The 144,179-nt window shown below is 31.2% G+C and overlaps 6 protein-coding genes across 7 annotated transcripts in view; 1 reads left to right on the top strand and 5 right to left on the bottom strand.

Annotated features, from left to right (window-relative positions):
* Positions 1-10,441, bottom strand: part of LOC115882257 (aminopeptidase N-like) — a 62,368-nt gene extending 51,927 nt beyond the window's left edge. The window contains exon 1 of the mRNA XM_030900197.1: positions 10,222-10,441. The gene's annotated coding sequence lies outside the window, so the exon portion shown is untranslated. The remainder of the gene's footprint in view (positions 1-10,221) is intronic.
* A 17,785-nt stretch (positions 10,442-28,226) lies between these two features.
* LOC115882264 (V-type proton ATPase 116 kDa subunit a-like) lies at positions 28,227-48,308 on the bottom strand. The gene is made up of 15 exons (XM_030900205.1): positions 48,160-48,308; positions 43,931-44,077; positions 43,455-43,631; positions 40,397-40,583; positions 40,133-40,260; positions 38,567-38,783; positions 37,004-37,176; positions 36,776-36,926; positions 36,381-36,543; positions 32,862-33,093; positions 32,064-32,173; positions 31,866-32,008; positions 30,182-30,456; positions 29,871-30,102; positions 28,227-28,571 (listed from the first exon to the last, which is right to left on the bottom strand). Exons 2-15 carry the CDS (start codon positions 44,045-44,047, stop codon positions 28,303-28,305), a joined length of 2,574 nt encoding a protein of 857 aa, XP_030756065.1. The 5' UTR covers positions 44,048-44,077; positions 48,160-48,308; the 3' UTR covers positions 28,227-28,302.
* A 4,235-nt stretch (positions 48,309-52,543) lies between these two features.
* LOC115882141 (V-type proton ATPase 116 kDa subunit a) lies at positions 52,544-108,177 on the bottom strand. Of its 2 annotated transcripts, none has more exons than XM_030900005.1 (15): positions 107,932-108,177; positions 77,535-77,672; positions 76,291-76,467; positions 69,150-69,314; positions 68,918-69,091; positions 66,625-66,840; positions 65,785-65,958; positions 65,562-65,712; positions 65,264-65,471; positions 64,534-64,723; positions 62,736-62,845; positions 60,837-60,970; positions 57,486-57,718; positions 57,164-57,419; positions 52,544-53,004 (listed from the first exon to the last, which is right to left on the bottom strand). In XM_030900005.1, the coding sequence occupies exons 2-15, from the start codon at positions 77,649-77,651 to the stop codon at positions 52,733-52,735; spliced, it is 2,577 nt and encodes an 858-aa protein (XP_030755865.1). In that variant the 5' UTR covers positions 77,652-77,672; positions 107,932-108,177; the 3' UTR covers positions 52,544-52,732. The 2 variants fall into 2 exon arrangements, with proteins under 2 accessions (XP_030755865.1, XP_030755864.1); XM_030900004.1 differs by lacking the exon at positions 107,932-108,177 and adding an exon at positions 85,039-85,395.
* Positions 108,178-112,960: 4,783 nt separating this feature from the next.
* On the bottom strand, positions 112,961-114,270 carry LOC115882478 (ADP-ribosylation factor-like protein 6-interacting protein 4). The gene is made up of 2 exons (XM_030900551.1): positions 113,920-114,270; positions 112,961-113,459 (listed from the first exon to the last, which is right to left on the bottom strand). Exons 1-2 carry the CDS (start codon positions 114,156-114,158, stop codon positions 113,330-113,332), a joined length of 369 nt encoding a protein of 122 aa, XP_030756411.1. The 5' UTR covers positions 114,159-114,270; the 3' UTR covers positions 112,961-113,329.
* A 51-nt stretch (positions 114,271-114,321) lies between these two features.
* LOC115882479 (zinc finger CCHC domain-containing protein 10-like) lies at positions 114,322-114,894 on the bottom strand. Its single transcript, XM_030900552.1, has 2 exons — positions 114,553-114,894; positions 114,322-114,493 (listed from the first exon to the last, which is right to left on the bottom strand). The coding sequence occupies exons 1-2, from the start codon at positions 114,726-114,728 to the stop codon at positions 114,340-114,342; spliced, it is 330 nt and encodes a 109-aa protein (XP_030756412.1). The 5' UTR covers positions 114,729-114,894; the 3' UTR covers positions 114,322-114,339.
* Positions 114,895-115,064: 170 nt separating this feature from the next.
* On the top strand, positions 115,065-115,833 carry LOC115882380 (trafficking protein particle complex subunit 1-like). The gene is made up of 3 exons (XM_030900428.1): positions 115,065-115,254; positions 115,324-115,533; positions 115,598-115,833. The coding sequence occupies exons 1-3, from the start codon at positions 115,156-115,158 to the stop codon at positions 115,724-115,726; spliced, it is 438 nt and encodes a 145-aa protein (XP_030756288.1). The 5' UTR covers positions 115,065-115,155; the 3' UTR covers positions 115,727-115,833.
* Positions 115,834-144,179: the final 28,346 nt, after the last annotated feature.

Genomic DNA, 144,179 nt, shown 5'->3' with positions numbered 1-144,179 from the left:
ATAAATTTTTTAATGAAAATCTTAATACAGCGAATTATTATAACTAGAGGGCAGAAACACATGTGCATCGTTAGCTCCCTTCATCTTAGGTAACTTTAGTACTTTTTACTATTAGCTCTAAATACATTTTTAAAAAATTATAAATTTAAACTAGAATTTTTTTTGTATTTTGTTAATAATAAAATTCTTAGTTTTAAGGTAGTTATAATAATTCGCATATTTAAGGTTCACATTAAAAAATATATTTATTTTTAAATTGTGACAAAATGGTGTTAGATAGAAGAAAGTTGCAAGAGACATTTTTTCTTGGAAATAAACCGAGCAGATAAAAAAACTCCGAAATTTTTATTTTTATCAGTGGCGTACTATTTTTTTTGAAAAATATTACCCGATGCGTATCACTGGCTACGCCACTGGTTGAAACAAAACTCTTACATTTAAAGTGTCTGTTCAGTAGAGACTCCTATAATAAAAATTATAACGATACCTTCAACTGCTCAAAAAACTATTAAAGAATATCTTTAATTTTTCAAAAAGTTTAACACCCTGTATCTTGCGTAAGAAGCATTTCCGACCCATAGTGTGCTATATCAAAATTAATATTTCGACGTCCCCCATCATTCCCCGAAAGCATGACCGACTTACAGGAATCACCCTGTATATTTATAATATTATACAGGGTTTCCCAGAAATAAGTGCAGATATTTTAACTGGTAGTATACTTCAATCCCAGAAACACGCCTATGAGTTTTTTTTTGCAAAAAAAAAATTGAAAATTCGAAATTTTTGGAAAAATTTTTTGGAAATTTTTTTTAGTTTTTAGTTAAAAAACATAATTTCTTGATAATATGGCAACATAGGTATTAGATTAAATTTACAAAAAAGAAAATCTAGAAAAGATCCAGTGGTTCTCAAAATTTTAGCAAAAAATAATTTTTTTTGGAAATTTTCAAAGTAAAATAACTCTGTTATTTTGGACTTATTTGAAAAACGATAAAGAGAAAATATGTTTCTTTTATCGAGATCTACCACCCCTTAAAATATTTGCACTTATTTCTGGGACACCCTGTATACACGGTGGTGTCCGAACTGTATTCCAGAAACTTCGGCAGCATATTCTGCAGATAAAAATAAGTAAAAAAGTTCGTATAAATGTATGTCCTAAAATGCTTAGTTTTGGAGATACAGGGTATAGAAGTGTCATTTTTATTTCGATCTTTTTTAAATAATTTCTGTAGTAACGTCAGTATTTGGATGAAAATTGGTGTCTGGGAGTTTTTTGACATGAGAAAATTGATTTTGGTGTCAATATGACTCCTACTAGTAGAGGGCGCCAGCTACATGTGTCTTAACTGTTTTAAAGCGTAATAACTTTTCGTCCGTACCTGTATAAAACTACTGAGTAAAAAAACATACATTTTCGAAACTTTTTACGCAAAAAATGTCTCTTGGTAAAAATCGTTAGGAGCAACCGTTCTCAAGATATTTAGAATGGAATTAGTCAATACATGTCACTATTGACAAATAATAAACATGTTAAGTGGATAGTTATTTGACTGAAATAATAAATTTGGGAAATTTTATTTTTTTGAAATTAATCATAATTTTTTCTGGAAAAAATGGTAATAAAACAGTTTCTGTTGAACTTTTGGTACAAAATCATTTCAAATTTATTATGTCAGTCTAATAACTATTTAGTCAACACGTTTAATTTATGCCAATGATGACATGTATTGATAATTTCGATTCAAAATATCTCGAGAAGCATTACTTGTAGCGATTTTTACCAAGATATCTTTTTTACGTAGAAAACGTCGTGAATGTATATTTTTTTTAATCAGTAGTTTTATACAGGTACGGACGAAAAGTTATTACGCTTCAAAACATTTAAAACACATGTAGCTGGCGCCCTCTACTAGTAGGAGTCATATTGACACCAAAATCAAATTTCTTATATCAAAAAAACTCCCAGGGACCTATTGTTATCCATATATTAACGTTACTTCAGAAATTATTTGGAAAAAATCGAAATAAAAAGGAAACTTCTACACCCTATATCTGCAAAACTAAGCATTTTAGGACATACATTTATACGAACTTTTTTACTTATTTTTGTCTGCAGAATATGCTGCCGAAGTTTTCGGAATACAGTTCGGACCACCCTGTATATTTATAATATTATACGTTGTGCAGAAATCTACTCTACTTTGGAAAAACACTGACCTATATATATTTCTCTATTTATAAAATAATAATTTCCTCTGGACATTTCTGTTTATTTGTCATCGTTTGATTTTTGTAGGTCGATGTCTCTCTATAATTGACTGAAGATATAACACAAATGTGTTTAATCAAGTCTATTTTTAATATTTATACTATTAAGTTTTTTTGAGTAAACTAGACACATTTTGGAAGAAAAAAAATAGATTTTGCTAATTATACGCGACATTTTAAGACGTCACATCGTTTCAAAGAAAAGCACTTTGATTTGATTTATATCATTACTTTATTGAATAAAAAAAAGTATTTTGGTAAATTTGGATGGGACCCAATTTTATAGAGACAGAATTTTGAATGGATGTGTAGCGTAGCCTCGGTAAATTTCAAGTGCGCACGTGCTCATGTTTACCTTCATGTCTTTAAATTAAAAGTGACAGATTTTATATTTACAGCAACTATACGTACATAAAATGTAATTTCCTATATGCACAGTTGTGTAGTTCAGTCTGTTAATTTATAGTCTTGTCAAGCTACCAAAATCTGTTTTTAGTAGGGGGCCTATTTTCTATAATTCTAAATAATTCTATCTACGTCAGTGAGTTAAGAAGCTCTTAACGCACGCATTTTGAGTGAGTTAAGAGCTTCTTAACTCACGCATTTTCATTACCGCACTCCTTGTTTAGATAACTACCAAAGAGAAAAACATATTTTGTAAAACATTTATTTTGCACTAAAAAAAAAAGTTATGAGTACCTTTCATGTACCTTTTCATTTCCATAGTTGTGTACTTTTTTTCGCTGCACCGTTTTTCATGCTTAGAGTATGTATATTCATACTTCTGTTTCGATTTTGCTGGAAGCGATTCAGAAATGGCTCTAATCTATTAACATGGATTTGGACGATAATAGGTAAGAATACTAAATTTATTTCTATATTCGGTATAAAATTGTTTATTAGGTTTTTAGTTTGCGATGTTTATGGTAAATAATTTTCATGTTCATTGTCTCTGAATTCACATGAGGACAGAGATGAGGATATCTATGGAAAAGTAACCACGAGGAATTGTAACATCATTTAAAAAATGTTGGGAAGTTGATTGTTTCCCATCGAAAAGTAGAAAATGCCAATGCAGATGAATGTATTGTAATTGTGATAGAAGTAATTCCAAGGGTGAAGTTTATTATAATTAGTGGAAGTAATTCCAAGGGTAAAGTTTATTATAATTAGTGACCTGTGCTTCTTTTTATATGTAGATGTTTCAGGTTTTGAGAATAAATCGGTTGAACGAAACCCAAAATTTAGAGGAAGTATTTGCATACCCAGAATATGCCCATCAAGGATTATAGCTCAAATTTCCTTTAATGGTAGGCAATTATTCAATGCAAATTAACTTTTTAAGTGACTGAAAAATTAAATAGTTTACAATATGGTATATCACTGTAAAAATATATTACTTTTAGGTACAATTAGGGCCCGATACATTTCAAAAAGTAGAATATTATTTTATATTAAATGAGGTATTGTACCAACAATCAATTTATATTAATACCGGAGATTAAAAAATACCAGAATAAATAGTTCTTTTTTTATATTACGAAAATAAACTATAGAATACAACAGTATTTAAAAAATTCAATAAAAAAGTTATGTCCCGGCCGAGGTTCGAACTCCGGTGTCTCGCTTCCTAGCCTGACTCTTTACGCACTGCTCCACAGTATCTTGCTTAGCGATAGTTCAATGACGGTATATAAACAAAAAAAAATAGGTTTATTACAATACCTTGACGATTTGAACTGGCGCGCGGAGCTTGCTGACCAATAGCGCCTGTTATCACCTGTGACGTAGCGACCAACCTGCGCAATATCCTACCTTGTATTCTTTGTACCATGCTGTCATATTGACATTGCCATGCATGGTGTTATTCATAGGTGTTATTTGAACAAAGGTATTAAGGTAATTGATTTTTAGGATAGGCATATAGTTAATTACAATAATTTTTAAAATTCATTGTGTGTTAGTTAGACGTAGATAAAATATTGTACAATACACGCGAGTTAACTCCATTAGATACTAATGTGTTGTTACACAAAGTTACAACAAAGTTACACAACTCGTGCTACGCAGTCGTTGTGCAACTTTCACACGCGTATCTTAATAATGCTGTTAACTCACTTGTATCATAAATATCTATTTAAGGCGTTAACGTTGAAATTAAGCGTAGAAGTCACTCGATGGAATCACAAAATTTTGGCGTTTGGTCGCTACATTAAATTATATCAGCAGAAAGAAAATAAAGGTATAAATAAAAATAAGATGTTTCCTTTCGGAGACGGTAAGTAGCTAAACTATCAGTGAGGCTTCATCGGATAGAGCTAGTGGAGCTCTATATTCGCCCCATTAAAACTTTGTTTCGAAAATGGACAGTTTCCCAGATATTTAGTTTGAAAGATTTCGATTGGCGATTTTCTGGATATACCTGTTATATATAAACGTTAATGTAAGAATTCCAAATGAAATTTGACTCCCTTTTTAGGTTATGTTGTAGAGAGCGTTGAGGATGATATCAAAATCAATGGTAAGCTGATTAACAATATTCGCTTCGCAGATGATATGGTCATACTAGCGGACAACATTCTACACCTTCAGAACATGATGGACTGCATCGTTGAACATAGCATGCAGTACGGATTACACACAACGCTAATAAAACTAAACTTGTATTTTCCAAAACACCGGAAAATACTGTCCTCAGAATTCACAACAAGGTGGTAGAACAAGTCCATAAAATATCTAGGAGCCCTTGTTAACGACGCTTGCGACCCCAAAACTGAAATTTTGCCGAAGATCGAACAGGCCAGACATACTTTTGTTTCCATAAAAACCCCTTTTTCCATAGCAACTGTTAAAATTGCCTTATATCTATCAAAAATAGTACTTTAACCGCAAGGGTAGATTAAATGATACTTTAACAGCGAGGATAGGTTAAAAACTTTATTTCTTCTCGCACGTTTTTTAATTGCTTCCATTTTTGAAACTTTTGTATTTCTTTTCATAAGTTATTCGGGATTTAAATGCAAGTAGTTTGGATATGGCGTTTGTTGCGTCAGCCTGAATATCTGTTGGTAATTTACTTATTTTGTTTTGAGCCATTTCTGGCTCCAATTCAATCAGCAATCGACACGAAAGAGAATTAAAAAATATTGACTCAAAACTGACAACTAAAGAGACAGCTTTATTTATTTGTCAAATTACATAGAAACCAACTCCAACTCAGCACAATATTTTTTCTACTCGTAATAAATTCCTTGAAATAATAATTTCTGAATATTTTTAAAACGTAACTCGCTATGGAAAAAATATTGTTTTATACATGACGATAAAATTGCATTATCGTCTTTCGAAATTAATTCACTCGTGATTTCATCGCTCGTGAATTAATCTTTTCGGTCGATAAAATACCATTTTATCGTCTTGTATAAAAAATAACTATTTCTCCAGCCGAGATCTAAGCCTCGAACTGCGCATACGTATGCTGCGTTGTTCTACATCTTTCCAATATTTCTCTACGGCTCTGAGAGTTGGACACTCAATCAGACGTTGGAAAAACGCATTACTTGTATCGTCGTATATCCTGGATGGATAGAGTGACAAATGAGGAGGTACTCAGGTGGTTTCAGAGGTGCGGTTTCACGCACCATCATAGCCAACTTCCGAAGGGAGACGGCGACCTAAGAAGAAGTCTACCGAGATAAAGCGAGAAGCGGGTGCACTATGGACGTACACACACTCACTATCGAAAAATTGACGCACCATATCGACGAATCAGCGCATAGTGAGTATGAGACTTTAAAAGTCAAATTAAAATATAGCATTACAAAATAATGTAAACTTATGTAATATTTAATTGTTTGTATTTTAACGTGTTTGTATGTTTTACATTTATTTTTTTAAAGCGAAAATATTTGATTAAAAAATGCGTCAAAATTTTTGTTGATCTAAGATAAATCTCATCATCATCAATCACAAACATTATCTAATGTAATACCTAATATGTTTTTCAAGTTTCTCGTGATCTATATCTACTTGCAAATTAACATAAACAAATTTAATAAATGATTTTTCGGTCAACTTATATATAAATCAAGCAGATGTTATTTATTTAATTCCGTTTGGATCCTGGATATATGAAAATATACATATTTTTCTTATTTCTGTTTTTGTTTACTTTCTTCAGTATCAAAAATAAACGTAATATCCCCGTTATATCGCTACAGATGTCTGCTTACAATAAAATACATATTATAATATTTATAGATGGACGTTTATATTTTTTTTAAAATAAGATTTATATTCAGATATTTTTTGAAACTCGTGTTATGATATTGGTGCGTCAAATTAAAATATAGAACAGTACAGGGTGTTTCTTAAGAGTCTATTCTTCGTTCGCGTCGAATTAATAATTTGTAATGGTGATGATAAAGCAAAGCAACAATTTCCATTAACATACAAACTGGATAAAATTTTCTCACATTTATGTCAGCATGAGAAAAACCAATCGAGAAACCCCTCCTTATCGAACCTCTACACCTCATTTGCCAAAAATCAGCTTTAAACGTCAAGCAGTATAAGCAGAATCGTGATTAATCAATAGTCATATTTTATGAGACACCCTGTATAAATTTTTAAAAAATCTTAAAATATGTAAAACAAGAAAAAAAAATATACGTGTTTAAGAGTTTCCCGTTTACCGGTTTTTAAATAAAAAATATTCCAATATTTGAGGCATGGTTTCACCCCCTTAGATTTCGAGTTTCGAAATATCCCTTCTTATCGAACCTCTACACCCGTATAAGTCAATCCGTGTTCCAAAAATCAGCTTTTTACGTCAAGCGCTTTAAGCAGGATCGTGATTAATCAATGGCCAGATTTTTCGAAACACCCTGTATACATTTTTAAAAAATCTTAAAATAGGTAATAAAAACAAAATAAAACATACGTGTTTTCCGGAAACTTGACCGTTTTTTAAATAAAAATTTCACCCCCTTGGAAGTGGAATTTCGAAAAATCCCTTCTTATCCAACCTCTACACCCTAGAATCAACCTGTATGTCAAAATTGAGCTTCTTATGTTGAGTGTTTTGAACAGGATCGTGATTAATCAGTGAGTCAGTCACTTAAGGATTTTATATATTAGTATAGATTATATTTTAGAAATCTGCCTAAGGCTTAGCCCGATCCTGTCGTGTTAAGTTAAGCCACACCTAAAATTCCAAACACGCGTCCTTTGATTAAGTCTTGATTAAGGTTTGCAAAGCTTCAGCAATTGCCATAAAATAGCGAGCAATTTGTTACAAAACTATATAAATTAGACATCACTGTAATCACAAAACTTCAATCTATTTCCGTATTGTAACGAAATTTTAAATTATGTCTTTATTTTCGAGAAAATTTAGTTCAAACATAAGGAATATTTTGTTGATTCTTGACCTTCAAAATCTTAAAAATAAAGTTGTCTAAAAATGTGCTACAATACGGATATAGTATAATCCTTTATCTTTAATTTCCTTCACTTTATTAAAATACTTTAGTTTATTAATTATTTTTTAGAAAAATATTTTTTCGTTAAATTTTTTGAAACTAAAAAATAAAAATCAATGTATATTCGCATTAAAATCGTTTATTAAGATTTGATAATTTAAAACGGATTTAATTTTCAGATACCTGCATAATTTTTCGTTATAATAATTTTTTTTAAATTGAAATTTAAAACTATACACACCACATACGACACGGAATATTGTAGCTAAACGATTAGATTTTTACAAATTGTAAGTTTTAGATTCGTTAAAGGACTATTAGAGCTACAATTTAAAAATATTTTTACAAGATACAGAGTGTCCCAAATAAATAAAAAATGTGGAATACCCTGTATATTATTACATTTTTAGTTTCTACGATTAAAGTAAAGGTAAATTTGATTAAGGTTTATTACACTTAATCCTTACCGATTTTGAAATATTTTCAATTTTGCGAAATTGCAGTATAAATTTTAAGGCTTCATTTCTCCGAGGATATCAAAGTTTTAAATACTAAATATTTACTGAAGTTTATTTATGGATCAGTTATTGTGTTGCAATAATAAAATTATACTACCTTATACAGAGTGTCTAAAATTTATTTTCAATAATTACTAGCTTTAAATGGCAATAACTTATTTAATTTAAATATAACACCCTGTATATTTTATGAGAATCAGATGCACAATTTAATTGTCTATCAAATTGTATTATACCACTTCTTACCTATTCCTTCAAGTTTTCGTAGAAAATGCATTTTCTTATAATTTAGACCTCATTTATCAATATACCCATGGAATATTGACATTTTAGATTGTTTTTAAAACAACAAATGTACAAAATGTACAGGCTAGTAATATTATTGTTTTTAGTAAAACGATAATTTTACTAGCCCATTTGTATGCAAAAAGAAAGCTATTTAAATCTTTATAAAAGAGTATACCATTAATTAAATATACCACCAGTATTTCCGCCCAAATACTAATTAACTACATACTTAATTGTGTTCGTTAATAAATTATTCTAAATAAATGTGGATTTGAATCAGAAATCAATATAATTCTCTGTTGTTATAAATAAGCATTTGTCAAAAAATTAAATATCATTTTTAAGGTGTTACTTTTTACCACACTGTCTAATACACATACATAATTCAGTTTTTTAGTATTTGGAGCAATTATTATTAATCAACGCAAACAATTAATTAATGTAGTTTGAATACTGGAATCATATTAACTGGTCCTCTTTAACAAATATTTAAACAGTTTTTTTTTTTATTTTTTAATGAAATAAACGAACTATATCGACAATATTAGTAACTGTACTCTTTAAAAATTTGGTACATCTTTAAAAATAATCTAAAATGTCAGTATTCCATGGGGATGTTGATAAATAAGTTCTAAATTACAAGAAAATGCATTTTCTACGGAAACTTGAAGAGATAGGTAAAAAATGGCATAATACAATTTGATAGACAATTAAATTGTGCATCTGATTCTCAGGGTGTTCCGTTTAAATTAAACAAGTTATTGCCGTTTACAGCTAGTAATTATTTAAAATAAATTTTAACAGTATTTGACAGAATAATATTACCAATAACAATGACACTTTTGCTTTTGTAATAACTTTTTTTGAGTTCATTTTAATTTTAATATCGCAGTTTGAAAAATTCACTGAGGTAATTAATGGACAAACTTCATTTCCAGTAGTCTTTTGAATTTTGTCATTTCTGCTCGTGGAGGTCTCCGGTTCTTGTTCTTCACTTAAAACTATTTTCCGGAATGTTACAACCAGTACTGGTACTTGGTTTATCTTCCAGGATTTGACAAATTTTTACAAACATTTACAATTTTTTTCTCTTTAGCTAAAAAAATGACTTTTAATACAGTAGATAGTGTAAACAATAGCTACTTTTTGCACGATCGTAGAGAAAATTCTTTAGTTCAACGTTACGGAAAGGGTGATACGTGATATTAGTTTTCGGTAAGGGTGATTTTTAACAACAGCAAAAAATATGACGTTGATTAAAATAATTAAAAAACATTTATAAAACAATGAAAACGAATACCAAGACTATAGCAGCACGTTCTGATTTTTAAGACTTGAAAAAAATTCACCTTGATTTCACCTTTTTTTAATTTTTCTCCAAAACGATATTGAAAATTGTGAAATTGGAAAAATACAAAATGGTGTAAAAATATATTTTAATTCATATTTCTCTCGAAATATTAATATTAAATAAGTTTTTCTTCTTCTAATCACGCTACGGGTACTTACTGTATATTAACATCAGTCTCTTTGAACAAAAAAAGATTATATTTAAAAAAAAAATAAATATATAATAATAAAACAGAGACTAATTATTAAAACTGGAGCATCTTAATTAATCCTGTTAATTAAAATTAACATTAAAATTAATGACTTACCAAATTAGGTATTAAAATATTTTCCTCATTTTTTTTTTCTTCTTTAATGACCAATGTTTATTGTTCTGTAACTCTCACTAATACAAAATTCGGCAAAAAAACTGTCCGAATTTATTAAAAATACCGGCAAATCAAAAAAAGGACGATATGTTCGCGCGTCTCTCGATCGGTTTCGAGCAGCTGGTCCTTCGAGCCGACGCGTCTCTGATCGCTAACTGAAATTTTGCCGGTCGGTGTGCTCTGGACGAGCAGGCAGATCCTCAAGACCCAAAAGTAGAGTTTTAGCGCACTCCGATCCCGCATCTACAGGGTGAGTCTTAAATAGGTGTAAATATTTTCAGGACTAGTAGATCTCGGTAAAAGAAACATATTTTCTCTTTACCGTTTTTCAAAGAAGTCCAAAATAACCGAGATATTTTAAAAAATGTCTATACCTATGTGGCGGATTCATTTCTCCAAAAAATCATATATGGGTATTTCGCCACTGCAAGAAAATCTACAAAATAAAATAGTTATTTTTTGCAATAACTATTCCAGAACACTTTAGTTTTTTTTAAAACAGATACAAAAACGGTTGACGTTCTGTTAAAAAGACATTATATCCCCCCCCCAAGTTAAACTTCAAAATTAATAATATTACTACCTGATAACAATTACTTAATAAGGTAAAACCAAAAAACCTCAAACTTTCAGTATGATTATTTTTAATTTTTACTTATGTTATGTTTATTTATGTTATGTTCTTTAAAATCAAAGAAGCGATTGCCATACATTACTAACATCTACAGATGCATGAGCAATACATTTATTTTTATTAGATTGTATTAAAAAAGCCTCTTTTATTTTTCTCTTAGAGGCTATCGTTTCTTTCATTATAATTTTGGCGTTGTTAAAATTTATTCTGTGTCCTGTGTTCCATGAATGCTGACAAATCTTAGATTTGTGAAAATCTCCCTTTCTTAAATAATCTTTATGTTCTTTAATTCGGACACTTGGTCTTCCAAATTTTCAAATTTTTTTTTCGCGAAAAAAACCTCATAGACGTGTTTCTGGGATCGAAATATACTACCCGTAAAAATAGTTACACTTATTTCAGATTCGCCCTGTATATCAAAACTTTTTTACTTTTGCAAAAATTAAGAATAAACCGCGTGGTCTAAGGTTCCAGTCCCCAATTTATCCAGTTTATCTCCTGTATCCAGTTTTTTTAATCCTCTATGAAATTTATCAGAATTAACTAAAAATCTGTGAATATAGAAACATTTTAACTATGTAAAAAACACTCTTATTCAAGTAGTTATTTGAATATTACTTGGAAATATTGATCTAAAAAGGTAGATTCGTTTTGTATTCGATTAATTAATCATTAGTAATCATCATATCCTGTATCTATTAATAACAAGTTATATATTTTTTAAGATTATGTTTAGTACATGATCGTTAAATGAATAAATTCTGGTAAATGAAAAAAAAAATCCAATAAAAATCCCCAACATAAGTAGGCACTTTCAAGTATTAAGAATCTGTCATCATTATTATTATTATTCTTATGAAAGAAGAAGTTTGTATATAAATCTAATTACTACATTTAATACATATTTGTTTTTGTTTTATCTGGCTTTTAAGAACAAAAGCTAGAATTTTCTTCTTGGATAGAACTTTTCTAGTGAATAGAAATACTGGAAATAAACAGAAATCGTATTCAGAATCTGTTGTAATAATTATATTAATAAGCAAAAACAAATAAAATGTATTAACATTATCTTTTTATAATTCTTAATAATGCATTTAATTTTAATTTAGGTTTCTTCGAACTGTACTCTGAGCGCAATGTCAATTTAACTTCTTGTAAACAACAATCGTCAAGTGAGTAGGTAGATATTATTAATTTATTTGCTCGTTATTGTGCATAATTATTCATTAATATTAAATTCGATTATTTCATAACTTACATTATTTAAAATTAATTGCTTGATCTAATAAAATATATGCTATATACCTGGAATTATACAGGGAATGTCATAAATAAGTACAAATATTTTCAGGGTTGGTAGATCTGTATAATAGAAGTACATCTTCTCTTTGTCGTTTTTCAAAAACAGTCATGTTACTGTAGTGTGAAATTTTAAATAAAAATAATTTTGATTTTTGAGAACGATTTGATTTTTTTTATTTATTTTTTTGTTCTTCTAAATATAATCTACCGAGTGCGTCTCAAAAGTGGCTCACCCCTATAACTTTTTTATTTTTTCAGTTAAAAAGACGAGATTTGGTATGTTGTATATGACATAAAATAGGATTGATTGACGTATTCAATTGTTTTCGGTCATTTCCTGTTTCACCTGAAATGACCACAACTTTATAGCACCCTCGGTATTTTTTTATTTTATTCGATAGAAAGTAACACTCTGAATGGAATGACAATATTATATGTCCACTTTTGACATTTTCGCATATGGTTTATTTGAAATAATAACTTGCGGTTCAAACCAAAATTTGACTCGAAATACCAAGTGTGTGGTATCAAATTATTCGCAAAAAATGGTTTTTCCAAATATGCTAATGAGCCACCCTCGTTCCATTTGAAAAAAAATGAGATATGATTAAAAATTACGGTTTGAGCATTTTCTAACTGCCCAGTACACGACACTAAAAACAGTAGATGATCCAATCTATTTTTCCAAGGCTCTTTGATTAAGAATTAGTGTTTTTAACATAGCCATGGCGCTCTAGATTGAAATTTAAAATACAATTTTTGACGTATGATATGTCATTCTATTCAGAATGTCATTTTCTACCGAATAAAGTAAAAAAATACCAAAGGTGTCATTTAAAAATCAAAAGTTGTAGTCATTTCCAGTGAAACAGGAAGTGTACAAAACCAATTGAATACATCAATCAATCCTGATTTATGTCATATACTAACGTACCAAGTCTCGTTATTTTATCTGAAAAAATAAAAAAGTTATAGGGGTGAGCCACTTTTGAGACGCACTCGGTATAGACCTATATGTTTTAAAATTATCCAGGTATCACATTTTTTAACTGAAATTTTAACAACCATTTTTAAAAAATACAAAATTTTCAACATTTTTTTTATAAATAAAAACTCATAGACGTTCTTTTGGGGTCATGATATGCCACCCTTAAAAATATTTGCGCTTATTTAAGACTCGCTCTGTATATCCTTAAAAAATAAACAAACGGATCAGTTATCTTAATATAGATAATTTATTTTTAAATCTTTTATTTAGTTATCCAATTGAATGTGTTAGAAGAGTATTAATTTGATGGATGACATTTGTTTATATCACGATATTGTTGAGAACATGTACCATTTTTTTAAATCAATAAACAAACATATATAATTGGAGTTAATGATAAATTTTGGTTCCGATTTTGGTGTATGTACTTAAATTGATTGACTTTTTAACATGTTTTTTAAGTAAAATGTTTATTTCAAAATATTATCAAACTTAGATTTATACAGTTAATAAAATGTTATTTAAGTGTTATTAAATATAAAACTTGTTGGTTTGATTAAATAAAAAAAATAATCAGTTAACGTTATTGTCTTCATTTTCTTATTTTATGTAGCATACAGGTATACTATTAAATATATAATTAAAAAGTAATATTTCATATAAAATATAAAATCATTTTTTGTCGTATTTTTACATGGAACACCCTGTATATTATTTTTTTGTTAGATAGAGAATTAAAAAAAGATCATTTTTAGTATTTAGAGTATTTTAAAATTTTTAACGGTTTCGCAGATATTCGCGGTTTTATATTTCATATGGCATTTTCCACAGTCAATTTTTGTCAAAGCCACCCAATGATTTTTTCCTCGTATTTTACCGTTGAAAGAGCCATATGAAATAATACTGCGTGTATATGCGAAACTATTAAAAGTTTGGAAATACTTTAAATACAAAAAAAAGTTTATTTTTTAATTCTTCATTTAAAAAAAAAACGAAGAAAATTTAATTTATATTTTATTAAGTTTGGCATAGATTTTTGAACACCCTGTATGATTTAAGATTACAATATTTATTATAGACCATCTAACGTAAATACCTAATACCTACTATTTTTGTAATTTTTTTGGTTTATTTCAAAAATGACAGATGAGATCTTCAATATTTTAAAAATGACAAGTCTTCAACGTTGTTGAAACAATGGTTCCTATTAATGAAAACGTATGCTCTTATTTTTAAATTTTCTGTCTCTTAATGGACCCAAAATGTACTCATTTGCGGTATTCTATGTTATTTAAAACCTTTGGATTCTTTTAAATGACGCCAATCAACAAAGATAAATAAAAAAAAGCACTAAAATAAGTTTGCAAATAAAAATGTGTCAAGTAAAACCCATGATATAAAATCAGCTAAGGGGGTAAATTACTCGTGGGAAATTTTAGGGTGAATGAGCACGTGACTCAGAAGCATTTTGCACACGCAATTTATATTTTCCCTCCTGTTTAAACAAACCGTGACCATTACCAACTGTTACCAGTGAAAAGGTCTTTATGTTCTAGCCTGAAATAGCACGATTTATTTAATAAAAAAACATATTTTTCTATAATACTAACCTATTTTTGCTAAAAAATCAATATGGAATATTTTTTGGTAAGGTTTCTGTGCAAAATGTCTAAGATGTTCTCGATATAAATATATTTATCAATTTTAGATAGTTTAAAGTAAAAAGCCACCATTTTTTTTAATTTTTACATTTCTGTTTCGATGGCGAAATATCCAGTTCTTTTTTTCAAGAAACATATTAGATATTAAATTACAGTTAAATCAAATGAACATTTGAACTAAAAAATGCCGCTAATATACACCAGTCTACGCTAATCCAAAGTAACACCGTAAATGAAAGTATAAGTGACAAACAACACATTATTAACAATTAATTAAATTGTTAGTGCGACGCACCTATTTGCGCTGTTTCAGGCAGAGGCGTAACTCAATAATGGAGTTGTAAATGGTCATAATGGAGAGTGAAAAAACTATTTCATTATCTAATTAAAATCAAAAAGTGCTCTTCTTCTGATGGTTGGTATCCCATCGCTAAGCGGCTCCTTGTTAATAGTTTTGATTAATTAAAATTTTGAAATTTTCTGTAATTTATTCATTATGGTCAGGTATCAGTTTATTTTTCTGGGATATTTTGTAGTTATTTTTAGAAAAGCATACTATCCAATTCCGTTATTAGGCCAATCAAATTAGACTTGGAAAAAAGTGTTGGAAAGCTAATTATGGTCTTGATTTGTTTAGTTGACATGAAATATAAGTATCCTCGTTTTGCACGGTTGCTCGACCGCCGCCGCCGCTCGACTCAGGAGGACCAAAAGATGGTAAAATTCTTGGACTTTTTTCAGATTTTCACCTATAGTTCCGAAACGTTGCGTTCTAGCCAATATTTCATTATTACACAAATTAAAGACCATTAAATTCAGCGTACAATGACTGCGTATAATGTTCAATTCGGTCCCGTAGTATGGCAGAAATCAACAGATGGGAAATGGTGATATTTACCAATTTTTCTGATAAACGTAATAAAGTGACATTCAAACGTTCGTCACACGGAAACGATCATTCTAAATAAGAAACCATACAATAAAAGTTACAGAGCATCAAATTAGCATTTTACATCAAGTAATATATGTATGTTCCGTCGTCCAACAATTCGTAGAATGAGTATCAATTCGTTCAATTCGGTTCAGTAGTATAGCTAAAATTGATGTTTTAAAATTGTTTAAAATAGTTATTTTTACCAGTTTTGCCACTTCAAAAGAGCATTTCTTTTTCAACGGCCGTAATAAGAAGCGTCTAATTAGCATTACGCTACGACTGCAATTGACTTATCACTGAGTTATCCATCAATAATTATTGTTGGAGAGGACACATATCTGTTGGTCATACTCATACTCACAGCATTAGCACTTATCACCTCAAAAATTTCACCAATGAAGCCTGGGAAGGGTGCGAAGGAAAATAAATTGTACGCCCTAGATACTTCAAATACTCGGAGAGTTTAAAATCAAACATCGTGTTCCTGCATGCTTTCAGTGGATGTGATACCAAGTCATCATTGTATCAACGAGATGTTGCACTCATCTTAAAAAATAATAATGCTTTTGTTGATTGTTCCTTGCTCGTAAAACAAATTTGCCGGGTACAAAATTTTGTTAGGCAAATTTGTTTTACAAGTAAAAAAGTTCCTGATAAGCTAATTTCATGGGGATTTGGACGGAAAAAAATTGGCGAAAATTTTCATTTCCTCAGTATGTAGTACTTCATGTAAAATGCTAATTTGATGCTCTACAACTTTCATTGCATGGTTTATTATTTAGAATGATCATTTCCGTGTGACGAACGTTTGAATGTCACTTTAATGCGTTTATCAGAAAAATTGGTAAATATCACCACTTTTCATTTTTCGATTTTTGCCATACTACGTTACCGAATTGAATGAATTCATACTCATTATACGCAGAATTTAATGGTCTTTAATTTTTGTAATAGTGAAATATTGGCTAGAACGTAACGTTTCGGAATTATAGGTGAAAATCTGAAAAGTCCAAGAACTTTACCATATATTATTGGTCCTCCTGAGTCGAGCGGCGGTCGAGCAACCGTGCAAAACTAGGATAACCGATCTTTCATGTCAACTGAACAAATCAAAAACATAATTAGCTTTCCAACACTTTTTTTCAAGTGACCCCTATAATAGATCTTATTTGACTGGCCTGGATAAGAAATAAAAAATAAATAAAAAGAAATTAAAACAAAATAAGTATACAAATTTCATATCGCACTAATTCTTGTAAACATCGGCGACTCTGTAGTTTGATGACCTTGACCACGAACAGATTGATAAAGAGGAAGCATTTTGAACCGATTTATATGTCAACTGAGATGGATGTACTTGACCAATGTTACGTCACAATAGTACTAAGAATAGAGACTATTTAGTGTGTAATCGCTTTTAGAAATGCAGAAGAATGCATCTTTGTATCACAGATAAATTGAAACTAGAATACCTATCTTTGAGCTGCATTTTATACAAAGTCTTTTGAAATATGTTTATATATTATAACTCAGGATGCCAATTTTCTTTGACCTTTTTTAAATAATCATTAATCATTAAGTAAATATGCAGATATATGAGTATGATTAATAATAAATAATTAACCATAATCATATATTAATAAAAAAAATCTATAAATTTTTATATAAGATATATGTGGCTAAAAAAAATTTACAATTTAATAAAATACTCTAATTATTATACAGGATGAGTCTTAAAGAAGTGCAAATATTTTCAAGATTGGTAGACCTCGACAAGAGAAACATAATATTTTATCTTTGCCGAGTTTCTAATAAGTCTAAAATAACCGAGTTATTTTATTTATTTTTTTATTTTTGAGAAACTTTTGAAAAACAATCTTCGGGTTGTCACGGAGTTTCTAACAGGACACTGTCTCCTCAATGAACACCTTAGTAGATTGAAGCTGAGAAATAACGGCGAATGCAGATTGTGTGGGAAAATGGGGAAACTCCAGAACCAGAACACCTTATCACTGAGTGCGCCGAGACAACAACCGTTCGTGCCATAAACTTTGGTATGGCTGATGTCGAAGATGGAGAGCTGACCTCTTTGGAGCCGTCTCAGATACTGGCATTTGTCAAAGCCCTGAGACTGTATGATGAGTTATGAGTTATGAGTTATAACTCAAAAATGGGAAAACACAATAGGTCAGTAAGGTCATGGTGATTAACCCCCCTCCTAAACATTCTACATTCTACATTCTACATTCTACATTCTACATTCTACATTCTACATTCTACATTCTACATTCTACATTCTACATTCTACATTCTACATTCTACATTCTACATTCTACATTCTACATACTACATACTACATTCTACATTTTACATAATACATACTACATTAAGTACATATGCAGATCTACATTCTGATTCTATAATTCTACATTCTACATTCTACATTATTACATTCTACATTATACACTATACATTATACATTCTACATTATAAATTCTACATTCTACATTCTACATTCTACATTCTACATTCTACATTCTACATTCTACATTCTACATTCTACATTCTACATTCTACATACTACATACTTACTAATTTCTACATTCTACATCTCTACATTCTACATTCTACATTCTACATTCTACATTCTACATTCTACAATCACTATCTCTACAATCTACACCTCAATCTAAATTCTAAATTTAGACGACAACCGTTCGTGCCATGAACTTTGGTACGGCTGATGTCGAAAATGGAGGGCCGACCTCTTTGAAGCCGTCTCAGATACTGGCTTTTGTCAAAGCCCTGAGACTGTATGATCAATTATAACTCGTTATAACTCAAAAAAGGGAAGGTGATTAACCCCCCTTCAAAACATTCTACATTCTACATTTGTCTTGGGAACATTTTTATACAATACGGTGTGTTTATTTATACCACCTTGTTATATACTATATATACTATAATATACTATGCTTCTGGATAAGGTAATGAACCACTCAAGGTTTAATTTGATTTTAAAACTAAATGAGGAACATATTGTAAATTGATATATCGTTAAAAAATAATAAAACAACTTTAAATTTGCTGAAAAAGAAAATCATTAAACTTGAAATATAGTTTCAGAATTATTTATAGATTGTAAATTGATAAAACTAAAACTATTTTAGTTTGAAAGTTTATTACCCTTACATTCAAATTTATTACCCGCAGCTGTAACAACAACAAAATTACAAAAATGACCTTGCAATTTGAACGCGTATTGGAAATATTCCCATTTTTGTATAACAAATTAATTTTAAAATTGGGTGAAAGAAAATTAAATTATAGATTACAAACTGTTCAACCTCAGTTATTAGCAGAATTAGAAGAAAAACGAAAAAACTTTTATTTTTTAATACAAGTTATTTGGGATGAAGTTATTTAGATCGCAAATTAATAAATCTGATGTTACGCTGAAAAAATGAGACAAATAAAGATGGGGCACATTAAAATTTCATCGATGACATTAATTTGAAAGTTGTTATTCAGAATTTCGACGCTATCCTCTCGATATTTTTGTCATATGGCGATCTGTTTTTGTCTGCAAACTCTTTATTACTAATACACGTGTGTTTTATAATTGATATGTATAATATTTGAATAAAAAAGTATGTAGAAAATGTTACTAAAATGAAAATAAACAGGTTAGATAAAAGCTCTGGTTATACAGGGTCTTAAATAAGTGCAAATATTTTTAGCGGTTGTACATTTCAAGCCCAGGAACACGTCGTAAAAAAAAGATGTTGAAAATCAATAAAAACAAAGTCTAAATAACAAAACATTTTAAAATAGCCAAATACAATAATTATTCAAGAACACAGCTTTTAGCAGATACGTATATTATAAATCGCTGACGTTCTGTTAAAATGATATTATATGAAGTCAAACTTCTGATTAGAGCAATTATTACCAAAAGAGGTATAAAACCAAAATGCTTAGAGTTAACCTAAAGAGTTAAACTTGTTCTAGAGAAAATTAAAAAAAAACTGAAAATATAGTTGAATTTTTCCTAAAAAAGAGACCTAAAAATGAAAAGGCATTCCTATGGTAATATAATTTCGATTTCATTTTGTGATTTCATTCTCTGATAGATGGTTATTATTAATTTTGATTAACGTCATACTTTTGCTCTTCTTAAAGTATCAGATTTATCAGATAAATATTCTTTTCCGCAGCATTGAACAAAATAAAATTTGGGCTTCTTTAAGATTTTAAAATAGCCAAAAATATGACGTTAACTAAAATTCTTATCAATAACAATCTATCAAAGAACGAACACGAAATTATATTACCATAGAAACGCGTTTTGATTTTTAAAATGCGTTTTTTTGAATAAAGAGCAATTTTTTAGTAAAATGGCAACCAAGGCTGGTGTCGCCATGGCAATTTGCTAGTGACAGTCAGGGGGGTGACAGTAAACCGGAAAATTGGAAACAGTTGTGGCGCGGTTCTACCCAGGCAGAAAGCATGGCCTTCTAGACTGTCCTAGACAAAAATCTGAATATTTCTATATGATTTCTGTCAATTTCTGCTACGGAACATTTTTATGCACGTCAGCGTCCTGTTCTTTTGTCTGTGTGTCAGCGTCAGCTCCCAAGGCCTCTGGCAAGGTCGGGCGCCATTTTAACTTTTGCCGTTTTGATTTGATTGGAAATTTGTTTCTGATATTTCGGCTCAAATTTATAAGTACAAAGATGTTTTTTGATAAAAAGTTCCTTGTTAACACTTTAATAAAGTATATATGATATTAATTACATGAAGAAAATGATAAAATCGACGTTTCTGCGTGTAGTAGGTATGGGCCATATTATATGTAAAAATAGGTAATATATTAACTGTTTTTATATTTTTTTAGCTTTAAACCCTTTAAATCTTGGGATATTCTTTGCCAAGGATTTTTCCGTATCTCTACTTTAAAGACTGATCGGTGATTTTGAGCAATTGAAAGGAAGTTATACAAGGTAAATTATGATTATTGAACTATTAGTAGCCTACATTAATTTTCTACAAAATGAACAGAAATGCGTAATTACATATCACATAGGTACCTATTATGTATTTTCATAGCAATAATGCTATAAATCTATGTATGTAGATTATTTTTAAAATACAAATGAGGTATTAGATGTATATGTATCATATTTTTTATTCATTCAAGTCCTGTTTGATTTAATTCACAAAAGTCTTATGTACCTATATTTATGTTTTTTACATATTTTTTTTGATTCCAGGTTTTGTGTGGGTTCCGGTTGCCTTTTTCCTGCTTCCAGTTATTTAGTTTTATGCCCGTGAAGCTGTGAAAACATTTATTTATCTTCAAGTTTTTGTAAGTCAATGCACTGTTACTTTACTAATTCACTTTAACACAACATCTCTGATATTATTTAAATATTTAATATTGATACAGTAGTTTATTGGTTTATAGCTCTTTAATTGTGTTGATTTACATATTTACATTGTTCTAAATTCCAAATAAATATTTTTGAGTAATTTTGTTCTATTATTTACTACTAGAAAGTGTAAAAAGTATATTAACCCTCATTTAAACCTCCTGAACAGCCCGCCATTAAAAACCGGAAACGGAAATAAATTTCGTAAAATTGAAATTGTCTTGTCTATGTCATGTCAAATGTCCCAGCCGCCATATCTGAAAATTAGTTACCCAGGCAGATACGCTGTTTCCATAATTTAACATTGACTTGACAGTTCTTCTTGTATTTATTATTTTATGGTGACAGTTAGTAGCTATTTTCAAAATCGACATTAGTTTACGGATTTTATTTAAATTTACCTGCAATAGTTTAATAAGTAAGTATTTATTATTCTATCCAGAAAAACGAAAAACTAGTTCTTTAATTTATATTACGATGACTTGTAGATATATTGGATTTTCTATAAAAGAACCAATTCAGGCAAATTCATTTTCTTTAATTCCAACGACAGGTTTCTGCCTGATAGGTTTTTCATATACGATACTATCAGCTCTGCGAAATAGGAAAAGTAGCTTTTCAAATGAACTCTGTCAAGAAAATTCCTATTTGGATATCTTTGAGCATAAACCCTTCAGGCTAAAAAGCAATACCGGGTGTTCCATAAGAAAAAATATAACGTTGGTGTGGATCTTAGTTCTGACATACCCTGTACATTTCAAAATAATTTTAAATTATGCATATTGCCTTCCTACATATACCCATAGAATATTTTGTTTCTACATCTTTTCGTTTTCATATAATCAATCGAGGCGAATGAGGTGCGCTATATCGAATACCACTCTGTATATCTTTGTTTAGTGTAACTTATTAATTTTACAATACATTTTTAATTAGCGATATAAACCCTAGTAAAAATAAACATTTTCCCACTACCCCTGATAGTTTTTGTAAAATATAAAAACCCTTCATTAAGTTTCTAACCAATATTAGTTACTTAAATTATATACATATTATTTATTTTTTGTGATCTCTTTATTATACAGCATATATCCTTTCAGATTTCGGTTACAACCCCGTCGAACATAGAAAGTCTCGCTAAAACTCACCCCTGAGATTTATTAAACGACTGTATACGCTTAACTTATACCCATACGCACCCCAATAGATTCCCAACCCCCTGCTTATAGACTGGACCCACCCCTTTTCATCTAGACTAGACGAAAGTAAGCTAGCTACATTTTGTCACCCCTAATGTAGGCTCGGATTCGTTCCTTGTACGAAAAACGCTTGAAAAATATTCTTTGTCAGGCTATCAGCGTCGACCCTTAATGTGCTGTTTTGAATATCCAGTTTCAAAAGAGTAATCTAATTATATAGATTTACGAAGAGTAATTTGAATTCTATTAAAATAAAAAAATAATAAATAATTGTTATTAGGGTATTTTTTTTCCAAAAATCCAATAACACGTCAATTTTGTTTGTAAGGGGCACAACTTTTGCCCCAAAAGGATAAATTCCTTCGACCAATTTGAGGTTTTTTCTTATTATTTCTAGATGGTTGCATTTTTTCACTTGCCACAAGGTTGAACGGTCAGGTGCGGTAGTTGCTAGATAGCTGTTCTGTGACTTGTGCGTTGAAGTTCTTCTCAATATCGTTAAACTCAAAAGACCCACAATAGAATTTCCAAAAATACCAGCCCACTCGTTCAATTTCTGAGGGTTTTGTGTGTGCACCTCGTGAAAAACCCTGGGGTTGTTCTCAGCCCAGTACCGACAGTTGTGCCGATTAACTACACCGTTCGAAAAGAAACAACACTCATCCGAAAAACACACATTAAATAGGAAATAAGTAAATTACCAATAGATATTCAGGTTGAGGCGACAAACGCCATATCCATACTACTTCCATTTAAATCCCGAATAACTTATGAAAATGAATACAAATTTTTTCAAAAATGAAAGCAATTAATAAATGTGCGAGAAGAAATAAAGTTTTCAACCTATCCTCGCTGTTAAAGTACTATTTTTTTATACTATTTTTGATAGATGTAAGGCAATTTTAACAGTTGCTTTTTAAAAAAATATAATAAATACTAAAATATAACTTAACTAAAGTTATATATAGGCGATTCAAATTAGGGGGTTACTTAGAAAAAAGTGTTGGAGAACTACCTAATTATCGATTTGATTGGTTCATTTGACGTGAAAGAGGTGTTTCTTAAGTTTGCACGATTTGCTTGACCGCCACTCGACTTAGGAGGCCCAAAACGTATAAAATTCTTCGACTTATTTAAGATCTCTTTTAGATTCTTCATCATGTTTTTGATAAATCTTGAGCTTTAGTCACTTATATTAGTTTTCGTCTATCTCCTATAGAAAAGGGTGTTTCCATTTAAAAGCGTCGAATTTGACCCACCCTGTACAGTGTGTCCCATTTTGGTTGAAATCATAGGGTATCTCCGTTATTAGTGAAGATAGAAGGGTGCGGTTTGCACAAACCTGTCCCACTTTTTCGTCAAACGGAAGATGCCGTAAACAAAATTTTCATAGCCCTCTTCATTTCTGAGCTACAGGGTCTTCTCAAAAATATATATCACTCTATATTTATTTTCACTATTTACTGCAATATTTAAAATATATAATTTTCTTATTAGTAGGCCGTGATAAATAGCAAAAAAATCAAAATGGTATTTACTAAAATAGTCATACACATATTAAAATTTATTTGGGATTGATATATTTTACGTTTGAAATAATTGTTACCACTGAAACTGTGAATATATTTTTCTTTTTTTATAACGGAATGGGTTTGCAAATATCTAAATCTTGAATTATTAAAACATTTTTCAGGTGTTCGACATTGTTGTAGTGCCCACGATATATTTCGTATTTCAAAAATCCCCAAAATCAGAAATCGAGAACGGCGAAATCCGGGAATCGAGGAGGCTATCAATATGCGTTCATTGGTTCCAATTCATTGATTTGAAAAATAATAATTTAACAGTATTCTAATATTTCCATAGTTATGAGGGGGAATGTTCCCCATCTTGCTGAAAGTATATTTCACGTAAATTAGCTAAAGGAATATCTAAAATTTCCGATACGATAGATTATTCTTACGTATACACGTATTCCAAGATTTACAAATAGCGGTAGAGAGTTAAGTTTCCCTAATATATAAAGAATTTATTAGCGGCTCCCAAAATAAAACAAGAGACAGATAGCAGTATACTTTTAATAATTCTTTAGTTTCTTTTATTATCAATCATGGCCTACTAATAAATATGATCTTTTAATAAAAACTTTTAAATATTGCAGTAAATAGTGAAAATAAATATAGAGTGATATATATTTTTGAGAAGCTTATGGCAAGACAGATCATATGATTTATAAATATACAGGGTGTTCCATTTAAAAAAACATAACTTTAGTTCATATTTTCAAAAATATTTTTTTGGTAGAAAAACAGACTACGCCACTGTATTCTACGTAAAAAGTTCTACAATAAACAGTTTTCACCTTCTCGATAGCTTTAACAATAACAGAGATACAGGAGGTGTCCCAAATTACAAAAATTTTTAAAAAAGACCCTGTAGCTCGGAAACGAAGAGGGCTATGAAAATTTTGTTTACGGCATCTTTCGTTTGACAAAAAAGTGAGACATGTTTGTGCAAAAACGCACCTTATATTAGTTTTCGTCTATCTCCTATAGAAAAGGGTGTTTCCATTTAAAAGCGTCGAATTTGACCCACCCTGTACAGGGTGGAGATAGACACTGTACAGGATAGGAGATCGACAAATAATAATATCGATGTCTGGAGCTCAATTTTTATAAAAAACATGATGGTGAAAACCGCACATTAATATCTGTTACCGTTTCGGAGTTACGGGGTGTTTTTCAAAAATGTGCATTTTTAACAAAGCACTGTAACTTTTTTGCTATGGAAAATGTTGTATTTCTTTGAAAACATTTCCAAAGCACTTTTTTACGTAGAATTTAATGGTTTAAGTATATTTTTTTTTAAATTAATAATTTAAGAGTTATCAACAGAAAAAATGATTTTTTATTTGGGACACCCTCTATATTTTTAATTAACTGAAAAGAGTTTAAAATTACCTTTCCAAAAATATAGCACACTTGATATTTTGTTATAATCGCCTTCGAAATATAGAATTATTAAAAGTTCGCCACTTTTAACTAGTAGGCTTTGGACTCCTTATTGATGATATGCTCTTAATGGAACTCAAAAACATCTTTTTTTAGCAAGACGAGGCACCGCCTCTGAACGCTGAAGTTACCAGCAAATTTTTGCAGCCAATTTCAAGAATAATTGAATAGCTAACCAAGATCCCAGCCGTTGGCCGTCGAGCCGCCTGACTTAGTGCCCATGGATCTAATCCTATGGATATATTTGCGGAAGAATAAAGGTTCCTTATTCTTCCGTATAATCTAGACAAGAATTAGAAATACTTAGCAGTTATGAGAGGGTATCTTTCACCTCCACTGAGTTAATGAATTCCGCGAGAAATGTTCAAAAACTGCCCCGTCTGTCCATAACAGAAGACGATCGATTTGTCGAACACCTGTAGCAAAATCTCATGTCTTGGTTTGCTATTTATTTTTATTGTTATTAGATATAGTTGATATTGTAGTGTTGATGTTGGTTAAATATATTTTAAATTGTTATAAAATTCTGCATCTCTCATAGCAAATATTATTTTCGTTTTAATTGATGCTCACAGCTAGAATTTTTTTGCATTACAGCCGGTGCCGTTCAAAGCCTACTTATTTAAAGCGGGCGAATTTGAATATACTCTATATCTCGAAGAGGAATCGAACAAAATATTATGTGTGTTATATTTTTGGACAGGTAATTTTAAATTATTTTCAATAAATTAAAAATATACAGGGTGTCCCATATAAAAAATCAAATTTTCTATAATTCTTAAATTATTAATTTAAAAAAAAATATACTTAGACCATTAAACTCTACGTAAAAAGGTGCTTTGGAAATGTTTTCATAAAAATACAAAATTTTCTATAGCAAAAAAGTTACAGCGATTTGTTAAAAATACATATTATTGAAAAACACCCGGTAACTCCGAAACGGTAACAGATATCGATATGCGGTTTTCACCATCATGTTTTTGACAAAAATTGAGCTCCAGACACCGATATTAGTTTTTGTCTATCTCCTATCCTTGTTTATATTTATATATACAAGACTCCTATAGAAAAGGGTGTTTCCATTTAAAAGGGGTTATGTTATGAAATATTGTTTCACTAATATTTACAAATTTTAAGACATATTTATCGAAATTCTCACGTGTATAATGTTAAATGATGACATATTTCGGGAATGTAAATAATACTATATCCGCAGAAAAAAGGTTATCATTATTTTCATTTAATGTGTGATATCACTTGAACCATATATTCCGGAAATTAATTAGGCTATAAATGCGCACAAAGATCGACCTTTATGATTTTCGGTGCTTTGTGATCATTTTTTTGAACTTTTTTTTAATTATTTTCATAACGAGGTCTGATGGTCTAGTGGATAAACCCAAAATATACATTACGTCAATATATTTTTTTAATATGCATATAGTAACTAATGATAACGGAAAACATATATTTGAAATAAATCAATCTTTAAAAATATATACCACCTGAATATAATAAAATTGTAATATTAGAGAAGAATTTCTGCCAAAAAAACTACAGTATTCTTGAATGTATTTTAAATAGTTTTTTCATGTATTTTAAATAGTTTTTTCTTTGTTCTTTGCGTTTTGTTGCTTCCGACGACAGGGGTAATACTCGTAATACTATTATTACCTTTGAATAGGAACACTAAGGAAGGAGCATATCAAAAATCTTAGGTACACCGCGATAGGCCTCAAATATGGCTGACTTAAACTCCGGTTTATCAGTGTCGTTCTAATTTTATTTAAAAAATGCAAAACTATGATGTAGGGTAGACGTAGGGTAGACTGGGGTAGAAGAATAATTTGTTGTTTTATTTTACGTTGTGAATAAATGTTGGTAGTTATTAAAATTGTTATAAAAATATATAATTCTAATAAAAATAGATAAGTTATAATAAGTATTTATTAACACAAACATACTCTACTGAAGCAGGTAAGTCAAATTAACGTATATAAATTCTTTGACATCTAATCTTTGACAAGTAATAAATTAGGCAACGCAACTCTCTCCTGAAAAGGACAGTTTGAGAAGAAAGAAGAAGAAGAAAAGCTAAAATGCAAGAATAATATATAATTTAGTTAATTTAAGTGAATTTCATAAATGATCGGTTTACTACACGTATGTATATTATATAGTCACTTACTAGCGAAAAGTTGTTCCATTATTTCACTCAATTTTTGCCGAGATCTACCGCACGCTACACAACCAACTATTTTAGAGTCTTTTTCGATAAATCGCGATAGTGTCACTGTTAATTTAAGTTCTGCCACAATTTCCATCTAGATTTACTACCTTTATACAACTATCAGTAGTAGAGTAAATAATAAATAACATAAAATAAGCTCCGTAAAGACTGACAAATTCACAAAATTTCAAATCAAATTCAAATGTGTCAAATGAATCGTCAAACAGAACTGTCAAGGATCCCCACCCTAGTGGGGTGGGGATCCCTACTAGGGTGGGTGCTTTTTCCGCCCACCATGCATGAATACATGGATAGCATTATGCTCCTTCTTTAGTCTTCTTATTCAAAGATGATTACTGAAACTTTAACATTGTTTGAAATATTATTTGTGACATTTGAAAAAAATTGTATGTTTTATTCGGAGAAAAAAAAACTTCTTGTGCGTCCCCTGTAACGTCGTATGTGTCAAACGTACAGGCCACTAGGCTTACCACAAAAAGTGGCAACTAATAAATGACTTGTGCCTCTTTTTCGTATAGTAAAACAAATATATGTATAAGTTTTGGTATACTGTATTTAATTAAAGACAAATAATAATTTATTAATATCTTATAAATTTAAGTACAACATCTAATCTTGTTCATCCTCGTCCAAAATGAGTTTGAAACTGAACGGGGTGAAGTTGTACCCTTCTCCTTTGTAAAACTTGTTCATAAATTCCACCCAGTGCAGACGTAGTGTGTGGAGGAAGGCAGACAATCCCTCCATGAGTACCAGAATACCAACGGTACAACCTGCCCATGGTATGAAGAAGGCGAATATTAAGGCAGAACCTGCATAGCCCATATCTCTTTTTAGACCTTTTTGGAAGACCATAGACCATAGTACGTCTGACAGTTCTATAATAAAAAAAAATATAAATTTTATTATAAGAATATACAGAGTGATCTAAACTGTATTTCGGAAACTTCGGTAGCATATTCTGCAGATAAAAATAAGTAAAAAGTTCGTATAAATATATGCCCCAAAATGCTTAGTTTCGGAGATACAGGGAGTAGAAATTTCATTTTTATTTCGATTTTTTCCAAATATTTTATGAAGTAGGTAATGTCAATATAACGGATGAAAATTGTTGTCAATTTGTCTCCTATTTGTAGGGGGCGCTACTTGTGTGTTTTAACTCTTTTGAAGAGTTTTAACTTTTCGTTTGTACCTGTATAAAACTTCTGAGTGAAGAAATATACATTTTCGTAATCTTTTACGTAAAAAATATCTCCTGGTAAAAATAGCTACGAGCAACCGTTCTCAAGATAATTAGAATGGAAATAGTCAATACATGTCATTATTGACAAAAAAATAGACATGTTGAGTAGTAAAAAATGAGTTTATATTATTATATAATATTTTTTTTTAAATTAATCATAAATTTTTCATCGGAAAATGACGATAAAACAGTTTTCGTTGAACTTTTGGTACAAAAACATTTCAAATATATGATTTTAGTCAAATAACTATCTAGTCAACATGTTTAATTTATGTCAATGATGACAGGTATTGACAATTTCGATTCCAAATATCTCGAGAACCATTACTTGTAGGGATTTTAACCAAAAGCCATTTTTTATGTAAAAAAAGGCGTAAATGTGTATTTTTTTACTCAGCAGTTTTATACAGGTAGGGACGAAAAGTTATAACTTTTCAAAAGAGTAACTCTTCAAAACACATGTAAGTGGCGCCCCCTACAAATAGGAGACATATTGACATCAAAATCAAATTTATCATATCAAAAAACTCCCAGACACCAATATTCATGCCAATATTGACCTTACTTCAGAAAATATTTGGAAAAAATCGAAATAAAAATGAAATTTTTACACCCTGTATCTTCGACTAACTAAGCATTTATACGAACTTTTTCATACATTTATACGAACTTTTTCACTTATTTTTATCTGCAGAATATGCTGCCGAAGTTACCGGAATACAGTTTGGACCACCCTGTCTAGAGTGATTTACAGGCGATGGTAAGGTCGATTTCTTTGTAAAGAACGGAAGAACGGGTAGCTGAATAATATTGAATTCTTCATTGATGATATGATTTGTAGAAGCCATATTACAAGTGACAAGTGACAAGCGATCTTGAGTTGACTTGACTAAAGAAGCTGAAGTAAAAAATAAATACTATTTATAATACATACGTGAATGAGCAAGTGATAGAGCCCACAAACGGAGATATGAAGCAGTGTGGGACACGGTACTCAACGTGAATTCTATTGTTTCGATGGCCTGATGTACCATGATCTCACTGAAAGGTTCTTCATGAGTTACCAGCTCTGAATTTTCTGGAATTGGTTGTAAAGTTTCCGCGTGAATGTTACCTTGGCTGGCACGACTGGCACGGCTTGGTTCAGCATGGTTATTGTGATTATTCTTAAAAATTAAAGAAAGTTTTATACATAAAACATGTATAAAAAGGTTGTTTGTTTGATACAAACTGTATGAAACTCACATGGGGATGTGCTTGACTCAGCCGTTCAGGCTTCTTGCTTTTTTTCTTGAAGATATTGTAAATGGGTGTTCCCAGTAAGAGCACTGGAATACACAGTAAAGCTGCAAACAAAAGTCCTTTTTGTGTGGTTTCCTGACCAGGATACATGTAGGCTTCGCATGGTGCTGTAGCGTTCGTTGTCTTGTATAACATCATTCCGATAAAGTAAATTAATACAGAGGGCGCGCAGTTCGATCCTAGACGAGTATTGACACCTTCAGGCTCTGGATCTGGAGCTGTAAAAATTAGATAAATATTATACAGGTTGTCTCTTAAATAAGTGCAAGTATTTTAAGTGGACGAGCAAAAATATAATATTTAATAATATTATATTATATATATTATATATATTATATATATTTAAGATATATACAGGGTGGTCCGAACTGTATCCCGGAAACTTCGGCAGCATATTCTGCAGATCAAAATAAGTAAAAAACTTCGTATAAATGTATGTCCTAAAATGCTTAGTTTCGGATATACAGGGTGTCTAGTATATATTTAATTTTTATTTCGATTTTTTCCAAATAATTTCTCCAGTAAGGTCAATATTTGGATGAAAATTGGTGTCTGGGAGTTTTTTGACATGAGAAATTTCATTTTGATGTCAATATGACTCCTACTAGTAGAGGGCGCCACCTACATATTTTTTAACTGGTTTGAAGAGTAATAACTTTTCGTCCGCACCTGTATGAAACTACTGAGTAAAAAAATATACATTTACGACGTTTTTTACGTAAAAAAGGTCTCTTGGTAAAAATCGCCACGAGTAATGGTTTTCGAGATATTTGGAATTGAAATTATCAATACCGGTCATCATTGACATAAATTAAACATGTTGACTAAATAGTTATTAGGCTGAGAACATAAATTTGAAAGTTTTTGTGCCAAAAGTTCAACAGAAACTGTTTCATCATCATTTCTTTGCACAAAAATTTTCAAAATTTATTATTTGAATGAAATAACTATCTACTCAACGTGTTTATTTTTCGTCAATAATGACATGTATTGACTGTTTCCATTCTAAATATCTTGAGAACGGTTGCTCGAAGCGATTTTTACAATGATATATTTTTTGCGTAGAAAGTCGCAGGGATGTATATTTTTTCCCTCTGTAGTTTTATACAGGTACGGACAAAAAGTTATTACGCTTGAAAACAGTTAAAACATACATAGGTGGCACCCTCTACCAGTAGGAGTCATATTGACATCAAAATCAAATTTCTCATGTCAAAAAACTCCTAGACACCAATTTTTATTCAAATATTGTCGTTACTTCAGAAATTATTTGGAAAATATCGAAATAAAAATGAATCTTCTACACCCTGTATCTCCGAAACTAAACATTTTAGGACATAAGAAGTTTTTTACTTTTTTTATCTGCAGAATATGCTCCCGAAGTTTCCGGAATACAGTTCGGACCACCCTGTATAATAATATAATATCCATTAATACTTCTTGCAATAAAGTTAAAAAATGGAGAACTCAAGAACCTGGAAGGCTCCATCCCGTAACTTGGAATGGGAATCCCCTAATAAAGAAGTCTAATATAATATTTTTTTTTCAAAACAAATGAATTTTAGTACTTAGGTAACTAATTTTCTATGACTATGAATGTTATGATTATGATGGGTTGATGACTTACCTATGGGTTGATCACTATCGTAGACACCCGAATACATGATCCACTTCATAAAGATCATAACTGCCAGGTAGACGAAAAGAAACAGGAAGAATAGCAGTTTAGGTAGGAATTCAAGGAACAAAGCGTGTGTTTTCTTGAAATGACTGTAACAGTTGCGTTTACTTTATTTTAAAAATATTCTATTGAAGACTTACTTACATGTGATTGACCGTATTGAGGATGATACCAAACAACATGTGGATGACGCCAAATACAATGGACAGCTTCATTTTCAACGAGTTGAGGAATATAATTTTGTTGGTTGCAGTCTAAAAAACGACATACAGTATAAAGAAAAATAAAAGAGGCTTTTTTAATACAATTTAATAAAAATAAATGTATTGCTCATGCATCTGCAGATGTTAGTAATGTATGGCAATCGCTTCTTTGATTTTAAAGAGCATAACATAAATGAACATAACATACGTAAAAATTAAAAATAATCATACAGAAAGTTTGAGGGTTTTTTGTTGTTTTGCCTTATTAAGTAATTGTTATCAGGTAGTAATTGTTATTTTTGAAATTTAACTTGAGATAGTGTCATTTTAACAGAACATCAACGGTTTTTATAGACTTATCTGTTTTAAAAAACTAAAGCGTTCTCGAATAGTTGAATTTAAATATTTAAAATAGTTTTTTTTCTTTATTCTGTGTATTTTTTTTGCTTCGACGACGGAAAGAGATAAACTTTCCGAAACGTTAAGCATTTTTTTGTTCGTTAGGCAAATTTGTATATCCTAACTTGTAAACTAACTGTAAACCTAACTTCTGACAAGTAGTTAAGAGATTAACGCAGAAGGGTTTACTATAAATAACTATTTTATTTTGTATTTGCAACTTAGTATTTTTCTGTTTATATTTGGTTTTTATGTCTCTAGGCTCCTTCGTACAGTGAATTTAAATGATTTGTCTGGGGATTAACTTTAATAAATAGTGTACTAAAGTAAAAAGACTTACTTGCCAAGCTGGGTCCATCCCTAGGAAGTATGGGTCGCGTTTGTAGTTCAATCTTGGAACTAAATCTACATAAGTTGTGTCATCTGTATCGGTATACTGTGTAAAGTTCGCTGGGAGGCCGGATTCAGCTATCTGCCATTTTGAGCCAAACACGTTCATCGATTTTGAGAAAATATCGTTGTAGATTATGCCGGTGTACATTGAGAAGATTCCCATGAGAAGAATGATGTATCTGAAAGAAGGTACAAGTATCATATTGAGATGAAATTAATTTTATATTAGGCAGTAGTTTTATACAGGGTACGGCAATTATGCGTCGGGCAGCTCCTAGAATAAAAAACTTGGAAATTTTGTTTAAGTGCAAACTTAAAGAATATACTAGGATGTATTTCGGGAAAATATTTTAACTTTTATAGGGTGGCTCAAAAAAGTTTGAGTGGATCGGGATGATTTTTTTTAATGGGACACCCTGTATATTGCATTTTTGGCTTCCTTTCAGATTACTTTACATATTCATAATATATGATTAAATATATATTTTTATTTTTCATCCTTTCTTAAAAAAATCGGCGCCGGGAGGCACGTATAGCCATACTAAAATATGTTAATAAAAAGTTGGTAGGCATTTCTTTTAGTTTCAAAGTAAAGGAATTTTTTATCTCAAAAACTGCGACTTTGACTGATTTTGATGTTACTACAAATTTTGTTGCAAATGTTATTCCTAATCTTAAACTGAAAACCGCGTTTCGCTAGCTACTGTAATTGTGGAGATACGATTTTTTTAAATTTTTAACCCCCTCCCATACTCCCTTACCAACCCCCCACCCCCACCAAAAACTAATAGCCAGATTTTCGGGTGCCACAGTATTTTTGTGCCAAATTTGGTTAAAATCGGTTTAGTGGTTTTTGAGTTATCATGTTACAGACGGACAGACAGACAGACAGCATGAAAATATTTTGTATTTAGGTCATTTATGACCCAAATAACCATAGACATAAAATAAAATATAGACTACACTATTTACATCTCAACGCGGACAAACAACCTTTTTTGTACACATGTTTACTTCTGGGTACAGTCGACCGAGCCTTCCTCATCCAGCCTATGTTGTCACGTCTTTAATATTATCAATATTTTTTTTCTTGTTATACACATATATTGAGATATTAATACTACAGTTTAATAAAGTAGGTTTTAATATTCCAAAGATGTATTAAATAGTCCTTATACTACTAAATTATAAGTCGGATACTGTTTAATAAGGATAAGTTCTTTACAATATGACAACACCGATTAGAGGCGAGGGAGCCTATTATTTTATTACCTTGTAGTACGCGTCGCACGTAAGCAGTAAAGCTTTGTTGCCGCTATGTCCCCGGCTGTATTAATGCATTTTCTTAGCTTGTAGTTCTTAACTGTTTATTTTATTGACTTTTTTCTGTTCAAGAACTATAAAATATATGTTCGCCAGTGCTAAATTTGCAAGAAATTTGACTTAAATAATCCATTTAAGCCTTGAAACGACTTTCGACCGGTAGGCAACTCTCAATTTACCCATTAGGAGTCAGTGGCGTTGTTGTAGAAAGGCGCTTATTTAGATAATATTTTAGTAAAATGTAAAATCTGAATTTTTTCTTTTACATTACATTATTTACTTACTTACATTGTAACAAAATCATAATTATAACCCTGTTAATAATTAATAATGCTTTTATTAAAATATACTCCGGTTTATTCTAAAAATCTTCAGAATCTAAAATAACATACAAGAATTTTAAAATGATATTACATTATGAAACAATATTTTTTAATATACCGGGTCGTCTCAATTAACTTTTTTTTATTTTTTCAGATAAAAACAGATTTTGTATGTTAGTAGGTATATGACATAAATTAGATTTATAGACGTATTCAATTGTTTTTGGTCTCTTCCTGTTTCACTGAAATGATTACATCTTTGATTTTTAAAGGCACCCTCGGTATATTGCTACTTTATTCGATAAAAAATGACACTCTGAATAGAATGACATATCATATATGTCAACTTTTGACATTGTCGCTTAAAACATATCCTATTTTAAATTTCAATCCAGTTTTATTCAATCCAACTAAGTTTTAATCAAGGAGCCTTGGAAAATAGTTTTGATCGTCTAATAGGTTTCGTGTCTTGTCTAGGCCGGTTAAAAAGATGTACAAATCGTATTTTTAATCATACATATGTCAATTTTTTCAAATGGAACAAGGGTGACTCATTAGCATATTTGGAAAAGCATTTTTTATGAATATATTGATACCACACACTTGGTATTTCGAGTCAAATTGTCGTTATGAACCGCGTGTTACAATTATTAAACCATATGCGAAAATGTCAAAAGTTGACATATGATATGTCATTCCATTCAGAGTGTCATTTTCTATCGAATAAAGTAGAAATATACCGAGGGTGCCGTTTAAAAATTAAAAGTTATAGTCATTTCCGGTGAAACAGGAAGTGACCAAAAACAATTGAATGCGTCAATCAATCCTAATTTATTTCATATACTAACATACTAAATCTTGTTTTTTTTATTTGAAAATATAAAAAAATTATGGGGATGAGCCACTTTTGAGACGCACCCGGTATAATAAAGACAGTACCGAGTTATAAATGTAGTTTTTATTTTATCCACTTCCTATCACCTTCCTTGCTTTAATGGAACAGATTTATGTTTGCTCTAATTTACATAATAAGACATCACTTAACCAGAAAAAAAATTACAACAATCATATTTTTTTTCTCTCCCTGTTGCCGATTCTATTATATCTGTGGAATAGATCCTGTTTTGATTAATATTAGGGGTTGTAAATGTTTGACTAAAATTAATAATTTATTATTAATTTCAAAAATTACCTAATTTCGATGATAAAATTTCTTCTATAACGTGTATTTTATTATTTTTATCCTTTTTGGACTCTAAATTGTTTTTTCTAAACTTTTATTTAAAAAATCTTAATAAAATATAAAAAAGTTTAAATACGATATATTTTTAATTTAATTATAGCTTCATTAAAATAAAAAAAATACCCGGCTATGATAATGAGAGTTCAGGTGTACTTGAGGAAACGAAAGACAGTGTTGTGTTTCTCGGCAGAGTCGTCAGGGAACGACCGTTACGACAGAGACAACCTATCTATCGCTCGTGTCGCACTCGTTATAACCTAAAACAATAACACAACAATAACAAGACAGTGTCTGACCGCATGTTCCAGCTATTTATGAATGAGATGCTCAGTCTATATTTTATTTTAAGTCTATGCAAATAACTCATTTTGAGTAAAATTAGATTTTTTTTTGCCGATCTTAATAGTCTACCATACCTATTGCACTTAACAAAATTCTCAAGTTCATTATTCTAAGAGCTACAGATGCCCGCGGAACACTATTGCCGAACGCTGTATAGTTATGTTAAAAGATGTTCAATAAAAAAAATAGAAAAATCATTTGTTAAATATCTTCGATAAAAAAATAGTTTTTTTACCTGCCACCAAAGAAAATGGAAAATATTTCTCCCTTCTTTTGAGCAGCTATCTTCTTCTCAGCTATCACCAGCCACGCACCAAATAGAGTCATGATTATCGCATGTCCCAAATCACCGAACATCACAGCGAATAAGAATGGAAACGTCACAATTGTATACAAAGCTGCAATAAGAGTTATTTGTTTATTATCAATGGTATTAGTACAGGTAACATAGTATTATTCTATGTTATCTGTGGTATTAGTAGGTAACGGACGATGCCTTAGTCCTAGTCCGTAAATACCGTAGTCCGTAGGATGGGCATTATCGTAAACTATTGTGATGCGTATAAGACCACAAGATTAACATAGAAAACTCTCAGCTAGTCAGCTAGTTCTTAATGAAACATAAGGTACCTGGATTTAGTTCCCTGTAGTTGGCAAAACCGTAAGCTGATATTAGATTTTGGAATCCTCTGGTAAACTTATTTGTTCTGTTGAAGGTTGGAGGCACTTCATTAGTTTGTAAGATGTTCAGGAAAGACTGGACAGGACTTTGGCAGATTTTCTAGAAATTAAGGTTCTAACTAGGTTCTGTATGTAGCACTCAAGATGTATGTTTGATACACGACAGCTAAATCTTACCGTTCCGTTTTCTAGAGCTTTTCGCACGTTTTCCATATCTCCAGTTGGTATCCATGCTTCAGCTATTAAACATTTTCGGCTCACATCAACAGAAAAATAGTTCAACGTGTGATAAATAGCTTTCATTTTTGTCACCATCACTGTCCAGTTAGGTAAATCTTTAGCTACACTAGCTAAAATATGGATTACAGTAAATTTTCAGTAAAATAAAATATCTTTATATAATAATAATAATAATAGCTCCCGTATATAGCGTTTAACGCGTTGGGAGTAGCAAGGTACAGCTTGCCATACTAGAGCCGTTCGTATACAAGGAAGGTAATGTGGCTAGAACTACGCTTCAACCGCCTATTGGATTAGTGAATCCCAAGTACTCATTTAAGGCTGAGTCGACCTATAGGTACCAGGTACCCAAACTATTTTTAATTTAACAATGCCGGGTGTGGGATTCGAACCCACTACCTTGAGATTGGTAGACGAGAGCCTGTACCTCTACGCCACCGGGCACCTTTATATAAATTTATAAATATCTTGATATAACTCTTAAAATTCAAAAATGCACTACATATTCGAAATTTTGAAGATGAGAGATATACATCTTGAGATGGGGCACACATATGATTTTTACATTATACCTCTGCTTATAATCAGAAACAAAATACCAATGGATATACCGTGTGCGTCCCAAAAGTAGCTCACTCCTATATCTTTTTTATTTTTCCAGATAAATATGTAGGTATGTTAGTATATAACATAAATAATTAGAATTGATTGACGTTTTCAATTGTTTTTGGTCACTTCCTCTTTTACCGGAAATGACAACCTTTGATTTTTAAATGGCACCCTCTGTATATTTTTACTTTATTCGATAGAAAATGACACACTCAATAAAATGCACATAGTTATCACATGTCAACTTTTGATATTTTCGCTTAAGAAATCGTATTTTAAATTTCAATATAGAGTGCCATGGCTGTATTAAAAACGCTAATTTTTAATCAAGGAGCCTTGCGAAAATAGATTTGATCGTCTAATGTTTTTTGTGTCTCGCCCTGGCCGGTTAAAAGATGCCCAAATCGTATGCCCAAAATATAATTTTTTTATAATATCTCAATTTTTTTCAAATGGAACAAGGGTGGCTCATTAATGCTAATGAAATTTCGGAAAAAGCATTTTTTATAAATAATTTGGTATCACAAACTTAGCTTTTCGAATGAAATTGTCGTTATGAATCGCATGTTACAATTTCAAATAAACCATATACAAAAATGGCAAAGGTTGACATATGATCTGTCATTCTATACAGAGTATCATTTTCTATCGAATAAAGTAGAAAATACCGAGGGTGTCATTTAAAAATCAAAAATTGTAGTTATTTCCGGTGCAACAAAAAGTGACCAAAACAATTGAATACGTCAATCAATCCTAATTTATGTCATATACTAACATATCAAATCTCATTTTTTTTATCTGAAAAAATAAAAAAGTTATAGGGGTGAGCAACTTTTGATACGCCACCCGGTATTTTTAAAATCAAATTTCTATAAAAATATTTGCACCTACCTAATATACGTCGGATATGATCTTCACTCTGAGCAAGAACTTTTTTGATATCTTCCAACTCGACTGACACTGATTGATTGAATTCGCTTCGTTCTTTTGGTGAACTGGGGTAGTTTACCCTTTTGGCGTGAAAAGCATGCACTATTTTCTGAATTTTCTCTTCAAGCTTGTCCCCTTGGTAGAACGCAATAAAGACACATTTTTTCTGTTCGACACCCTAAAAGAAATTTGTGGTTGGGTAAGAATTCTTCATGATTATAAAAAAACAAATGTAGTAGTCTTTGAGGAGATAAATCTATACTAATATATAAAATGCTTAAGTGACTGACTCACTGATTAATCATGATCCTGCTCAAACCACTCAACGTAAAAAGCTCAATTTTGGCATACAGGTTGATTCTAGTGTGTAGAGGTTCAATAAGAAGAGATTTTTCGAAATTCCAGTTCCAAAGGGACCCCTCAAATATTACAATATTTTTTATTTAAAAAATGGTCAAGTTTCCGAAAAACGCTTAAACACGTATATTTTATTTTGTTTTTTACATATTTTAAGATTTTTCAAAAGGTATACAGAGTGTTTCGAAAAATGTGGTCATTGATTAATCACGATCCTGCTTAAAGCGCTTGACGTAAAAAGCTGATTTTTGGAAAACGGAATGACTTCAATGTGTAGAAGTTCGATAAAGAAGGGATTTTTCGAAACTCGAATTCTAAGGGGGTGAAATAACCCCACAAATATTAGAATATTTTTTATTTAAAAACCGGTGAGTTTTTCGGAAAAACTCTTAAACACGTTATTTTATTTTGTTGTTTTACATATTTTAAGATTTTTTAAAAATTTATACAGGGTGTCTTATAAAATATGACCATTGAGTTATCACGATTCTGCTTAAACTGCTTGACATTTAAAGCTGATTTTTGGTAAACGGATTGACTGTGGGGTGTGGAGGTTCGATAAGGAGGGGTTTCTCAAATCTCAAATTCCAAGAGGATGAAAATGCCCCTCAAATATTACAATATTTGTTATTTAAAATACGGTTAGTCTTTCGGGAAAACGCTTGGACACGCATAATTTATTTTGTTTCTTTACATATTTTGAAATTTTTTAAAAAATCATACAGGGTGTTCCAAAAAGTTTTGGCAAACGGATTTTTCGAAAGTCAAATTCCAACGAGATGAAACTACCCCTCAAATATTACCAAGTTATATAATAATATCGCCATATTATTTTTTCTCATGCTGACATAAATGTGAGAAAATTTTATCCAGTTTATATGTTAATGGAAATTCTTGCTTTGCTTTATCATCACCATTACAAATGATTAATTCGACGCAAACGAAGTCACGGGTACACGCTAGTAACATATAAAAAAGACTAGGCTAATGTTTTGGAGGATGTGTCAGGAGATACAAGGGGTTCAATGAGTATGTGTCTTTTCTAATATTCTTCCAATTCCGATCTAAACTGAGCTCATAGTTAGAAGGAGGGCAGTAACAGAGAAATTGACAGAAGAGATAATTTACTTTACAATTAAAACGTTGGACAGACTCTGTAGTTATACTTACAGTAACAGGATCTTTAATTAGCTCCTCTATATCATCGTAACCCAAAAATATATTTCCTCTTCCTACTCTGAACAACATTCTTTCAAAAGAAAACAGTTTTTCTTTTGGAATAACTCCAGAAATGTAACCTGAAATATGAAATATTAAAATTTTAACAATAGATTTATTAAATGAAAAACAAAAAAGACTGAGAATAAAAACAAAAAATAGCAGAAAAAAAAACAAAAAAGAAGGAAATGGAGAAAAATTATTATTCAATATTACCTAATTGAGAGGCAACCTTTCTTTCTTCAATCGAAAATTCATTTAAAATCTCTTCTTTGTTCTGGAATATCTTCTGAGCCTTGTTTAACACGTTTTTGGTCTGAATGCACTCTGTTAGTTGTTCCCTAAGGGTTATTTCTCCTTTGGTAAGTTCACGCAAGTCTTGTTCTATTTTATGTAAATGCACCTAAAAAGTAGTTCATTAAGAGTCAATTTCACTAGTCCGGAAAGGTAGGAAAATAAGCGTTTGGCATTTAACGTTTCATGTAAAACTGGCTAGGCATTTTTACACAAATAAAGAACGAAATTAAAGATAAAGGATTATACTATATCCGTATTGTAGCACATTTTTAGATAACTTCTTTATTTTTAAGATTTTGATGGTTTGGTTTTATCAACAAAATACACATTATGTTTGCACTAAATTTTCTCGAAAATAAATACATAATTTAAAGTTCCGTTACGATAGGGAAATAGATTGAACTTTTGTGATTACAGCGATGTATAATTTATATAATAGACTCTTAAAGGAAGAGTCAGTATAATAATTTATACTATGGTTAATACCATGATTCATTTATCCAGATCTACCACGACTTAAAATGCTTGCTCTTATTAGCATTAATTCCCAAGTAGCAAATTTTATTTTATAAAGGTTGTATAAACAGCTATGTGATAATTTTTATAGGATACCTCAATTCATATAACGTGCTATATGACCGTAATATGATAGCTTTACAACCAAAAAAGGCCCATTTTTATACAACCGTTTAGTAGTACAGAAGTTCTATAAAAAGGGTATACAACTCTTATGCAACTATTTTACACAGCATTATATGACTATTATAAAACTAGTTTTATTGTGTATTACGTGGTCACATCTAAGAAACAGAACAATAAAAACATTTGATCATTTAGCGAGGTACAAGAGTATTTTATTTTTTACCGAAGAATATTAGTAGCAAATTACATTTTAAGCGTGTCGTAAAATGAATCTAGAGGATGTGGATTGTTAAAAAGGAGACTTTACTAGACAATGAAAATGGCGGGTAGAGCCAGAAGGTACAACAAATATGTAATATAAAAAATCATTAATAGGGTTTGAAAAGTAGGGACAATTTTTGTTGCGCCGAAAATTTTACTGGTAGATTATTAGATTAGTATTTGGCAAAAAATTAAAGCGCTTTAATTTCGATTAAGGTTTACATATAAATTTAAACAATAAAATAAAATAAAATTTTCAAAAATTCTTGTTTTTAATTTAATTAAACACTTTATTACTGTATGTGGGAATTTTATCACAAAATAGTTCTCAAAAATAACATTTTACAATGTATTTTGATGTTTTTATTTTGCTTCATATAATGGCGGCCATAGGCCATACAAAAACTCTGCCTTAAACATGGCGAATTATAATGCAAACATTTTATTATAAATGAATCCCTTAAATAAGTCTTTGTTGTAAAATAAAACGGTATAGGATAAATATCTATCATTACGCAGAATTTCCAGGCACTATAGAACTATTTTGGACATATTGAGATTTGTGACAAATAGAGGTTGCCAAATCTCATTTGATTAGTATTTAAACAAACAAACATGATCAGATTTTCATGGATTCATGCACGCAATGCATTTCATGCGTGCCCGACGAGTGAGCGGCAACCTAAGGACTTGGAAAAACAACAATAAAACAATACAAACATTACTACAGTAAAACTTTTACACCAACGTGGCAACAATGTTTTGAAGAAGCCAGACAACCCGAGAGATTTTGGCTTTTGAGAACCCAGGGAATTCTCGGGATTATTTGCCGTAATTTCGAGGAGTTTTTTCTTACATGCTCTTTATAACTACCACTGCGTTTGTTAAGTTTTTTCCAACTTTGTCCAGAATTCATAATAGCTGTGATTGATTATACTCGTACGTAGATTTTACTTTTGCGACAACAACAATAACAAAATAAATAACTAGGTATATCATTTAAATTAAAATGAGGTTATATTATACATTACCAGTTTCATAATGCAGATATTACAGCGAATTTATTGTGTTAATCACAATTTTATCATATAAGGCTATATAACTCTGTTGTATACAGCACCGTAGTTTAACGCAATAAAACGTTCTATCATACAACGTAATACAACTTTAATAAGACAGGTTTAAGTAACTATTATATGATCTTGTGACTACTAGTTATATGAATATTATAGAACTCTTACATGGTGGGTATAAGAGTCTAATAAAATAATATGTTTGTTATCATATAGCATTGTCTTATTAAGTGTTATATCATACTAAAAGAAATTATCGTTTAATGCGTTATAGGATACGTTGTAAAAACCACTAGAAAATAGTTTAATATGACAACTTTTATTAAAAACAGAATAGTCGAAACCAAACGCTTAATAAAATCAAGCAATCCTTAAGACAAAAATCACAGATCTTCCTGGGTCTGAGTAAGAACAATCTTCGGATTGTCACGGGGTTTTTAACAGACACTGCTCCTCAATGAACACCTCAGTAGATTGAAACTAAGAAGAAACGGCGAATGCAGATTCTGTGGGGAAGATGGTGAAACACCAGTACACCTCATCACTGAGTGCGCCGAGACAACCATTCGTGCCATGAATTTTGGTACGACTGATATTGGAGATGGAGAACTACCCTCTATAAAACCGTCCCAGATACTGGCTTTTGTCAAAGCCCTGGGACTGTATGATGAGTTATGATTCAAGAAAGGGGGACACAATGGATCTGTAAGGTCGAAGTGATTAACCCCCCTCCCACTCATTCTAAATTCTAAATTCTAAATACTAAAAGAAATTATCGTTTAATGCGTTATAGGATACGTTGTAAAAACCACTAGAAAATAGTTTAATATGACAACTTTTATTAAAAAACAGAATAGTCGAAACCAAACGCTTAATAAAATCAAGCAATCCTTAAGACAACGCTATTCGACTGTTATAAAATAATTCAGTCCTTTTAGAATTTTTTTTGCTACTTGGGTTATCTTTTTATAATATTTAATTAATAGCATAATAATCCTTACCTCTAAATCTGTAATTTGTTTTGGCAATGGTGCTTTGGGTATATTAGAAATGTTCGGCACTCTAACATCACTCTTCTGGATGTGCTCATCTATGTAACGTATTTGACGTTCCATTTCTTCACATCTTCTGATATCCCTGGCGTACTCACGTTGGAATAAGTTCACATCTTCATTCAACTACAAAGTGGTAACATAAATTGTCTAGATTAATTAGTAAGCTACCTATTAAAAACTAAGTATGTTGAAACAATAATTCTTTTAAAAAAACTGTATTTATTGTCAATCAGTTGTAACGTTTATATACAGGCTGTCCGATTTTCGTGTGTTTTACAGGGTATGCTTAAAACCACATCTTTGTATCTCTACTCATAAACTGCAAATCCTGTAAAACGCCTAATGGGACACTCTATACAATATAAGATCAGTCTCGGTATTTAATAAGGATAGAAATAAAAATAAATTTAATTATTACTGACGTCTCTGAATTGTACGCATCCAACTTCACCCAATTCAGATACGACGTGATACGCAGCTTCTGGCTGGACGAAAAGCTGCGTCAAGACCATCTCCTCACTTCTAAACATGGCCCCCATTTTGATTGGTTGTTTGGCGGCCTTATCTTACTAAAAACATACCAACAATTGTTTCATAATATGTGTTTTATATGTTTTACATATGCAAATCATAATTTAGTGTGATTTGCTTCTAATACAGATTAAAATTCATTAGCGCAACTACAGGAGGGGCCGGCGGTTCCAAGCCCTCCTCTAGGTATTGCTGGGCACCCCCCAGAGAAATCTTGAATTTTGACTGAATTATGACTCTTGGCTAATTATTAATTTTTATTTGCTTGTGATATAGTAAAAATTACTTTTTCTAGTTTTATTAAGTTAATATAATTTTTTTTTTGTTCCAAAAATGTCTGTTAGTTTTTATTTTTTACAAGATTTGTAGGTATTTATGTAAACCACGGTAAAACCTGTTCATAACCAAGTCTACAAAGATTATTGATAGAGAATATCAGGTCAACCTTGTATTCAAAAAATGTGGTTATTTTTGATATATTATTCTTCATTTTTCCAAAAAAAACCCTCTCATGGGTTCAACCCTAGACCCTCCCCAGAATGAGTTGCTAGTTACGCTAATGTTAAAATCGATTTTTAAAAGTCGCTTATTAACGATGTAATATATCTATATTTTTTTGTAAAGCAGAAAATAGTCTTGAATGACTAGTGAGAAAGAAAATCTAGGTACTAGTGGGGTTGCAGTCGGAAGGGTTTGACAAAGAATTAATACACTTTGTTAATTGTCAAGCTTACGCAATTTATTCATTCCTTAATCAGGACATTGTACCACGTTAATGTCCTGAGGAAGGAATGAATAAATTCCGAAAGCTTGACAATTAACAAAGTGTATATTAATTCTTTGTCAAACCCTTCCGACTGCAACCCCACTAGTTCCTAGATTTTCTTTTTATGTAAATTTACATTTAATTTTCCTCAGTGTAGGCAAAACGACTGTTTTGCTGTCAAACTGAATGATCCAGTCAGTTCTGCAGATGAACTTAATTTAGTTCAAGTGAAATGTGCGTTTTTTCCTTTTACGGGTATACAGGGTGGTCCGAACTGTATTCCGGAAACTTATTCTAAAGATAAAAATATGTTAAAACTAGATTCGGTTTGTAGAAATTTCATTTCTATTTCGATTTTTTTTAAATAATTTTTGAAGTAACATCAATATTTGGATGAACATTGGTGTCTGGGAGTTTTTTGATATGATAAATTTGATTTTGATGTCAATATGATTTCTAATTGTAGAGGGCGCCACCTAAATATATTTTAACTCGTTTGAAGGGTAATAACTTTTTGTCCGTACCTGTATAAAACTACTGAGTAAATTAATATACGTTTATTGCATTTTTTACGTAAAAAAGTCTCTTGGTAAAGTAGTAGATAGAGTATATGGTTCTCGAGATATTTGGAATTAAAATTATCAATACCTGTCATCATTTCACATAAATTAAAAATGTTGACTAAATAGTTATTAGACTAAAATCATAAATTTGAAATGTTTTTGTAGCAAAAGTTCAACAGAAACTGTTTTATCATCAGTTTTTCGATGAAAAATTTATGATTAATTTAAAAAAATAAAGTTCTCAAATTTATCATGTTAATTTTAAATAACTATATACCGAACATGTTTATTTTTTGTCAATATTGACATGTATTGACTATTTTCATTTTAAATATCTTGAGAACGGTTGCTCATAACGATTGTTACTAAGAGACATTTTTTACGTAAAAAAAATGGAAATGTATATTTTTAGTCAGTAGTTTTTTCTACAGGTACTAACGAAAAGTTATTACTCTTCAAAACAGTTAAAAATAAGTAGGTGGCGTCTCCTACAAATAGGAGTCATATTAAGATCAAAATCGAAATTCTCATATCAAAAAACGCCCAGACACCAATATTCATTCAAATATCGCCGTTAGCTCAGAAATTATTTGGAAAAAATTACAATAAAAATGAAACTTCTACACCCTCTATCTCCGAGACGATTTTAGGACAAACATTTATAAAAACTTTTTTACTAATTTTTATCTGCAGAATACGCTGCCGAAGTTTCCGGAATACAGTTCGGACCACTCTGTATACAAGATTTTACTTGATACGTTTTGACTGACCAAGCAAGACGTAGGGTTGAAAGAAAGACAGTTTTTTTTAATTTTAACAAATTATAAATAGAAAATGGGTTTATTTTCTACATATCTGGCACACCTTAAACTAGTAAAGATACACCCTGTCAGAGATGAGAGGTTACCGTAATTTTATCGGCTGCACTAAAAGCTAAACTATTTGTAAATTACTTGCTATCTAATCAACAATGTTTACATTAAAACATCTAAAAAATTCAATAATCACTGATTTGGTTCACGTTCCATATTACTTTTTTTATAATTAAGAATCAAACTCATAATTACCACACAATACTATCTTTGAGATGATGTCTGTCAGATAATAATCCAATCTCAAGTAAATTATTTTTTATATATCAAGTAGATATATTATAACATAACAGAGAACGTGCTAAGATATATAATATGTGATTTATAAAATAGTTATAATTAATGATGATGATCTTCTGGTAATATATTTATATATATTTTGAAAATATATCAGTTAGTAATTGTTAATTTTCAAACGTTGTTCAACGGTTTTTATAGACACTTTTTTGAAGATAAAATAAAGACTAAAATAATACAATAAAGAAGAAATAATATTAATCTTCATTTTCAACCTCATAGTTATTAGCATAAAATAATATTTTCCTCGTTAATATCTAAAGAAAATTAAACAGCCCTTCTAAGACAAAATGTCGTGATCCTGGATTGGACCACCGTCGTCACCAATCTTGTAGTCGCTGCCACCAAATGTTGTAGTTCTCTATTTGACTCGTATCACCACTTGTTGGGAATGTTATTCTTTATTTTTTTATAATTAAATTCTTACTAAGTTGTTATTACTTTTTATTTTTAAACTTTTAATACAAAATTTACGTTTTCTAGTTTTGTTTACTTAATATTATTTTGTTGTGTTCAAAAAAATGTGTTAAATTTATTTTTTTTAGAAAATTTATAGGTATTGGGCGGCAGAGCCGTCAGGAAACGACCGTTACGACGGAGACAGCCTATCTATCGCTCGTGTCGCACTCGTTAGAGCCAAAAACAATAACACAACAATAACAAGACGTTGTCTGTCCGCATCTTCCAGCTATTTATGAATGAGATGCTCAGTCTATATTTTATTCTAAGTCTATGACTAAAACATTTCGGTCTGTAGTCTGTAGAGGCCAGATTCCTACCTCTACCTATCTACGATAGTCGAGGCATCGCCTTCGCCGTTTCGTCCGTGCCCGGCTCGGGTACGGCCCGGTGTACCATGAATCAGCCTTAATGCAAATAAATGATTCGTCTTAGACCACACTATCACCCCCGCTGTTTAAATACAGGGTGTCTCAATATTCCGTGGACATAGAACTACTACGTATTTTTGGAATCAAAATAAGTTTATTAGGCTATACAAAAATGCTTCGATTGTCCGCTAGAGGGCATTATACTTTAAAAAAATAAACACATTTTTTAAGATATTTTAAGAACTAATATTCCGATTTGAATGAGATTTGACGTGCTTATTGTTTTGGTAAGTGCTTTATTATTTGACATTCACAAAAATCAAGAAAAAGTATGGGAAGGGTGAGAACTACCCCCTACTATCCCTACTATAAATTTTAGTATTTTTCAATAAAGCTAAAGTTTCAATAAAAGCTGTCCCCTAGCTTCTAGCCACCCTATCTCGGTTAATTTTGCTTTGAGCCAAAAAAGTATGTAAAACTGAACGCTCTACAACGCACTTTTTTTGTAGTCCTTACCGTTTCTCCGAAATTGCGTGAAAAAAATATTTTATTTATCTATTTCACCCTTCTGGGGTGAAACAAATCTTTCGCAATTCGTTTTTAGATTTTGCAAACTAATTTATATCAAAAATTCAAGTTTTTACCAAAACTTCGTATTTGAAGGCCTATTTGCTTCGACTATAATATAGTATATTAAGAATACTTAATACATAAATGGTAACCATAGGAAATTAGTAGGTATTTAATTTAAAATTAAATAATTAAGTAATATGGAAAATTCACTTTACTTACTGCGAAACACAAACACTAATGCACACACTGTCTTTTAAGCATATTACTCTACACCTCAATCACGGCATCATATGACATTCTTTATCAAAACACTTAAATGTTAGTAAGACTGATAAAACAAGTAAAACAATTATTTCTAAGGGTTTTCACAATTAATACGTACATAAGAATCTAGTAATCAAACATTGATCTAGAAGATACACAATACAACGACATGTTGACGTTTTTTTCACCACTAATTTTATACTTTATCTGTTTATTCCACTTTATCGATAGTAATAAATGTAAAAAATACAAATATATTTCAGATAATTTATTGACAAACATATACTTTATTATAGAAAAAAAATACCGTCACAGTAACATTTGAAATGGCAGTGGATGATAATTTCTCTCAGGACAAACATCTATTTTTCAAAAAATAATTTGTATTGGGAAGACACTTGTGGTTTTTTAATAAATGGCACATAGGGCTCAGCCTGACGGAAACTATCAGCGATTGTCATTTCACAGGCCATTATGACACTGTTTTTTTTTAATGTATTCACTTTTTTTTATTTTACAAATTATATTATACAAGTAAAAATATTCATTATTCAAACAAACTAAAAAATGTTAAGAACTGAGATTCAATACTAAATTAAATAAAGGTAAGTATTTTTTTATCAACCTCCCATGTTGCACGTAATTATCAGTACGTGATTGGAAAAAAATCACTGTTAATACTAGTATTTACACATTTTTATTAGTTTTTGGAATTCTTACCTAAATTAATCTAAAATATGGCAATGTAAAGGTGCGTACAGACCTGAGGAGGCGAGAGCGAGACAGCGGTCTTGCGAGACAATCCAAGATGTCTCGTTGCTATTCGTCTTCTGTCGGTTTTTCGACGGGCGATCAAAGAAATCTCGCGGCACAGTCTGGACACAGGTCTGGACATGTTTGTGGTAGGCTAGCTCGACTGCGAGACATCAGTGCATGCTATACATAGTTTGCTTGGCTCTTGCATGCTCTCTCAAAAAACGGAAGGAAGCAGTCTCTCGCTCGTCCCGCTTTTGTCTCGTCAGGTCTGTACGCACCTTAACGTAGCCGGTGAAATTAATAAAATATTATTATTATTACGTTACCTAAAAAAACAAAATAAATCACAAAACGTGTAAATATTAAAAAAATTGTCTGTACACTATGTGCGCATATTTGAAGTGAAATTTCTTTTTACTTCGGTCTGTCTGTCTGTCCGTCTGTCCGTCTGAGGACTCCATTCGGGTACCTCTATCCACGTTTCCAGTTTGGTTCCAATCTACTCATAATTAAGAAAAATCCTGATGATTTCGTCCATTTTGAGACATCTGTTCGAAACGTCGAGGGCGTTATCCTGTAGCCAGTCTCCAATTATGCCGAAATCAACCCACATTCTTCTTCAATATCAAATTGTTAGTCCCACCCTGATGTAGATGTAAACAAAACTTTGCAGGGTGAGACCGTGTGCACCGTCGCTTACATAGTCTACCCACCAAATTTGGTCGCGATCGGACGACATCAACTTTTAACGTTCCTTACCTCAAAACTAACTGTCATAGTGATACGTGTGGTACACGGTCAAGTTCGTCTTGGTCCAATCTATCGACTTACTAAATTCCATCTAAAGGTTGATTCTCACTATACTTTCCATATCAGCTCCCTTCCGTTTCCCTTCCGTTTACATAAAATATTATAAAAAAAATTAGTGAACACCATAACTTTTTCCCATGATTCACTAAAGCAAATGAGAATTTACACAGTTTCTTCTTCAAGCCCGTAGCATTAGATGAGCTCCGTAGTACAATTAAAAGTGTTAAAAATAAGTTCTCGTCTGGGACTGACTCTCAAAATGTTCTCTGAACTTCCGGAATGCACGTTAATCTATCTTACTACTTTAATTAACGAGTCATTCCAAAAAGGAGTTTTTCCAAACTGCCTTAAGACAGCAATAATTATTCCTCTGCATAAAGGAGGAGATAAAGATCAAGCTTCGAACTATCGCCCAATTGCTCTCCTGCCTACATTATATATCATTGAAAGATTGGTTAAAAAAAGGTTTCTATCTTTTTTCCTTAAATATAAAGTACTTTCTACCCATCAATTTGGATTTCTAAGTAACAGTTGTACAAATGATGCTATGTTCGACCTTTTTAATAATGTATACTCAAGCCTGAATAACCATCACTCTACAGCTACAATTTTCTGTGATTTCTCTAAGGCTTTCGACTGTGTAAATCATAATATCTCAATTAACAAATTGCAATACTATGGATTCAGGGGAGTGGCGCTCGAATGGCTTAAGTCGTATCTTGGCAACAGAAGAGGATTTATACGTTGTGAGGATTGATACGTCTATGTCTTCTTGTAAGCCTATACTATACTGATAGAATGTGGTGTCCCTCAGGGTTCAGTACTTGGCCCTATTTTGTTTCTGGTGTTTATCAACGACATTGTAAATCTAGACATTAGCGGTAAAATCTGCCTCTTTGTGGACGATACTAGTTTCACTTGGAGCGGCCCAGATGTTACGGCACTACATAATACTATATCCAGTGACTTACGCACCATTAAATCTTGGTGCGATTCTAATCTCCTATGGCTCAACCTTTCACAAAATAAAGTTTTGTCATATAAAATTACTATACAACCTTTTGTACTTAATAACACCACTATTGACGTCTTGAACTCTGTAAGATTCTTAGGACTTGTAGATAACTCGTTAAAATGGGACTTGCACATCGAAGCTTTATCAAAGAAACTAAGCGCTGCCTGTTTTGCGCTAAGATCAGTTTCTAAGGAATTTAACTATCAACCTCTAGAATGGTCTATTATGCCCTTTTTGAGTCGCATCTGCGTTATGCCCTTCTATTCTGGGATACTTGCTGCGCGACAAAATTTGATCGTATTTTCAAACTTCAAAACAGAGCAGTTCGATACTTATTGAGACTGAACAGTAGAACTCAATGCCAGAATTTCTTTAAAAATTTCAAACTACTGACTCTTCCTTCCTTATTCATTTTTGAATCCGTTTGCTTAATCCGCAAGCACATATCTGCTATTCCGGAAAGGCCTTCTCACAACTATCCACTTAGGAATGCGGAGCACGATATGTATCTGCCAACCCCGAGCTCAGAACTAGTTAAGGGCACAATACTATACAATGCCAAGAAAATGTACAATCATCTGCCTTTGAATAACAAGTCGCTTTCATTCTTTCCCGCATTTCGCATGTTTAATCATGAACAATTTTGAATTTTAAAATTTTGATTATCTCACACACTGGTTAAAGGTATTTAATATTTAATATTTTATAACTCTTGATTTTATGATATATAACATGATTTTTTCCATTTACAGTTTTCCTTTTGTAAAATTTTCTAGGTACGCCTTTGTTCTGCAATGTCCATGTATGTTTTATTTGTACTTTTAATGACGTAAATTTTTTTGAATTGATTTGTATTGTATGACATTTTTTTATTATTTGTATATTTGTTTTTGTGTTTTTTTGTTTTGTGAATCTTCTTCTGTCTGCTTCTCCAGTGGACATTCTGCTTTTCCCTGATCCAGAGTTTTAGTGCACTACGGGCCATACATTTGGGTATTCCCAGTACTGGCTCTGGACTAAGATAGGATCCGATGATCCTTGCCTAGCTAGCTCATCGGCTCTTTCGTTGCCTTGGATGCCGCTGTCTGTTCCTTCGAACCAAAGCTCCCTGTTCACCTAGGCATTCCCAGACGAGTCTCGACAATACCTTTGGGCTCATAAGTGCCCCAAGTGCCGCCTGACTGTCTGAGCATATTATATTCCGTTTCCCTTCCTTTCCATATCCTTTCCTTCCATTCATTTTTTTGGCGGACTAAAGCGTATTGGAAACAGCGTTGTCAAGTTCTTACATTTGTACCAGCTCTGTTATTATTTAGCGTGAATACAATAAAAAATACGGAACGGATATGGAATGGAAACGGAAGGTATAGTGAGAATCAACCTTTAAATGGACTATTTTTTGATTTGATTCATTGACGATTGGGTTTCGTAGCACATGATACGTTCAATCCGAGTTTCAGACCCCTAACTCACATAGGGCCCGAGTTACGACGCTCCGTCTTAACCTCCGATCGTTAACACTTTTCCTGACGCTTCTCGTATGTCACGGCCCTCAATTTTTACTCCCGTCGTGCTTAAAGAAGTTTCAATTCAAAAAAATTCTTCACTATCAAATATTTACTTAAAATAAAACGACTAAACTTGGACCAGACCTCAGTCATTATGAGTCAATTTCCTTTTCAACATGATTCTCTTTTTAACGAAATTTATAAACTTTACAAACTGAACAAAAGGAAAATAAAACTGCAGCATTACTTGCAACAAACTAAATATATTGTACTTTAAAGAAAACAATACATCTTCAAAATAAAATTCTATAGACTAAAATATAATCAACGACAAAAATAAAACCTTTTTTAAAGAAGAAAATCGTTTTATTAATACTTTAAAATCGCAGATTTCTCTACACGAACAAAACAAAATTTAAAATGAGAAAATTAATCTTCTTTATTCACCACCTTCTTCCTCTGCAGCCAGGATGGCCTTGAAACTGAACGGATCGAAGGCGTAACCTTCACCGCTGTAGAATTTCGACATGAATTCTACCCAGTGAAGACGCAGCGTGTGAAGGAAAGCAGATAATCCTTCCATCAATACTAAGATGGCCACTGTGAACACAGCCCACACAGCGAAAAAGATGTAGACAGTGATGCAGCCTGTGAACCCTTCTCGCTTCAGTCCCATTTGGAAGACCATGTTCCATAATACTTCTGATAGTTCTAGAAAAAGAAAAAGATACTGTCAAATATTTATCTCTATACTCTTGTGACAGGTTCACTACAGGAAAGATTTGAATATTTCACTACCGACACAAAAAATATTGAAGTATCAATAGCGAAATACCCAAATATTTTCTATTACTATTAAAAATTATTATTATACAGGGTGTTTCCAAAAACATGTGCCATCTCTCGTTTGGAGATTCCTCACGTAAAAATAAGATTTATTTTTCATATCAACATAGGTCCGATTCAACTTTTTTTCGTAGCTACAGTGTGTTATAGTCTTAATAATATTTCGATTTATTATAATTTTCTTCCAAGTACTTTCAGTGATTCGAATGAAATTTTGAGGGTAAAAGTTACTATAAGTGCTCTACCTATATTTTAATGCTAAAACAGGGCCGATAAATTCATAAGTGACGTGCATATGCGTTATTACTGGAATATTTGTAAAAAAAACATGTGCGCCACTGACTTTTTTTCTTTTGATATCAAAATTGTGTAGGCCGTTTAATGCAATTAAACGTATCTCTTGATATTTTCTCAAATTCCACCTTCTTGATGAGATAAAGGCAATTTCATTAATCAAAATTAATAAAATTAAAATAAAATTAATGAATTATATATTTTATCTAATTTATTATTAAATATTATTACTATTAGGTATTATTACTATTAGTCCAACCTACAGTAATTTCAAATAAAAAAATAGTGGTATGTAAGATAATTACAAAAAAAACTAATTTTAAAAAGTTTTAACATCCTGTAACTCTAAAACTATGCATTTCCATACCCATGTGCATAGGAACATTTTTTCGTATTTTTTGATGAGAAATCAACGAGTACTTATTTAAAACTTTCGCAAGTTAATAATATTAAACATTTTTAAATGTTGCCATTACACTTGTATCAAGGAAAATTATTAATTAATTTGAAAGAAAATTATAATGAATCGAAAAAATATTAAGACTTTTACACCCTGTATAGGTACGAAACAAAGCAGAATCGGACGTATGTTGATGAAAAATAAATCCTATTTTTACGTGAGGAATCTCCCCACGAGAGATGGCACATGTTTTTTGAAACACCCCGTATATCCACAAAAATAATAAACAACAGAATACAAAACATGCTAGACGCTACACAACCACGAAAACAAGCTGGCTTTAGAAGCGGCTTCAGCACGATTGATCACGTACACACACTAAGAGAAGCTATCAGCCGAACAAAATAATATGAACTTCCTTACGATATAGCCTAAGGCAATAATAGAAGCCCTAGCGAAACAAGGTATTGCCAGGCCTTGTATAGAAATTCTCGTCAATATATATGTTACAGTAAAAGTTGGAAATAAGTGATTGTTAACAATTACTAGTAAAAGCTCACATTCACTGATTTGCTCACACTACGCCATCCAAGTACTGTGCGGTATTTTCCCCATGGAAGAAATTTTCTGTGAAAAATTATGGTAAACTAGGCACTCGCAAGAATTTAATAGTGCTTGTTTTTCAGTTTTACAATATAATGAAGTCATAGCAAAAGTTAAGGGCGCAAGAGAAAAATATATTAAGGAACCTAGTGACTATGAATTTATTAAACGTTTTGATATGCTTGAAGTAGCGGGTTTGAAAAAACGAATAACTCCCGTTGACGAAAATTCGGGCATACTTTATTTTGTCCACGATGAAACGAACTTTATTAAAAAACCTTGTACCCCAGAATATCTAGCTAGATATTCTGTGCTTGTACCAATACATAATCTTATATTTATGAATGTTTTTTTTAATTGTTTTGTACGCTTTAAAATGTTTACTATGTTTTCTCTTTTAATATTTAGAAGGTTGTGTCGTTATTTTCTATAATTTTTAATAGACATACTAAAAAAGTAAGTAGTTTTTTAGATATGTGGATCAGCTTGAATATTGATGTGATCCAATATTCTTAAAAGTTTTATTTGTTCTAACTTCCACCAACATTCTTCCTTACCACACTCGCCCTGTACAACAGAATAACTTTTACTGGCAACCTTTAGTAAATGTTACTTTCACTAGTAAATGTTAGAAATTACTAGGAAAAGTTGACTCTCTGAAGAAATCTCTTTAAAATATCACTTTCACTGTTCCAATGCTTCATTGCTAGCATTTCCTAGTGAATGTTAACAGTCACTGTATTTCCGACTTTCACTGTAACATATACAAAGAAGCCAAAGCAAGAGTAATGATATATAAAAACAACCCCAGAGTTCCCAACTTGCCAACCCAAAAATCCCCAAAGCTTGTAACGTTTTTAGTTCGTTACATGTCTTTTTTACATATAATATATGATGTCTGGGCTTATCGTCACCGGATTCCCTCTCGTTCAGGCCTGATCATTTTGTTGGTACGCTTGGCGTAATTTTTACGTTCCCTAGTCGCCAACCCTGCTATCGTTTCACTATTCTGTGGAGGCGCGCGCTGTCAACATCTCTTCTGTCAACTCTCTGTGATTTAACGGCACTTTTGGTTTGACCGTTTGGCCTGTCAGACGCCATTAGTCCCAGTGTTTTTAGAAACGGTGATTATTTAAATCTTGCTGTATAATCTGAATCAGCTGCTATTTCGAGGCTACAGGGTAGAGTTACAGATGTCCCAACTTGTATTTGTATTTTGCTGGCACGTTGGCGTCCCTTTTCTTTTGTCCTCCAGAATGTCACATGGAAGAAATGACAGGATGTTTATTATTTATTGAGCCCTCGGAAGTATTTCGAGGGTCCAAGGTACGGGTAGTGTCTTATGTATGGACATTATCTTATGTACAGATGTCCTGTGGACGAGTATCCCCAGTAAGAATGATTTTTTTTACATATAAGTGCCACAGCGTGGATGTAGCTTGAGTCCCATGCTGCTTCGTTCCCAGCTAGGGAAAGACGCTAGTTACGGCTGTATCAATTCATGGTGTCCTCATTCTGGCCCCTTTGGTTGTGTTGAATGGCTGAGTACAGAGATGCGAGACCACCTCACGCTGTTACTGTTTAAAGCAAGATTACATAAAGAACAGCTAAGTGTAGATTTAAGTTCTAGTTTTACATTTAACATTTAAAACATTTACAGTCTTAAACAATAACGTACATCTTAAATAATATCGTACAGACTATGTTTAGTGGTTAGATTGTTAAGAACATTCATGTCGATTTAATATTTAATATAATAATTAATACTAAATACAATTTAGATCTTAGGTTTCATTGCATTACATCTTGTAATGGTATTACTTTTATAGATATTATTATCGCACTATTTTAACAGATGAATAACCAAACATAGATTCTAGAATCGACAGGTTGCAACATCTTCGATTTAGCATCATATGGAATATATCGAATTAATTAAAGTAATGCTACATTTCATACATTCTCTTAAACTTTACATGTCTTGTATTTTATCGTAGTTGTTTCCATTGATATTTAGTACGACTCTTACCACCACTTTCTTTGACATATAACCACTATATATTTATTAGAACTCTACAATATCATGTACCATCTAAGAACATCATGAATAAATATAGTCATTAGTTTTAAGTAATATAAACAAGGGTAATATACAACTGTGTTTTCTTTCTCTGTACATGCCTGGCGCCCAATATTTATAATTTCGAGTTATTATTGTTAATTAGTTTCTTTCCAGTGAAATACCTGATCCACGACTGTTCTACCAACGAAAAGCTGCCGTTCGCAGTGATAATGTTTTAAAAAAACGCTACAAGCTGTTTACAGGAATACTAGAAGAAATCTTCCGTCAACTGGACTGGACCAACAAAGGATTTAAAACAGATGAATCTAGGAATATCTTAACCATCTAAGATTCGCTGATGACATAGTCTTAATTACCAATAGTCCTGAAGAACTACAAGCACAAATTAACGAACTAAATACATCCAGCAATAAAGTAGGTCTCAAAATAAATTTAGCAAAAACTAAAGTAACGTACAACAAACTATTAAACAGAAAATACTTCTAATAAATAACACAACACTGGAAACAGTAGAAGATTAGAACAACTAATACATAGCTCGGGATCTCTACTACAAGAAATCAACAGAAGAATTAAGTTAGCATTGAGTACTTATGGAAGAAACTCAAATATATAATATAAATTAAGATTAAACTTGTACTTACGTGAATGAGCAAGTGACAACGCCCACAACCGGAGATATGAGGCCGTGTGCGAAATGGTACCCAGCACGTATTCAATGGTATGAATGGCGGAATGCACCCAAATTTCACCCATAGGTTCCTCCTCTGGTTCCTCTTCTTCATGCTGATGGCTCACCTGAGTTTGACCAGCTGGCGCATTGGGATCTGTGCTGTTTTCTGTCACTTCGTTCATTTCGAGACCTTGGTTAATGTCACCATTTCTTTTACCCTGATTGCCCTGTTAAGAATAAACTCTCAGAAAAATATAATAAATATACAAACCTGTAGATCCAATCAAACTTACGTTTATTTGTGGCTTCTGAGTCTTCTTTCTGTTAACCATGATGTAAATTGGTTTGCCCAGCAACATGTATGGGATGCAGAGCAAGGCGAGTAGGACCAAGATCCTCTGGACATCGCCTTGTGATTCGAACATGTATTCGTCGCAGTCTTTTTCTGGGTCCCTGTTTTTGAACAGCATCATGTTGATGAAGTAGATCAAAACAGAAGGTGCGCAAGAAGAGCCGAGTTTTGTGTCTGAAAGAGTATAGGTGCGCTTAGACGAGTCAAGTCTCAAATCAACTGATAAAGTTAATTCATTTCGTATGAATTTAATATCATGTCAGTTGTTCAGGCTAGCTGATTCATGTCTCAGCTGACTACGGTTTAACTTTCGGCTTTCAAGTGATGTTTTTAGGTGGTCAGAAGTAAATTTTGTGAAGTTTTAATGAAAAATATGAATCCGAAATAAAGAATTAGGTGAAGAAGAGTAATTTATATAGCTTATGCCGAAGGAAAATAGTGTTAAACTTTAATGTGTTCTTAAATTCTCCTATTTTGAAGTAATAAATGGTTAATTCGCTGAGTTTTATGTTTTGCTATGAAGTACTAGAAAAATTTATTTTTATACTATGTATATCGCAAAATCCAAACACTAAATCACCACAATACACCAAAACACTTTTACTTTTACCAGAGAATATCTAGCTACGCAACAGAAGCCTCGTTACACGTATAAAATCGTAGGTATCAAAAGGAGACAGGTTTTAAAAGCCTGTCTCCAAATCAGACATTTTGATGCGGTAGTTTTGCTACTACATAATAGAGGGCGATAAATTTAAAGGAAAACAGTTTTCTACAAACGAAATTTAAACGAATTTTATGCAGTGTTGCCGTTGTGCAATTCATATTGTAATACTTCCTTATAAAGCCTGCATCATTTAAACATATTAAAATAGATCAGAGCTCTTTTTTCAAACGTTTAGGTATTTAAATTGCCATGTTAGTAAGAGTTAAATCTTAGAGCTGAATTATAATTACTTTGTGACGTTTGATTGTAATTAAATTTCCTCGATTGGACTTATACTTGGTATAGTAAGTATCTTCGGTGACATTGTAATATGATGGTACTATGATGCATATAAAGTGGTACCTTCTATAGTACCATATAATGATACCACTTCCTGACGTTCGATTGGGCTCATATTTGATTATACCTGCGTATTTTTTATGACATTGCAATATTATGGTACCATGAAGCATATCAAGGGGTACCATAATGTAGTACCATATTACGATACCATTTCCTGGCGTTCGATTGGCCTTAAACTTTGTATGATACGTATGTTCGGTGACACTGTAATATGATGGTACTTTGATGCATATAAAGTGGTACCTTCTATAGTACCATATTATGATTGATTATACTTGCGAATTTTTGATGACATTGCAATATTATGGTACCATGAAGCATATCAAGAGGTACCATAATGTAGTACCTTATTACGATACCATTTCCTGGGGTTCGATTGGGCTTAAACTTGGTATACTACGTATCTTCGATGACATTGTAATATGATGGTACTATGATGCATATAAAGTGGTACCTACCTATAGTATCATATGACGATACCATTTCCTGGCGTTCGATTTTGCTTAAATTTGGTATACTATGGATCTTCGGTGACATTGCAATATTATGAAGCATATCGAGTGGTACCATAATATAGTACAATATTATGATATCATTCCCTGGAGTTCGATTGGGCCAAAATTTGGTATACTTGCGTTTCGTTTTAAAGATTTGTTTAATTAATAATTTTAATTTATTTTACGAATTTTAATTTATTGTACGATGTCGTGACAGCAACTTTTATGCCGAACTAATATATTATTAATTGTACCTGTGTCACTTTTTAAAATCTACCTAGGTCTATATAAATAACGTGGCAACAGAAGACATTTGTTCTTATAGTATTTTTTTAGTCAATTAACATTTCTTATACTGCATTTTAATAAATTATTTCCATTATTATTAAACATATATTTCATTACTAACGTTTCAGCATTAATAAATATCACTATCAATCGCCCTGTATATTATTAATTTTAAAGGTAATTAAAGGTATTTGCTTAGTTAACATAATAAAGTAGTGTATTACATATATTAAAAATGTATTTTGTGAGCATATGTTTTCTAATAATATACTTAAACTTAAAACTATTTTAAAAGCCAAACGATAATTAATGTAAGGGTATCTGACAAGAAACGAAGAATAGAAAGAAATTATTATACACCAGAAAAAGAATGGGATGCCAATTAAAGTCTTTTTGAATCTGGCAACTGTGCATCTTTAGCCGAGCTTCAAGGCCGTCGACGTGCCGTCGATCTAAAACCGAAAATTGAAAATTTCCAATTATATTCTGATTATGATATTGTCGCGCCATCTAGTATTTTATTTGTGCAATTTTAGCTCTTTCATTTCGAGTATTTTTCTGTTGCGTAGCTAGATATTCTGTGCTTTTACACTGGACGCGCGTTTCGTTAACCATGTTAGCATCATCAGCAGATGATTAAAAAACTAACCTACAATCTACAATTCGACTTTTGAAGTGGAGAAAGATACGTCAAAATATTTTTCAATACCGTTTCATAGAGAGTTATCCCGTGGTCTAAAAGGAATTTTTAAGAATGTCAATTATAAATTTGTGTCTAGTGCTAATAATAAATTACAACAATTATTAGGTAATCCAAAGGATAAAACACCTCCAATGGAAAAAAGGTCGGGTATTTATGAAATTTCTTGTAAAGATTGTAATCAGAAATATGTTGGGCAAACTAGAAGATCAATATTAACTAGATTTAAAGAACATTTAGCTCAGATAAGATATGGTAGACCGGATAAATCTTGCGTTGCCGAACATATTGTTGATAAAAAACATTGCATAGATCTTAATAATTTAAAATTAATTAAACAAGTCAAGTCAATTAAGATGCATATGAAAGTATCAGAATTAATAAATGTAAAGATAGTATGAACAGAGACAACGGTCCAATTCCTTCAAGTTCTTTCTAGTTCCTACTACTCTAGTAGCGGAAATCTAACTGTTACGCTCGGTGGGCTCTGACTCGGTTGGCTAGATCTTGTCACGCCCACACGTTGCCCACTAAGTGAGTATATAAACGCCCAAGTTGTAGATTGTAGGTTAGTTTTTTAATCATCTGCTGATGATGCTAACATGGTTAGCGAAACGCGCGTCCAGGGTAAAAGTAAAAGTGTTTTGGTGTATTGTGGTGATTTAGTGTTTTGATTTTGCTGTGTAACACCAAAGGTTCCAACCCTCAACTGTAACTATGTATATCGTAAAAACGTACCTATATGATCGTACTGTCCAGAATATATGATCCATTTCATGAACATCATGATAACCATCCACAAGAAGAGGAATGTCAATAACAGTATCTGTGGGATGAACTGAAGAATCAACTGCATCTTTTGCTTGAAATGACTAAAAAAGGTTTACAGATATAACTAATTATAAAAATAGAGTGCATCTAATTTAGATATAATCACAGAACACAAATAATAAATGTAGTTAAAATGCTCTAAATCGATACCAAATAAACTTTCAGATACGTCATCATTACTGATTACTGAATTCATTGTTGCCAACCAGGCGTATTAGATGCCGGGCTGACTAACTGGAATTTAACCCTCGAGTACTCGCGCGGCGAAAAATTACACCAGCGGTCGCATGCGATACATTTGTAACCCTATGCAAAGCTATTGTATTTAGGTGGAAAAATTAGCGTAATAATATATTTTATGAGAAATAAAATATATATTTACGAAAAAAATACTGTATTATGAACACAGACGAAAAAACAAAAACATGCAATTCATATGAATATAAAAAAACTGATATTGCTCGATTTTAATTTTCTGTGCATTTAACACAAAGCGTTGGTAGCTCCTTTTTATGTTCTAAGCAAATCCACTTGCTACATGAAGATCAATACTTTCTGGCCCTCTTATCTTTTTTCTAGGACACAAATAACATCGACTATTTCCGGTTTTCAGCCTCTTTGCTTGCTGGACTTCCACGGAAGTTAAACGTTCTTGAATAGTGAGTACCATCCGGCATTTTTCTCCTATGCACCCCTGAATCCATTTACTCGGACCCCTTCTTGCCAATTTGTTGAGCTAATACGAAAAGGACATACGTAATAATATAATAGAAATTAATATTTTCGTAGGCCTTTGGCTACAAAGCAAAATGCTTTGATATAAAAAAAATTAACATTTTAGGCTTGAGTTTGGGATTCATAAGTCATTCTTATTATTCATCATATATTTATTAGTCATTATATTTTCATTCACAAGTCATTTTCTTATTAATGATATAAAAAAAACTTGCAAAATGGCAATGATTATAAGACGACATAAAGGGTCGCGCTGGAAACACCTGTATCCCACAGCAATACAACACACGTAAACACGGTAAAATCCAAAAGTAGCACATCCACAATAATACTAGTGGCACAAGCAAAGTGTGATAAAAGAATACCTAGAGGCATGTAGGCAGCTTCGTTTCAGTGTCGGCGCATGCGCGTTTTTGACATGCGTGGGATACGTCTGTATCCCACGCGAGTACTCCAGGGTTAAATTTCCCGCTGACGATTCAGGTGGTAGCTCTGCTGTAAGAAACCGCAAGTTTCCACATTTATTTATTTAGTTTCTGACATTTTGATGCGTTATGACACTTAGTTGTGTATTCGAGTTTTCGGTTTAAGCAAATTTTGTTGTAATGCTTGAAATTTTTTAACTAGCAGACACTGCAGTGGAAAAGTGTTCTTTTTAGAACCGGTTGTAGTGCGAAGTGTACAAGATGCTGAAGCAGTTTAATAGCCTTTGCGAAAAACTCACCGCAACCTTATTAGAATATTTTGAACGGGAAAGTGATAATAATAGCCCTTTATTTCCCTCAAGTGCTGTTAAGGAGGTGAGTTTTGCTGATGTAAATAATAAATGTTTATTTATTTATAATTAATTCATTTTTGTGTCCTAAAATATTCTGATTAAAAGAAAATATGTGGAATTCGGCAACGCTGTGCCGGGCAAGCTTAATCACGTGACTAAACGTTTATTTGGTATTATCTATACATATAAAAAACATTAGCAAAAGATTTTTTTAACTGAAAGCTTTAATAAACGAAACATTAATAAACAACAATGAAAATTTTTTTTCATCCAAAAGATGTGAAGCTACTTACATGTAATTGAAGGTGCTAACGCAGACACCAAATATCATGTGAGCCACGCCAAAGATAATTGACAGCTTCATTTTGAAGGAATTGCCAAAAATAATTTTGTTCTTTGATACCTGCAATAATATATGTAAAAATTATTATCGATTCAGTTTATAGTTTCTAATATCTATCACTAAAAATCAAGACATTGAACAAAAAAGCATTGAAACAACTACAGTGATCCAAGTAGCGATCTAAGACACATCTGATAACCAAAGAGAGGAAACTATAATCGGTCAGCAGATAATATAGAATTAATAGAGCATTATTGTAAGATCAACAGGTTAGAGAACGGCAAAGATTGAACAAGTCGTTCATTAAAACGAGTATTAAAAATTAATCGTGAGATTCAAAGAACGAGTCGTAAGAATTGAATCGGATCACAATGCGACTCGTTCGCTTCTACTACTTCACAGGCCTTTGAAGCTGATGGTATTAACACGTGCAGATTCTGTAAATCACCAGAAGAAACACAGATGCGCAAAAAAGACCCGATCCATATATTTTAATTCTCTATAACCTTGCAATGCAAGTTCAGCCAAAGGTACCCTGTATGTTTTAGAAAATGATAAGCATCTAGAATTACTATATGTATAACTTAAAAAAAACATAGTCGACGTATGTTTGAGATGGATTATCCTTATAACTTTATAGCTATAGAAATATGTTCGTATCAGGATCAATATTGATTTTGCTTAGTTTATTTATTTTGATAATTTTAGAGCGTGTGAACCAAAGTTTTAAGTTATTTTAAAACCGTTATTATACTAAGTAGACTAATGTTTACAACATTAAATTTGATGCAAATTTTAAGTTTGATAAACAGGAGTTATAATTATATCAACAAAATCTACATTACACTCATTCTTTTCATGAAACATATTCTTAATTTCTTTGCCTTGTCCAAATTCAATTCAAGAATTTTGTTGCAACTATAATTTTAGTAGATATAATGTAACAGTAATTTTATATTTTCCTTTTCATTTTTTTTATGAAAAAATGCTAATTGAAGTGTTTTTGAAAAACTAAATTAATTGTGTGCGAATTTTTGATAGATTAATAGTTATTTTTATACAAGACGATAAAATGGTATTTTATCGTTGACCGAGAATTAATTTCGGGAGACGATAATACAATTTTATCGTCGTGTATAAAACAATATTTTTTTCCATAGCGAGTTACGTTTTAAAAAATATTCATAAATTATTATTTCAAAGAATTTATTACGAGTAGAAAAAATATTGTGCTGGGTTGGCGTTGGTTTCTATGTAATTTGACAAATAAATAAAGTTGTCTCTTTAGTTGTCAGTTTTGAGTCAATATTTTTTAATTCTCTTTCGTGTCGACTGCTGATTGAATTGGAGCCAGAAATGGCTCAAAACGAAATAAGTAAATTACCAACAGATATTCATGCTCAGACTTCCATTTAAATCTCGAATAACTTATGAAATGGAATACAAAAATTTTCAAAAATGAAAGAGAAGAAGTAAAGTTTTTAACTTATGCGGTTAAAGTACTATATTATCTACTATTTTTGATAGATATAAGGTAATTTTAACGCAGTTGCTATGGAAAAAAATTTTAACAGTTGCTATGGAAAAAAATAATTTTTTAATATTAATATTTTTTTTAATGAAATACATTATACTCAAAAATAGTTTTTCAGTATAAATTAATTCTATTTTTTATATTTTATCAGAATAATTCTGTTAAACACACGAGGTTTGTGAAATCCCCTGTATACTAATATAAATATACTGACCTGCCAGACAGGATCCATACCAATAAAGTACGGTTCTCCTATATAATTCTCTCTGGGTGTAAACTGCCCTTCAATGGTGTCATCTTCATGGGTAGGCAACGTGAAACCTTCTCCAAGAGCTGTCTCGTTCACCTTCCAACTTGAGCCGAAGATATTCATGGACTTTGAGAACAAGTCATTGTACACAAACCTAATAGAAACGTTGGAGATACATTAAAATATCGTATTTTTGAAAAAAACGGTGTCAAGTAACCTTTGAAATAATCAAATCGGTAATAATTTTTGTCGTACTGAGCTCTACATTGCAAATTTGATAAAAAAAACTCATATTTAGGTAAGTTTCGATCTTTTGAAAAATTTTATGTTAGTTTCTAAAAAAAATAACCACAACCTTCGTGAAGATAAAGGCCTGCTATAACGATTTATGTCGTCACGAAAGTAGTCAGACTTATTGCATTGTGTTACTATGGGTTTAACATGAATATTGATGTTTATTGATAATTTTCCGTGTTATAAAAATGAACACACTAGTGAAAAAAAACTTTTAAAAGGTAAAAGTTACTGTTTATCACCTTAAACTGATAGATTACAAGCATCAATATGAATCAAAAAATAAATGTGGCCTTTTTAATACCACTACATAAGATAACCTAACAAGAAAAACCTTGACAAGTACTGTCTTACGTCATAATTTCAAAGGCCACTATACAGATTACAAAAAAGTTATTACCCTGTATAAAACGAGAATATTCCCATGAGAAGTATAATGTAACGACCTCCAAAGAAGATAGAGAATATTTCTCCCTTATTTTTCATTGCTCCAATTTTTTTCTCGGCCAATACAAGCCATAGTCCGAAGGCAAACATAATAATTGCATGACCACAGTCACCAAACATCACAGCAAAGAGAAATGGGAATGTAATGATTGTGTATAAGGCTAAAAATTAATATAATTACGATCAAGAACAATATTCAAGTTCAGTAAACTTTTTAACCATTATTTTTTGTTGTGTAAATTTGTTTTTACCTGGATTGCATTCTCTGTATGAACCGACTCCGTAGGCGTCGATAAGATTCTGGAATCCTCTGGTAAATTTATTCGTTCTTATAAAAGTAGGCGGTAGTTCGTTGGAATCGATAACGTTGAGGAATGATGGAATGGAACTTCCACAAGCGCTCTAAAACATAATAGTTATAACTATATAATAGACTTCTTAAATAAGTATAATTATTATTAACAAATAACTTACCGATCCATCTGCTAAGGCTTTTTGGACATTAGGAATATCGTTAGAAGGCACCCAACATTCACCAATAAGGCACTTTTTGGTCACGTCCATGTTGAACAAGTTCAGAGTGTGATAAATTGCTTTCATCTTGCTCACCATTATACTCCAGTTTTGTAGTTCTTTAGCCACGCTCACCTAAGTACACATATAAAGAAAAAGTAAAAAAAAACATACCATATTGTCTAATAAAATATTTTCTTTGTCATTTTTTCAGCAGCAGATTATTGAAATAGAATTTTTTGAAACCTTTTATAAAAGATAAAAAGCGATAGCCTCCAAAAGAAAAATAAAAGAGGCTTTTTAATACAATCTAATAAAAATAAATGTATTGCTCATGCATCTGTAGATGTTAGTAATGTATGGCAATCACTTCTTTTATTTTAAAGAACATAACATATGTAAAAATTAAAAAAAAAAATAAAAATAATCATACAGAAAGTTTTAAAGCTTTTTGGTTTTACCTTATTAAGTAATTGTTATCAGGTAGTCATTTTTAATGTTGACGTTTAACTTGATATAATGTCATTTTAACAGAACGTCAACGGTTTTTGTAGACGTATCTGTTTAAAAAAATACAAAAGTGTTCTCGAATAGTTGCATTTAGCTATTTTAAATAGTTTTTTTCTTTGTTCTTTGTATTTTATTGCTTCTGACGAAGGAAAGAGATATACTTTCTGAAGCGTTAAGTATTTTATGTTCGTTAGGCAAATTTGTTCATTAGTAAGCCACTGCTGACAACCCGTAGGATTTTTTTGGATAAACCTTTTATGATATTCCAGTAGTAATAAGATTCAAACTTACCAAAACTCTATTTCTATGGTCTTGTGTTTGGTTCAGAACCAGCTGCAAATCTTCCAATCTTGTTTTTACTCCTTTGAGCATCTCGACTCGTTCTTGCTGAGTGTTGGGGCAGGGATACAGCGATGCGTGGAAGCCTGCGCAGACCTTCTTGATTCTGGTTTTGAGCTGCTCTCCTTGGAAGAAAGCGACGAATACTGTTTTGTAGTGTTCATTTCCCTAATAAAAATAGGTTCTTATCATACAGGGTTGTTCACCACATAAGAGACGGAGTATTGGAGATAAACGATTAGATTTTTACAAATTGTAAGTTTTGGGTGCATTGAAGGACTATTAGAGCTACAATTTAAAAATATTTTTACAAGATACAAAGTGTCCCAAATAAATAAAAAATATCAGAGTTGTATTTTTTTAAATGGAACATCCTGTATATTATTACATTTCTAGTTTCTACGATTAAAATAAAGGTAAATTTGATAAAGGTTTATTACACTTAAACCTTACCGTTTTTCAAATATTTTCAATTTTGTGAAATGCAGTCAAAATTTTAAGGCTTCATTTCTCCAAGGGTATCAAAGTTTTTAATACTAAATATTTACTGAAGTTTATTTATTGATCAGTTATTGTGTTGCAATAATAAAAATTATACTACCTTATACAGAGTGTCTAAAATTTTATTTTAAATAATTACTAGCTTTAAAGGGCTATACCTTTTCAATTTAAATGGAACACCCTGTATATTTTACGTGAATCAGATGCACAATTTAATTGTCTATCAAATTGTATTATACCATTTTTTACTTATCTCTTCAAGTTTCCGTAGAAAATGCATTTTCTTGTAATTTAAAACTCATTTATCAAAATAACCATGGAATACTGACATTTTAGATTATTTTTAAAGATGTACTAAATTTTTAAAGAGTGCAGATACTAATATTGCCGATATAGTTTGTTTATTTCTTTAAAACATCAAAAAAACTGTTTAAATATTTGTTAAAGAGGACCAATTAATATGATTCCAGTATTCAAACTACATTAATTGATAAAATACTAAAAAATACTCCAAATACTAAAAAACTGAATTTTGTATGTGTATTAGACAGTGTAGTAAAAAGTAACACCTTGATATTTCATTTCTTAAATTAATTAATGATATTTCATTTTTTGACAAATGCTTATTTATAACAACAGAGACATTCATTTTCATAACTTATTATTATATTGATTTCTGATTCAAATCCACATTTATTTAGAATAATCGATTAACGAACATAATTAAGTATGTAATTAATTAGTATTTGGTATGCTCTTTTATAAAGATTTAAATAGGTAGTTTTCTTTTTGCATACAAATGGGCTAGTAATATTATCATTTTGCTAAAAAGATAATATTACTAGCCTGTACATTTTGTACATTTGTTGCTTTAAAAACAATCTAAAATATCAATATTCCATGGGTATATTGATAAATGATGTTTAAATTATAAGAAAATGCATTTTCTACGAAAACTTGAAGGGATAGGTAAAAAGTGGTATAATACAATTTGATAGACAATTAAATTGTGCATCTGATTCTCCTAAAATATACAGGGCGTTCCATTTAAATTAAACAAGTTATTGCCGTTTAAAGCTAGAAATAATTTAAAATAAATTTTTAGACACTCTGTATGAGGTAGTATTATTTTTATTATTGAAACACAATAACTGATCAATAAATAAACTTCAATAAATATTTAGTATTAAAAACTTTGATACCCTTGGAGAAATGAAGCCTTAAAATTTTTACTGCAATTTCACAAAATTGAAAATATTTCAAAAACGGTAAGGTGTAAGTGTAATAAACCTTAATCAAATTTACCTTTATTTTAATCGTAGAAACTAAAAATGTAATAAGATAAAGGGTGTTCCATTTAAAAAAAAAATGTATGTATATATTTGTAATATTTGCCTGTATATTTGTAATATGCTCTATACTATCTTTTTTATTTTCATAAAAAAGTACATTATTTAACTTTTTAACATAATATTATTTTATTTCATCATATTGTTATCTTAACAAACTGCACTGGAAATTAACTTGTGCGACCGTCTGTGTTATAAAGTTAAATAATGCATTTTTTAGCTTGTTTTTGAAAATAAGTACCTATAGAGTATTATATATCATATTTTTAGAAAGCTCATAACATGGCAAATAAAATAAAAAATAATACACAGAGTAACCCGTTTAAAAAAATACGCAAGTTCGGGTCATTCTTGACATGAGACGTGAAAAGTCTTAAAAAATTATTGATACTTACTGTAGTTGGATCTTCCAGTGGGGTTTCAATTTCGGCTCGTTTCAAAAAAACGTTTCCTCTGGATATTCTCCACAACATCCTTTCAAATGCTGGCACCCTTTCCCTGTTGATGACACCAGCCACGAAACCAAGGCGACCTCTTACGGATATATTGTGATCGTCAGGGATCAAAGCCTAGAGAAAACATAGTTTCAGTAAAGTTTAGGCAAGAAGAATCTACAAGAGTACTTACTTTATGGGCAGAGTCAAACCCATTGGCTTCGTCTTGTTCGCTGAAGAAGGCCTGAGTTTTCTCGAGCACGTGACGGAGTTCTGTGAGTTCCAAGTAGTTGGATTTCAAGTTGACGGAGTTCTCCATGAGCTGCTTGATGTCGCCCTCTGTTTTCTCTAAGTGGGCCTGTAAAAAATACATAAATTAAAATAAATCAGAAATAAAAATATAATTTTAAAAGACTAAATTTTTAAATGCGAACTAAATATTTTTTACTTTTTTTTAAATATTCAATAAAAAAAAGATTTACCCTTTAATATATTAGTAAATTTGAAAAGGAATTGACCAAATTAATACTAAAAACTTTTTTAATTGTTTCAAAACAATATATGATAAACAAGAGACAAAGATACGGCTATATTTTGTCAGTTCGACTTTGTTCTGGGATGCAAATCTCGAATTTCGCAGCCTGAATGACAGATCTCATCTGAGGCTCTCTGCATACTGCCAACAATCTGGGAGAGTGGAGCTACTGTTTTGCTTATACCATGGCAATTCATTTTGTTCGTATAAGTCAAGTACTTGATAAAAGTTAATTTAAGATCATATTTTCTTCTAAGAGAAAGTAGGTATACTTAAATTTATTATAACCAATAAATCATAATATGTCTTAAGCACGTAGAATGCTATTCGTTTAAAAATCTCATTCATTTGAGAAAAAATTCCTGATTATTTGACTCTTACTTACTTGTCAAAAAATAAAACAAATCTACATACTCAATGTGTCAGTTACTATAATACCAACATAATTTATGAGTAGAACGAAGATTATTCAAAATTATAGTGTCGTATATATTTTTATTGTAAAAAATGGCTTTTATTATGTTTGTAAAAAAACAGTGTATGATGATATACTAAAAGTAATTCTATTTCATAAAAAGAAATGGAATATGAGATTGAAGAAGGTCTGATTTCATACTAAGAAACTAAAATATCAGTTTTAGCATCAGATTTCTAGAAAATGTAATTATGCATGAATAGGTATTAAATAAAATGATTCCGTCACAAAAAATAACTTACTTAACTGTAAAATCGTAATTTTATACACAGAAAATATTGAATTTCTATACAGCATTTGCAAATAATTTGATATGTCCATACGCTGCATTTTTACTACTGGTTTGCGTGCGAAAAGTAAAACGAGAACTTCCTATAAGTGCATATTATTTCTTTTTAGTTAAAAATAATAGAAATAAATAAGAATTAGATACTAGCGAACAAATAATTTAGCTATACAGTGTGTCCCAGTAAAGTTAATAAGTGCAAGTATATGTTAAGGGGTGATAGATCTCGATAAAAGAAACACATTTTCTCTTTATCGTTTTTTAAATAAGTCCAAAATAACGGAGTTATTTTATTTTGAAAATTTCCAAAAAATGATTTTTTGCTAAAATTTTGAGAACCACTCGATCTTCTCTGGATTTTCTTTCTTGTAAATTTAATCGAATATATATGTTGCCATATATATTTACTATATATCAAGAGATTATGTTTTTTAACTAAAAACTAAAAAAAACATCAAAAAATTTTTTCAAAAAACTTCGAATTTTCAAACTTTTTTCGCGAAAAAAACCTCTTAGGCGTGTTTCTGGGGTCGAAATATACTACCCGTTTAAATACTTGCACTTATTTCTGGGACACCCTGTATACTGCCTAAAAAATTGATTATTAACTATTGAACTTTAAAGCACATAAAAATTTTAAAATGCCTTTTTTGTACGAGTCAATGGACTAAAATTCGAACATAACTATTTATTGGATTGACCAAAAATAACCAGTTTCTTAACACAACGTAAAAATATCTATATCATCATATTACACTAAAATAATAATTTTTAATTATTTTATTATACCGGAAATTACTTTTTATAACTATAAATGCTCGTTTTGAAAATAATGACAATATAATTTTATAATCTGGTATAGGCATGTTGTTAGCTGTTAGGCATTTTGAATCGTAAGCATGAATCATTTTAAATCCTAATATTCTTTTCCTGTTATTTTTACAATGTTCCTCGTTGTAAGTCGGGTTTAGCTTTTTATAGCACATTGTAACGATTTTATAACAAAATAATACTGACACAATTATTGTGTGCGTATTGTTAGCAACCTGTAGATTGACACATATAATTATTTCATCACACGTATATCGACAAGTAGATGATATACCGGGTATTTCTCAAAAGTGGCTCGCCCCTATAACTTTTTTTATTTTTCCAGATAAAAAAAACCATTTGATATGTTAATATATGACATAAATTAGGATTGATTGACGTATTCAATTGTTTTAGGTCACTTCCTGTTTCAACGGAAATGACTACAACTTTTAACATATCACATGTCAACTTTTGACATTTTCGTTTAAAATATCGTATTTTAAATTTCAATCTAGAGTACCATGACTGTATTAAAACACTAATTTTTAATCAAGGAGCATTGGAAAAATAGATTTGAGAGTTTAATGTGTTTCGTGTCTTGTTTTGGCTAGTTAAAAGATGCCAAAATCGTATTTTTAATCATATTTCATGTTTTTTTTTAAATGGGACAAGGGTGGCTCATTAGCATATGTGGAAAAATCATTTTCAACGAATAATTTGCAATCCATTGACGTAATTGACATCTGTAGATCTGTAGACGTGAATAATGTTAAAAGTCCTGTCGAAAAAATATTCTGTTCATTGTAGCCTCATGTTTACTCTCACCTATTGTTAGAAAACGAGAAAAGATAACATTTATACAAAAACATTATTTCTGATGTGGATAAACAGCGCCGCTATTTTGGGAAAGCATGAAATTGTTATGTTAATTGTCGACAGTTTTCCCAGTCAAGGCCATTTTCCTAATCGCATTGGCCATGATGTACGGGGTGGTCCATTTCCATACCGTTTTTTATTCTCTTAATGATGGGCACTTATTTTTATTTGGATAACTATCATACAGTGTGAAAACGATTCCATTTATCATACAGAAACCTCTATATTGTTTTTTATACCCTGTTATCTGTGCTAATAGTAATATTTAATATTTTTTTAGAATACATAGTAAAAAACAAAATTTCTGGCATATTATATGTGATTCTATTCACGACAATTTGACTCGAAATACCAAGTGTGTGGTACCAAATTATTCGTAAAAAATATCCATCCTTTTTCCAAATATGCTAATGAGCCACCCTTGTTCCATTTGAAAAAATTGAGATGTGATTAAAAATATGATGTGGGCATCTTTTAACTGGCCAGGACAAGACACGAAAAACATTAGTCGATCAAATCTATTTTTCCAAGGCTCCTTAAATAAAAATTAGTGTTTTTAACACAACCATGTCATTCTGGATTGATATTTAAAATACGATTTTTTAAGCGAAAATGTTAAAAATTGACATATGATATGTCATTCTATTCAGAGTGTCATTTTCTATCGAATAAAGCAAAAAAAAACAAGGGTGCCGTTTAAAAATCAAAAGTTGTACTCATTTCCGGTAAAACAAGAAGTGACCAAAAACAATTGAAAACGTCAATCAATCCTAATTTATATCATATACTAACATACCAAATCCCGTTTTTTTTATTTGAAAAAATAAAAAAGTTACAGGGGGTCACTTTTGAGACGCACCCGGTATTTCATATAAATATACTGTATGTACCCGGATTGGCTTTACAAGAGGAAAGACTTTTTTATTATTGACATTTTGAGAAAAATGTATTCTTCATAAAAATGTTTGCTTGTTCTAAAATATTACTAATTTTGATTAACGTCATATTTTTTGCTGTTGTTAAAGTATCACATTTTCCAAGGCAAGCGGCCAAGTTCATTTTGCTCTTAAAATTTAACCAAGTTATGTGTTGACATGAACCAAAAAACAAAATGCTCAGAAGACATGGTTCTGATCGAAAAATAATGTTTTAGAAAAATTTACTCGCAAATTTATTGCACAGGGTGTTTTAAATTTAAGATAAAAAAATAACCCTTCGATTAACCCTGTATGATAAGTCAAATACTAAAGTTTATAAAAAACTAAGTTTAATAATTAAAGTAGATATTATGTTTATATACAGTCTGTTAAAAAAATCATAAAAATAGGGCAAAAATAAAAAAAATATAATATTTTAAATTTGTAAAAAAATATGTTGTGTTTTTTTTACATCTGAGTTTGTAATTTTTTCTAAACTAAATAAAAAAATAAAAAAATGAATTTTCCTTGTAAAACAGACAATGTACTAATCAGGGGCGGATACAGGAATTTATTTTAGGGGGGGGCCCAAATCAAAAATAATGTAAAATATGCCTTTTAGAGCGTCATTTTTAACCCACCTCACTGATTTTATGGGTGGGCCGAGCCCCATGGGCCCCCCCTCTGTATCCGCCACTGGTACTAATGACCAAACCATAAGGGAACTGATCTAATAGATTGTGTAATACGAAATATTTCTATCTAAGGTTAACGAACCTTCAATTTCCAATGTATTCATTGGTTTCGAATACTTGACCTTACAAAGCTAGTATTAAATATCGAATCTTATTTTGTTGTTCTTGTAGGTAGCTAGGTCTTCCTTTTAGAAAAATGCTTCCAGATTATTTTGTGCGCAGTACAATACAATATATTTAATTATCAATAAAATGTATCTGTGACCGAGCAATTTGAATGGCCGTGGGCTAGGAAACAAAACGACAATTTAAAAATAAAAATGAGGACACTAGGTTCGGTCTTTTATTTATTTTTATCCAGGTATCCGTTAAAACTAATGTAATGAGATTGGAACCCTTGATGTTACAAGGGTTAAAGAGTAAAGTAAAACACTATAATACACTGATACACCAAAACACTTTGCTGACATGCATTTCGCTAACCATTCAGGCTTCCGAGAAAGTTCTATATTTGATTTTTGAATTTCATTCAATTTTTCTAATACGAGGGCAATGGTAACGCACATTTTGAAAATATTTTTGTCAACATACAGAGTGATTCAAACATATTTTCAAACCAAAGTTGTATATTTTTAAAGGGAATACTATATATTTTTAGATCAGTAAATTTATCACTAAATTTCCGTTCCAAAAATACTATAATGTAATATAGTAATGTAATAGATTGTTGTAATATTGTTATTGTTTTAAATATAACCACTTTTAAACTTAATGCTGCTTATTTAAAGCCTAACTTATGTACCAAATAAAAAAATACTTCAATCATAAATAAGTAAGCATATAGTTGGCTGTATACAGGGTGTCCCAGAAATAAGTGCAAGTATTTTAACTAGTAGTAGTTCTTTCGCGGAAATTTTTTTTTTGAAAATTCGAAATTTTTTGAAAAATTTTTTGGATTTTTTTTAGTTTTTAGTTAAAAAACATAATTTCTTGATAATATAGCAACATAAGTATTAGATTAAACTTACAAGAAAGAAAATCCAGAAAATATCCAGTTGTTCTCAAAATTTTAGCAAAAAATCATTTTTTTTTTTGGAAATTTTCAAAGTAAAATAACTCCGCTATTTTGGACTTTTTTATTTAAAAAACGATAAAGAGAAAATATGTTTCTTATGTTCTCTTAAAATACTTATTTCTGGGACACCCTGTATAGTATTTTTAATATATTATAATTTATTTGAAGACTACACGGGAAAAACGGACTAAGTCCAAAAAAATGGAAATTGAGATAACACTGCCATCTTATGCCCATCAAGTGTCCGTTCCAAAGCAGCAATAATTTAACACTGAAATAATCATCTAACTCCACTAAAATCACGTGAATTCACGGAAGACCGATACAAGTCCATATTTCATGGTTGTAAACATATCAACGCATACAAAACGAATAAAAATAGATATATTCAGCACCACAAGAACTTTATGCTGACCTAATTCCTTTGCCCAAACTCAAGTATGAGCAGTTACAATTTTTGAAAAAGTTCGTAGATGAGTCTCTGCAAGACTGCTACACAAATTTGCACTCAAAGAAATTAAATTCTGGAAATGTTCTAGTGGAACCATAAAGGAACTGTCTAGTAGTGTAGTTTCATTTTATCAGAAACAAATCGCCATTCCTAAGTAAAAAATAATCTAATGCTAATAATATTAATAAAAAAATAATAATAAAAATAAGAAATAAATAAAGAAATATTAAGAAAATATAATAACAATATTAATAATAAAAATGAGAATAAAAACATATTTTTCTCTTTATTCCAGCACGAGTAATCCTCGGAGTAACTACATACAGAATTATTCCATATGGAGTTGGATCACTTTTCCATTGAACCAAGCGAATGCGAGTTTTATTTTATCTAACAAATTTGCTACAAATTATTTTTCTTTGTTTTGTCTGTTAATCAGTTAATGTCTATACATACAACATAAACAAGGATACAACTATTGATAAAAACTTCTTACGATTCGCTACATTTTATTATTTCTTTTCCTTTAGTCTTTAAATTTCAAAATCATTTATCTCAAAAGTAAGAAGTGACTTAGATCGTTTTTCCCCTGTAGTCTTCATTTGTTAAATCAAAAAAAAAACAGGCGCTATATGTTCATTGTTGTGTTTAAAATGTCTGTATTCATAATTTTATTTTTGATTTGACTATATGTTACACTTCAAATGATCTAACAAAACATAAAATGTAGTAAAAGTCTATATTTCTTATGTATTTTACAAGGAATAATTTTGCGCTTGAATAACGTTGCCGTTATAGTTAGCGTTAATAAGTAACGGAACGGAACGCTAAAATTATGTTATGCCAAAACTCTCCATTAGTTTCTTCCGGATCACCAGGTGGCTCTAAATGACGAAATTAGATATTTTATATCAGTGTCCCATCTATATCTAGCACATGACATTAGTCTATGGGACAAAATGACTTTCCTCGTAAATTTGGAAGTATAATTAATAACTTTTTTAATGTTTACATTAAAATTAGAGGAACAAACTTCTGCGTTAAATAACATCACTAATTTATTCCAGTAATTTCGATGTTCTGAATGAAGCTTTGAACTATAAGAACTATGAACCGGCAACACTGCATTATCTTCGTTTTTCTGATTAAAATGCAGACACAAAAAACAAATTTAGAATGACCAGGCCGGTATGTATACCAAAACTGCATACCTCGAGATTGATGATTTCTCTAGGATTAGGTGCTTTAGGTAGTTCCTTGACATCTGGTATTCTGACGTTGTCTTTTTTCACTTCAGTCTCGATGAACCTAAGCTTTCGTTCCATCTCATCGCATCTTCGGACCTCCGTAACGAATTTCCTTTGAAACACGTTCACATCTCCGTTGAGCTGCAACAATTACAAATAAGATACAGACGCTGCTAATAATATCAAAAACATAACAACGATATTTCTTTACTACTAACATAAAATCTCATTCGTTTAATGTGAAATTGTAATTATCTTCATGTTAATAAAAAAAACATTTGATTAATAATAAAATTTTTATTATAATTATTCACATTTTTAAATGAAAAGCTTCTAAAAATGGCGCTATCTGAAAGTTTTCCTTTAACTAAGGGTCTACAAGGTTGCTGCCTATCCCCAGATGTTATTTAAAATCTATCTAAATGAAGTGACAGAAAAATGGAGAAGAGCGTGCAGAGGAATGGGAATACCACTTAAGGACGAAACAACTCTATACAATCTATACTTTGCAGATGATCAAGTAGTAGTGGCCCAAGATAAGGAAGACCTACAATTATTTATGACAACAAGACTTTTGAACGAGTATGAAAAGTGGGGGTTGTCGGAAAATACATACATCGAAGACTAAATATTTATGGATAGGCCAAGCGGCATAAACTCTACATCTGGATAGAAATATAGAGATAGAAATATGCAGTAAATATACCTACCTCGGAACTCAAATAGATTATACCGGGCGAACAGAGAGCGAGATTGAGGAAAGGATACTGAAAGGTAAAAAAAATATCCGGTGCCAAAACTAAGTATTATGGTCAAACACATCTCATATGAGAAAAAGCATACTATTTATAATTCCATCTTTAAAAGTATAGTTTTGTATGGATGTGAAGCATGGCAGCTCACTAACAGAATGAAACAACGACTATTATCACTCAAGATGGACTTCTAGAAGAATTTAAAGAGACCGAACAAAAAGATAAGGAAATTATGAATGTCCAGCAAACGATAATAGATGAAATAGAGAGAAGACAGCTGGTATGGTATGGGCATGTACAAAGAATGAGAGAGGACCGAATAGCTAAAAAAGTTCTGAAATGGATACCATCAGAAAGGAGAAAAAGGAACATGGATTGGAGGAGTACATAAAGCTAGTTAGTTCAATGAGTAGTAAGTACGAAATGAATGAATTTCCTTATTTATTTACTTACGTCACGGAACTGTACACATCCGGTTTCTCCCATTTCTGATATGGCGTAGTACCCGGCTTCCGGCTGGATGAAGAGCTGGGCCAGGGCCATCTTCTCACTCCTAAACATGGCCCCCATCTTGGCCGATTATATTTCACCCTGAAAGCAACGAAAAATTTGATTATAAATGGTTTTTGCAAACTCCAGTAATAATATGATGCAAAAAAACACAACGGTACAATGTTATATATTTTTTATTTTTAGCTTTATTTCCTTGATGTTTTTAACAAACTGTATATAAATATCTCAACTTTAATTCGTAAATAAATACAATTTATTATAAACTTTAGTATTTGACTTGTTATACAAACATAACACAATATATTTCTAGCCTCATTAACAGTGTGAAACGACGTCTACAGACAGTTATAGCAACCGGGGGAGGCAATACAAAGTATTAGAGTATTTTTTACAAGGTTTTGATTCGTTTGTACACTTAGTTATTGCATTTATTTTTTTAATATCCTTAGTTCTGTTAGCGTTATTAATATTTATTAAAGCCAGGCCTGTATCGTTACTCTTTAACGTTTTTTTTTTAAATTTTAATATAAAGTTTTAATCAGTGTCGATAGGCACCAAAGCCACCTCGTGATACGATCGTGAATGGACGTATACAAGCAATTCTAGCACCCCCGGGAGGCAATTCAAAGTATTAGGGTATTTTCTACAATTTTTTTCTGTTTGTATACTTGAGTATTACAGATGTTTTCTTTAATATCGTTAATTCTGTTATCGTTATGAATGTTTATTAAAACCAAAACTGTGCATTTGCAAAACTGTATCGTTAGTCTTTAACGTTTTTTTTTTAATTTAGTATAGAGTATCCAATGCAGCGTAATGTCATGTTACGACAATGGTCACCAAAACCATCTCGTCATATTAAAAAATTATATCATAAAGTAATCATAGTTAAAAAAATTGAAAATTGTTAGTAGAAGCTGTGAGCGTTGGCTGAAAGAGAGTTCATTTCGCTCTTAAAAATTAACCAAGGCATGTGTTGATATGAATCAAAAAAGAACATGTTCAGGAGACATGGTTCTGATCGAAAAATAATGTTTATACACAAAATTATTGTACAGGGTGCTTTAAAGATAAGGTAAAAAACAACCCTTCAATTAACTCTGTATAATAAGCCAAATCCCAAAGTTTATAAAAAACGAGGGACGACATCCCAAAAATGACAGAAACACAGTGAATTGAAATGACAGACAACTGCTAAATAAAAGCTTGTATGGAAACATACACATAATAATATTTTTGAAAATATTTTTCAAGGAAGTTTGAATCCCTTGCTTGGTAAACCCCCATAAAAATAAGTTTTGTTCTTTAATTACCCCTGTATTATTAAAGTATCAGTTATATAATAAAAGGATAATAACTAATATGTTACAATGACGTTAAAAATGCGATTATTTTTTATTGAAAATTTTATTAATCTGTGACATGTGCTGATAGTAAAGCTATTAATCCTCCCAACTCATTCTTTGTCAAAGATTGAACGAATTTTAAATCTATGTATTAAATTTAAAATACAAATCTTAAATCTTGTTCAGGGGATTACTAAACCTACTAACTAAAATAAAATCTTCGTTACAGTTTTACAATAATTACATTTCATGCGAATGGTATCTCTATTAAAATGCTAGCACTCGATTTAGAAAAAATTCAGTGCAAACATTTGCGTTCTACATACTAATAATATATGAACCACGCACACTGTTTAACCAACCATTTATTATCTAAGTACTACATACAAACGTAGTGGAATATCAAGTAGCCTTCGAGTTGGAAAGCAGAGCATCTGTGCTTAAACCAAAGTAAATATCAAAATAGGAATCAACGTAAATTGTTTGCAATATCTCATCTTTACTATAAAAGAAATCAGTACAGGAAAAGACTCTATACGATAAAAAAAAACGGCTTCAAAAACGGCTGGGGAATGACATGACTAGGGATTTTTTTTTGGAAATAGTAATGACTGCCTTAATTCGAAAATAAAAGTAGTACCATCTAATGTTCAAAGTGCAAAGTATTTATTGCAGAACAAAATGTTGGTAGAAATTTGGAATACACTAGAAGAAAAATTAAGGAAAGCGGAAGATAGCTTGTTCAACATTCAGCTTTTTCAAAGAAGGTATAAAACAGACTTGCCTCCAGCATATCTTTTGACATTGATTAGTCCTCGGGAATAAGAATATAACCTGACATCAGAAGAAACTAGTCCTGCACTGGAGTTTGCGAATGAAATGGATTCAAATACCGGATTTCTGGCAATTCACAATTTAAAAATAAATCTCTGCCATTTAGAAGTGTAATAGATTCACACGAAATAACTTCAAAAATCGGTCCAACATTTTAATAGATGAATAGATATTAGTGATATGCGTTATATGTTATATCTTTTACAATTATTTTTCGATCTATTAAAGTATTTAAACGTTACAACAGCAAGTATAACTTTGTACTTATTTGATGAATAGAATATAGGGTATATTTTATATAACAATGCTTTTTCATAGCTTTATACTAAACGATGCGTCCAACGTTGGTTCCAACGTTGGAAGCAACGTTGGACGCATCGTGTAGGACCGTAGTAACCAACAAAATATACTTAACGTTTCAGAGGGTAGGTATATCTTCTCCCGTCCTGAGCAGCAAACAACAGAAAAAATAGAGAAAACTGTTTAATAAATTCTAGAGTCTCATTATTACATATTTTTTCTAAAACTGATTTTACAGAATAGTTATTACCCTAAACGTTTATTTATTAAGTAATGTTTATAAATAAAATTAATAAACATTATTTATTTTTATGATAATTATGAATGCAAATACATAATAAAAATAATAAATATTAACAAGTCGATTTTAATTCCTCAACTGACCAACCAAAGGTCACGTGATTATAGCAGTCAGTTCGTTACTGCTATAATAGCCACTAGACATGAGAATTATTAGAAAATGCATTTATAAATATAAAATACATGCAAATGTCGGAAATTACAAACGGAATAAACGGGATATTATTTACTTACGTCCGATTTTTTTCTCAAATGGAGTGTAATTGAATGAAACAAATTACATCCTGTTTTAAAATTAGAATTTTAAGTTCATAAAAACTTTTATGTGCATGCTCTATAACTTTATGGAAACTATTAAAAAATGCATTTTTTGTTTTATAGCAAGATTCTCCATTTATTCAAATTTAAAATTAGGTCATAAAATTGTTTTGTTAAATTAATTTAAAATCTCATTTTAGTGTGTGTGGTGTGTTACACACACAATTAAATTATAAAAAAATATATATTTTTTTTTTAATTTGTGTTTTATTTTTTAACTTTTTTAATGTTACGAATATTTAATAAAAAAAACCACAGCCATGAAATCACTAAATTAAGAGAAAAATAGGTCAGTAACTATTTAAATATTCTATTCTCGTGTCACATAGGTCAAAAGGGCCAATTAGTTAATTGAAAATGTCACGTGATTCATTTCGTTTTAACTAATAATAATTATTACAAACGTTAATAAAATAATGCGTCTGATTAGTCATCTGTTCTATTGTTATATAAAGGGATAGACTAATGTATGATTGAAAAAAACGGCGTTATGGTGATCTTTGAAATAACAATCAATGAGAATTTCAGCCTAGAGAATTTAATTTTTAAATTTGTCTCAAAAATTATTATTTAAATATATTTTTCAGGCATCTGTAGAGGCTGTAAACTTTGGCAGAGGTTAGTGTTTAATGTTTAACGCTTCTTTAATTTTTTAAACAACGCCACATAAAGGTGCGTATTCATTATCCGAACGAACGAACGAACGAACGAATGAAAGTGCGGTATATTTAGACGGGGACCGAACACATGCGTTTAGACGTCATGGTACAAAGAATACAAGGTATGATCGATAGCGGCTCCAATTTCGTTCAGTTCGCGCATACCACCTGTGACGTCACTAGGAAAATAATGAATAAATTAAAAATAAAGAAAGTTGACAGGAGATCTGCATTTTTGAGGTTATGGTTAAGAATTGTTTATTTTTAAGACTTTTTAGTTCGTTTTAATTTAATTACTACTAAAAACCAGCAGTTCCAAAAATATATTTAAAAATAATAATTATCTATTAACATGGATTTGGACGATAGGTAAGAATACTGAATTTATTTCTATATTCGGTATAAAATTGTTTATTAGGTTTTTAGTTTGCGATGTTTATGGTAAATAATTTTCATTTTCATTGCCTCTGAATTCACATGAGGACAGAGTTGAGGATATCTATGGAAAAGTAACCACAAGAGGAATTGTTACATCATTTAAAAAATATTGGGAAGTTTATTGTTTCCCATCGAAAAGTAGAAAATGCCAATGCAGATGAACGTATTGTAATTGTGATAGAAGTAATTCTAAGGGTGAAGTTTATTATAATTAGTGGAAGTAATACCAAGGGTGAAGTTTATTATAATTAGTGACCTCTGCTTCTTTTTATATGTAGAAGTTTCTGGTTTTGAGAATAAATCGGTTGAACGACACCCAAAATTTAAAGGAAGTATTTGCATACCCAGAATATGCCCATCAAGGATTATATAGCTCAAATTTCCTTTAATGGTAGGCAATTATTCAATGCAAATTAACTTTTTAAGTGACTAAAATATTAAATAGTTTACAATATGGTATATCACTAAAAATATATTACTTTTAGGTACAATTAGGGCCCGATACATTTCAAAAAGTAGAATATTATTTTATATTAAATGAGGTATTGTACTAACAATCAATTTATATTAATAACGGAGATTAAAAAATAACAGAATAAATAGTTCTTTTTCTTATACTAAAAATAAACTATAGAAATACAACAGTATTTAAAAAATAAAAAGTGATGTTCCGCCGAGATTCGAACCCGGTCTCGCTTCCTCAGCCCGACCTCATGCACTGCTCCATAGTAACTTGCTTAAGATAATTCAATGACGGTATATATAACAAAAAAAAAACAGGTTTATAACAATATCTTGACGATTTGAACTGGCGCGCGAATGAAGAAATGCGTGCGGTCTTCTCGTGCGGTTCTATCGTGCGGTCCCCGTCCATACCACTAGCGAACATTCGTTCGTTCGTTCGTTCGTTCGTTCGTGCGGATAATGAATACGCACCTTAACGATACATTTTCTGAATAAAAAATTAAATATTTCATACACAGACATTTGGTCTTCCCTCAATACAGGCTAATTTTTAACCTATACGCATAAACTTGGGAAATTATTGCTGATGACAAATAATGACTAATAATGAAAAAAAAATGTTAGTAAAATATTTTTAGATTCTGAAATAATTTGAGCTTTTTTTTCACAAAAATTTATCAACTTTATCAGTAAATGCACATTCAATTTAATGGAATTTACATTTTTTGTTTTTATTTCAAATAGTTTGTTATCTCCGTAAATAAAAATATTTAGTGCACATTTAATTTAATGGAATTTACGTTTTTTGTTTTTATTTCAAATAGTTTGTTATTTCCGTAAATAAAAATATTTTACTAACTTTTTTTTCATTATTAGTCATTATTTGTCATCAGCAATAATTCCATAAAATAAAAAAATAAAAAAATTCCGTAAATTTTCATTAAAGAAACATATTTTCTCTTTACCGTTTTTCAAATAAGTCCAAAATAACCGAGCTATTTTACTTTGAAAATTTGCAAAAAAAATATATTTTTCCTTAAATTTTGAGAACCACTGGATCTTTTTTGTTTTTTTTTTCTTGTAAATTTAATCTACTACCTATGTTGCCATATTATCAAAAAATTATATTTTTTGAACTAAAAACTAAAAAAATTTCCAATATTTTTTTAAAAAAATCCAAATTTAAATAAAAACTCTGACAAATGCTCAGCTAAAATAAGTAATTTAGGAATAGAACCTTACAAAAAAATATACAAAATAATAAAACATTATATGGAAATATGAAATATTCAACCTTGTGCTTAATAGTCACATGAACAGAATACATATACCCAAGTCATATGATTATTTGTGTTACATTATCTTCTTATGGAAAATAAATGATTTTTCTAGTAATATATTCAAAATTAAATAAAAATTATAAAATAAGAAAAAATATAAATCCAAATAAAGATATTGAAAAATTATAATAATTATTTTGGGATCTCATGATAATCACAGTTTCTAAAAAAGAAAATGTAAATACATATTAGATTTTCGAAATATGTAGAATAATTACGTATTAATGATAAAAAGATAAAAAAAATAATATTAATGGAACTTAAATTTTTAACTTAAGTACCATATTTTTAATAAATGTTATTTTTATAATTGCACGAAAACAAGTTTTTTATTTTCTGAAAAATGAATAATTATCATAATAGTGATTTTTTCCTGATGGTCGCATGTATCTTTCTATTACATTATAAATTTTTTGTTTTAAGTCAAATTCTTGTAATAAGATATAAATAGAATAAAATGGTACATTAATTATACAGGGTGAGTCTTAAATAAGTGCAAATATTTTAGGAGTACTATATTTCGACCCCAGAAACACGATTATGAAGTTTTTTTCGCGAAATTTTTTTTAAACTTGGAATTTTCTTAAAAAATTTTTGTTTTTTTTTAGTTAAAATCGATGATTTCCTGATAATATAGTAGCATAGGGAGTATATTAAATTCGCAAGAAAGAAAACCCGGAAAAGATCTAGCGATTCCCAAAGTTTGAGCAAAAAGATCAGTTTTTTTGGAAATTTTCAAAGTACGGTTAAAAAATATGTTTTTTTTTATCGAGATCTAGCAGCCCTCGAAATATTTGCACTTATTTAAGACTCACCCTGTATAAGAAAGGAAAATAGTTTAAGAAAAAGAAATCACATGAATCAAGGCGTCACATGATTTAACAATTTTTACATATTATACAAGCTTTTCTGATGACTGCAGGTAGTAGAGATGGAACAATAGATATTAAATTTTGGTGAAAAATACAGGATAATTCTATGAAGATAAGAAAATATTGATGTTATAACATTATCGAATTAAAGATTGGTTTTATCTTGTAATATCGTAAATAATATTATTATAATAGCCCAAACTGAAGTATTGTGTTGATGAAAATGCATAATAATTGCATAATAAATTGAAAAATATATTAAACATCTTGATCACATGATTATATTACTGTGTTACTGATTTATATTAAATTAGAAGCTATATTAAGTTAAATAAGTCTTCTTCTACAAGAATTTTAATATAAATTCTATAAAAAAAGAAGTATTTTACAATTAAATAAAGATTTAATTTAAAAATAAGAAATAGTTCAACATCGTGACCGTCACATGATTACTTAACAACTGTGATGTTACAGGCTTAACAAATTAATTCCTAGCACTGACAATAACAACAGAAAAGAAGAATTAAACACCCAAAGAACCTTAAAAATTAAAATTTAAAAAAATGGCTCACCTTCAATGACCTAATGACTGCAAGTTTTTTGTTGTTATTTTCCCTATCACCGCACCTCACGAACCAAAGTCAAAATCTGCGGCGAATTCTTTAACACGGCTTGCACACACCGAATATTCGAATAAATTATCACATGATTTAGAACTACGGCGGCGCTCACAGCACGAACATGGACGAAGCCGAGGTGTTAAGCAACAAAAACAAACAATCTGCGCGAGAGATGATAATGAAAACCTTGTGGTGCCTCGGGTACCACCGTTAAGACGACCACACACGTAACCAAGTGTCGTCCAGGCTGGTTAGCTAGGCTATAAGTCGCTTTTGTCAATCCCGGGTATCGAATTCCGATCATTGGAGATCTATTGTGTCCTCTGATCTTTATCTGGGAGCACGGCAGTGTCCCCGCCAAGTCGAGCACAGCCGTACCATCCATTTCTCGAAAGTATTAGCGGCACTTTTGACCACCCTGTAACTTCGTTGTGGATAAAGTAAGAATATTAATTTCCACTACACTTGAAGGCATACTATAGCTGGCTCGGTTACCAAAATATCTAGTAATTATCCCTCATAGTTTATGAATTATCGCTTGTCAAATTTCTTTAATTTCGACATTGACTCACTGACAGATCATCAAAATTCTAAGGTACTTCTAGATGTGTCACAAACTCCAAATTTAGAATTTTCGGTAGCTTTAGGCTTATAACCAAAGGAAAAAATGAAAAATCTTGAAATATCTTTATGGATTAAAAGTTAACTGTCTAGCCGCTACCGGTAACTGGCTTTCGAGTCGAGAAAAAGATAGAAAACTAGAATTAATCGGAGCCGTCTCTTCTGATTTTATTTATATATCAATGTACCAACAATAATTCAAGGATTATGATTTTTTTCTAGTCAGACGTTAACTTGTAATGAAGTCCCTATTTATTTTTTTTAGTTTAATATGTTAAGGCTTGATAGCGCGGCAAATAGGCTAATAAGTTGGACACTGAACATTCCGTACAGCTTTTTGACAATAACTTTTCATTGCCTAGTGCAAAGAAGCGCATATTTATATATTTAATACCAATTAAACTTTTAGTTACGTAATCGAGGGCGCGATTTTTAAATTTATTGTTGCCAACCATAGACATATTCAACGCCGGCGCCGGGCTGACTAACTGGAATTTAAATTTCCCGCTGGGGATTTATACAGAGCTACCACCTGAGTGGTAGCTCTGCTGTAAAAAATGTCAAGTTGCCACTTTTATTTATTTATTTCCTGACATTGTCATTCGTTTTGACACTTTAGTTTTGTATTACGAGTTTTTGGTTTAAATAAAAAGTGTTATGATATTTTAAGCTTAAAAATGGTTACTAGCAGACCTTGCACTCGAACAATGTTCTTTCTAGAATATCTTTTAGTGCGAAGTATACAAGATAGCTTAATAGCCGTAAAAAACTCATCGCAACTTACTATTAGAATATTTTGAACGGAAAAACGGTATTAATGGCCCTTTATGTCCCTTAAGTGCTTTTAAGAAGGTGAGTTTTGTAGATGTAAATAATAACTATTTATATATTTATAATTATTGGGTTTTGTTTTCTAAAATATATTGATTAAAAGAAAATATGTAAAAGTGGGCAACGCTGTGCCGGTCAAACTTAATCACGTGACTAAAAGTTTATTTGATATGAACTATAGAAATGTTTTCCGCCGTTTCTTCTGCAGCCTTACAGAATCTGCACATGATTCCATCAGCTTTAAATACATATTAAGTTTAATGCGCTGTTAGTAGATAAACTACCGTTTTGACAGCTTTATGTCTTTGATAATCAGGTTTGCCGTAAATTTTTACGAGTCTTCTACTATGAATTGCTGCGCTTGCCTCTTATCCTGGTAATTTTTTCAACGTATTCTAGGAAATTGTTGGCCATTGCTGTTCTTACTTTTGCACCATCATCACCGCAGAAGGATTCCGGTCCTACAAAGGACATTGATCGGCCTTGTTAGGCCATTTTAGTGGCGAAGTTAATAATTGCGACCCTATAGATCTATTGTGTCCCCTTTTGTTGAGTTATAACTCATCATACAGTCTCAGGGCTTTAACAAACGCCAGTATCTGAGACAGTTTTACAGAGGTTAGTTCTCCATTACCGATATCAGTCGTACCAAAGTTTATGGCACGAATGGCTTCACTTGGTACGAATGGCTTCACTTCGGCGCACTCATTGATAAGGTGTTTTCCTATTTTCCCCACAGAATCTGCATTTGCCGTTGTTTCTTAGCGTCAATCTACTGATATGTTCATTGCGGAGCCAGTGTGTGTGTCCTGGGAAAAACCCCGTGACAATCCGAAAATTATTCTTACTTAAATCAATTGACTAAAACCAAGTGACAATCTTCGAGTGTCTTATGCCATTGGAGGATTTCCATTCCAGGTTACGGATGGAGTCTTCCAGGTTCTTGAGTTCCGCTTTAAGATGGTTTCCACTCGGGAATCTGGGACAGATCCATGCGTTTCAAGCATTACGAAAACATGTTAGAAAGGATAAATAGGAAGTTAGCGCTCAGGGCTGCATCGGCATACTGCACATGACCAACAGTAGCGGTACTGTGTCTTGCTAAGATACCTCCAATCAGTCTACTGATCCAGAAAAGAAATCAAATATATAAAAATAAAACTTCCTTCCGGAAAGAGGCCAGAAACATGGTACTAGAGTAATGGCAGACACGATGGGAAGCATATAGCGGATGGACAAAGACTTTCATACCCAATATTAAAGATTGGATAAAATTCGACCAAGCAAACACGGACTACTACATCACGCAAGCCATGACTGGCCATGGAGTATTTGGCGAGTATCTGCACAGGATCCGCAAGGCTGACTCTCCTACATGCTGGTTTTGCGAGGCGTCAGACTCGGCTAACCATACACCATTTGAGTGTCACCCGCACGAAGATATACGGGAAAACGCAGAAAGAGTATGTGGTACGAAGATTACTAGAGTAAACGTCGGAAAGCTTCTAACATCATCGAATGAAAATATCGAAGCGATTTGCGGCATGTTAAGGAACATTATGAAAAAAAAAGACGAAGGACGAAAAAGACAAGATCTGGTACGGACAAGACCAACATAGAAGCATGATAAGTCTCTAATCTTGATGAAATGCCTTCGGCGGTACCGAGATTTTGCGAGCTTAGAGCAGAGATGGGTTTTTAGTGCGTAGACCCTCTCGCATGAAATCCCCACACTCTGGCCCTAAAGGTGTTCCCATCTATAAAAAAATGGTTTCCACTCGGGAAGCAGAACGGTTCTGGTCCAGTTGGTGGTCCGCTTCTTTTCTAATTAAATCGATTGCTTTTTCATTACCTTCTAATCTTTGGTGGGATTGCACGCAGAGTAAGAGGGATTTATCTTCTTTGCCTAATTTTTTCAGCTTTTCTAGTCATTCTTTGACTAACTTTGAATAGATGGTTACTGAGTTGATCGCTTTCAATGCTGTTTTTTAGCATCTCTTTTTCTCAATGTATTTAGAACCCAAAGAGTTGTGACATCACTGGATGATACAGTTTTACAACAGTAATTTTATAAGAAAAGTTTTTTATAAGAAATATTTTCAATAATGGTAGATAACGGGAGAAAGTCATAAGTAAGATCTCTAAAAATAGTCTTTTGTGTAATAATTTACTAACTAAAAAAAATGGATTTAACTAAATTTGTTTTGGTAATGTTAATAAACCTATCACCTAATTTATTGAGTTATAACGAAAGCAGTATGCATTTTAATGTTAGTTTCAACACCATAAATTTTCTAGTAAAAACTGTTATACTACCACAAATACTCGGAATGGAAACATTTGTTTACATCATCACCTTGCGGTTTGAATTAATGGTTTTCAAGGTATTACTTTAATTTATTTCCCTCCTTACAAGTTCTGCTTTTGATTAATAGTCATATCTGAGTCAAAACAGATTTTATTTTCAAGAGTAATCAATGTGCAACAAACCTATAACATATTATGATATATGTATAACCCCCCCCCCCTTAAAGTTGCTGGTTATAGGTGAACATGCGTGGCATGTAAAGCGCGGGTATTTAAAAACAAGCCAACATGACTAGCTGGCTACTAAATAAGTTGTGGTTTGAAGTAATAGAAAACTATACAGGGTGTCCAAGAAATAAGTGCAAATATTTTAAAGGGTGGTAAATATCGATAAAAGAAACATATTTTTCCTTTACCGTTTTTCAAGAAAGTCCAAAATAACGGAGTTATTTTACTTTGAAAATTTCCAAAAAATTATTTTTTGCTCAAATTTTGAGAACCACTGGATCTTTTCTGGATTATTCTTTCTTGTAAATTTAATCTACTACCTAATATCTGACAAACGAATCTAAAACAGCGGAAGGAATGCGGGCAAAAAAAGTCGATGTTGTCACGTTTAATTATACAAAAACAAAGTTGCTCGATATTACCTATAAATTGAATATATTTTAGTTCATTTCAGCATACATAATTATATATATGCTAATATGTTGACGTAGTTCTTATTGTAATAATGTATATTTATCTAATTAACTAATTTCGTTCATTCTGCCTATTATAAAAGGTAAAGTATTTCCTTAAGATACGGTCCGCTTAGGGTAAGCTGGCAACGCTGACAAATTTCATCATGGCATCCCGGATTCAACCAGTCTGATTGGTCGAGATTCTCGCACGTCTTGTTGCCATTACCCCCAACTTTATGCCCCTCTCTAGGAATAGTAGAAACAGTCACTACTATTGAAAAATCCAGTGGAGGTGTTATTGTATTGTGTTTTATATCTTTAACTTGATTTGTGTTTATTGTAATTAGTACACGCGTTTTAACAAATATTACTATATTTGGCAAATGACTAAACAAAATGTAGGTACATTTAAAGTAAAATAATATTATAAACTTTACTGGAAAATATTATAAAAATTCCTGATATATCTTTATGAAACCCCGCACGCTCGTGTATATTTTATGAATGAAATCGGTCATGATTTTCGAAAATTGCGATCCCCTTGCCGTTGCCCCGTTGTTTCAGATCCGTTTGTCAGACTGTATGTTGCCATATTATCAAGAAATTCTGTTTTTTGACTAAAAACTAAAAAAAATCCAAAAATTTTTCAAGAAATTCCGAATTTTCAAAATTTTTTTTCGCGGAAAAAACCTCGTAGGCGTGTTTCTGGGGTTGAACTATACTACCAATTAAAATACTTGCACTTATTTCTGGGACACCTTGTATAAGTCAGAGAATTTAGAAAAGAATCTTATAAACAGGTAAAAGAAATGCTAGACTATACAGAGTGAGTCTTAAATAAGTGCAAATATTTTCAGGACTGGTGGATCGCGATAACCGGATTTTTTCTGTATTTGCATCCCTTTTAGTGCCGTAACCATAGAGTAAAACTGTAATACATAAGATATTCTTAATACATCTTTCTTAAAATTAATCTGTCTTTATGAGATAAACCTTTTTTATCAATCTGTTTTAAAATTTAATCCACCTATCTGTCCCATATAAAATTGGTTAACTTAGATACAATAATTAGTAATAAACATTTCTTTTTATGTAAAATTGTAACAACCTTAAAAAGCATTAAACTCTCTTAACACAAAAATCTTACAAATTTTTATCTTTATGATGGAGGATTAGGAGATTTGAAAATCTGTAATAAATTTAATCTGTGTAATTTGGTGTTAAGTACTTAATTGTATGTGAAGTTGATAAGAATTTCTAACTTAAAATAATCTTTTTACGTAAAAGTACTCTCATTTTATTTATTACCATTTCATTTCACTCTTAACATACTTAATTTTACTTTTTTTTTAACTGTAAGGGCTGTTCAAGTATATCCTCCTTATTTTGCGTTGTACAAAAAATGTTCTACTTCATGTTTTTTAATCATACCTATACGTAGACAAACTCCTATAGTCTGTGAAACGAATAACTTTGAATTTGACAGTTCCCGCGGGTTTTTCTAGTGTTAATTTTATTAGGTTAGCAACTTGCGGCCATGCTGACGCAATGCCGTCTCTAATAGAACAGCCTCCGAGCGAGATTTATGACGTCACGCTAGTTAAATACTACGGATTAATAAATATGTTGTAAAATACATGGAAAACATAATAATTCTTCGTATTTTTGGTTTGTATTTTAAAAATGATATAGTTTACATGAAATATACATAATATACAGTTAATAAATACAATATATATACCTATATATAGTAATAAATAACTTTCGCAAATAAACCAAATAAACTATGAACCATACAAATGCAGCAAATGTTTTACAATATACAAATAATGAATAGGTACATAAGATAATGGGTAAAATGTAAAATATATTTTATATTTTGGGGTTTGAAAATCGATCTAATTTAACAAACAACATTCAATATCTACTACTTACTATGGCTGAAATCGTATTCCATAGTCAATGTAGATAATTTTAGTGTTAAGAATAATAATTTAAAAAAATACGTGGTCATCTTTTGACAAGTTTATATTGTTTTATTAATTGCAGTAAACATTATGTGGTGTGAATATTTTATATGTAATTTTTGGATTATATTCGACACTATCTTTTCATATGACACAACACTGATGAAGGCTATGATGTTAGCCGAAACGTTTTTTTTAACCAAAAAAATAATGAAAAAACAAATGAAAACTTAATCAGCGTTTTTCCCGAACCTAAATCCCAAGAAAATAAAAAATTTTAGAATAATTTTACATATAAAATGACAGCGATATTTATTTCATAGCCATCGCTGCAGCCTTTTTTCTATGATATTGTATTATTTGCAAATATAATTTTTCGAACATTGATACTTGCAAAATATACATATACATTTTGTGAATGCAAATAATAATACATCACTATTAGTAGATATTGAATGTTTTTTGTTAAATTAGATCGATTTTCAAACCGCAAAATTTAAAATATATTTTACATTTTACCCATTATCTTATGTACCTATTCATTATTTGTATATTGTAAAACATTTGCTGCATTTGTATGGTTCATAATTTATTTGCCAAAGTTATTTATTACTATAAATAGGTATATATATTGTATTTATTAACTGTATATTATGTATATTTCATGTAAACTATATCATTTTTAAAATATAAACCAAAAATACGAGGAATTATTATGTTTTCCATGTATTCTACAACATATTTATTAATCCGTAGTATCTAACTAGCGTGACGTCATAAATCTCGCTCCGAGCCTGTTCTATTAGAGACGGCATTGGTCTGATATTTAGAAATGTCAAAAGCTGATGACATTTTACTTTTGACATTTGTGTTGATTTTTGTAAGAAGAGGAAGAACTGTCACTTGTTTTATTATTTTCCTTTTCCTTTTCACGAAAGTAAAAAGAGTTACCTATCTGATTCGTTCAGGCACTCAATTTAAAGAATATCAGTAACTTTTTTGACAGAGGAATTTTATATTTGAAATGTTGGTAAAAAATAACGGTCAAAATTCAAAGTTATTCATTTTATAGACTATAGTAGGTATTTTTCTCGATTTAGAAATGTATATGCTCTTCTCTGATATAGCCCGTTAAAAAGATGCCCAAATCGTATTTTTAATCATAACTCAATTTTTTCAAATGGAACGAGGGTGGCTCATTAACATATTTGGAAAAAGCATTTTTTTACGAATAATTTGGTACCACAAACTTTGGTATTTCGAGTCGTATTGTTGTTATATTTTATGGCCATCGCACTCTAGATTGAAATTTAAAATGCTAATTAATTGAAAATGTCAAAAGTTGACATATGATGTCATTATATTCAGAATGTCATTTTCTATCAAATAAAGTAAAAAAATCCAAAAGTATTATAGGGTATCATTATTATCAACATACCAAAACTCGTTTTTTATCTGAAAAAATAAAAAAAGTTATAAGAGTGACTCGCTTTTAAAAAAGACCCGGTACAATGTGGTTATTTTCTGTATATAATGAAATATACTGTTAAGGACTTAGTTCCTAAAAGATACTTTAAAACAATTGCTTTATAAATCATTAAAAATTTATGTTTATAGCTTTTTTTCATAATAAAATAAATTATTAACTAACTTGGAATACCCACTAAATATTTTTTAATGTGTTTACTAATACTTGTAGGTAATGAACTCTCTCATCGATGACTATATCATTATTTACATTTATGTTGAGCTGTATTTAAAAAAAATCACTGTATATTAATACAGAGTTACGTTATGTAAAACAACTAGGTATAGTTGTTAATAAAAAAATTTAATACGGACTTAAAATGTATAAATAACAATAAAATTTAATAAGTTACTCTTAATATTAAATGCTTATTATGGTGGTTAATAAAACTTATCTCACAAAGCTTTCTGGATTTTGCCTATCTGTTGATAGCGCATTATTTTTGATCTTAGAATAGAATATAATACAGTATGATCGAAAAAAATTGGTGTCCAGTTGGCTTGAGAATGTCGATCCATGACATTCCCCATAAAATTTTACGTACTGACCCTGGTCGCTGATCTGTACTTTAATGCCATACCACAGAAATAAATATATCCGACCAGTTGACAGACAGAGAGATAAAATATAAAGCGGAATACAGTGTTGCCGGTTCGTACGAGAAATATAATAATAAACGAAGATAACATATCTAAGCTGTTCAATAATGCTCATTTCTGTTAAACAGTTGTTTAAGAATCTATTACAGCTGTAGTAAAATGAGTAACTAATTGTGAGAAATAAAGTTCTAACCCTAGATGCAACGTTTTTCGTAACACCTACTTGTGCGGTTTGAAATTTTGATGCAAAATCTGGCAATACAGTATAGAAGAAATATATCAACCTAACTTTTATCTCTTTTTAATACGTTTGATTTTTCATTTAAGATGTCCATATCACTGTCTTACACGTTGAAATCCAGACCAAGCAGTTTCAATGACCAGATCGGTATAAAATGACAGCGTCAATCTTCATTTCATACCCATCGCTGATAAAGCAGTTTTATTTTTCGATTATATTGTATTTTTCACAGTATTATCTGCATCTTTGTAGTTTGAACTTATACCACGGGTTATAGGTACTTTTTTCACCTCTATTATGATATTCTCAAAATTAAAGCAAAATTTCCAACATATTGTGAGGCTAGCGTTGATGCAACAAATCTGGTATAAACATAAACTCTAAAATAATCAATTTTAAAATTAAATCACGTCAAATATCTTCCTACTAGCGTGTACCAGCGACTTGGTTCGCGTCGAATTAATCATTTGTAATGGTGATGATAAAGCAAAGCAAGAGTTTCCATTAACATACAAACTGGATAAAATGTTCTCACATTTATGTCAGCATGAGAAAAAACAATATGGCGATATTATTATATAACTTGGTAATATTTGAGGGGTAGTTTCATCTCGTTGGAATTTTGTAAGAAAACGCAGACGATGCAGCGCTCCGCTTACGTCAACGCCAACGTGCATGGGACCTTGTCGTAGACCCATTAAGATTATTTTGTTTATGAGGGCCAGTCGATAGACCGACATTGATTGTACCATACGAATATTTCTGTATTCTGTTACGTTCAATTATTATATTAAAATACTGTTATTTAAAAGGTATTTCAATAATAAATAACCCATTAGTCTTACATGTCAGAAGTGGGATTCATACCGTGGCCAAATAAATAGTGCATAAACGTGTGCTTTAATTTAAATATTTTCTTTGAAAATGGGAAAAGATAAAAGTTACGTAAAACGTTCAAACGACGCGAACGAGAGTCGCGTAGTAAGACACAGGGTGAACGAGAAAAAGTTAAAAGAAGTGAACGCCGTAGTGAACGATCAAAAGTACATAAACGTAGAGCGCGATCTACAAGTGAATCATCAGACAGTGAAAGTGGTAAATCACGTAAACGTAGAGCTCAATCTACATCTTCGTCGTCGGACAATGAGAGTGTTTATTTAAAAAAACAATTAAAGTTACTCAAAAAGGAAATCGATGAACTTCGAAATAAGCCGTCTTCTTCTGTAACGAGTAGTTTAAGTGATGAACAATCGATACCGATATTCGATTCTTCAAGAGACGACATTACGGTCGAGTTGTGGGTGTCAAGGGTGGATTCCTTAGCTGAAAGATATCAGTGGAGTGACGACTACATCATACGAATTATAGCCAGCAGACTTAAAGGACACGCACGTCAATGGTATTACGAGCAAACAGGAAATGATGTCTCCTGGATGGAAATGAAAATGGGAATGCTGAATCATTTTCGTAAGTCCGTTCCATTTTCAAATTTATTGCGAGATGCCTTAAATTATGAAGCTAGTTCAGGGCAAAACTTGGGGGATTATTGTTTTAAAAAATTAACAAAACTAAGAGCTTTGAAACTAAATATTCCCGAAGAATTTTTAGTCGATGCAGTAATTGGAGGCATCAAAGACGAAAATATTGTAAGAACAATACGATCAGCACAAATTCAAAGTGCCGATAAACTATATTCACATTTAAATACGTTGGGAAATATGCCCACACTGTCTGTCCAAAACGAAAATTTAAAGTTTGCTTCTACATCAAATCGTTTTTCAAAGCCGTCAAATTTAAAAAAAAATAATACCACAAGCACAAACATATTAAAACGTAAAGAAAGTACTGCTGTCTCTTGTTATAATTGTGGAGTTTTTGGTCATTATGCAAGAGAATGTAGAAAACCTCGTTTGGAATGTACAAATTGTAAGAAATTAGGCCATATCAATGATAAATGCCCTTTAAAAATTTCAAACGTAAATACTGTAACCAAGATCAATCCTAAAGTATCGGACCACATGTTTATAAAAACTGTCTTCATAAATGGTCATAAATCTTCGTGCTTTGTTGACACGGGTAGTGCAAAGACCCTCATAAAAACTTCGACGGTAAAACGATACAGATTAGTGGTTAACGATTTAAAGAATAACATTCTTCGTGGATTCACAGGCGATACAATAATATGCGATAAAGAAGTTAGAATTTCGATAAGAATTACTGAAGCGATAGGTATTGTTGACGCAATAATTGTTGACGATAATTATTTGTCACATGAGATCTTAATTGGCAGAGATTTTATAGAACAGCCGCATATTATAATGATTAAAAAAGACAGTGGCGTTACGTTCAGGAATCTCCCTAATTGGAATGAAACATCTGTTAATGTTATTGATAATTTTGACAATAATGTTCTTAACCTGAGCGATATTTCATTTGGAAAAATTAAAGATCATGATAAACAAAAATGTTTAGATTTGTTAAACGATTTTTTAGACTGTATATCTTCATCTTTAAAATGCCTAGGAAAAACCAATACTCTATCAATGGAAATAAAAACAATCACCGATAATCCTATAGTTTACCACCCTTATCGTCTTCCTGAAGTGGAAAAAAGGATTTTGCGAGATATAATGGCTGATTTATTAGAAAATAATATAATTAGGGAATCAAATTCACCATATGCAAGTCCGGTAATTTTAATAAAAAAGAAGACAGGCGACTACCGTGCATGCGTGGACTACAGGCGTTTAAATGCTATCACCATAAAGAAACGAAGTGTGTTGCCTATAATTGAAGAACAAATAGATCGTCTTGGAGGCTATAATTTTTTATCACTTTAGATCTTGCACATGGATTTTATCAAATACCTATGTCAGAAAATTCTATAGAAAAACGGCATTTGTTACTTGTGACGGTCATTATGAATTTTTGAGGATGCCGTTGGGTTAACAAATGGCCCTGCTGTTTTCAACAATTAATAAATACGGTATTGGGAAATTTAAAAAATACAATAGCATTCCCGTATATTGACGATATTATAATTCCGGCTGAAACAATTGAAGAAGGGTTTGATAGACTTAAACAGGTTCTGACTAAATTGCGACAGCATAAACTTACATTAAAAATCAGTAAGTGTGAATTTTTAAGACCGAGATTAGCTATTTAGGAAGAGAAATAAGCTCTGCAGGTGTAAAACCTGGAAAACATAAGTTAAACGCAGTTCTAAATATCCCAAGACCTACAAATGTAAGACAAATAAGACAATTTTTAGGATTATCGGGATATTTTAGAAGGTTTATTAAGGATTATGCTACTCTAGTAGAACCACTTACGCGCCTCACAAGAAAAGATGTTAAGTGGGTATGGGGTCCTAATCAAGAACAAGCTATTGCAGCCATTAAAATTATACTCACAAAGGAGCCGATACTTACGATATTCAACCCCAAATTAAAGACAGAACTACACACAGATGCATCCTCCATAGGCGTAGGGGCAATTTTATTTCAATTTGATGACAAAGGAAACCGATCTGTAGTATCATATTTTAGTAAACAAACAACAAACGACCAGAGACAATACCATGCTTATGAGTTAGAAACCATGGCAGTTGTATTAGCTTTACGACATTTTCGAGTGTATTTATTAGGATTAAATTTTAAAGTAGTCACGGATTGCAATGCACTCAAGACAACACTTTCAAAAAAAAAAAAAAGATTTATTACCTAGAATTGGGCGCTGGTGGCTGGAAATTCAAGAATTCACATTTGAAATTGAATACCGACCTGGAACACAGATGTTACACGTAGATGCTTTAAGTAGAAATCCGATAAATGAACAAGAAACATTCACAATAGATATAACAGAGAGCGAATGGATAATAGGAGCACAATTACAAGACGAACAATTAAGAATCATACGAAAATACTCGAAGCACGAACCGTAAATAACGAAAAACGAAACAGTACTTTAAAGAATATGAGCTCAAAATGAAAAGGTGTACAGAAAATTGAAAAATGGTACAAAATCTTGGGTCGTACCAAAAGCAGCACGAATGCAAATATGTCGCCTATGTCATGACGATGCAGGTCATTTGAGCATTGAAAAACACTGCAACGTATTCAGCAAAACTATTGGTTCCGCTAGCATGAGATCATTTGTGACAAAATACGTTAATGCTTGTTTAAACTGTGCATATTACAAACATAGCGGGCAAAAGTAAGAAACAGTGCAAATTAAATCCTATTGAAAAACATCCAATTCCTTTCCACACGCTTCATATAGATCACATGGGACCTTTTTGAGACAAGTACGAAAAAACACAAATTTTATTTGTAATAGTGGACGCATTCACGAAATTTTGTATGATAGAGCCAGTTAAGAACCAGAGAACGAAATACGTCACCAATATATTAACGAATTTGGTATATTTATTTGGTGTTCCGAGTCGAATAATTAGTGACAGGGGATCAGCATTTACGTCAAATGCATTTAAAGATTTTTGTGAATGTTACGGTATAAAACACGTTTTAAGAAATGCAGTTGCAACACCACGAGCAAACGGACAGTGTGAGAGGTACAATAAAACAATACTTAACTCGTTAGCGACAACATGTGCTGGCAAAGAAGTCAATCAATGGGACCAATATGTCAAACAAGTGCAAAGTGCTATTAATACGACTCACAACAAATCTATTAATGCTACGCCCATGGAAGCATTAATAGGATTTAACACGAAACATGCAGCAGATTCACGTATAGTTAACGAAATTCAGCAGGACTTAGATCGATATGATCTAAAGCATTTACGCAGTAAAATTTCTGATCATATTACGAAAGATCAGAGAAAAAAAAAGGAACGATACGACAAAACCAGACGAGATGCAGTCAAATATAACGAAGACGATTTGGTGATGGTCAAGATAACGAGTGAGCCAGCTACAGGGAAGCCATAAACTTCTTCCAAAGTTCAAAGGGGCCATTTCGAGTGACAAAAGTTCTGATAAATGACCGCTATGAAGTTGAAGATTTACGAGATCATCGAAAATCTACACGTACGGTTGTAGCTGCAGACAACATTAAGCGTTGGCTAATCTATCAGGATGATAGGTGAGTCTTAATAAGCATTAGTACGAAAGATCGACGGATCTTTACTACGAAAGATCGACGGATCTTTACCACGAAAGATCGACGGATCTTTACGACGAAAGATCAACGGATCTTTAGTACGAAAGATCAACAGATCTTTACGACGAAAGATCAACGGATCTTTAGTACGAAAGATCAACGGATCTTTAGTACGAAAGATCAACGGATCTTTAGTACGAAAGATCAACGGATCTTTACCACGAAAGATCAAGGGATCTTTACCACGAAAGATCAACGGATCTTTACCACGAAAGATCGACGGATCTTTACGACGAAAGATCAACGGATCTTTAGTACGAAAGATCAACAGATCTTTACGACGAAAGATCAACGGATCTTTAGTACGAAAGATCAACGGATCTTTACGACCAGGTGTTAACATCTTGGTAAGTTTTCTTTTCTTTTCTAGGTCGCTGTAGAGCCTGAGGACAGCTTATATACAGGATGGCCGAGTGTAAGAAAACGCAGACGATGCAGCGCTCCGCTTACGTCAACGCCAACGTGCATGGGACCTTGTCGTAGACCCATTAAGATTATTTTGTTTATGTTAGGATTTCGGAGAGAGACTGGCTGATGAATAGGGAGGGCCAGTCGATAGACCGACATTGATTGTACCATACGAATATTTCTGTATTCTGTTACGTTCAATTATTATATTAAAATACTGTTATTTAAAAGGTATTTCAATAATAAATAACCCATAAGTCTTACAATTTGACTTTCGAAAAATCCGTTTGCCAAAAATAAGCTTTTTACTTCAAGCAGTTTAAGCAGAATCGTGGTTAATCAATTACCCAACTTTTTGGAACACCCTGTATGATTTTTTAAAAAACTTCAAAATATGTAAAAAAAACAAAACAAATAAATTATGCTTGTCCAAGCGTTTTCCCGAAAGACTAACCGTTTTTTAAATAACAAATATTGTAATATTTGAGGGGCGTTTTCACCCTCTTGGAATTTGAGATTCGAGAAACTCCTTATCGAACCTCTACACCCCACAGTCAATCCGTTTGCCAAAAATCAGCTTTAAATGTCAAGCAGTTTAAGCAGAATCGTGATTACTCAATGGTCATATTTTATGAAACACCCTGTATAAATTTATAAAAAATCTTAAAATATGTAAAAAAACAAAATAAAATATACGTGTTTAAGCGTTTTTTCGGAAACTTGACCGTTTTTTAAATAAAAAATATTGTAATATTTAAGGGGTTGTTTCGCCCTCTTGGAACTGGAATTTCGAAAAATTCCTTCTTATGGAACCTCTACACCCTAGAATCAACCTGTATGCCAAAATTGAGCTTCTTACGTTGAGTGGTTTGAGCAGGATCGTGATTAATCAGTATGTCAGTCACTTAAGGATTTTATATATTAGTATAGATTATAGTCGTTCTCACTTGGAACGCTCTGTACATGTATTTAAGTAGTTATATTCTCATAACACTAATTGTTCCGTCAAATAGACAGACATCTTGCTATTTTCTTATTAGATACATCACACAGAACCACAGAACGTATAACATCTCGTTCTGAAGTTAAATAAATGTACGAGGTCAAATAAATTAATGAAATTGGCCTATGAATTACTTCAATATCTTTAACGATCCAATGTAACAATTTTTGCCGGCTGGAAATAGCTTTGCTAACTTTTTCGTACAGAATATTTTTATTCTTAAAAACAATGTATAGTTCAAATAAAACAAGCAGGAACAATCTTTTAATTCTCAAACTTTACAAAGCAAGTGAGGTATTTATTTAAAATGGCCAATACTAAAGGCTAATACCGTATGATCGAAAAAAAACGGCGTCCGCGATAGCTATAAAATGAAGATCGCTGTCATTTTAAATGTAAATTTATATGAGAAATGTCATTGATCGTCATTTTCCAGACAACTGGACGCAGTTTTTTTCGATCATACGGTAGTTTCGAGATTTGAAATTTTTTGTCTTTATCAGTCTAATAAAAGATAAATTCACAAACTATGCTCTGAATTCAACAAATATAATAAAAGTGGCGGTAAGTAACGTAAAACGACGCTCTAACCTAATTAAACAGATCTGCTATCTATCGGAGTCCCGTTTTCTAATGTTAATGTTAGGTAAGTTCTTTACTTTTAATTTGAATTTTCCAATCGTTTTTAAATCTATTTAGTCGATGTGTCACTGGGCGTCGAACAAGCTGAGATTCTGGTAATTGTTTGGTATTTGTGGCTGGTTATCGATTACTGCCGACGCCGGTGGCTCTCAAAATGTTACCGTTATTTTTTTTTGTTAATTTTCAAAGATAAATAACTTGGTTATTATCAATTTATTTTAAAATTATTAGAAATGGTAAAGAGAAAATAAGTTTCTTTTGGCCAGATCTACCACCCCTTAAAATATCTGCACTTATTTCTGAGACATCCTGTATAAAAATCTGACTTAGTGTTTTATAAAAGGTCTTAAATATTCCGAAATAGAAAAAGATTTAAGTCTTTTTAGAAAAGACACAAATCTTTTTCTTTTTGGGAACAAAAATTCAAGTTACAAATCATTTCAAAAAAGGCTTAAATTTTACGTCTTAACCCAGCTTTCGAAAAATTACTTTAAATCAAATGACTAAGTTTTCTGTGAGCTTGCAGCTTTGGTTCACTAAAAATGAATACAAGTAAAACTAGCTTTCTTTTTCTCTCAAAACATGTTCTCACGTTCAATATTCGTTTAATATAACTGACTCTGCTTTATTAATCCTGAAAGGTAAGTAATTTAGAACTGCCTTTAGATATGCTAAATTTATTGAAAAAATAATAACTCTAGCACGTCAGATGTCTCAATATTAGTTTTATTTTAACAATATAACGATATTATTTTCTCATACGAGTTATTATCGACCTGACTGACCTTCTGACTGCAGACTGAAAAAAATCGACAATATTTATTCTCGATTCCGTTGTTCCCCGCTCGCCTTGACATAGAAATGTCGAGTTGGCCAGCTATACGATAATGATCTATATTGTAGCAACTATTACAGGGCTCTGACACAAGCTCTGATCTAATTTTGAACATTATATGTCTCATAATTAATTAACAGCAGAGAAGGACCTACCTGCTTAATTTTATAAATAAGAGAAACTTTCATTCTCTGTTTAAAAAATTCAGGTTTTATACAGGGTGTTTCAAAAAACATGTGCCTTCTATCCTGGGGAGATTCCTCACTTAAAAATAAGAATTATTTTCCATATTAACATAGGTCCGATTCTGCTTTGTTTCGTAGCTATAGGGGGTTAGCTACATTCAAAAGATGACAGAAGATACAATTTACCTGTCAATGACAGTAACGACAGACATCATCTGTCACTGTCAGGTAATCTCTGGTTTGACAGACTTTAGACACAAATTAGTTTAGTTTGTAATAAAAGTATAGTTTTATTTTAATTTTAAATTTTAACGATAAATTCTGAGAGAGTATTTTCAAAATTTATGAATTTATATCTAATATGCGGTATAAAATTGAAAAATAAATAATTTTAAATCATTCAGTGGTCAAGGATAGCGGTAACTGTTTTGATACAACCTCGCCAATTTATTGTTTCAATGTTTCACCTTGTCAAATAATTACCGGAAGTTGGTTACTGCCTGGATAAAGTTATGATTCCCTTATCATTTTTATACTCGAATTTATATGTATATACAGGGTATAAAGTAATAAATCTGCGTTAGTTTTTGTTGTAAAAAAAAATTTAAATTATTATTTAAGACAAAAAAATAGAACTAATACTTCTATTTTTAAATATATTGATGGAAAAACCCCGGAATTCTTATACCTCACAAGTATATAGGCCTCAGATAAGGATGCCAATAGTAATAATCTCTAAATACATACTAAAAATAATTAAAACTTCTTTTATTTCATTATTTTCCCCTACATTTCCTTCTAGAAATCGATATCTTATATATAATGCACATACATAAATTATCCCCAGCTATGTTTACTAAAAAGTTCAGTATTATTCTTCTTGTTCTTTAAATTACACTAGTAATTTTACTAAGAAAAATAAGCTCACACATGAAACGAGGTTTCTGTGAATTATGTGTTTGAATATTACAGGTAAATGATGTAGGTACTACTATGCCGTAAAGTTATATTTTACACAGTTTTGATGCTAAAGTAAATATTGTTATGATTCGTCTGATTTATTGAAATTTGCTTGGAACGTAAATATCACAGCGTATTCAGAACCAGCCTGTCGAATTTTGCACGATCATTTTTCGCATGGAAATCTGCTTATACCAATTTGGTCATCGAAACTCTGCGGTCTGGATTTTAACGTGTAAGACAGTGATGTAGACAGCATAATGGAAAATCAAATGTATTAAAAAGATATAAAAATTGTGTGGACACATTTCTTCTATGCGGTATTGCCGGATTTTGCATCAAAATTTCAAACCGCATAACTATAGGCGTTTACGAAAAATGTTGCATCTAGGGTTGGAACTTTATTTTTCACTATTAGTTTCACTACAACTGTAATAGATTATATTTAGTTTAGATATATTATAATCATTTCAGTAGTATACATGAAAATTTTTAAAATAGCTTATATTATTATACACACTTTTTCCTACAAACGGAAAAAACGGCAACACTGTATGCCGTTTTTGATTTTGTCGCTCTGTCTGTTAACCATTTATATTATTCTCTGTCACAAGCATTAAAATCCAGACCACATAAACTGGATGAACAGCAAGGTATACCAATGTAGTTAATATCAATTGTGTCCATCTTTCTTAAGTAATTATAACTCATCATGCAGTCTCAGGGCTTTGACAGAAGCCAGTATCTTTTAGCCAGACGGTTTTACGGATGGTAGTTCTTCATCTCCGATATCAGTGGTACCAAAGTTTATGGCATGAATGGTTGTCGTCTTGGCGGACTCAGTGATGAAGTGTTCTGGGATTTCCCCATTTTCCCTACAGAATTTGCATTCGCCATTATTTCTTAGCTTCAATCTACTGAGGTGTTCATTGAGGAGACAGTGTCCTGTTAAAAACCCCGTGACAATCCTAAAATTGTTCTTACTTAAATAAAGAAAAATCTTTGATCTTAAGTGTTATATGTCTATTCTGTGCTCCTGTATGGTGCCGAGTCCTGGACATTGACATAAGCGTCCACAAAGAAACTTGAAGCCTTTGAGATGGTTGACGACTTCTTTGACGAATCTCCTAGGTATACCGCGTATCCAACAAGACCGTTTTGGAAATCAAAAGGAGAACAAAATAGTCGACATTATCAAACAACAAAAATTAGAATATCTGGGACACATAATGAGGGACCCAAAAAGATATGGTCTAATTGATACTCCAGGGAAGGGTCTTAGGTAAAAGAGGACCTAGAAGGCGCACAATCTCCTGGTTGAAAAGAAGAACTTGGTTTTCCTCCTCAGAACTTGGTTTTCCTTGTCTATAGGAGGATTATTTAGAGCAGCAGCCAGAAAAGTTCGAATCTTTTTGTTTATCGCTAACCTCGGGATAGACACACTCAGAAGAAGAAAATATATAAAAATAACAAACAATTGACAGAAAATACATTCTAATAAGTAACACAACATTGGAAATAGTAGAAGAATATATACAGGGTGGTCCGAACTGTATACCGGAAACTTCGGCAACATATTCTGCAGATAAAAGTAAGTAAAACAGTTCGTATAAATGTATGTCCTAAAATGCTTAGTTTCAGAGATACAGGGTGTAGAAGTTTCATTTTTCTTTCGATTTTTTCCAAATAATTTCTGAAGTAAAGTTAATATTTGGATAAAAATTGGTGTCTGGGAGTTTTTTGACATGAGAAATTTGATTTTGATGTCAATATGACTCCTACTAGTAGAGGGCGTCACCTACAGTTTTGGTTTTGGTTTCACCTACAGTTTGGGGGTGACCTACAGTTTTGGTTTTGGTTCTGAGGTAACACCTCAGTTTTGGTTTTGGTTTTGGCTTGGGGTCACGCACCTCAGTGGCGCAGGGTTTTCGCGCTTCAGAGGAGGGCTGTGCGAGTTGTCGGAGGATTGGGCTACAGGGATGATTGCAGGGAAACCTTTAAAATGTTAAATATACTTACTCTCCCAAATCTTTATATATTGGAAAATCTATTATATGTTAAAGCCAATACGGAAAAATATCCCACAAATGCTCAGCACGGCTCTCATGACACTCGTAGGGCGGAGCACCTCAGTATCCCTATACATAGATTAGAAAGGTCTCGAGATGGACCTAGATACTGGGGTGTGAAGTTTTACAAGTTTTACAACTTCCGGATGGGTATAAACTATTGTCCGATAGGGTGTTTAAGGGCAGGGTTCGTGGCTGGTTACTTGAAAATCCACTGTATGACTCGAGGGAGTTTCTTTCAAGTGATATACATATTAATCTCGCTTAATGGAAATTCCTTCTACAACAGAATGTGGGAACTGGAAACTCCCACCCTATGTTTATATTACAATGTATTAACTAGAGTATATAACTGTCATTGTATACCCATCTAATATGATGGTTTTAACTTTATGTCTTTTGTGTTAATTTTTAAGTTAATTGTGTTTTATATATGTATTTTATTTTATATTTTGACTTATGTACGCCACTATTTGTATGGTATTGACATCAATAAATTATTCTATTCTATTCTATTCTATTCTATATGTGTTTTAACTGTTTTGAAGTGTAATACCGAGCGAAAAAATATACATCTCTGTGACTTTTTACGTAAAAAATATCTCTTTGTAAAAATCGCTACGAGCAACCGTTCTTAAGATATTTAGAATGGAAATAGTCAATACATGTCATTATTGACGAAAAATAAACACGTTGAGTAGATATAGTTATTTCACTGAAATAATAAATTTGGGAATTTTTTATTTTTTTAAATTAATCATAAATTCTTCTGCAAAAAATGATGATAAAACAGTTTCTGTTGAACTTTTGACACAAAAACATTTCAAATTGAAGATTTCAGTCTAATAATTATTTAGTCAACACGTTTAATTTATGTCAATGATGACAGGTATTGATAATTTCGATTCCAAATATCTCGAAAACCATTACTCGTAGCGATTTTCACCAAGAGACTTTTTTCACGTAAAAAACGTCGTAAATGTATATTTTTTTACTTATTAGTTTTATACAAGTACGGACGAAAAGTTATTACTCTTCAAACCAGTTAAAAAATATGTAGGTGGCGCCCTCTACTAGTAGGAGTGATATTGACATCAAAATCAAATTTCTCATGTCAAAAAACTCCCAGACACAAATTTTCATCCAAATATTGACGTTACTTCAGAAATTATTTGGAAAAAATCGAAATAAAAATGAATCTTCTACACCCTGTATCTCCGATATTAAGCAATTTCGGACATACATTTATACGATTTTTTTTACTTCTTTTTATCTGCAGAATATGCTGCCGAAGTTTCCAGAATAGAGTTCGGACCACACTGTAGATATACATATGTGAGGAAGGCTATACCATAATTGGAAATGGTTGAATAAGCTGAAAATGATTATGATGATGAACAAAGAATTGAAGTTTTTTTTTCAATAAAAATTATCAATTAATTAGTTTCTACTCTAAACTTGACGAAAGTATGATTATTTTCAAAGATTTAGTGTGACACAAAACTTTTGAATTTACGCGTAAAAATGAATATTTGTTTGAAATGTTTCTAAATACGCTACAATACAAAGCATCAATATGACGCACAATAGCATCAAATATAAAATTGCATTTATTTAAACGTATTGAAGCGTAATGAAGCGAAAAACTGCTTTATAACCAGGAGCGACAATCAAACAAATCGACATTTATTTTTTCCTCTAAATGAAAACAAGGCTGACCTGGTTGATAGTTATCTCGTTATATTTGTAATTAATGTTATTTTTAACCTTTAAAAATAATTACAATACAAATCATACATTTTTATGTAGTCTGGATGCGGTGCCAAATTTTTTCGAACTTTATTGTGAAACCGTGTTCGACGGAACATTATAGTGTTTTATTTGCATTTATTTTGGTGTAGGGTTATATAAATAAGAATTATTGATGTAATTTTGGTATATCGATCAAAATAAGTAAGGAAAATGAAAATTCAATAGACTACTAAGTTATGATTTTTTTCAATTTTCCTAAGTTATACCGGGTGTTTTTCAAAAAAGCTCACCCCTATAACTTTTTTATTGTTTCAAATAAAAAAAAACTAGATTTGGTATGTTATGTATATGACATAAATCAGGATTGACTGACGTATTCAATTAGTTTCGGTCAAAAGTGGACAACGCTGTGCCGGTCAAGGTTAATCACGTGACTAAAAGTTTATTTGATATGAACTATATGTATATTTAAATAAAATTGAGCATATTATGGTACACACATAAATTTACAGGGTGTTCTGATAACTAAATTCTTTATAAAACTTTATACTTGGCATTTTAACATTCAAAATATGAAATTTATGATACACATTTTTGTTGTTTTTTTTCCTAGGGAAACTGTATTTGTCTGTCACTATTTTACTTATTTTTGTAATTTAATAGTGATAAATATCTGCAAGAAAAATTGAGCATTAGTTGAAACAATATATCTTATTAATTTAAGTATCGGTTAGTAATTTTATGGCATGCGTTCCTTCAAATCATTGAACAGAAAATATAGCATTCTATATGTAAACAAATTTTGTTTGAAGCATCCTGTATGTTAAAAGGCGCGCATTCTGTTGCTACATTTTTTGTAAAATTATTTTATCACTAAACGAAACAAAACAGAAATATACAGTATAGACTAATATAACAATCTTATTTGAATTTGATTTCTGTTAAAAAAGTTATTTAAATTTTACATCAAACACCGCTTATTATTTAATGATGGATTGTTACGAACAAAATCAAAACAGATAGTACTCACCTAAGCTCAAACAACGTGGATATAAAAGAAAACTACAATAAAAAAACGAAAGAAAAAAAATCAGCCGGTAAAAACGAGAGAAAAATTGATTTTTTTCTAACCTGTCCAAGCGATATACATAAAACAAGCGACGCTACGTAAAAAAATAAAAACTAAACTAAAAATGATAGGTTGGACGCGAATGAAACACGCTTCCGAACGAAAAACGCGCACTATCTACGATGGTGACCGCGCGTTCTGCGGCCGCTACGCTGCCAGTTCGATTTGAACGGCGGCCATTGGGCGCGCAGGTGGACGGAAAGTTATCGATGCGGTCGTGACGGACCAAAACCGCCGACAAAAAGAGGCCTTACAGCTTATGACTATGACGTCATGGGAGTAGGCAAGGGGCAAAACCGCTAAATGTGCGTCCAGACCTGACGAGACGAGAGCGAGACGAGCGCGAGACCACAGTTTAAAGAATATATACCAGTTGGCTTACTCTAAGGAATTATATTGTTATTTTGACTTCAAAGGCGGCCCGTGACCCTTAGAGGTGACAAAAAATTTTTACGTTTACCGGGTGCAGCGAAAGTGCTATTTTATCAGTCAGAACTTATTCTTAATCTAAGGTAAGAACGCTGGCCGTATACGAGGGATCAACTAAAAATACTAAGAAATTTTTTTATAGAAAGTCAAAACTGTATTCCGGAAACTTCGGCAGCATATTCTGTAGATAAAAATAAGTAAAAAAGTTCATATAAATGTATGTACTAAAATGCTTAGTTTCGGAGATACAGGGTGTAGCAGTTTCATTTTTATTTCGATTTTTTTCAAATAATTTATGAAGTAACGTAAATATTTGGATGAAAATTGGTATCTGGGAGTTTTTTGACATGACAAATTTGATTTTGATGTCAATGTGGCTCCTACTTGTAGAGGGCACCACCTACATATTTTTTAACTGATTTGAAGATTAATAACTTTTAGTCCGTACCTGTATAAAACTACTGAGTAAAAATATACATATACGACATTTTTTACGTAAAAAAAGTCTCTGAAAAAATCGCTGCGAGTAATGGTTCTCAAGATATTTTGAATCGAAATTATCAATACCTGTCATCATTGACATAAATTAAACATGTTGACTATAAATAGTTATTAGACTGAAATCATAAATTTAAAATGTTTTTGTGCCAAAAGTTCAAGAAACTGTTTTATCATCATTTCTTCGCAGAAAAAATTATGGTTAATTTAAAAAAAATCCCCAATTTATTATTTCAGTCAAATAACTATCTACTTAACATGTTTATTTTTTTGCAATAAAGACATCTATTTCCATACACACATACATATTTCCATGAACACATGTAGATGGCGCCACCTACAAGTAGGGGTCATATTGACATCAAAATCAAATTTCTCATGTCAAAAAACTCCCAGACACCAATTTTCATCCAAATATTGACGTTATGTCAGAAATTTTTTGGAAAAAATCGAAATAAAAATGAAACTTCTACAACCTGCATCTCCGAAACTTTTATACGAACTTTTTTGCTTATTTTTATCTGCAGAATATGCTGCCGAAGTTTCCGGAGTACAATTCGGACCACCCTGTATATAATATCCATACTATCTCATGTTAACATTACAAAAATATCTTTAGCTATATTTTTTGCCTGAGTGAGGATTTCTCAGACGAGAACTTTACTACGAAGGGCAACGTCCTCAATTTTATTTTGTCTGTGCTTAGAAAACATATTTTCTTCCATTATATCTTGGAAAATAAAACGGTCGGGTCGGGTTCGGTTCATTTCCAAGAAAAATCGTTCGATGATGATAGCAGGCGAATACCACGAATTTAGAAATATACATAGGGAAAATCGTGGAAAATGAAAACGTAGAACGACGTTCCAATAAAATAAAAATCCTGTAAAATTTCATTTTATAGAATTTTTCATCCGATTCATTAAAAGTTTTTACTTTTTTCTCAATAAAAATGTTTATTATTTTTTCGGCTCGATAAAAACTATATAAACTTTTCCCATTACAAAAGCTACTGTGATGCTACTGTGATTTTTTTTGGTACACAGTATTTTAATAAATAGAGTAAAATATTTTTTTGTATTGCTTATACCGTATGATCGAAAAAAATGGCGTCCAGCGCGCAGCGTCCAGTTGGCTATAGGAAATGACGATCGATGACATTTTCCATATAAAAATCTATACTAATTATCTAAAATCCTTAAGTGACTCGATCTCAAACCACTCAAACGTAAGAAGCTCAGTTTTGGCATACAGGTTGATTCTAAGGTGTACAGGTTCGATAAGAAGAGATTTTTCGAAATTCCAGTTCCAAGGGGGTGAAACCACCCCTCAAATATTACAATATTTTTTATTTAAAAAACGGTCAAGTTTCCGAAAAAACGCTTAAACACGTATATTTTATTTTGTTCTTTTTCATATTTTAAGATTTTTTAAAAATGTATACAGGGTGTTTCGAAAAATCTGGTCATTGCGATTAATCACGATCCTGCTTAAAGCGCTTGACGTAAAAAGCTGATTTTTGGAAAACGGATTGACTTTAGGATGTAGAGGTTCGATAAGGGAATTTTCGAAACTCGAATTCTAAGAGGGTGAAACCACCCCTCAAATATTAGAATATTTTTATTTAAAACCGGTGAGGAGTTTTTTGGAAAACTCTTAAAACACGTATATTTTATTTTGTGGTTTTACATATTTTAAGATTTTTTAAAAATTTATACAGGGTGTTTCATAAAATATGACCATTGAGTAATCACAATTCTGCTTGAAACGGATTGACTGTGGGGTCGTGTAGAGGTTCGATAAGGAGTAGTTTCTCGATTCTCAAATTCCAAGAGGGTGAAAACGCCCCTCAAATATTACAATATTTGTTATTTAAATAACGGTTATTCTTTCGGGAAAACGCTTGGACACGCATAATTTATTTTGTTTTTTTTACATATTTTGAAATTTTTTTAAAAATCATACAGGGTGTTCCAAAAAGTTGGATAATTGAGTAACCACGATTCTGCTTAAACTGCTTAACGTAAAAAGCTTATTTTTGGCAAACGGATTTTTCGAAAGTCTCATTCCAACGAGATGAAACTACCCCTCAAATATTGCCAAAAGTTATATATATATATATATATATATATATATATATAAGAAATTTATTGGGCAAGTCCACAGAAAGATTAGTCATGATACATGACTAAAACATGACTACCCGTAGACACTCAGTGTTTCTGCCTTCCGGCTTCATCAATACGGGAGGAATCAGCAACGATGAACTAGCGATCCACAAAGAAAAAGAGAAAGAAAAGGAGAAGCAAACGAGGCACAAAGGCGCCATTTGCAGCTGGTCCGGCAGTAGCATACAATTTGAAGCGTTACTACCGAAACCGCCGCGGAGGCGTTCCAACACACTCGCCGCTATCACCCTGGCCCAGAGAAAACAATAAACAAGGAAGTTATCGTGGAAACTATAAAAAACGAAGAAAGAAATTTATTGGGCAAGTCCACAGAAAGATTAGTCATGATACATGACTAAAACATGACTACCCGTAGACACTCAGTGTTTCTGCCTTCCGGCTTCATCAATACGGGAGGAATCAGCAACGATGAACTAGCGATCCTGAAAAAGAAAAGAAAAGGAGAAGCAAACGAGGCACAAAGGCGCCATTTGCAGCTGGTCCGGCAGTAGCTTACAATTTGAAAGCGTTACTACCGAAAACCGCCGCGGAGGCGTTCAACACACCTCGCCGCTATCACCCTGGCCCAGAGAAAACAATAAACAAGGAAGTTATCGTGGAAACTATAAAAAACGAAGAAAAAGAAATTTATTGGGCAAGTCCACAGAAAGATTAGTCATGATACATGACTAAAACATGACTACCGTAGACACTCAGTGTTTCTGCCTTTTCTTTCTCTTTTTTTTCAGGATCGCTAGTTCATCGTTGCTGATTCCTCCTGTATTGATGAAGCCGGAAGGCAAGAAACACTGAGTGTCTACGGGTAGTCATGTTTTAGTCATGTATCGGCTTCATCTTTACGTGGACTTGCCAATCAGCTTCGTTTTGAACTTTCCACGCGATCCTGAAAAAGAGAAAGAAAATATATATATATATATATATAAATATAAAATATAAAATATATAAATATATATATATATATATATATATATATATATATATATATATATATATATATATATATATATATAATATCGCCATATTGTTTTTTCTTATGCTGACGTAAATGTGAAAATTTTTTTTCCAGTTTGTAGAAATTCTTGTTTTGCTTTATCATCACCATTACAAATGATTAATTCGACACGAACAAAGTCGCGTGTACACGCTAGTATATTTTATAAAATACCTCTGAATAATTTACTACCTAATAAAATTTGAGCAAAAGGCTCTGTTGGAACATCAACATTTAAATTAATCAGCAATGTTTTTTAGTTAATCCAATAATCTTATTTAAACATCAAAAGATTAGATTTTCAAAATACATTCACCATTTTGTCATAAAATTGTATATCAAAATTTTCTACTAACCGGAAGAAAATCAGAATTTTTTAAGATGATTCAAATTATGTACTTAAATTTTGTATAATATAAAAAAATAAACAAGAATTCATAAGGAAATTATAGCGGAATCAAAATTTATAGAAAAATGTGTTTTTTTCTATACTGGACACTATTACAAAAAAATTGACCAACTCCATTTTTTGTGTGCATAAACTCTAGTGATATTACACAATTGTTCAAGTCCATCTGTAAAAAAAACAAAGAATACACGTAAATAATACATTTTGTTACTATTGAACTTGGTCATTTTCTCTTCTGTACCAACAATATACAATCTCCGTCTGCTCTAAGAAAATCATTATTTTTTGAAGAGGATTCAAATTACTTAAATCTACAGAGAAATGTATGTTTTGAACAACAAAAATGGACATCAAAAGTGTAGTGTCATCAACAAAAAAAATGACAAAGAAATTACAATAGTAAAACAACTAAACAAAGATAAAAATGTATTTATTGTTTAAATATATGTATAACAGTCTAAAATATTAAATATACCTATCTAGAAAAAGTTACCCTATAACAGTTAAAAAATACGTTAAATATAAAATTCCAAGCAAAATTTGGAAAATATACCTGAAGCAGCAAATTGCATTAATCTAAAATCAGCTTCAGATCTTAAAAATTAATACCATCCAATCTACAGTATGATCAAAAACCTTTATGATCGAGCTTTGACTTCATAGAACTTTTTGATTTCATTATTTGATGCTGATTGCCACTAATTAAGGTTATTTGATAATAAATAAATTAATATACAGCTTAAACAGATGCATACATTCTATACAAAAAAGGAAACTCTTGTGCTATTTAATGTTTTGTTTTAATTTTTTTTGGAAGTATTCGCCATCGCCTTTAGTAGCCTGTTTGTTAATCTCTATATGTTTGTCTTTGCTCACTATCTCTTCTAATACTTCTCCATCTCCTTTAATCAATCTGAAAATAAGTAGAAATACAGAGAGATTAGTAATACCTTATGATTGAACAAAAACGGCGTCAGCGATGGCTATGAAATGACAATCGATGACATTTCCCATATAAATTTACATATAAAATGACAGCGAGCTTCATTTCACAGTCATCGCTGACGCGGTTTTTTTTGCGATCATTCTGTATCAAAGCAAATACCATACAATCTAAAATAAAAAACGGCATCAAAGATAGCTGTGGAATGACAATCAATGGTAATTTTGGTGAGGTCAAGCCCTACAGCTCATTACCTGGCCCCCATTACTCTTCTATATTTTCTAATAACACTAACTGCCTTTAATAGCCTTAAAAAAAATTTTATGTCAATTTTCAATAAATGACATCTAGAAACTGGCCTCGCCACATTTTTCCTAAATTGTGATCCCCTAGCTGTCTTTGACGCCGGTCCTCTTCAATCATACAGTACCTGTATCTTCCAGTATCTTCACAGAATACTCTTCTAACAACATTTTGTTGTTTCTCCCAATCTTCCTTCCGCATGGGAGCCATGGTTTTTGATTTTTCCATCAACTCAAGAGGAATATCGTTTGATTCATTATCTACTTTGTCCTCATTTTTCTTTAGCTTTTTATTGGTTTTGCTTTGTTCAGTGTCTTCATAGTACACCCTCCTAACACTATTAGCTGTTGCTTTTGATTTTCCCATTAACTCAATAGGAATATCATTATCTACTTTATCCTCATTTTTCTTTAGCTTTTTATTGGTCTTGCTATGTTTGTCACTTTTGTCTGAAGTCTAAGCACAAAAAAACAGAACTGTAAATTTATCAGTTGAACTATAATATAGGAATAATGAATACTAGGTACCTTTTTCGAATACTTATTTTTTATTCTTCTCTTTCTTCTTTTGCGTGGTCATTTTCTTTCAGTTTCTCTTTTAATTTTCGTTTTAGCAGAGCTCTATTTTTCTTCATTCTCCTACGATTGTCATCGGTCGATGATGAACTTGAGCTACTATTACTACTACTCGAACTAGAACTACTACAAAAACATATTGAGTATAGGTATCTCGAATCAATAAAATCTTGAATAATGTTTACCTAGAGGTGCTGCTAGAGCTCGAACAAGGTTCTGATAAATCAGATGAACTAGAAGAACTGCTGGTACTAGACGAACAATCACTTTCCGAGTCAGAACTAGATGAACTATCAGAACTGCTACTATATTTCCTTTTTCTTTGATTGCTCTTCGAAATTGTTTTCTTTCGTTTCTGCATATTTACCTTAGAAAATTACAGTTAATTTATTCAATTTTCATAACTGCTTGATCTTAATTTGAAATGTTTTCGTATTTATTTTAATTTTCACAACAATAAACTAAAGAAACAAGAAATGTTAAACACAATGTTAAAAACGCCATTTTCATTTCCAATCATATTCTTCTCTTTTGATTGGTTTTACGGCTCAAGCTGCCAGGACTATACGGCCAAATCATATTCCAATAATACTAGTAGAAATAAATATGCCTTATAGCCCTAATGTGTCGATTCTTGAAAAGAAGACCAGAAACTAGGTTGAGGCCTGACATTTTTAAGAAATGTCAAAATCGCAAACTAACCATAATTTTAACCCAACAAAGTTGTAATTTTATTTTTGTGGAAAAAAAGAATAAATATATTAGAATATATTAGTTATATTATAAAAATGACTGTTCATAACATATACATTTTTGATAAACAAGGCAGTCTGTTATTTTATCAAGAATGGAATAGGTTGAAAAATTCAGGAATGACTAGAGAAGAGGTAGAAATATTTTAATTAACAATTTAAAAGGTCTAGTATATTATATTATATATAGTGGTATATTTTCAGGAAGCTAAATTAATGTATGGAATGTTATTTTCATTGAAGTCGTTTGTAAATAAGATTTCTCCGTTGGATACTAAGGAAGGTTTCTTGTACTACAAAACATCAAAGTACACTTTGCATTATTTAGAGACCCCATCTGGTTTGAAGTTTGTTTTAAATACAGATAATCATTCCCAAGGAGTGAGAGACTTGTTACATCAAATATATAAAGAAGTAAGTCATCAGAATTAGCATGTAGGTTTTAATTTAGTACCTCAATTTTTTTCTTTTTTTTTAGATTTTTGTGGAATATGTAGTGAAAAATCCACTGTGTAGTTTGAACGAACCCATCCAATCAGAATTATTTAAAACTAAGTTAGACGCTTATATAAAACAGTCCTCTGTGTACCTGACAAAGTCAATGTAATTATTATTATATTAGTTGTTATTCTATTTATTTTGTGTTTAAAATATATTTAAGTATGTTATGTACGTTTTGTAATTTTCATTAATAAAGATATTTATTTTACAGACTCTAGGATTTATCACTTAAAATTTTTTGAACTTAAGTAATATTCCATTTCTGCAATGTTTTGTAAAAAATTCTAAAGAATCTAAGAGTCATTTTATGTAAAACTGGCTAAGTATTTTTACATAAATGAAGAAGAAAATTTAAGATAAAGGATTATACTATATCCGTATAGTAGGACATTTTTAGACAACTTTATTTTTAAGATTATGATGGTCAAACATCAACAAAATATTCCTAATGTTTGAACTAAATGTTCTCGAAAATAAAGACATAATTTAAATTCCGTTACAATACAGAAATAAATTGAAGTTTTGTGATTAGTGATATATAATTTATATGGTTTCGTAACAAATTACTCGCTATTTTATGGCAAATGCTGAAGCTCTGCAATGGCTCTGCAAACCTTAATCAAAGCACGTGTGTTTGGAATTTTGGGTGTGGCTTAATACGACAGGATCGGTTTGGCAATTAATGCACAAAACGCAACAAAATAAAAATATTGACATATTTAAAAAACAAATGAATATTTGTTAACTTTTTAATGACTAGCAGGGCCTCTAATGTTTGTTCGCACAGTATAGTTTTTACTTAGAGTCATTGCCATTACAGAAAATGTTCTAAAGGGGGATGTTTTGTTGCTACTCGTGGAGGTGCAATATATTGCGACTAGGCTACTCCATGGCTACCCAACATGATTTTTCTCCATAGAGAAATGACCACAGATAAATGACTTATAATATAAAATTTTTCTTATTTGATAAATGTCATCAATCGTCATTTTTAAGCCAACTTGGCGCACTTCTCTTTCAATCATACGCTATTTGACTTTTTCCTTATTTTTTTTTGTTCATTTGTTAGCTGTCACCAAGGCGTTGTTTTTCTCGACAACTCCCTGATGTTCGCCTTTGAACTTGAACCATGAACCAACGACGCCGAACGCGACAACTCGGACGCATTTGTCGCGGCATTTGAACCCCTCAGGGCGCCGCGACGCTCGTCCGCTTTATCGCCGTCGCATCAGTGCTTTGCGGAGCGTCGTCGCGCCATGTTGTGGATTTTGCGGCGGACGCGCGTCGGCCTTACGTCAGCGGCGTCGCTCTTGAACGGCATCAACAACAACGGTAAGTTTTTCGCACCTGAAATTATTTTGAGATATACAGTAGTATATAAAAAATATGGTGTGACTCCTCATATATGTTTTTAAGGCAAAAAGTTTATACAGGGTCCGGCAATAGTGCGTCGGGCATCTGTATACAGCTCCTATAATAAAAACGTTATGCTTTTTTTTGTTTATGTTATGAAATTTTGTTCCTAAAAAAACGAGAGAAAATGAAAGTGTAAACCTAAAGTATTTATTAGGATGTATTTCAGGAAAATAGTTTAACTTCTACAGGGTGGCTTAAAAAAGTGTGAGTGGATTGGGATTATTTTTTTTAAACGGAACACCCTGTATATTATTGCATTTTTGGCTTCCTTTTCTCTTTACATGATCCTAAGATATTATTAAGTTTAGACAATCAAAGATATTAATAAATAAATAAATAAATATTTTTTTTTTCAGCCTTTTTTAAAAAAATTATTAAAAATACTAGAAATGTCCTGAAATCGAAACTATATTAAGTGTTTACTTTAGTGGATCTGTACTTGCCTTGACACAAATATTTTAATTTTAAACTATACACGGTGTCCAAAATTCTATGCCAAACTTTTTAAAATATAAAATATTTTTTTTCGTATTTTTAAATGGTAACACCCTGTATATTAAATTTTTTATTAGATGGAGAATTAAAAAATTATATTTTTTATATTTAAAGTATTTCAAAATGTTTAATGGTTTTGATAGTACGTTTTTCTCCCTCTACTCAAAAAATAATATACAGGGTGTTTAAAAAAGAAGAAGAAAAATTATTTTATATTTTAGAAAGTTTCGAACCTGGGCACAAATGAATGAAGAATACGCAATAATAGCATCACCCTAATTTGGGGTTATAACAGAACTGTGTATGATGATATGAATAATAAAAAAAAATTCTAATTTTACAAACTGTTTTTTAAATTCACTTTATTCGAAATCGGATTTTAATTAAAAATAAAAACACGTTCAAAATGCCGACTAAAATCCAATTAAAAGAATATCAGTATAGAGTTAACTGAAATTGTTTCGCAAACAATTGTGAGTTGGTCGTTTACAAATTACTAATTTGTTACTCGTTACGTTAAAAATACAAACAACAAAGCTTATAATAACAATATATAGAATCATCCCATCGATAACAAGGATATTATTTTACGGCTAAAATTAGAAGTACCAATTTTCGATTTTAAAAAAGTTGCGTGGGCGGTGCTCTCGCAATTTTTTTTTATTATACAGGTTTGTTCACCACATACGACACGGAGTATCGTAGCTAAACGATTAGATTTTTGCAAATTATAAGTTTTGGGTTCGCTGAAGGAACTACTAGGGCTACAATTTAAAAATATTTTTACAAGAGTGTCCCAAATAAATAAAAAATATCAAAGCTGTATTTTTTTAAAATGGAACACCCTGTATATTATTACATTTTCAGTTTTTACGATTAAAATAAAGGTAAATTTGATTAAGGTTTACCGCTTTTTAATCTGACCGTTTTTGAAATATTTAGGTTTCTGTCAAAATACAGTAATAATTTTAATGCTTCATTTCTCTAGGCGTATTTAAGTTTTTAAAAACAAATATTGTACTGAAGTATTTCTATTTGCTAAATTTTGTGTTGCAATAATAAAAATTATTCTACATTATACAGAGTGCCTAAAAATTTATTTTAAATAATTACCAGTTTCAAACGGTAATAACTTGTTTAATTTAAATGGAACACCCTGTATATTTTATGAGAATCAGATGCACAATTTAATTGTCTATCAAATTGTATTATGCCATTTTTTACCTATTTCTTCAAGTTTTCGTAGAAAATCCATTTCCTTATAATTTAGATCTCATTTATTAATATACCCATGGAATATTGACATTTTAGATTATTTTTAAAGATCTAACACATTTTTAAAGACCACGGATACTAATATTGTCGTTATAGTTCATTTATTTCATTAAAAAATAAAAAAAAAAAAATTTTTAAATGTTTGTTAAAGAGGACCAATTAATATGATTAAAGTATTCAAACTACGTTAATAATTGACTGCTTTCGTTGATTAATAAGAATTGCTCCAAACACTAAAAATCTGATTTTTTATGTGTATTAGACAGTGTGGTAAAAAGTAATACCTTAAAAATTTTATTTCGTTTTTTGACGAATGCTTATTTCTAACAACAGATACGTTCATTTTCATAACTTATTATTATATGGATTTCTGATTCAAATCCACATTTATTTAGAATAATTTATTAACTAACACAATTAAGTATGTAATTAATTAATATTTGGGCGGAAATAATGGTGGTATATTTAATTAATACTGTAAAATGTGTTTAATGTAATTAATTAATTATATCTTTAATTATAATTTAACTCTTTTATAATTATTTAACTGTCGAGGATGGAGAGCTGGCCTCTGTGGAGCCGTCTCAGATACTGGCTTTTCTTAAAGCCCTGAGACTGTATGATGAGTTATAACTCGTTATAACTCAAGAAAGGGGAACACACAATAGATCTATAAGGTCGCGGTGATTAACTCCCCTCCTAAACATTCTACATTCTACATTCTACCATATACAAGCTCTCCGTAAAGCGGATATTTTGGTAGGCGGTTTTCTTGCATTCTGCATACGTAACCAGCCCATGTTAAGCGGGATTTTGTAACTATGACTTCAACGCTCTCGCAGTTAGCTTTTTCAAGGACCGATACGTTTGGGACATGGTGGAATCATTCGATTCTAAAAAGTTGTCTAAGGTGCCTCTGTTGCAACTTGTTTAATGCGTTTCCCCCTAAAACTACTCCCCAAAAGGTACAAAATCCGTCTAAAAACCTTCTGAATTCAACTATCCGAATGCCTAACGACAATTACTCCAGTTAATCGAGTCTCTATTGTATTAATAAATATTTTAGGGACTAGCGTGTACCAGCGACTTCGTTCGCGTCGAATTAATCATTTGTAATGGTGATGATAAAGCAAAGCAAGAATTTCCATTAACATACAAACTGGATAAAATTTTCTCACATTTATGTCAGTATGAGAAAAAACAATATGGCGATATTATTATATAACTTGGTAATATTTGAGGGGTAGTTTCATGTCGTTGGAATTTGACTTTCGAAAAATCCGTTTGCCAAAAATAAGCTTTTTACGTCAAGCAGTTTAAGCAGAATCGTGGTTAAGAAATTACCCAACTTTTTGGAACACTCTGTATGATTTTTTATAAAATTTCAAAATATGTAAAAAAACCAAATAAATTATGCTTGTCCAAGCGTTTTGCCGAAAAACTAACCGTTTTTTAAATAACAAATATTGTAATATTTGAGGGGCGTTTTCACCCTTTTGGAATTTGAGATTCGAGAAACCCCTCCTTATCGAACCTCTACACCCCACAGTCAATCCGTTTACCAAAAATCAGCTTTAAACGTCAAACAGTTTAAGCAGAATCGTGATTACTCAAGGGTCATATTTTATGAAACACCCTATATAAATTTTTTAAAAATCTTAAAATATGTAAAACAACAAAATAAAATATACGTGTTTAAGAGTTTTTCCGAAAAACTCACCGGTTTTTAAGTAAAAAATATTTTAATATTTGAGGGATAGTTTCACCCCCTTAGAATTCGAGTTTCGAAAAATTCCTTCTTATCGAACCTCTACACCCTAAGGTCAATCTGTTTTCCAAAAATCAGCTTTTTAGGTCAAGCGCTTTAAGCAGTATCGTGATTAATCAATGACCAGATTTTTCGAAACACCCTGTATACATTTTTAAAAAATCTTAAACGGAACTTGACCGTTTTTTAAATAAAAAATATTGTAATATTTGAGGGGTGGTTTTACCCTCTTGGAACTGGAATTTCGAAAAATCCCTTCTTATCGAACCTCTACACACTAGAATCAACCTGTATGCCAAAATTGAGCTTCTTACGTTGAGTAGTTTGAGCAGGATCGTGATTAATCAGTATGTCAGTCACTTAAGGATTTTATATATTAGTATATAGATAATACACTATTATACAGACACACATTCTAATTCCTGAGACAGTTTTTAATAAAATTTTAGCAACAGCAATTTGAACGCTTGAACATAATTGCTATGAAACTTTAACGCGTTGCGAATAGCATTCCAATCGACTGAATAGTTTCCAAATTACAGCAATTGTGCCCGCTTGTGAGTTTCAAATAGTCCACCATCCAATGAAACAAGTTACCTAATCGAATAAATTAATTTCTTGTCAAAAAAGTTTTTTTATATTTCTAAAGCCATATGAAGGACTATTTTATTGCAAATTATACCGGGTGCGTCTCAGAAGTGGCTCACCCCTATAACTTTTTTATTTTTTTCAGATAAAAAAAACGAGATTTGGTTTGTTAGTATATGACATAAATTAGGATAGATTGACGTTATCAATTGTTTTCGGTCACTTCCTGTTTCACCGGAAATGACTACAACTTTTGGTTTTTAAATTGCACCCTCGGTATTTTTATAATTTTAAACAAAATAAAAAATTTAAACAAGTTTAAAATAATTTTTTAAACAATTTCAAACATTCCCAACAATATAAAAAGATTTAAAGGTAATACCTTGTATGTAGTTATACAGGGTGGTCCGAACTGTATTCCGGAAACTTCGGCAGCGTTTTTCCAGATGAAAATAAGTAAAAAAGTTCGTATAAATGTATGTCCGAAAATGCTTAGTTTCGGAGATACAGGGTGTAGAAATTTCATTTTGATTTCGATTTTTTCTAAATAATTTCTGAAGTAACGTCAATATTTGGTTGAAAGTTGGTGTCTGGGAGTTTTATGACATGATAAATTTGATTTTGATGTCAATATGACCCCTATTTGTAGGGGGCGCCACTTACATGTGTTTTAACAGTTTTGAAGAGTAATAACTTTTCGTCCGTACCTGTATAAAACTATATAGTTAAAAAATATACATTTCCGTGATTTTTTACGTGAAAAATGTCTCTTGGTAAAAATCGCTACGAGCAACCGTTCTCAAGATATTTACAATAGAAATAGTCAATACATGTCATTATTGACAAAAAATTAACATGTTGAGTAGATATAGTTATTTGACAGAAATTATAAATTTGAAAACTTTTTATTTTTTTTTTTAAATTCATCATAAATTTTTCTTCGAGAAATTGATGATAAAGCAGTTTTGTTGAACTTTTGGAAATTTTTTTTTTGGTATTGATAAATTCGATTCCAAATATCTCGCGAACCATTACTCGTTTTACCAAGAGACCTTTTTTACGTAGAAAACGTTGTAAACATTTTTGACTCTGTAGTTTTATACAGGTACCTGTTTTATTACTCTTTAAACCAGTTAAGTGGCGCCCTCTACAAGTAGGAGTCATATTAACAAGTAGGAGTCATATTAAAAAAATCAAAATAAAAATGAAATTTCTACACCCTGTATCTCCGAAACCAACCATTTTAGGATATGCATTTATACGAACTTTTTTACTTATTTTTATCTGCAGAATATGCTGCTGAAGTTTCCTAAATACAGTTCGGACCACCCTGTATATCGAGAAGCTATAGTTACGCTCGTTGAGTTTGACCCTTTATGTCAGTTTAATAATATATTTTCGTACTTTTATGCTTAGGTGTAAAAGTGCTTTACTTTTAGGCGTAATTAGTGCATAGCTTAGTGCTTTATTCTTAGGCGTAAAAGTGCTTAACTTTTACGCTTTACGCCTAGGCATGAAAGTGAAGTTTATATATGTATTGTCAATCACGTCGCAATAATTAATACTTTTGAGACGTTTGAAAAAAAAGAAATTTAAATTATCTATTTAAAAATTAACATCAAACAATGTACTTAAGTTTTAAATTTAATGAAGGGTATTGTCTTTTCTCCTTCCCTTCTAATTTAATCAAGTTTAAACAGGCTGTCTTACAAAGAAGCCACGAAAAAATTCCAGCGACATCGAAGTTAAAAAGTTGCGACCTCTAACGAAGATAAAGCGTTCAATTTGGCACAGAGAACGGGGAAAACTTGCGGTCAGGAGACAAAATGAAAGAGTTTTAGAGATTTTACGAGACTTTTTTTGTAGAGCGCAAGAGTGGTTATAATGTTATTACAGTTTAGTACAATCCCCGTCAAGCGTTTATATTTTTAATTAAATCTCAAGAGGTATCGATTAAAAAATATCAGCCCTAATTGCCAATTTAAGAGCCATCTAAGAATACAAGTGTTCTAGACGTTTTAACATAGAAAAAAAATCAGAAATTAAGTATTGTAAAGTATCGGATCATTAGTAAATCGACAGGCTGGTTATAAATAGGCTGTGATTTATACCATAATATACTATAAAAATAGAATAATCTAACTACTTTAAAGCAGACATACCGGGTGTTGCATCGTCGGACGGGACATAGGAAATCCCATGTAAATTTTAATGGGGTCAATTCTTGGCTCCCCTAATTATTTTAGAGAATAATTCTATTTAGGTTTATTGAAGAGCATTAAAACCCACATTCAAAAGAATAACTTTAGATATTTTTGATTAGCTCGTTTACGAGTTATCGCCGATTTCTTTTTAAATATTTCTCCTTTCTTATGGCCCTGTATTTTACTTATGAGCACCAGTCAAGGTAAAAGATAACTGTCCAATGAAGTTGTCATTTCAGGAATTTACCTATTTAGTGCTTTATTATTATTGAAAACTCATTCCTACATCGGAAATCTTAAAGATATATTTATAAATACAAATTAATATGAATTAAAGTAAAATAAAGTAATCAATTACAAGGTTAATTATAGTATTATTACAATATTCAATAACTTATTAATTTAGGTACTATTAAATTGTTAGAACTTTAGGATTTAAGAAGATGTTCAAATATTCCTCCATCGACTGCTAGACAATAACCCAGGCGATCATAAAATTCCCTTCTTACATTCGCTAGTTGGTAAACTGAAATTCTATTGCATTCGGCAGAAATAGCATTTTTAACTTGTCTAGATTTGGGTAATTTTTATCCTTGTATTATCCTATTTTTTTAAATGGCCCCAGAGAAAGAAACCATTTGGCGAAATATCAGGAGACCTTGCTGGCCAATTTACTGTATGATTTAGGCCAATAACGTTTCCGTTAAAACTATTGTCTAAATATTCCCGAACAGCCAGGGTACTATGTGCCGGGCAGCCATACATTTGGTACCAAACTTCCTGATTTTCCCTAGCGGCATCATATAAAGCAGGTAAAATATGATTTTCGAGTAGTTGCAAATAATATTCTGCATTTAAATTTCAAGTAAGAAATAATGGCCCGATAATATTGTGTCCAAATATCCCTGCCCAAACATTTACTTTCTGTGGATATTGCGTCCTTGTTTCGACAAACCTGTGTTGGTTTTCTTATCGATAATTTTGAACATTGGGTTCATTATTTAAGGTAAACGTGCATTCGTCAGTGAAACATATGTTTTTTAAAAATTCCCTATCCGTGTTTGCTCTTTCCATCATATCAAAACAAAACACCTGCCGCCGTATTTCGTCCCCATCTCGTAGCTCTTGGTGCTTTTCATATTTGAAGAAATAGTATTTATGTCGTTTCAAAATTCGAAACGCTGTAGTGTGATCTATCTCTATTTCATCTCTCAAGTTTCCTTTGTGCTGATCTTTCCATCGTTCTTCTTCCACGCAAAATAAAACTTCCAAGTCGGTATCATTTCTTACATCTTCTTTTGTTCATGCCTTGCTTCACATCTGCAGTTATTTATTCTGAATCTCTATTCGGATAGAGAGCAGTAAACATGTCCGACACCTTTTGATAACTATTTCCTTGATAATACCATTTAATCGTCACTACTTTTTCTTCGGTAGTGTAATTCATGGCTAATATTTTCGATGTAGGTATGAGTTTTTAATAATAGTAATAAAGCACTAAATAGGTAAATTTCTGAAATGACAACTTCATTTGACAGTTATCTTTACATTAACTGGCGCCTCATAAGTATATCAGGGCCATAAGAAAGGAGAAATATTTAAAACGAAATCGGCGATAACTCGTAAACGGGCTAATCAAAAATATCTAAAGTTATTCTTTTGAATGTGGGTTTTAGTGCTCTTCAATAAACCTAAATAGAATTATTCTCTAAAATAATTAGGGAAGCCAATAATTGACCCCATTAAAATTTACATGGGATTTTCTATGTCCCGCTCGACGATGCAACACCCGGTATGATCACATGTAGCGTATAGGTTTGGTGCATTTCAGCTGATTTTGAAAATTCCAAACGCAGCGCTCTATCGGCAGAAATCCGAAGTCAGTGGTGTTTACAAAAAAATATCTTTTTCATTTTGTAGTGGCTAAAACCCTGATTTTTCAAGAAAGGAACCCGCCGCAAAGGTATATAGACATCATTTATAACATGGTTAGTTCTGAAATAAAATTATCCTTTTGGACTGACATTATCTTTGATGTTGCAAGAACTGTTACACAACCTTTCAACTAGTATCTATCAGAAGTCGTTATCAGGCAACTCACATTCGCCCAAGCTTTTAGAACGCGAGGTCTGTAGAGAATAAAGTTACTGAGAAAATTCTTTAATCCCTTGGATTTCCGGGAAATCTACCGACTCTTCCTTAATTACTTCGATAATAAAACCTAACGGACCGATCGACTTCCTAGATTGGTTTGAATTAAACGTTATCCTAATGGATTTTCACGAAAATTGATCATTACTTAATCTGGTTCGTTAGCCAAATTATAGACCAAATTAACAGAAATATAACACCAATTTATTTTCTGTATGTCTTATTTTTTTTATTTGAGAAGTCCTGAACCCCAATAAAACTTCCAGCAGAGAAAGTTAAAGGGTACCTACTAGTAGTAGGTATGAATAAAATGCAAATAAAAGTTTCTACAAATCTAAAATATATAATACAGTAAGTAACAGTTATTTAATTATAATCTAATACCATAGATGAGAAGAAAATAATCTATTATGGATAGATATGAAACTTAATAGTGACTTTTGGGTCAAATTTCCCTCCGTGAAATCTTATTAGATGTTTACGCTTTGACCCAGCGTTACACTTCTAACTAATTAACTAATAAAACATAAGAATATATATATTTTACAGTTTATTAAATATAAATTTTGACTTACAAGGTAGAATATTATATTATAATAATCTTTGATAAAAGTTATAAGTATACCATTTTTACAGTTAATAAATAATAAAACTATTTCTGACTAATAGGTACCTATTTAAATAATATAATATGCTGGCCCAAAGTTACTAAGTAGTAACGTCGATTTCAGCATTTTCTTATAGAAACTATATTTAAAATATAGATAGATAGAATATTAAAAAACATACCGGTATTTGCAGACGCAGGCTAAAATTCATTAAAAACCAAAATTTTTCCTGCGAAATCGGGCTTTTTTCACAGAAAAGGTATTTTTTGATTTATCAACAATCATTGTCAAGTTGACAATATACAGGGTGTTTTCTAATTAGTCTAAAAAATTGTGGTGTGATTCCTCATTCACAATTTTTATATAACCATTGGGTCTAAAGTACTTCCTTTCTGATCTACAGGTTGTTAAAAATTAAAAAAAAATCGATATTTTGCTAAACATAAATGGTACACTACTGCTTTTTTAAAAAAAATATATTTTTTTCTTGACTGACCATCCTTTTCAACAAAATTGATCTTTTGAGTTTACACTTAGTTCGTCAACGTTGCCGAGTAAAAAATAAATATACTTTATTAAAGTGTTAACAAGGAACCGTTTTCAAAAAATTTTTTACTTTTAAATTTCAGGAAACACCCTGTATATGCATATTGTCACAGGCAAACCAAAACCTCTAAAAATTATTTTTCCTACCACTAGCGATATACCGTGCTTTTTGGTGAGTAAGCAAATTATTTTATCAGTAACAGTTCACCATATAAGTTTCCAGGCAATGAATAATACTTTATTAAAGGGTGTATTTTGTTGCTTACCTTGGTTATGGTTTTATGTTCCGTTTCTATCGGTTTCCTGAAAGTTTTCTTATTACGGAACACGGTTCCTGAAAAATTCGGTTATAACTGTCACCAAACTAACCAGCGCGAGAAGGCTGTTTTTTTTCTGGTTTTGTTTGTCAATCAATGTCATTTATGATTCTTATTTAATTTCTAAAATTTGTAATAATATTTTGTATTTACATCCAAAAGCAATGGATATAGGCAGTAAAGGTAAATACATTTCATTAACTTAGGGTGGCTACAACGACGTCCCGTAATCCTGCCGTTAAAACATAACAGATGGTTTTTAGATATAAAACCCAATTGTTATATTTTAACAGCAGGATTACGGGATATTGTTGCAGCCACCCTAAATAGAATGACTTTTTAGGACCATTTAAACTTATCATGCAGCCATTGTTTCTTTTAAAGTCAGGAACATTTAAAGAAAACATGAAAAACAAGACAACAAGTAATCGTAAATGTTTTGTAAGCTATATAAAATATAAATATTGATTAGATTTGTTTATTTATGATTGATATGTTTTAATATTGGACCTGAAAATCTTTACTTGGGCTGTCTAACGAGTTTAACAGTTTATTAATAAAGTACTTTTCAATATTAAACCCCATTGAAAAGAAGAAGCAAACGTAATAGCAGAGAATAGGTACATTAAAAATAGAGGTAGGTATTGAAATTTAGAAAACGTCAACATTTGACGTTTCCAGTATTTTACCAAATCGTTCCGTTTTCAGGAACCGCTCTTTACTGTAGTTTACCGGTCTGGTTCGTCTGGTTTTGCAACGGAATACAGCCTAAGCCCACGGCCACACAGAAAGCGTTTTGCGTTTTTTGCGTCTCAAGCGTTTTTTGCAATTTTGCCGTTTGAAGCGTTTTTTGCGATTTGTGTTCATTAAAAACACCCAAAGACCCGGAAGGTCTGCAGTTTTTATCAAGATGTCAATTAGTAACATCGCAAGCGCGTCGATCCCCGGCCCGTCCAACAGTCAATCCTGTGAGAAAGAGATAGCCGAGATCGGCGCGGTTAGCGTTGAGGAGACAAAGAAAAAAGATATGCTCGCACTGGGATCGACTGTTGAACGGGCCGGAGCGCAGATTCGTATTCGTGCCAGTGGCATGTGTACAAATAATTATTTGCCATTTCTTTTACGATTTGTAATGTATAGATTTTTTATGTCGTAGTTTTGTGGTTACTTGTGTGTTTAATTATAATATAATAATATTATATAATAAATAATTATAATATATTACTAGTTGCTAACGCAATTTTAAGACATGATTTAGCAAACTTTTTTGAAGTGACACTTCTTTACGCGCACTGGGATTAAAATTTCAGAGCCGCGACACACGAGCTAGTGCTAACGAAAAGTGGTAACGGCTTAGAAATACGTAGTGACGCGACGTGTATTTTTGAGTAGTCCACGTGCTTATCAAAAATATTGATATTTTAATACAAATTTTGTAAAAGTAAATCAAATTATTACGTGTAAAAGCTATTTGTTACACGTAAAAAACTATTAATTTTATTAAAAAATTAATTTTATTAAACGTAAAAAACAATTTTTATTATTTTTTTATTTTACGTGTATAAAACTATTTGTTACACGTAAAGAACTATTTTTTAAGAGTAAAAAACTATTTGTTATACGTAATAAAATTTTGTTATACGTAAAAAACTATTTGCTGCCCGTAAAAAAATATTTTTGACGCATATAAAACTATTTGTTACTGGTAGAAAACCATTTTTGGGCAAAAAACTATTTTTTACATGTAAAACTATTTGTTACACGTAAAAAACTATATTTTACGCGTCAAAAACTTATTGCTTCTGATAAAGAAAACTTTTTTTCCGTTAAAAAAATATTTTTTAAGTGTAAAAAACTATTTGTTACACGTAAAAAACTATTTTTTACTCGTAAAACACTACTCGCTACCGGTAAAAAAATATTTTTATAAAAAAAAAATATTTTTTATACATAAAAATCTATTTTTTGCACCTAGAAAACTATTTTTTACACGTATAAAACTATTTGTTACCCGTAAAAAATATTTGTTACGCGTAAAGAACTATTTGTTACGCGTAAAAAAACATTGTATGCATAAAAAACAATTTTTTACGCGCAAAAAATATTCCTTTAATTTATTACTTTTTCAACATTTCAAACTACACTTTGTTAAACATTTCCTTCAATTTTTTGAATTTAATAGAATCTTCCTAAACAGTATATGTTCTCTATAAAAATATTTTTTGATAATACTCGAAAAGAATGCATACTATTTAATTTATTTGTTATTTTATTATTAAATATTACGTCCGCCTATGACGGGGTCTCATAGAAAACGCTAAAGACGCTACAGAAAACAAATTGATTTGTTTTCATTTGCGTTTTTTGCGAGACATGCCGAACGCTAGACGCTTTTGGTGGGGCCACTCCTATATAATCGTGTTATTTTGTTTTAGACGCAAAAGACGCTTCACGCTAAAAAACGCAAAAAACGCTTTCTGTGTGGCCGTGCGCTAAGAGTACAAATGACACTTTTTATGGCAAGGCTGTACATTTGACATACAAGCGATACACAAAAAGTCATTTTTACTCCGAATAGAACATGCTATTTCTTTTCAAACGTCACAATATTATATATTTTAAACAATTTCAAACGTTCTATATAATATAAAAATATTTAAAAGTCATACCTTGTATGTAATTATATATCGAGAAACTATGGTTACGCTCGTTGAATTTGAAATTTTATGTCAGTTTAGTAATTATATTTTCGTACTTTTATGCTTAGGTGTAAAAATGCTTTACTTTTATGCCTAGGCGTTAAAATGACTTCTTTCATAGATAAATCAAACAAGTTTAGATTGAAAATTGCCCATAAGTGACAATGTAAACACTATTGGCGTCTATTCTTCCAACGGTCGCGATCCAAAACTTTTGAAAATTTCCGAGCAGTTCGGGCTTTTCGGAATTATATCTTAAATATTGTTTATTCAAATTTATTATTATTTCGTTTAATTTTATAAATAAAATACAGGGTGTTGCACTAAGAAAACTTTATTTTTATATAAGGACGCATGTATGAAATACTTATGAAACATTGAAACCGACGTTATGCCACGATCCACGATGGTTTTGCAGTTCACAGTTCACAGCACAGCTTTTAAGTTTTAATGCCACTTTCACAATTATCACCGGTTGGAGTAATATAAAACTTGAATTAGACTTTATAAACACTTTTCGGAATTTCTTTAATGAGGGCGGTTTAGATTTTGAAAGATTATTATGATTTTAGAAGATTCTGACTTTGACAAGAGAAAATTATTTCTGTTTTTTGTTTGCCGTTGTTCTTAGCGACCGCTATAGCAGCGCCAGATCGCGTATAACGGTCGCGACCCAAAATAATTGCGCGATCCAAAATTTTTACGGGCTTTTCAATCTAATGACTTCTTTTATATTATCAATCACGTCGCAAAAAATTAATACTTTAGTGACGTTTGAAAAGAAAATATTTTCTGTCAGCTAATGTCATAAGTCATATGTAATGCAAATATACAGGGTCTTCAAAACAAATGCGAATGTGTATTAGGGGGTGATTCCTTGTTCAAAATAAAGGGTAGTTTGCTTCATAAACGTTGGGTCAAAGATCAACCATTAGGGAGATATTAAAAAGAAGAAGAATGTTTTGTTGTTTGATAATATATAATGTATGTTAAGCATAACATATATTTGTTCAGTAATTTTAATGAATAGTATTGATTATTTATAATACCAAATTAATATCAAATATTTAAGTGATGGCTGAATACAATATGAATAAAATAACAATACTTAAAATTGGTATATTTGCATAATACAAAATTAAGTTTTAAGAATAAAACGTGTTACTAAAAATACTAAGAAGTTCATATTTCTTTGTTTTAGGAAGCATTACTGTTATGAAAAGCACACTTTCTGGTAATTTTTCACTTTTAAAATGAGTAAGATAATGTTGAAATAAAATACCCCCTATCATTCGTGCTAATTGAAATTTAAAGAAAATCTTATCAAATACATATTAAAAAAATTAATTTGGATAGCTTAGTTTATTTAGAAACTTTTTATCTCTTATTTTTTGATAAACTCACCGATTTGAAATTAAAAAATAAAATGTCAAAACATTACATGTCAGGACAAAAAACATTTTCTGATAAAGAATCTAGACCCTGATGTAATTTTTTGGAAAAAAATCTAGTCGGCCGCTGTTACTTTAGGATGTTCCTAATATTATTTTATTTGACATTACTCTGCCTGCAATACGTTATTATCTGATCATAGCCATTTATTATCGTTATTATCACTAGATTCTTAATCTAAAAATGTTTTTGTCCTGACATGTAATGCTTTACATTTTATTTTTAATTTCCAATCGGTGAGTTTATCAAAAAATACAGAGGTAAAGTTTATAAACAAACTAAGCTATCCAAATTTTAAGCATTGCATGTGTTTGATAAGATTTTCTTTAAATTTCGTTAACAGAATGATAGGGTAGTTTGGTTCAACCCCTTCACTCATTTTAAAAATTAAAAAATTACCTGAAAGTGTGTTTTATAACAGTAATGCTTCCATAAATTTCATTACTATATCTTTTCGTTTTCAAGATAAAAAATAAAAACATTATTTTTCCGCCATCTTTGCCGCGATATTCCCTATATATTTATTGAATAACGTTATAAATCAAACTACCCTTTATTTTGAACAAAGGAATCACCCTAAAGTTTTTCGCATTTGTTTTGAAACAAATATATATGTATGTAGTATTTAGTGTGGGTACACTCGAAATAAATCTATATAGGTAGACAGAAAACAGTAACTATTTATTTTATGTTGCCATTAGTCCTTCTTTTATTGATACTAAGAAAACAAATCGTTTATCTGAAAAAAGGATTTATTGTTATGCGGTTTATGTCTCCATAAATAACCTGAAAAATATAATAGACGACTATAACCACTTCTATTACAAGCACGTGCCGCAGGAAATTCATAAATTGTTTTTTAATCAAAGTAAATATAAAATATTACTATGTAATAGAAAAGTTATTTAAAAACAATTATTTTCTTCATTCATTTTGTGCCTACATATTCTTTTAAAATTGAAAACACAGTTTTTGTTTAACTGTTATTTGTAAAAGGTAACCCTTTCTAAATGCTTTTGACTTTATACAGGTGCCCCAGAAATAAGTGCAAATATTTTAACTAGTAGTATAGTTCAACCCCAGAAACACGCTTATGAGGTTTTTTTCATGAAAATTTTTTTTGAAAATTTGGAATTTTTTGAAAAGGTTTTTTTTGTTTTTATTTAAAAAAAATAATTTCTTGATAATATGGCAACATAGGTAGTAGATTAAATTTACAAGAAAGAAAATCCAGAAAAGATCCAGTGGTTCTCAAAATTTTAGCAAAAATCTTTTTTTTTGGAAATTTTCAAAGTGAAATAACTCCGTTATTTTGGACTTATTTGAAAAACGACAAAGAAAAAATATGTTTCTTTTATCGAGATCTACCACCCCTTAAAATACTTGCACTTATTTCTGGGACACCCTGTATATTTTACGGCTAAAATGGATACTTGGCTAGTTTTCAATCTAGCCAGCTATTTTGCAAACAAACAGCAAAACCAACACCATATACTGACACTTAACCAACAAAATAACAGCGCTTTTTACAAAGAGCTGCCTAGTTTGAAAACCAGCAGCCAAGTATCCATTTTAGCAGTAGCATATTATATAAAATTACATTTACAAAGTGATAGATAATTGAATTAAATATTTTTTTAATGTCAATACATTTTTTAACAAATTCATGTAGTCCTTCGTAAAGAGATTATATTAAATTATTATTTTTATTAAAAATATCTTTGTTGGGAGATAAACAACATATCATTAAAAATCCCATTTTAATTAAACACTAACTTATACAAATCTTGAGGTTAAAAATATGTATTTTTGGTCCAGTTATGCTAGCAATTTCACATGGGCCATGATCTGATTTGTTAAACGGATGCCTTGATATTTTTGATATCCTGAAAAAAAAATATTATTGCCATAATTGATAAAATATTAGTTGCTGAAATGCAGTTTTGTTGTTTTTTGAGACTTGATGATATATTATCAACCTTTACTAAATGTATCTAAGTAATGTTTTGAAACTTATCACATTTGTCCCGAAAACATCATAACTATAAATATATAGTTAATAATAATAATCAGACTTGAAATCAAGAATGTTACAAGAGGTACTTGTAAAAAAATGTAATGTAATATTTTTGTAATATAACATCTTTGGCCGGTGTATTTTCAAAAAGATTTTAATACACAAAACTTAATACGGCATAATTTATTTTTTTCCATAAGAAATTTGTAATCATAACACGATAAATTATGAATGTCAAGATTATTCAATTCAGTCCTTGCGATCATTTATTTACTTCACGTTAAATGAGATTTAATATTAAGCGTTATTCGTTGATTAAAATCGGCTCTGTGGTGAAAGGTGTTGAGAACGACATTCCATTACATAACACAAATAATTACAGGACCGTCTCTCCACTTCCCACACGTTCCACATCAATTAAGAACTAAAATTATGAAAAAAGACGAAAATAACGTAACCCAGTAATACGTTTGGAAGCAGTTAGGAATGTTTCGATACCAGCAAAATATCGATACTTGGTTATTTAAGTAGTATCAAAAATATATCGATACCATCTAAAGTATCGACAAGAAACTATTGATATTTATTTACTAGTATAATGTATTATTTTTCTATGAATTTCTATTTTAATTTGTTGCAATTTTAGGACAAATTAGACCAGGAAACTCTATTTTTGAAAACTGCTCACCACAACTTTGAAGAATACACCAAAAATGAGGAACACCTATATATATTTATTAATAAGATTTTAATATTTGTTGGTGTACTATACATGATGACAGTTTCTTAACAATCGACGACGTTTTCAGTTCTATCAGAAAACATAATGGAAAAGCTGAGTCAATAGTGTGTTGCTGAGCCCCTATCTTTTGACACACTCATTGAGATGCCTGGGCATAGTTCTGATAAGGTGGTCGATGTCCTCTTGGGGTATCCCATTCCAGGTTTTTTCAATTTTATGCATCATCATTATTTTCAGATTCAACCATTTCCAATTATGGTATAGCCTCCATTACATATTTAGATACCCTCTTTGTAGTTGGGCTCATTGCTGTCTATTGTTGGCTATGCAAGCCCAAGTTATCCCTGCTAATTTTCTAATATTATGGTCTCTCATCTTAGGTTCGGTTTTCTTCTAGGTCTCTTACATCGTCGTGGGTACCATGCTGTAATTTTTGTGGTCCATCTGTTATCCGTGCTTCTTGCCAGGTGTCCTGCCCATTGCCATTTGAGGGATTTGATTCTGTGGATGACATCTTTTACCTGGGTATTTTCTCGTATCCACTCTATACTTTTACGGTCTCTCTTGATTATTCCCAGCATATTTCGTTCTATTGAGTGTTGTGCAACCTGGAGTTTCCTTAGGATGTCCGTTTTAAGTGTCCAGGTTTCGCATGCATAGGTCAACACTGGTGGTACAAATTGATCTAATGTTTTCTTCTTTAGATAAAGTGGCATTCTAGATTTGAATATGATTGAGTTTCTTCCATAAGTACTCCATGCTAAGTTAATTCTTCTGTTGCTTTCTGGTTGTAGAAATCCCGAGCTATGTATTAGTTGTCCCAAATATTTTTATTCTTCTACTACTTCTAGTGTTGTGTTATTTATTAGAATATCTTTTCTGTCCACTAGTACATCACTTTAGTTTTTGCTAAGTTCATTTTGAGGTCCTCTTTATTGCTGGCTGTATTTAGTTCTTTAATTTGTGATTGTAGTTCTTCAGGGCTATTGGCAACTAGGACTATGCTATCAGCGAATCTTAGATGGTTGACATTTTTATGATAGATGAGATATTCTTCAATTTTATGCATAAGGAAATTTAAAGTGTTTTTAAGAGGATGTTCTAAATTTGACAGTCTTTGACCAAAAATGTCACAGACCATGTTCAATGGAAGACACATCGGCTGATGGAAGACTTGGCAGCCATAATAACCCATATAGCACGTCCAAATGAAATTACGTTTCTACAAGGGAGACACATGAGAAACAACATTATGTTAAAGTAAACCTAAGTGTTCATCTAGTTCTAACATATACATATGAGATACACGCAGGTTTATATTGATAGAATTGTGTGATACAGTGTTTACTAGTTGTATACCGTATGCACTCTAGATTCTAAAGAGTTTTTTGTAACGTAACAAATAATTATTAAAATGATGAAATCTGACGTCGGTATATGAGACATACAATGTATAAGTCATATGTATGTATGATACTTCGTATCATAGTTGTGCCTATAGTACACACCTTGTAAAAATGTGACGTATACACATAATATAAATATCTATATAGACACTTTGTAATAGTGTACTGTTGTGTCTACATTTTAGCATGAAATGAAGGTGTGCGCATGCGCGGACATCGTCAGCGTAGACACACCGACCAAGTGTATTTTATGTGTCCTCTCTCCTTTCTCCTTTCTATGAGTGGTATGTGTTAGCAGCCATTATTGTTTTATCATTCGGAAGTTCTATATAAATGTTCTGTTTGTGTGTAGTTTAAAAGAGATTGTAAGGTGAGTACAAGCTTTTAATTACCTTGTTACACCTTCCTAAGAGTATTATTAATATTATAGCAGCGACTCTTCCCTTACTCGATACCCAATTTACCAAATTTTGACTCCAATGAATGAAAACTCCAAATATTGTCGTATAATGATAAAGAGGTTAGCTGAGCAATATTAATTTTATAATAAAATAATAGCAATATAATTTTTTTAATTTGGAAATAATGAAAATCTAAATGGACCAGAGAAAGAAAGATTTAAACACTTCAAAGAACTTCTTACATTGATATTCGGTAAGTTATTGATGGATCAATATACAGATATGTTTAATATTCAATAATCAGTTTCATATAAAATTTAAGGGTGAGATTGTTAATCTGCAAATAAAATACAATAAAGTCCAACAGAGTGCTCGATGAATGAGTATGCTAATAAACCAACTGCTTGGAGGGAAAAGAGGAGAAAAAAATAACTAAACGAGGTCCACCAAATCGTGGCGATATAACAGTGTTTACCATTTTAGTATGCTGTTATACTGGGTACTTATATTTTTAATACATTTTGATACAAATTCTTTTCTTTTACAGTGTTTTCTTACTTCTGGTTTCTGCAGTGTACATATTTATTAATATTGTGTTATTTGCGCTATTGCGTTCCATGATATAAAGAAATATAAGAATTTTATTTTTTAACCACTTAACCCATTTTATAGAAGAAAACTGGTGCATTTAATACAACACAAAATTGGAACAATTCTAAGGCTACTTCTCTTGAACTTACGATCGAGATACTTTTGGAAAATACAAAGTTTTGCCTTCCTAATTTTCGTTCTAAAAAGATATAATTGGTATCATTGAATAAATATTTCTTAAAAAGAACGAAAAGTTAGGCATCAAAACTTGTATTATTTCCTAAATTCGTTCATAAGAAGTAGTTTTATCTAGCACAAGATAATAATAGATACGAAGCAAAATACATACGTATACACGCGGTAGGCACAACTGCAATGTGTAAACAGAGTTTAAACGTAATACACAAGCACTGTGTATCCTACGGCACACTGTGTATCCCTTACTTTGTGTATACGTAAATACTATACTGTGGCTACATTGTGAGGCGGATGTTTAACCTTTGTGCATACGTGTTGAACTACAATGTGTAAACGTAGCATATTTACATCGGGGGAATTGTGTCACCTTGTGTCTACATCTAATAATGTAAACACATCTTAAATGTGATTTGATGTGCTGTATGGGAAGGCGGTTAATGTGATGCAGATTCTTAAAAGCTATTATGGCACGACATATCAATAACTATCGATAGTTATCGATATATCGCAAAATAATACCATCCCTAATCATCCCTAGAAGTTGTGGCAACCGATGATGACGGTGGTGGTTTAAGCGCCCTCTAGTGCTTCTCCGACAAAATCAATTAACAGGCTATTTGGGGCAAAATTATTTAAAGTTTGACATTTCCTTAAACAGGGTTATTCAGATTCGTCTGAAAGTGAGTCTTTGTCGATAACATATAACTTAAAATAACATGTTACGAAATGTTTATTAAATAAGTTATAAACATCTAATTATAGAAGCTATTTTAGTACCTATCATAGTCATATTTGCTGTCTTAAGTCCTTGATGTTAACACCACTTCTTGGTTTAACATCATCGTTTCTACATAATGTAAACTTACATTTTTAAGCTTTTTATACTATTTATTACTTATAAAAATATATCTTTTAATATATGATTAGGATGATTATTATTTATTGATTACTAGCTGATCTGGCTAACTTTTAATAAATTTTTGTGAAAAAAAGCTCAAATTATTTTAGAATCTAAAAATATTTTATTATTTTTTTTTTCATTATTAGTCATTATTTCTCATAGCAATAATTTCCCAAGTTTATGCGTATAGGTTAAGAATCACCCTGTATTTTGTTTACATTGTGATTCAAATATTTTCTATATGTTTCAGTATCTTTCTATAGATTTGAATATGCTATTTTCCCACAATTTTCCATTGCATGTATGTCACTGATTGCCAGTGTACTTTAGTTATTACAAAATGCAATGAATACAATTAAAAATACAAGCATGAATTGATTGCTGAATAATTATAAATCTAATTTATTATGTTTTAATAGTAATTTTGCTATTCGGGGAGAAGAAGAATCTATATAATAAAGATAATATTTTTACCAGAATTTTTTTTGTTTATTTTTCAAACATGAAGGAAACGAAATATATGTAGAGTATTTTATAAGTATTCTCAAACCTATTTTTCCGGTTTTTTTGTTACACAAAAGCATTTCCACTCCATTGAGTCTTTAAGCTCAATGTCGTGGAATTCTGAATTTGTTAGCTTCGCAACAAGTCCAACAACTCGGGTCGCATTTACTTCACTCTGTTTCAATTTAAACAAAAATGTGCTTTGGAAAGAGTTGCAAAATCGTTTCATTACACTCCACAGTAAAATCCTGAAAAGACAGTTTAAAATAAAATGTTTTCTTTTACCAATGTTACGTATACTAAAGGCTGGCAAAGGTTAGTCTTGGATCGAGATTTCCGTATGTTAGAAGGGTACAGGGTTCCGTATGTTAGAAGGGTATGCGTTTATAATGTACTAAAGAGATGACAGTAAACACGTTGCCAAACATATGAAATAAACCGAGAAAATGTGCACATCGCTAAGAGACGTGGAAGGGGATGCTATATCAGAGTCAGATTTGTCGCAGTTGACCGGTCGATCCAATCAATACCTCTGTCAGTACTTAAAGTTCTAGGGAAAGGTGTACGTCATGCGTTCAGCTTCACGATTTAATTACGTCTCGTGATACTTAATTTATTCATTTATTAACGAATCGTTGTAATTTTCCCTATAGGTTGAATTTTTTTAAGTGCAAGCTAGAAACACTTGCATTTTTGGTAAAAATAAGTGGAATTGAATTGGTGTTCGACAGTGGTTTGAGAACTCTGAAAAAGCATGCTTTATGAAATTCTGTCTATGTTTAGAGATAGGATGGGCGCTTAGTGTTACATTTGTGCTCTACGGAATGAATTTATGTATCATACGGACGAAAAAAAAACAATGATAATCGATGATAATTAAGAAGGATGTAATTATTTTTATATTGAGTAAAAATTATTTTTAAATGGTGTAGTATAAAATTCGGAAAAAAATAAGTTTTGGGAATAGATTTGTGTGTCTGAAAACGATTCTATCCTTTTTTAATCTTTCTATAATTCGTGTTAATTTTTGACAAATTTCATGTTAATTTTTAGTAAATGACGTCTAGGGATTGACCTCGGCAAAATTATCATCGATTGTCAATCCAACCCGTCTTTGACGCTGTTTTTTTCCTATCATACCGTTATAAATAGATTAAAAATCAATGTTCCAATATCAAGATATACCTACAAACCTCATATTTCCGGAAATTTCTAATAATATCGCGTATATATTCAGTTACATTAGGATACATTTACTAATTGGTTCTGTTATGCCTGATTAACGAATGATAGTTTGCATTTCAATCTGTTGTTCAATTTAAAGTCAAATATAGTTGAGATTGTGACTTAAAACCAAATAAAACTCAGACAAATACTATAAATAAAAAAGCCTTACTCTAAAAAGTGAAGGTAACCACGGTATAAAAACCAGACGTAAACCGAAAAATTAAAGGTTATTATTTAATCAATCAATCGATCAATCAAATCGATCAAAATGTGAAAAGGAAATTATATTACAATAGAAACGCGTTTAGAAATTTAATGACTTTTTAGGACCATTTTAGAATAAGCAAAAATTTTTATGAAAAATTCATTTGAAAATGTCACTAATAAAACGTTTTTCCTCTTGTACTTTGTAGAGACTATCCGGGGACATACTGTATAGGATTCACGGCGCCGGTGATCGATGGTGCGATTCTATAAACGAAACAACTATAATAGAATTATGTGATTTTTTAAAATTTTCTTTAAAAAGGTATGAAAATTTGGAAAAGTTAACGAAATTAACCAGTTTTTATTTATGAAGAATGAATTTTTCTGAAAATGTTATTAATAAAAAAGTTTTTCCTCTTGTAAAGACAATCCGTGGACATACTGTATAAAGTTGTCTCTATTTTTGTTGCCAGAAGTTTCGCATTTAGTTACTTTGTTTTAACGTACAAAATAACAATTAAATTACTGCTTCGTTACCAGACTTAATTAACTTTTGCTAATCTAAGTTTCCGTCTGTTTGATTCCAAAAAGCAAAAAACACCCCGCTTATAACGAGTTGAATTAAGCCGGATTTATACGCTGTAGGTAGAAAAAACAACATAATAAAATAATTTCCTTTTATCGCGAGTGTTTTACCAGAACTAAACAACTTGATTTGGTAGTCTGATTAGTCTAGAAAGAGCTAATTAGAAGTTCAGTTTAAGGACAAAACTTTGTTGTAACTTTTAGATTTTGATTTAAAGCTAATACGAATGTGTTTTTTTTGTCATAATTCAATTTAATATGAGACACGTTTATTTGAAAATTGTCAAAATAGATATTCATGATTTAAATCAGTGTTGAAAGCACTTCGTTGTTTATTTTTAAACAAAAAGAGTGTATTTTATAATTTAAAATAGATTTTTATTGTTTTAAAAATGCTTTTAACACAAAAAGAAGAACACCTAATGACTGTGCAGCCATCGTTCGTCTTTACGTCATTATTATTTGTCAAATATGAGTTTTAGGGTGTGTCTGAGATCAGTTCATATTGTTTAGATATTTTTAAGTGCGTTCCTGTATATTGATTGAGCGAGTTCCGTTTTTTCCAGCATTTATTAATTTTTTCTTGAACTCTTCATTAGTTACGATCCCTTTAATTCCAATCCTTTCGACTGTTGTAATTTCTATTTCTAACGCATCAGCAACTCGCTGTATTATTTTAAAACGCTATAAATTTGTATTTTACTTAGGACTATTACATCTTTGCATTGTACAGGGTGTCGCACTAAGAATAGCTCTCGGCTGTATCTCGGAAAGTATTAGCCGTAGGCCCTGCGGAAAAATATTTATAACTAAAGAGACCATTAGAAATTGCTGGAAATTATTTTCAAGTTTGTAGAACGGCCGCTAGAGGGCGCAACTGTTATTTAAAAAATAAGAAAATTGGGTTTTTACACAATTTTGCCTAGATAAGGGGTAATCTTCAGTAAATTTTAAACATTTTTTGTTAGAACGGTTTTCTCCATCTGCGCCCCTTGCTCTTCCTGCTGTTAAATTATAAGACAATGCCCCCTAGCGTCTACGTTCAAAAGCTTATTATTATTGTTTATATGACATTATACAGGGTGAGTTTCCTACGATGTTCTCTATGGGCAACTCGGAAACTGCTGGAGATAGAGAGTCGGTTAAATGGGGAAAGAATTGCAGTTTTATGGGGTCATAAATATGCGCCTTTCAGATTTTTGAAGAAGTTCATGGCTTACTAGATATTTCGAAAAAAAACAAATTTTGGCTATTTTAAAAATTGTCCCTAATTCCATTATAATCTATTTTAGACAAAAAGTGTTCAGATAAGAGTTGTAGATAATCACATTCTTAATGAGTTTGTGTTCTCCGATTTTTTTTAAAGCCTGTCATATTTGACATATGACACAAACATATGTTTTTTTAAATGGAAACCATAGTTGGCCATGACTTCATAAAAAGCGCCATTTTTTAAGCTTTTTAGCGATATAAGCTATAATATGTTTCTTTCACAAAATTACTGAGTTATAGCCAATTCTTATCTTTCTTGACTAATTTCACTTAGTTAGCCATGGAAACAAGTTCAATCGTCGCTGCTCTCAGAAATGTGAAATTGTGTCACATCCAATCTTTGTAAATTAAAATAAACAAAATTGTAAATAAAAATTTTCAAATGAAGAAAAGCGTGCAGGATTATTGGTTCAACTTTTCTTGGCCATACAGGATACGTTGACCGGTGAAAGTTACTTACGTTTTTAGAGAACGGTTTTCAATGGTGTTCAAATTTTGTTATGATTTATAACTTATAAAAAAGACAAAATATGTTATTAAACTCTTTATAAATTTAGATTGACAATTTCACATTTCTGAGAGCAACGCAATTGTTTTGAGTACATAAATGCATCTTTTTAAAACTGAATTTCTAGCTATTCTCACAGAACGACCGGTCGACTTAATTAAACTTCTCCTGTTCCGCCTCTTCGAGTGCCTCTCTTAATTCATAAGTTCTTCTGTAAACCTTGTTGTTAACCATACCGCATAAAAAATCTAAAATGGATAGGTCAAGTGACCGAGGAGACCCATGCAATTTGGTCCACCTCTTTCTATCCCTGAGTCTAGATAATTATGATATAAATAATTTTTAACATTTCTTTCATTTTGTGTTTGTGGGGGGGGGATTGGGGTTGGTGTGTCATAATGAAAGTCATGTTGGAACCACTCTATTAATGGGCTAGAGTATTAATAAATTTAACTTTTCTAACATGTCTTGAAAACATTTCTTACAAAACGTAAGTAACGTTCACCGGTCAACGTATCCTCGAAACTGTATGGCCAAGAGAAAGTTGGAACTTTAATAATCCTACACGCTTTTCTTCATTTGAAAAACTATAAAAAGACAAAATATGTTATTAAACGGTTCTTTACAATTTAGATTGACAATTTCACATTTCTGAGAGCAACGACGATTGAACTTGTTTCCATGGCTAACTAAGTGAAATTAGTCAAGAAAGATAAGAATTGGTTATAACTCAGTAATTTTGTGAAAGAAACATATTATAGCTTATATCGTTGAAAAGCTTAAAAAACGGCGCTTTTTATGAAGTCATGGCCAACTATGGTTTCCATTTAAAAAAACATATGTTTGTGTCATATGTCAAAAATGACAGGCTTTAAAAAAAATCGGAGAACACAATCTCATTAGGGATGTGATTATCTACAACTTTTATCTGAAATTTTTTTGTCTAAAATAGATTATAATGGAATTAGGGACAATTTTTATAATAGCCAAAATTTGTTTTTTTCGAAATATCTTGTAAACCATGAACTTTTTCGAAAATCTGAAAAGCGCATATTTATGACCCCACAAAACTGCAATTCTTTCCCCATTTAACTGACTCTCTATCTCCAGTAGTTTCCGAGATACCCAGAGAGAACATCGTAGGAAACTCACCCTGTATATCCCGGCTTTTTCCAAGAAATGAACCCGCCAGAATTTAATAGATATTATCTAGACGAAATATAATATGTCAATAATAAGATAATAAAGTTGTGTTCAGAGTTTAAATTTAATTTATCTGGTTAACATATATTCACAATTAGCTATATTTGATAATTTTTGTTTTATTTAAAAGCTTTTAGTATGCTTCGCGATCGTTTGAAATTAAAGCTGTTACAAACAGACAAACCGAATTCGCGAAGTTTATTTCCATAAGGGGAGAATTATGAATATTGTATTAAATTTGTTAGGGGATTTAATGCTGGCAACTGAACTCGATTATACGATGATAGAGCTTATGTTTACTCTCAGAATGTTAGTTTCCGCATACGAATTAACTTATGAATATTTTATCCCTTTGTTTCGGATTGTATTTTAACGCTGCATTTAATTTATTTCACAAAAAAAATTAATTTAAAATAATATTTAATTTTTCGAATCATTGTTATATGATCAAAGTATAAGACAAAATACACTAGAAAGAAAACTTTATAGTCGTGATTCTTCTTTCTTTTATTTTTTAAATTATTATTGAGTATATACCTGTAGGATATATAGTATACAATATATCGTACAAATACTCTAGACTGCAACTTATTTATTAAAAAAGTTTATTAATCAAGATTGTATGCGATTATACCGGGTTAGACAAAAAACTAGACTAAAGTAGTAGTTCTAAGTCTATGAAATATTTAGACACTCTCTATATTTTGCTACATATAAAAAATTAAAATATTTATTTGAATTTTTTGTTTCAGGTAAGCTTCCAAAGATGCACACAAATTTGGAATTGATATTGGCGGTTCCAGTAATGGCAATTACGGTATGGTAAATAAAAAGGCAATATGACCAAAAAATATTTAGGATGAAGTGTAAATTGGAAACAAAGTCTAACACGTCTTATCAGTACAGGCGTTCAGTATATGAATTTAATTTATTGTCTAATACAGGGCAGTTCAAACGAACACGATTATGAGATTTTTTCGCGAAAAAAAAATTTGAAAATATGAAATTTTTTGAAACATTTTTTAAAAAGTTTTTTAGGTTTTGGGAAAAAAACAAAATTTCTTGATAATATGGCAACCTTTAACCATTCTTTTAATTTTAATCTGCTACCTGTGTTCTCATATTATCAAGAAATTATGTTTTTTAACTAAAAACTAAAAAAAAATCCATTTTTTTTCACGAAAAAAACCTCATAATCCTGTATCTGTGGTCGAAATATACTACCCCTAAAAATATTTGCACTTATTTAAGACTCGCCCTGTATAATCAATTTGAAAA

This window comes from Sitophilus oryzae, unplaced genomic scaffold (assembly GCF_002938485.1).
Source record: "Sitophilus oryzae breed Bouriz unplaced genomic scaffold, Soryzae_2.0 scaffold_177_pilon_pilon, whole genome shotgun sequence".
Classification (NCBI taxonomy): Eukaryota; Metazoa; Arthropoda; class Insecta; order Coleoptera; family Curculionidae; genus Sitophilus; species Sitophilus oryzae.
Note: the sequence above shows the minus strand (reverse complement) of the source record. Positions and strands in the feature narration are given on the sequence as shown.

Bases quoted from the DNA above. Each gene is read 5' to 3' on its own strand.
- LOC115882141 (XM_030900005.1), bottom strand. From the start codon at position 77,651: ATGGGGGCCATGTTTAGGAGTGAGAAGATGGCCCTGGCCCAGCTCTTC. The intron at 69,315-76,290 runs GTATGCAGTTTT...TATTTTTTACAG, and splicing joins GAGAAATCATCAATCTCGAG to GCCCACTTAGAGAAAACAGA. The intron at 66,841-68,917 runs GTAAGTATCAAT...TATTTTTATTAG, and splicing joins CACTGGAAGATCCAACTACA to GGAAATGAACACTACAAAAC.
- LOC115882478 (XM_030900551.1), bottom strand. From the start codon at position 114,158: ATGGGAAAATCAAAAGCAACAGCTAATAGTGTTAGGAGGGTGTACTAT. The intron at 113,460-113,919 runs GTACTGTATGAT...ACTTATTTTCAG, and splicing joins GAAGATACTGGAAGATACAG to ATTGATTAAAGGAGATGGAG.
- LOC115882380 (XM_030900428.1), top strand. From the start codon at position 115,156: ATGACTGTTCATAACATATACATTTTTGATAAACAAGGCAGTCTGTTA. The intron at 115,255-115,323 runs GTAGAAATATTT...GTATATTTTCAG, and splicing joins CAGGAATGACTAGAGAAGAG to GAAGCTAAATTAATGTATGG. The intron at 115,534-115,597 runs GTAAGTCATCAG...CTTTTTTTTTAG, and splicing joins TACATCAAATATATAAAGAA to ATTTTTGTGGAATATGTAGT.
- LOC115882264 (XM_030900205.1), bottom strand. From the start codon at position 44,047: ATGGGGGCCATGTTTAGAAGTGAGGAGATGGTCTTGACGCAGCTTTTC. The intron at 40,584-43,454 runs GTAAGGATTATT...ACTACTTTTTAG, and splicing joins AACAAATTACAGATTTAGAG to GTGCATTTACATAAAATAGA. The intron at 32,174-32,861 runs GTAAGTCTTTTT...GTCGTTTTTTAG, and splicing joins GGATGGACCCAGCTTGGCAA to ACTGCAACCAACAAAATTAT.
- LOC115882479 (XM_030900552.1), bottom strand. From the start codon at position 114,728: ATGCAGAAACGAAAGAAAACAATTTCGAAGAGCAATCAAAGAAAAAGG. The intron at 114,494-114,552 runs GTAAACATTATT...ATGTTTTTGTAG, and splicing joins AGCTCTAGCAGCACCTCTAG to TAGTTCTAGTTCGAGTAGTA.